The 144,179-nt window shown below is 38.0% G+C and overlaps 7 protein-coding genes and 1 long non-coding RNA gene across 14 annotated transcripts in view; 5 read left to right on the top strand and 3 right to left on the bottom strand.

Annotated features, from left to right (window-relative positions):
• The first annotated feature begins 23,023 nt into the window (after positions 1 to 23,023).
• LOC138908960 (uncharacterized) lies at positions 23,024 to 23,464 on the top strand. The gene has a single exon (XM_070199821.1). The coding sequence runs from the start codon at positions 23,024 to 23,026 to the stop codon at positions 23,462 to 23,464; it is 441 nt and encodes a 146-aa protein (XP_070055922.1).
• A 25,447-nt stretch (positions 23,465 to 48,911) lies between these two features.
• LOC138908962 (uncharacterized) lies at positions 48,912 to 49,349 on the bottom strand. The gene has a single exon (XM_070199824.1). It carries the CDS (start codon positions 49,347 to 49,349, stop codon positions 48,912 to 48,914), a length of 438 nt encoding a protein of 145 aa, XP_070055925.1.
• Positions 49,350 to 68,059: 18,710 nt separating this feature from the next.
• LOC104103986 (transcriptional activator FHA1) lies at positions 68,060 to 74,585 on the top strand. The gene is made up of 3 exons (XM_009611958.4): positions 68,060 to 68,919; positions 71,274 to 71,431; positions 74,139 to 74,585. Exons 1-3 carry the CDS (start codon positions 68,154 to 68,156, stop codon positions 74,346 to 74,348), a joined length of 1,134 nt encoding a protein of 377 aa, XP_009610253.1. The 5' UTR covers positions 68,060 to 68,153; the 3' UTR covers positions 74,349 to 74,585.
• Positions 74,586 to 75,543: 958 nt separating this feature from the next.
• LOC104103987 (uncharacterized) lies at positions 75,544 to 78,831 on the bottom strand. Its single transcript, XM_009611959.3, has 4 exons — positions 78,678 to 78,831; positions 78,443 to 78,556; positions 77,372 to 77,476; positions 75,544 to 76,099 (listed from the first exon to the last, which is right to left on the bottom strand). Exons 1-4 carry the CDS (start codon positions 78,769 to 78,771, stop codon positions 75,846 to 75,848), a joined length of 567 nt encoding a protein of 188 aa, XP_009610254.1. The 5' UTR covers positions 78,772 to 78,831; the 3' UTR covers positions 75,544 to 75,845.
• Positions 78,832 to 82,074: 3,243 nt separating this feature from the next.
• Positions 82,075 to 86,066, bottom strand: LOC104103988 (ethylene-responsive transcription factor-like protein At4g13040). Of its 6 annotated transcripts, none has more exons than XM_009611964.4 (7): positions 85,828 to 86,066; positions 85,050 to 85,110; positions 84,719 to 84,849; positions 84,016 to 84,100; positions 82,830 to 83,004; positions 82,516 to 82,637; positions 82,075 to 82,436 (listed from the first exon to the last, which is right to left on the bottom strand). In XM_009611964.4, exons 2-7 carry the CDS (start codon positions 85,090 to 85,092, stop codon positions 82,273 to 82,275), a joined length of 720 nt encoding a protein of 239 aa, XP_009610259.1. In that variant the 5' UTR covers positions 85,093 to 85,110; positions 85,828 to 86,066; the 3' UTR covers positions 82,075 to 82,272. The 6 variants fall into 6 exon arrangements, with proteins under 6 accessions (XP_009610259.1, XP_009610255.1, XP_009610256.1 ...); XM_009611960.4 differs by having other exon boundaries at positions 82,830 to 83,013; positions 85,828 to 86,062; XM_009611961.4 differs by having other exon boundaries at positions 82,830 to 83,013; positions 85,050 to 85,142; positions 85,828 to 85,965.
• Positions 86,067 to 95,042: 8,976 nt separating this feature from the next.
• Positions 95,043 to 114,514, top strand: LOC138908964 (uncharacterized). The gene is made up of 7 exons (XM_070199828.1): positions 95,043 to 95,057; positions 95,198 to 95,284; positions 95,408 to 95,639; positions 112,697 to 113,539; positions 113,720 to 113,773; positions 113,864 to 113,919; positions 113,981 to 114,514. The coding sequence occupies exons 1-7, from the start codon at positions 95,043 to 95,045 to the stop codon at positions 114,512 to 114,514; spliced, it is 1,821 nt and encodes a 606-aa protein (XP_070055929.1).
• Positions 114,515 to 127,530: 13,016 nt separating this feature from the next.
• LOC138908965 (uncharacterized) lies at positions 127,531 to 128,049 on the top strand. The gene has a single exon (XM_070199831.1). It carries the CDS (start codon positions 127,531 to 127,533, stop codon positions 128,047 to 128,049), a length of 519 nt encoding a protein of 172 aa, XP_070055932.1.
• A 14,196-nt stretch (positions 128,050 to 142,245) lies between these two features.
• Positions 142,246 to 144,179, top strand: part of LOC104101494 (uncharacterized) — a 3,346-nt gene continuing 1,412 nt past the window's right edge. For both annotated transcript variants that reach the window (XR_004508331.2, XR_687504.3), the window contains exon 1: positions 142,246 to 143,206. This is a non-coding gene — a long non-coding RNA (uncharacterized lncRNA). The remainder of the gene's footprint in view (positions 143,207 to 144,179) is intronic.

Below are 144,179 nucleotides of genomic sequence, written 5' to 3' on the forward strand. Positions count from 1 at the left end.
CTTCTGAAATGAGTTAAGTGAAAGATTCCTACTCAATGAAGTGTTTATTCTGCTGGTGGTTCAGGAGTTATGATGAAATTCTTGTACTCTCGTGTAATAGCATAATAGGTGCAGTGAGTAGTGTGGAATTGGGATTTAAGGGTCAAGGTTGCGGTTCAGTTTTGTCAGGGATGTCACGAGCTCGAAAGAGTGGGGCAGATTTCAGATGTTCAGAGTATACTAGCGCTATTTTAGTGTCACCGGAGAATGGTGTGTTTTGTGGAAGAGGTATTTGTGTATTGATTTGCAAATTCTTGATTAGCACTATAGAAATAACATGGTTGGTAGTCATGGATGTACAGATTTTGCTACTTGGTGTAGAAGGTTGTGGAAGTATCTTCCATAGGATGATTGTGTAGATGCGACGTGTCAGTCATTTTAGTGGGAGAGCTTGAGATTAGGTATGGAGATTCTGGTATTGTCGTATATTGGAGAATTTATGTCTGAGAGACGCATTATCCCTTTGGTTGCGAACTATGGAATTTTGCTCAGGATTTGACGGTCGATTGTATGTGTCATGGATATGGTCATTATGGATCTTTGACAGGCTATTGACCTATTTTGATATGATCGAAATAGGTTTAGAGATCCACTGGTAGGCTTAATGTGAATGTATATTCTACACCAGATCGGATATGTTTATTCAGCACAACATTTGCTTATGGATAAGCCTTCGGGCATGGTGGATGTTATTCGTGTTATCATCTATTTACTGTGTTACTTTTTATGCTATGTAGGTTGTGAGGAGACTTGATTATTCACATTGCATTTTGTGGTCCTATATAGGCTCTGTAGTTTATATGAGCGAGATGGCTCACGAGATGCTGATTTGTTTATTGCAACTTAGTCGTGCTTGGCCTTTTTCCATAGCTCTTTATGCTATCAGTCTCCCCAAGGTTATGTTTATGCACTTGGCGTACTTGTTGTTGATGTATGTGTGTTTAGTGAGTGTGAGAATTTTTTGCTCGATGGGTACTCCCATACAGATTATTATGTGTGGATCGGGCGGCACGCCACCACGGGTAGGATGTTTGGATCGGGTTGCACACTGCAACTGTATCATGTATGGATCGGGTTGCACGCCACAATGGTGAGGTGTTGGGTAAAATTCCTTATACTTATTTTGTGTCTCCTTTGTGGGATAGATTCGTAGCATTTGTTTGGTTGTTCTATCTGTTACGCGTGCTGGTTAGTTCTGGTACTTGGGCTTCCATTCTTTATTGGTCATATTCAAGTTGTGGCTCGTTGGCGCATGTATGGCGTCGTATGAGATTTTAGATGCTGCTTGATATGGCTTATTGACCAAGCAGCTTGTACTGGATGAGATGAGGTTATTGGACCTGGAATCAATACAATCGAATTTGTATAATGTATGTTTAGAGGGAGAATGTCGCTAATCAGTTCAGAATGCGGAAATGGTTCTTGTCGAGCGAAAGAGCTCCATGATTTGTTGATCTGATTGGTAGTTATGAGGTTTTGCACATCTCTTTCATCGTGGCAGCATTGTTGAAGGTTGGAATAGGGTTTTTATGTGTCATGACGTGTATTACCAGTACCAGTTTAGAAATTTGCAGCTATTGTTGGTTGATAATATTACTATGGGCATAGGACCTATGCGGTACATTTTGTGGTTACAACTTGGGTGTATAGTTATGCTTTGGTAAGGCTTGTTAAGGTTTATACAGTGTATGTATGCAAGAATCAGACCTTATAGAAAATTTTGGATGTTGGAATTTGGTTCTAAGGCTTGTGGTCTAAGGTAGCAGGAAGGATCTTCAGTCGAGGTTGAGCTAATGTGCTCATATGGATCGAGGTGTAAAGGGTATGTGCACAGTAAAAGGGTAAATTCACTTACTTAACGTTGTGAATGGAACACTTGACTATAAATAAGAATTTGTGTGTTATTTGAAATATTTTCTATTTGTGGAGCGGGTCGAATGCCTCGGTAGTAGATAGATGTATCTATGGTTCGTACCGTTCGACCCTCGGTAGTGCACAGTTTAAATATTATGTTGGATCGGGCCGTATGACCCTTGGTAGTGCATAATATGCGCATGCAAATCTTTGGAACTATTCATGATTGATATTGCTTAAAATGCCTTGAAATACATGTTGTTAAATAATGAAACTAAACGTTGGATTTAATATTTGTGGAAGAAGAATTTACTATTGCCTGATACTGACATTTCAGTATTGTTCATGAAATCCATTCTTAGTATAAAATTTGATATATCATTGTTGGCCCATAGTCTGTGTCAAAGTCGACCCCTCGTCACTACTTCTTCGAGGTTAGACTGGATACTTATTGGGCACATGTTGTTTATATACTCATGCTATACTTCTGCACTTGATTGTGCTAGATCTGAGGCAGGTGCATCTGGTTACCAGTCCGGTGCGCATATTTGATCCCCGCCACGAGACTATACGGTGAGCTGTCCTTCCGAGCCATTCTGCAGTAGTCGGAGTCTTTCCTTTGTTTATTCGTTATGTCTATTCCATTTCAGATAATAAATTAGAATTCCTTTTGCATAATCTACTAGTAGCCTATATACTTGTGACACCGGGTCTTGGCACACACACTAGTAGACTTATGATTTTGGGTTGTATTTCTACGGTTATGATTTCATTTAGCTGCTTTCGTTTTGCTCACTTTAAATTCCGTTATTTGTTAAAATCTTTAAATTTAAAGAAAGTTAGCAGTTTGAAAAACTTATTAAAAATGGAAATCACTAGATCGTTCATTGTCGGCTTGCCTAGCAATGGTGCTGGGCGCCATCACGGCCTAAACCAAAAATGGGTCGTGAAAACATGGTATTAGAGCACTAGGTTCACGTAGGTCTCACAAGTTATGGGCAGACCTAATAGAGTTTTGCGGATCGGTGCGGAGACGTCCTTGCTTATCTTCGAGATGGTATAGGGTGTTAGGAAACTACTCTTTATTCATCTTCTATCATGTAGTTTATGGTATACTAAGTTCCTTTCTCTCATTCTCTCACAGATTGTAAGAACCCGTACGGCGGGCAACCCAGACCCGGGAAGAGCCGCTTCCCCCATTACCAGAGGCTGAGGTAGAGGCCGGGGGATGGCACTAGCCCAATGTAGGGGACTAGGACATCCTAGAGCTGCCCCAGTTGCACCACCAGCAGATCTGGTGGAGGATCCCATCATTGAGGAGCACGGTGAGGTGCCCGTAGCAGATCCAGCCCCGGTAGATTTCATGTCATCACCAAACGTTCATGAGGTCATGGGCCGTATGATGCAGTTCATGGACACTATGACTCAGGTTGGTTTATTTCCAGCAGACCCCGCCACATCTCGAGCGAGAGGAGGAGCACAGACCCCTACTTCCCAGGCTCCAGGGCATGCATCTTCCGCATATCAGACCCCGGGTGCACTACCCATGGGCGGAGTCCAGCTAGTTGCAGTAGCTGCACTAAGGCGAGACCAGCTGCGGACGACGAGCCGCAGAAGCTATTAGATAGATGGACTAGGCTACACCCTCCAGTCTTCGGGGGTGAACGGCATGAGGATCCCTAGGACTTCATTGATCGGTGCAGGGATAGACTACACAACATGAGGATATTGGAGTCCCATGTGGTGGATTTAACTACTTTCCAACTGGAGGGCAGGGCCTGTAGGTGGTGGCAGTCTTATCTTCTTGGCAGACCAGTAGGTTCTCCTCCCATGACTTGGGACCAGTTCATACGCCTATTCTTGGATAGGTATATTCCACCCTCTCAGAGCGAAGAAGTGCGGTTTTAGTTTTAGCAGCTCCAGCATGGCCAGCTGTCTGTGACCGATTATGAGGCGAGATTCTCTGAGTTGTCTCGCAATGCACTGATGATACTTCCTACTGAGGCAGAGCAAGTGTGGAGGTTTGTTGCGGGGTTGCACTCAGTTATTCAGGCTACTATGGCCCGAGAGGTTGAGATGGGTACTTCTTATCAGCTAGTAGTGGAGATAGCTCGGAGGATTGAGGGCTACTATCAGTGGGGCAGAGAGTAGCTGCATCGGGACAAGAGGTCCCATTTTTCTGGAGAGTTTAGAGGTGCCCCGGCTGGGGGCAGAGGTCAAGTTGGGAGGGGTCAGCCTAGCATGCCCACATATCCAGCACCACCATCTCCTTGGAGTGCTCCGGAGTGATCTTATTTAAGTGCCATGCCAGAGAGTTCATACCGCCCACCAGCTATTCAGGGTTCTTCCAGTGGGCATTCAGGCCATGAAGGTCAGACTTCAGGGAAGCAGATCACCGCACCGAGAGATTGTTTTGAGTGCGGGGATCTTAGTCATATGCGGAGATCTTGCCCCAGGCTTCGAGGCAAGGCAGTGCAGCAGGGCCAGCAGCCTATGATTACAGCTCCAATAGCTGCACTAGCCATTCAGCCGCTCAGAGGTGGGTAGAGGTCATTCTAGAGGTGGAGGTCAGGTAGGTAGAGGCCATGTAGGTGGCGCTCCAGCCAGATTTTATATTTTTCCGGCCAGACCAGATGCAGTGGCCTCAGATGCCATGATCACAGGTATTATCTCTGTCTGCGGTAGGGCTGCTTCAGTATTATTTGATCCAGGATCTACCTATTCGTATGTGTCATCCATGTTTGCTCATTTCCTTAATATTCCTCGTGAGTCCTTGGGTACTCCTGTTTATGTGTCCACTCCTGAGGGCAATTCTGTTGTTGTGGATTGGATCTATCGGTCCGGTATAGTTACATTTTGTGGATATGAGACTAGGGTGGATCTTCGGTTGCTTGATATGACCGATTTTGAGGTCATCCTGGGCATGGACTGGCTATCTCTATATCACGCCATCCTTGACTGCCATGCCAGGACTGTTACCTTAGCGATGCATAAGTTACTGAGGTTATAGTGGAAGGGTTCATTTGTCAGTACATCTAGTCGAGTTATGTCTTTTATGAAGGCTCGACAAATGGTCGAGAAGGGTTGCTTTGCTTATCTAACCTATGTTCGGGATACTACTGCAGAGTGTTCGACGATAGAATCAGTGCCAGTAGTTCGGGAGTTCGCCGATGTATTTTCTTCGGACCTTCCAAGCATGCCACCAGATCGTGATATTGATTTCTATATTGACTTGGATCCAGTCACTCAGCCTATATCTATCCCACTGTACCGTATGGCTCCGAATGAATTGAAGGAGTTGAAGGAACAACTTGAGGAGTTGCTAGCAAAGGGGTTCGTCAGGCCAAGTGTACCACCATGGGGTGCACCAGTATTATTTGTGAAGAAAAAAGATGGTACTATGCGGATGACCATTGATTACCGCCACTTGAACAAAGTTACCAGTAAGAACAAGTACCCATTGCTGCATATTGATGATTTATCTGACCAGTTGCAGGGTGCTAGGGTGTTTTCTAAGATTGACTTGAGATAGGGGTACGATCAGTTGAAGATTCGGGACTCAGATGTTCTGAAGATTGCCTTCTGTACTAGATATGGCCATTATGAGTTTCTAGTGATGTCCTTCGGCTAGACTAATGCCCCAGCAGCATTTATGGACTTGATGAACATGGTGTTCAGGCCTTATATTGATTTGTTTTTAATTTTCTTCATTGATGACATTTTGATTTACTCACGTAGCATGGAGGAGCACGAGCAGCATATAAGAGTGGTGCTCCAGACCTTGCGGGAATAGAAGTTATATGCTAAGTTCTCCAAGTGCGAGTTTTGGTTAGATTTTGTAGCATTCTTGGGGCATGTGGTATCACGAGAGGGCATTGAGGTGGATCCCAAGAAGATTGAGGCAGTTCAGAGTTGGCCTCATCCTACTTCGGCAACTGAGATCAGAAGCTTCTTGGGGTTAGCAGGTCATTATCGCCAGTTCGTGGAGGGCTTATCATCTATTGCAGCACCTTTGACTAGATTGACCTAGAAGGGTGCTTAGTTTTGTTGGTCTGATGATTGTAAGGTGAGCTTCTAGAAGCTCAAGACAGCTTTGACCACAACACCTGTCCTTGCATTGCCTTCTAGATCGGGGATGTATACTATGTATTGCGATGCTTCATGCGTTGGCGTGGGTTGTGTATTGATGCCGGATGGGCGATTTATTGCATACGCTTCACGTCAGCTGAAGCCCAATGAGAAAATTTATCATGTGCATGATTTGAAGTTGGCCGTAATTGTTCATGCTCTTAAGATCTGGAGGCATTATCTATATGGGGTGCCTTGTGAGGTCTACACCAGTCATCGCAGTTTGCAGTATTTGTTCAAGCAAAAGGATCTCAATTTGAGGCAACGTAGATGGCTTGAGTTACTGAAGGATTATGACATAACCATTCTTTATCATCCGGTCAAGGAGAATGTAGTCGCGGATGCCTTGAGCAGGGAGGCAGAGAGTATGGGTAGCTTGGCATTCATTTTAGTAGAGGAGAGGCCACTAGCCTTGGACATTCAGACCTTGGCTAACAGACTTGTGAGGTTGGATATTTCAGAGCCCAGCCGAGTTCTTGCTTGCGTCGCACAGTCTTCACTATTGGAGCAAATCAAGGCTCGCCATTTTAATAATCCGCACCTGTTGGTTCTTAGAGAAACGGTACTATAGGGTAGTGCCAAGGGGGTTTCTATTGGCCAGGATGGTGTCCTGGGACTGCAGGGTCGTCTATGTGTTCCTAATGTCAATGGCTTGAGGGAAAGGATTCTACAGAAGGCGCACAGTTCTTGATATTTCATTCATCCAGGTGCTAGGAAGATGTATCGTGACCTGAGGCGACACTATTGGTGGCAGCGTATGAAGAAAGACATAGTTGAGTATGTAGCTGGATTCCTAAATTGCCAGCAGGTTAAGTATGAGCACCAGAGGCCTGGAGGTCTACTCCAGCAGATCATTATACCTGAGTGGAAGTGGGAGCACATTACTGTGGACTTCGTAATTTGGTTGCCGCAGACTTTGTGGAAGTTTGATGCAGTTTGGGTCATTGTAGATAGATTGACCAAGTCGGCACACTTTATTCCTGTGATGACTACATATATTTCGGAGAGATTAGCCCAGATTTATATCCAGGAGATAGTTCGGCTGCATGGTCTGCATGTTTCCATCATTTCAGATAGAGGTCCTCAGTTTACTTCACATTTGTGGAGATCAGTACAGAGTAAATTGGGGACCCGTGTAGAGCTCAGCATAACATTTCATCCACAGACCGACGGGCAGTCGGAGCGGGCAGTTCAGATGTTGGAGGACATGCTCATAGAATGTGTGATTGACTTTGGAGGACAGTGGGATTGGTTCTTGCCCTTGGCCGAGTTTGCTTACAACAATAGTTACCAGTCCAGCATCGAGATGGCTCCATTTGAGGCTTTATATGGTCGGCTGTGTCGTTCTCCCATTGGGTGGTTTGAGCCCGACGAGTCTAGGTTGTATGGTACTGATTTGGTAATGGATGCCTTGAAAAAGGTAAAGTTGATTCAGGAATGACTTCGCACAACCCAGTCCCGATAGAAGTGATTTGCGATTTAGTATGTCGTCCGGCGGTTTGAGACCTTGAGTAGCTGCATTATGTGTATTATGACTTGCATGTACAGTTGGTCTCGATTTTTGAGAAGTTCAGAATTGATTTAGAAGAATAATTCTCAACTCGAAAGCTTTAAGTTGGAAGAGTTAATCTAGGTTTGACTTTTGGACTTTTGAATAAACGGCCTCAGAATCGAGATTTGAAGGTTCCTATAGGTTCGTAATGTGATTTCGGACTTGGGCGAGTATCGGATGGTCCGGGAGCGATTCGGTGCTTATTGTTGAAAGTTTGCATTTTTGAAGGTTTTCGAATTTGCTAAGTTTGACTTGGAGTAGACTTTGGTGTTATCAAACTCCGGGCGGTGTTCCGGGACCTTAGATAGGTTCATTTAATTGATTGAAACTTGTGTGTGAAGTTTGGTCGTGATCCGGAGTGTCTAAGTATGATTCGGATTCGTTCGGCGAAGTTTGAAGGTTTGAAAGTTAAAAGAAGGATTTTGATCGTCGATTCGGAGATTTGATGTTATTCGTGGCATTTCGAGCCTTTGGATGAGTTTGGATAAGGTATATGGACTTGTTGTTATGATTGGACAGGGTCCCGAAGGCCTCGGATGTGTTTTGGGATGGTTTCAGACCAATTCCCTTTGATTTGAAGTTGCTAGTTTCTGGTGTCAGTGGTATGCATCGCAATCGCTAAGAAGGACTCGTGATCGTGGAGGGCTATCTGGAGCTGGGGAGAATTTATTCTTCGCGATCACGGAAGGAGGTTCATGATCGCGCTGTGTGATCTGGTTGTGCTTTGCGTTCTTGTGGTGAGGGTCGCGAATGCGAAGGGTTAGTGAGGATGGATGGGATGGAAGTTGCTCTATGCGATCGTGTGTGGAGGACGAATTGCTAAGGTTGGAAGATTGGCCTTCGCGTTCGTGGAGCTGGGATCGCGTTCGCATAGGCTTGGCAGGCTGAGGGTCGCGATCGCGAGGGTGGTCCTCGTGTTCGCGAAGAAGGATTTCTGGGCGAGGCTGGTTTGGCCTTCGCGATAGTGAGGGTGCTTCCGCGATCGCGAAGAAGGACGTCTAGGCAGTGTATGAGATTGCAAATTGGGCCTTGGCTAATTGTTATCTTATTTCTCTCATTGGAACCGATTTTGGGGCGATTTTGGAGAGGTATTTTCCTCATCTATCACAAGGTAAGTGATTCCTATTTATTGTGAGATAAATACCTTGATAATATATGGATTTAAACATGAAAAATAGAGGAAATTGTGGGATATTGGAAGAAAATCTAGAAATGGTATATTTTAGTTTTGACCACGAAATTGGACATGGAATGAGGAATAAATTATATATTTGAGTTCGTGGTGCTATGGGTAATATTTGTCTTCAAGAATTTTGGAATCGGGGCATGTGGTCCCGGGGGTTGAGTTTTTTTACTTTTCGTGTGGAGCTGGTAATTATTTCTAATTGTTAAATTATGAGTCTTTGAGTATATTTTGATTGGTTTGCACATTCTTTGAATATATTCAGATCGTTTGGCATTATTTTGAGGTGTTAGAGAGGTGTTGGAGCCGGTTATCAGATTTCGGAGCGAGGTAAGTCTCATGTCTAACCTTGTATGAGGGAATTTACCCTGTATGTGCTATATTTGTTACGATTGTCCGTGCGTATGATAGATTCTTGATTATGTCTAGGTACACTTACACTCACATCATATTTTAATTGTACTACTTGAGTTATCCTTGCCTTTTTAGATGCATTAATTTATAGTTTAGACTGAGACTAGACTTGCGTAGAGTATCGAACATTGCTATTTTAGATACTTGACGCGCTACTTGATTGGTCGCGGAAATTATAGTTATATTCATGGATTTCTCCCGCGTTGTACGTATATATTCGAAAGTTTTTTGAATTTTATAACTCACACATATATCCATGAGTTGGTCTAGTGACCCGTCAAAGTTTCACTATTTCTATGGGATCGCGATGAATGCCTCAGCAGTACCATTATGTGATCGGGCCATTCACCTCGGCAATGTTATGATATGCATCTATGGATTGATAGTGTACACTCTTATTATGGGATCGGGCCGTACGACCACCGCAGGATATTATACCATCACTCTTATGGGATCAGATCGTTCGCCTCGGTAAAATCGTGCGTAATATTCGATAAGGAGTCAGTGTACCATGAGTTTTTCTGACTTGAGATGTGACATATTTTATTGGTTATTGATCTTATATATATTCCATTCAAGGTCATATTCAGTATTTGAGGATTTTGTATTTACTCTTCTGTTGACGATCGTGTTATGCACATATATTTGTTTTCATTGCTTTTACTTACCATGCTTCATACCTATCTACTTTTGTTGTACTTTGATTATTGGACCACTAGTAAGTGTTGATGTCGACTCCTCGTTACTACTTCATCGAAGTTAAGCTAGATACTTACTAGGTACGCGTTGATTTACGTACTCAAACTACACTTCTGCACTAACTGCGTAGGTACTGAGACATGTATATTTGGTGGTCATCTTGGCGCGTAGGCGTAGCTGCTGAGGAGACTTTATGGTGAGTTGCATTCCATGTTACGATCCACAGCACACGGAGTCCTCATCCTATTCATTTATTGTATTCTGTCTATTTCCTATTCCAAACAATTGTTGTAGTAGTATTGTACGTTCCAGTAAATGCTCATGCACTTGTGACATCAGATTTTGGAGATTCAGATTCTCCTTCTTGATTGTATTTCCGTTATGACATTTGAATTTATATTTCAGCCATGTTCGAACATTTAATATAATATCAGTACTTTTCTATAAAAACAAAGAAAGTCCGCTTATTTATTTCATCACTTGATATAAAATGTGTTATGGACTATCGATTGGCATGTTGATAAATTGTTGGCTTGCCTAACGGCAGCGTTGGGCGCCATCACGGCCTATGGTAGGAATTGTGTTGTGACAGCTAACCAAGGGACTTACCTCTTCTTGGGATAGCTTCATTCACAATCCACGTCAAAACATTTCTCTAGCCCTCCATTCACGCAAATCTAAGCTAAACGTCATCCAAGCAAGTAAATAATTCCATAAGAAGCGATTCCAATCCAAAAAACTCTTTCAAATAATTCCCAAAATTCAACAAAATTCAATCCGGGCCCGCATGCCCTAAATCCAAAATCAATTCCAAAATCCGATGACCCATAACCTGCCGAATCCAAATATATAATTAATTTCCAAATTTGGGTCCAAATCGATGGTCAAAACCCCAAAATACTCTCTTAAAGTGTAGACAAAAATCCCAAATTTTCTTTCAAAATTACATGTTTTAGATGTAGAAATCTATGAAGAATCAAGATATATAGCCAAATCCAAGTGAAAATTGCTTACCTCTAATGTAGTAGTGAAATTGCTCTTCAAATTCTCCTCCTCTCTAAGTGTAGGGCACAAAATATGAAATAACGAGCAAAAGTCCAAAATATAACACTTACTAGTCTGCCCCACGTAAACCCTTCGTGGTTGCGGCTGTCCCATGCGATCACGAAGACCAAACAACCTCCAAGCCCAAGTTACACTTCGAGAATGCGAAGACTTCAGCATTAACGAGATTCATCGGCTACTAACTCTACGCGAACACATCACCCGAACCGCGAACACGGAGCACCAAGCCCCATCCAAACCTCACCGTTACGCGTCATATGAACGCGGCCCTCCTGATCATGACTCTATGCGAACGTGATCTCTAGGTCACAAACGCGATGAACAAAACCCCTCTGCCATAATTACCTTCCGCAATCGCGAGGCCACTCCGTAATATGCGATGAACCACTAACACCAACAACTTTAGTCGTTCTAAACTTCACAAACAATTATCCGAAATCACCCAGATCACACCCGAGCCCCTAGGACCCCGTGCGATCATACCAACAAGTCCAAATACAATATCCAAATTTATCCAAGGGCTCAAACACCACAAATTGAAGATCAAAATTATTCTCTTAACTTCCAAACATTCCAACTTTGCCGAACTCGTCTGAATCACACTTAGACATCCCGGATCACAACTAAACTTTGCATACAAGTTCGAATCAACAAAATGAACCTATACAAGGCCTTAAAATTACAATCCCAACCCGATAACACCAAAGTCAACTCCCGGTCAAACTTATGAACTTTTAAATTCTTCAAATTTCCAACGCCAAAACATTCTAAGAACACCGAAATTCAAATTCGAACATAAGCCCAAGTCCAAAATCACCATATGAATCTATTAAAACCATAAAATCCCCATTTCGAGGTCGCTTACTCAAAAGTCAAACATTGGTCAATTCTTCTAACTTAAGGCTTCCAAACTGAGAACCATTCTATCAAATCAATCTCAAACCTCTCAAACATCAAAACTAAACATATATGCAAGTCATAATGCATCATATGAAACTACTCAAGGTTTTAAACCGCCGAACGAAATGCTAAGGCTCAAAACGATCGGTCGGGTCCTTACATTCTCCCCACTTAAACATACGTTCATCCTCGAACGTGCTAAAAGTTATTCCAAAGCTGTCAAATCACTGTATATCTCATAATATACACAATCATGAGCAGTATCGTGACACCTCAATCCATATAAGTCCATTAACGCAATCCAACTGAAGATTCTTCCTTCAACCTTAGCTTACAATCCTTATAACTAGATTTCAACATCCGTAACTCCCTATTAGATTTGATTCTTGCATACATACACTGTATCAATCCCAAAAAAATTGTATAAAACCATAAATATATTCCCAAGATATAACCACATGATATCTTAACAAAAATAGCTCATTACCAAACCCGGTACCGGTAGTATATCTCATATCAAACAAAACCTTGTTAAAACCTTCGCAACATTGTTAATGATGAGAGAAACCTGTATAAACTCATAACCACCCACCGAATCAACAAGTTCTGGAGTTCACTCGCCCAGCAATTACCACAGCTAAAATCTGAGCTGATTGGTAATGGGGCTGCTTCCAAACACACCTTATCCAAATCCAATTGCACTAATTCCATATCTAATAACCTCGTCTCAACCAGTACAAACTTCCCGACTGACATCCTACACCAGTTTCCCTCTATAACCGCATAAGACGTCATCCGTGCACCAAACAAGAAACAACTCCAACGTATCCAATAAAGGAAAGAGAACAAAATGAGAGAATTGCCCGACAAGCCTGACAGATACAATCCAAAAGGCACAAAGCTATGAATCCGTCCCACAATGTAGAAACAAAACACACGGAGTATGCACCAGAAATCATATCCAAACATAATATTGTTTTAGTGTGCAACCCGATCCAATCATCATACCGCTCCACACAGCAATACTCATTGAGACAAAATCTTCAAGCTCACCAAACACATGTGTATCAACAACCAGCACATATCGTGCATAAACATAACCATGAAAGACAAATAGCATAAGACGCTACGGAAATGATAAGCACGATTGTGCAATAAGCAAACCAATATCTCAAGAGCCATCTCGCTCATATAATGTTGCAAGGCCTAAATAGAACCACAACATGTGTGTAAATAGTCAAGTAGCCTCACAACCTATCATGGCACAAGAGAGTAACACATGAAACAGTTCAGGGCAAGAATATGATCCATTTTACCCGATGATACATCCCTAGCAAAAGCTGCAGCGAGTAAGCAAATCTGATCTAGTATAAAATACTCATTATCATTAGGCCTACCAATAGGCCCCCAAACAGATTCAGATCAACCCAAAATAGGTAAATAACCTCCCAAAATCCACAATGATCTCATCCATGACACATACAATCAGTTGTCTAGTCCTTAATATATTTTTACAGTCCACAACCAAGGGAACCATCTGCCTCCACAAAGATCAACTCACTAAACCTCGAGAATACAAAATCTCTATACCTCATCTTTATCTCTCCCACTTAAATGACTGATACATCACACATACACAATCTCCTCACTAGGAATACTCCCATAAACCTTTTGCACCAAGTAGTAAAAATCTATACATCCACGGTTACCACCCACACGATCTCTGTAGTACTAGTTAAGCCTCCGCAAATCAATCTATAATGCATCTTCTACAACACACGCTCTCCTCAGGCAATACAAGATAGTGTTAGGATCCTCTTAAACATCTAAAATCCTCCATGATGTCTAAATCTCATTACATTCCTTTCAAAACTGAAGCGCAACCTTGTCAATTCAATCTCAATCTCATATGGCTCACTGCATCTATCATGCCTTAATATAAAAATACGAGAATTCCATTATCAACTATGAATCACGAATAAGATACACACTCCATCAACAAGAAATCTTACTATTAACTCAGTTCAAGAGAAAATAAATCATAACACGCAACAACCACCACATACCAATAGAATACATCAACCTCAAGTCATGGTCAAATCATCACCACTCTTCGAAATCCATTTGCACAAAACTAAGCTATCAGAACTGAATCTCTCTAAGTCAACCAAGTCACGCAGACTGCTAGACCCGAAAGGTATTGCCACAAAACATCTGTAAAGCCCGATTATACCAAAGTAATCAATCATCTATATTGCCATGTTGATCCAAGCCACATCTAAATGGACCCAACTTCTTCAAATTACTCATGACCCACCTTCACAGCAACAATTCCCTTTTTCCCAATACACTATAGGCCTCAATCAAAACTCATCCCAAGTGATCCCAATGGGAAATCTTGTCATCCTAAGACTCGTAAACCATTTTATTCCCTCTTATACTCCAAAGAGATCTTCTATGAGTCTAAATATATTTTCTTCCATCTTTCAAACACTGCCTCATAAATCCAATAATGTTACAAGAATACCCCAAGTCTCTTCCATAATTCGACGTCAATCCCAACTCCTCAGCCACGCGACGAATCCAAAAAATTCTTAGGTACCACATCTTAAATCTTGAACTCACTAGAACCATCTTCGAGAGTCACCCACTCAATGCTAGTCCCAAATATATAGCCAAACATGCCGAACAATTAATGCTTTGTTAGCACACGAATACTCCTGAAGAAACAATCGAGCGAACCATTTTCCCTTACACACTATATCTACAAAAGACTATCCAACCAGACCCATTCCACAACCTACGTAGAATAACCAAGTGAAATATAACACGCCTCTAGTAAATTTCGTGCCCGAATCAATCTTGAATTCATCCTCATCAAGCCATAAGTAATCCACAAGCGTCCTGAAGTCCAGGAATACAACCACACATGACCATGTGATCTAAACGTCAATGATAGGATCTCCCACTTAGCCTTGATCTACAATCACATAACCCAATAACTCATAATGACCGTTCCTCCTTAATTACCATGACCTCACATTATTACTCAACTGACTTTCTCATAAACTCATGTTTCACTAACCATAACATACCCCAAATTATTAGTCCAAATGCATACTTAACCTCGTGACAGTCGTGCCATCTACATCAAGCGATCTTGACTCATATCATAGTACATACATCCCTTTGGATAGAAGGTAAAACTCTTCATATCAACCACATAAGAATTCATGTCACCTCTAATCTTCTCACAAGAGATAGCCTACATGTGTAGCCTCAAATCTCACCATGACCTTTCCATGAGTACCGCCACTATGTAAGAAATTGATTCTTCTCAGTCTACAGTCGTATATAGGCCGCAAGAATCTGTTTTATTTCATCAATGATCAACCCAAAAATCCATCAATACATCCAAAACTCAAGACCGTATAGTACACCAAGATGATAATCAAGCATCCACATTCCCCTTGTAGATCAAGCAAACCCTTTTTACCAAATCCAAAATCCTCCAGAACGTAAGTAGTTATCACTAAATGAAATGCACAGACTTAGTCATTTGTCCACAATGTCCCCCAAAATCGCACCAAACGTCCTCAAAGCATATGGCTACCCATAATGTTGCCTTGAATCACGATACGTCATCCGTATAAATAATCACAAACTATGAACCTCCTCAATAATCATCTTTGTTGAACCATCAACACTAGAACATAAATCCGACAATGAAGTCGCAAAACACTGTTTCACTAAGGGCCACCTCCCTAGAACCATCCCGCACACCGTGTCACTAAGGACATGTAAATATAGATCATCACACTGACCAGCTCAAATGCGCTCAAATAAAGACAACTGCACAAGCATGAACTCCACTATGTTTAGAAATGCTCAATCTCACAATTCTATATACCAAGGTCAGAACTTTCATAGCCAAATGCCTTCCCTCCGCCAGAACAAATGCCAAACTCCAAATCATGACAAGATAGTTCCCTCACGAGGCTTAAACTATTGTGACACGTAAGCAATCACCCTACCACTCTGCACTAACACTGCGCCAAAATGAGCACGTGAAGCATCATAATATACTGTCAAGGACCGAACCCATGTGCAACACCAACACTGGGACAGTTAAAGATGGAAACCCATCCACAAAGCAACGATAGTAGTCAGCCCTCAACGTCTGAAAAATATCCCACACCACAGGTGCAACATCATCATAAATCTTTGGATCTCAACTGATATTAAGTGCTCAGCATCGCATACGAACAAGTATGAGGGAATTGACGATATAGGTTGCAAGTAAAGGTAAAGTCGCACAGGAAAGGTAAATTTCCTAACGTCCTGTACTCTCTCGGAGATAAGTACATACGTCTCCGTACCAATCCACAAGACTCTACTAGACTAGCTCGTGACTCGTAAAGGCATATATGAACCTAGAGCTCTGATATCAACTTGTCACGATCCCAAAATCCCACCTCAGGCCGTGATGGTTCCTAGTCGTACTTGCTAAGCAAGCCAACTCACAATCATAGAATAAAGTCCAATTTCCTTTAATTAATAGAGTTATATCATTAAAAAGCGGGAATAATCTCAAAGCAGTAAAATATCTAATAAAAGTATATCATGGTTTAAACACGACCAAAAGGTACAACCCCATGAACTAGGTGACACAAGTACACGAGTAACTACTGAATAAGTACAAGTCTGAATACATGATCACAGCTGTCTGCAAGAAGAAAATAGACAGGAGATAAATAAGGATGGGGACTCCATGTGTTGCGGATCGAAATAGTATGGGAGGTCACCATGAAGTCTCCAATAACACACTCCTACTCAGCTCAAAGGGTGCCAGAATACCAGCCTCAGAACTTGCACAAAAATATGTAGAAGTGTAATATGAGTATACCACAGTCGATACCCAGTAAGTATCAAGTCTAACCTTGAATAAGTAGTGGCGAGGTTAGATGCATCTGAATACTTACAACACAGAAATAATAACAAGCATGGAGCTAGAACAATAAATATCCTCATGATCAACATGTAGCATAATATAAAACAGTCGAAAGACATAAAGCATGTTTTTCCAATTCAACAGATAATCATAACGCTGCTCAAGTATGGCAAGTAAAACTGGCATGCTTCAATCAACGGAGTCGAGGCTCCCAACTAACATATACATATGGCAAGCAACATTTAACATTTAAATGAATGTCGCTAAATGAATTAAGAATACGAATGTATGCTCAAATAGGCACAAGATCCATGTGCCTCGATACAAGATCCATGTATACCGATAATAAATTCATGTATCACAATAACCCAATACAAAATCTATTTATCGATTCGGTAAAAAAATTTATATACCGACCACCCTCATAGAGCCCAAAGTAATATGGGTAATCACCTTACTCCAGAGGGACGGTACCAAATCTAAGCGCAAAGAGGAGCATAGTAGCGTTACTCAAAAATCCGATATCTGATCATCATGTCATGTGCTATAACTATATTTCACCCACACACTTTATCTTTTGTGCCAAAATCCTCAATCCAAATCGACTATCCTTATTTAAAATGTATGCATATGCTCAAGAATTACATATAAAAGGTGTACAAGAACTTAATAAAAATCATACGGATATGTGCTCATGAAATCTCTATGTGATAACAGACAATTTAAGCAATTCAATATATCAAGGATAAGTTCTCATGGCTTCGTAAAGAATTATAAGAGAGAAAATGTAGTAACATAAACCAAATAAATCATGAATCAAATTAGCACATAATTAAAACAAGGCATACAATATTTAAGTTCTACCCCGGTCATAATATAAAGTCGGTAAGTGCATATACACTCTCTACCACGTATATACACCACCCCCACTACCTTAATCACATAGCAATCAAGTCATATCATAGGGGTTTCCCTCTTAACAAGGTTAGCCAAGAGACTTACCTCTTCCCAAGCTTCATTCACAAACCGCGTCAAAACCTTGCAATCACCTTAAAATTCAGTGCTGATATGAAATTGATGCTATAAAAATTTTGATCTCTTCAACTGAAGGTTTAGTGTTAGTCCATTGGACATTCAAGAAAGACACGTTTAATACATTTTTATTGATACTAAACATTACGGACCTAAACTACATGCAAGCACAAGCAAACTATTTGAATCTGTAAGATTATCAAAAGTTTTCCAGCAGACAATGGAAAGAAACATGTCCATAAAATTGTAAATATTTCTATAAAGGCAGGGAGGAAGAATCTATTGTTGTAGTTCAGAAGCTTATCGATGAGGTCAAATATGTGTCATCAACATTCTTCGACAACAGTATCAGACTAAATTTAGTGCATCAAGTGCATCCACACACTCAAAAAAGGCACATGCATGATAAAATCACCAAATAAAAGACAATTACAGCCTTTCCATAATTACACTCTTCGATATAAAAATATGATCTTCCATGAATATGATCACATAGACAACCTTTTTTTCTTTTTTTTTTTGATTTGGGTGAGAAGGAATAAGTAAAAAATAATATTCTTCAGTTAGATACCTAAAGTTTTCATCTTTCTTAATTTCTGGTTACATAATATATAACTTTCTCAATTTTTATCAACAATATGATGTTGCTAATATAATGGAGCGTAAAATGCATGTGAAGATTCTCACCGCTTGGAATAATTAGCTTGAAGAAGGTCAAGATATTCATCCCATTTGTTCCCGATAACCTACATATACACAAAAGCAACAAAATTCTCATAAAATTAGTCCCACATAAATATTCAACAATCACATCAAATTAAAAAAATCTTTAACTTCCTCCATTTGTTTTGAGAAGTCCATAACAAATAGGGATTATCAAAACAAAATTACCTTCCCACAGATGAAGCAGCGAACTAGAATGATCATCTTCGTCGAGCCCTAGTTTTGGGGTTTGATTCTTCAGCTGCCTATTGTATTTGAGCGCGACTTGTATGAAAAGTATCAAGTTTATATACAAGGTATTAGTGAGCCATTGGGCCTGGGACTTTTGGATCCTTCATACTTACTACATTAGCACGGATAAAAATAAGGACAAATTATGCGATACAACAAATATATACACTATATTTATCATTCGTAACTATATTTGAATTATATAGAAAATTCATCGATGCACTAAAATAAGAGATCAATTATTTTAAACTGAAACATGAGAGTAAGAAGATCTAGTAGCTCAGTTGGTTAGAACACCCACTTAGTAAGCGAAGGTCTTGAGTTCAACTCTCAATGAGACCATTCTATTTTGTATTTTATATTTCTGTATTTTGCCTTGGTTGTATTTTTTTTTTTAAAGTGTATTCTTTGTTGCCCATCGTAGCAATAGAAGCTCAACCACAAATTGAATATAATTAGGATAGTTCAATACTTAGCATTATGCATCGAAGAAATCATAGGCAAAATTGACTGGTCAAAAACCATTGATAAATATATTTTTTGAAAGTATCAACATTTTGTACAAATGTAATGACCGGTCGATCGTTTTGAGTATTGTAGCCCCGTTCCCCTATTTATCACTTCTTCTATTTTCATTTGTGGTTGGAATTGGATGATTTTGGTATGGTTGGACTCATAATTGAATGGGTGTGCGGATTTTTGTGAATTTTGTTGGCTTCCGAGGCATGGGCCCAGGGTATACTTTTTGAATTTGGTTAAATATCTTAGCTTTATCATATGGAATTGATTCCTATAGCTTGTATTGATTATATTAAGTTATTTGTGACTAGATTCGAGTCGTTCGGAGGCGGATTCGCTAGGCAAGGGTTTGTTGGAACATTGAGTTGTGCACTTTGAGGTAAGTAATACTTCTAAACTTGGAACTGGGAATATAAATTCCTGAAAAACATATTATATGGTTTGTGTTGGGATGACACACATGCTAGGTGACGAGCGTGTGGGCGTGCACTGTGATAATCATGATTCGTTTGATTCTTTTGTAGTGTCTTGTTATCAAATCTTGACCTATCCATGGAAACCTTACTTGTTAGAGTAATTGAACTGTGATTCAAGTTAGAAATCATGTTTAGGCTATGTGCTTATTCTGTTGAGACCCACTGAGGCTATTTTTGCTGTTTTGAGTTATCTGCTTTAACTACAATTATGTACCCAGTCATGATTCTTCATTTGCATATCATATCTCAGTCTATGTTATCATTTACTATTACATAACATGTTATCATTGTTTGGGCTGAGTGGTACGAGATTTGTAAGCCTTTGAGACTTGAGAGATTGATGACTGAGGTGGGCTTGAGAGCCGAATTGTGAGTATTATTATGGATTGGATTGCATGCTGCAGCAGGACTTATAGGCTTTATATTAGCGCTTGGCTAGGATCCGCCCCTCCGGAGTCTGACACACTAGTAGCGAGCGCAGGCACAGTGATATATACATGTGCGTTGGTGAGGGGCATTGATGCCAGGCACTCGTACAGTGCTGAGTGATTGTGTGTGTGATGAGTGGGCATTGAGATAGACAGATTGAGTACTCTGAGAGTGTGAGTACCTTGGAATATCATTGTGATGCTTTAAATTTGACATGCATATTTTACATGCAGGCGTAGAGATGTACCATTCCTCATGATAGCTATATTTGACATGTTATTATCAGTGTTGGCCTTAAATTGTGAACTTGAAAGCATGTCTAAATTTCTGTGCCATGAACGAGATGAATATGGAAGTTTCTCTGAGTTATTTACTGTCAATGTCATTATCTTACCTGTGTTGTCATTGTATGGGTTCTCACTGTATCCTTCTGAGCTCGTCACTACTTTCAGCCCAAGGTCAGTCTTGTTACTTATTGAGTACATTAGGTTGGTTGTACTCATACTGCACTCTGCTCTTCGCGTGCATATCTAGGTACATCTGGATGTGGTGATTGCTAGATCATTTCCATACTTGCTTGGAGACTTCAATTTAACTGCTATGATGTCCGCAAACCTTGGCTCTCTTTCCTTTTATTATCTTCTATATTGTTCTATTTCTCAGACAGTTGTACGAGAGTTTTGGCTTATGTTGATATTTAGTAGTACTCGTGTACTCATTGACACAAGGTTTTGGGATGGTTGTAGTAGAGTTTCAGTTACTTTTATCATATATTTATGACATTTATCCGTTGTTGAGTTTATTAAAGCATGCTCCATTCAAATGTTTAACTGTTATGTTATTGTCAGCATGCCTAGCAAGTGTGTTAGGCGCCATTACGATAGGTTGGGATTTTGGATCGTGACAAGTGGGTATCAGAGCACTAGGTTACTTAGGTCTCATAAGTCATGGGAAGGTTTAGTAGAGTCTTGCAGATCAGTATGGAGACGTCCGTACTTATCTTCAAGAGGCTACCGAATCATTAGGAAACTTTACTTTCTTGTATTCTTGTCGTGCAGATTTGTTAATTCCGGAATCTAAATTTCTACTCTTCTATTCTCTCATAAATGGTGAGGACACGTGCGACCGGATTAGGAGGACGACCAATAGTACCACCAGCTAGGGCCATGAGAGGCCGGGGCCGCGGTAGAGGCCGAGGTGCGGCTCGTACTACAGCAAGAACAGCATATGTGGAACCACAAATTGCTCCAGTTGAGGAGCAGACACTAGATATTGTTGAGCTAGTGGGACTAGCTCATGCACCAGTTGTGCCCATTTGATCCTAGGCCTTCAGGAGGACTTAGCCCAGATTTTGACTGTGTGCATGAGCCTGGCTCAGGAAGTCTCAGTTCCAGCTGCACCAGCCACTTCTCAGGTCGAGGGAGGTGTTCAGACTCCTGCCGCCCATACTCCAGAGCAGGTAGCTCAGGGACTCCAGACATCGGGGGTACTACCAGCCCAGGTTGCAGCTCCTCGGGCCTAGGTTGGCCCACGTATGAGTAATGAGGAGCATAAGAGACTAGAGCGGTTTGGGAGGCTTAAGCCTACAAAGTTCAGTGGGGCAGAGTCAGAGGATGTTCACTATTTTATAGACAGATGCAGCGGATCCTTCACACAACGGGTATTTTGGAGATCAGTAGAGTTTCATTTACTATTGTTTAGCTGGCAGGGGCAGCCTACAGATGGTGGGAGGCATGTGGTTAGGCAGGCCAGCCGATGCAGCACCGCTTATATGGCATGAGTTCTCGGTTCTCTTTTTAGAGAAGTTCATCCCACAGACTCGTAGAGAGGAGTTGCGTAGGCAGTTTGAGCAGCTACACTAGGAGGGTATGACTGTGACTTAGTATGAGATAAGGTTTGCAGAGTTGGCTCGTCATGCAGTATGGTTGGTTCCCACTGAGAGGGAGAAGATTAAGAGGTTCATTGATTGCCTCAACTATGGATTACACTTCATTATTGCTCGGGAGGTAGCGACGGGTGCGAGGTTTGACTAGGTGGTCAATATTGGTAGATTCTTGGAGCTGGTTCACAGTCACGAGTGTAAGGAGCGGGAGGCAAAGAGGCCTCGTAGTTCATATGGTTTTAGTAGTGCCTCATCTGGAGGACAATCCCATCACAGTAGGGGTCGTCCTTATAGGCCCACTCTAACGACTCATCCGGTTCATCGTGGTGCATCAACTAGTCATAATTCATCCAGTACTCATCCGGGTCAGTCATATTTCAGTGCTCTCCCAGCTCAAAGTTTATCACGTGCTCCATCAGTTCAGGGTTCATCAGTACCTGGTTCTTCTAGCGGCTATTCTAGTTCTCGAGGTCTGGTGCAGTCCCCGCCACCGGTTGTAGATCGAGGTTGCTAAGACTGTGGATAGTTTGGGTATGTGAGGAGGTATTGCCCCCGTCTTATGGGAGGCCAGGCTATGACTTTTGCACCAGTTACTTCACCACCCGCTCAGCCAGCTCGGGAGTGGGACTCAGGCAGTTCGAGGTCTCCCTGGAGGGGGAGGTCGATCAAGTGGTGGTCAGGCTCGATGCTATGCTTTTCTCGCCTGGTCAGAAGCAGTTACTTCAGATGCAGTGATCACAAGTATTATTTTAGTGTTCCACAAGGATGCTTCCATATTATTATACCCTGGTTCCACTTATTCATATATATCATCGTACTTTGCTCGCTATTTGGATATGCCTCGTGATTCCTTAATTATGCATGTTCATTATCTATACTGGTGGGTGATTCTATTATTGTGGACTGTGTGTATCGGTCGTGTGTGGAGACTATTGGGGGATTAGCGATGAGACTTGATCTCTTACTACTTAGTATGGTTACTTTCGACGTGATTTTAGGCATGGATTCGTTGTCATCATGTCACGCTATTCTAGATTATCATGTTAAGACTTTGATGTTGACGATGCCGAGATTGCCTAGGGTTGAGGGGAGAGGTTCCCTGGATTATGCTCCTAGTAGAGTGATTTCAGACTTGAAGGCTCAACGGATGGTTGAGAAGGGATGTTTGTCATGTTTGGCCTTTCTGAGGGATGTTGGTACTGATACTCCTACCATTGATTCAGTTCTGGTAGTGCAGGACTTTGCATATGTGTTTCCTGCAGACCTGTCGGGCATGCCACCCGACAGGGACATTGATTTTGGTATTGACTTGGTGCTGGGCACTCAGCCCATCTCTATTCCTCTGTATCGTATGGCACTAGCAGAGTTGAAGGAATTGAAAGAATAACTTCAAGAGCTTCTTGATAAAGGATACATTAGGCCTAGTGCGTCGCCTTGGGGTGCACCGGTTCTGTTTGTGAATAAGAAGGATGGTACTATGGGGATGTGCATTGATTACAGACAGTTGAACAAAGTTACAATTAAGAACAAGTACCCACTACCGCTCATTGATGACTTATTTGACAACTTCAGGGTACTAGAGTGTTCTCTAAGATTGATTTGAGGTCCGGGTATCACCAGTTGAAGATTCGGGATTTTGATATTCTGAAGACGACATTAAGGACCCGTTATGGTCACCACGAATTTCTTGTGATGTCTTTTGGGCTGACCAATGCCCCAGCAACATTTCTTCTTAATTCTTTTGTCATAGTATTCATTGATGATATACTGGTGTACTCACGTAGCCAGGAGGATCATGAGCAGCATCTGAGGATTGTACTCCAGGCCTTGAGGGAGAAGCAACTTTATGCTAAATTTTCCAAGCTAGTTTTGGCTTGATTCTGTGGAGTTATTAGGGTATATGGTGTCCAGTGAGGGGATCAAGGTAGATCCGAAGAAGATTGAGGCAGTTTAGAGTTGGCCCAGACCGTCTTCAGCTACTGAGATTCGGAGTTTTCTTGGCTTGGCCGGATATTATCGTTGTTTCGTGGAGGATTTCTCATCCATTGCTGCACTGTTGACTAGATTGAACCAGAAGGGTGCTCCATTCAGGTGGTATAACGAGTGTGAGGAGATATTTCAAAAGCTCAAGACTGCCTTAACCACAACTCTAGTTCTAGTTTTGCCTTCAGCAATAAGTTAATATACAGTGTATTGGGATACTTCTTGGATTAGTATTAGATGTGTCTTGATGCAGAAGGGTAGGGTGATTGCTTATGCTCCACGCCAGTTGAAGCCCCACGAGAAGAACTACCCATTCATGACTTAGAGTTGGCAGCCATTGTTCATGCATTGAAGATTTGAAGGAATTATCTCTACGGTATGTCTTGTGAGGTATTTGCATATCATCGGAGTCTACATCACTTGTATAAGCATAAGACTATGATATCACTATTTTGAAATTTGAGGCAATGGAGATGGTTGGAGTTGTTAAAAGACTATGATATCACCATTTTGTATCATCCTGGGAAGGCCAACGTGGTAGCCGATGCCTTGAGTAGAAAGGCAGTGAGTATGTGCAACCTTGTATATATTCTAGTTGGTTAGAGACCGCTAGCATCAGATGTTTAGGCTTTGGCCAATCGGTTCGTGAGGTTAGATATTTTAGAGCCTAGTCGAGTTCTAGCTTACGTGGTTTCTCAATCTTCTTTGTATGAGCGCATCAGAGAGCATCAGTATGATGACCCTCATTTGCTTGTCCTTAAGGATACGGTGCAACACGATGATGCCAGGAGGTTCTATTGGAGATGATGGGGTGTTGCTGATACAGGGTCGGATTTGTGTGCCCAATGTGGATGGTTGCGTGATTTGATTCTTGAGGAGGCCCACAGTTCATGGTATTCCATTCATTTGGGTGTCACGAAGATGTATCAGGACTTGAGGCAGCATTATTGGTGGAGAAGAATGAAGAAAGATATAGTGGGGTATGTGGCTTGGTGCTTGAACTGTCACTAGGTGAAGTACGTACATCAGAGGACGGACGATTTGCTTCAGAGACTTGAGACTCCCGAGTAGAAATGGGAGCGTGTTAACATGGACTTCATTGTTAGGATCTCACGGACTTTGAAGAAATTTGATGCAGTTTGGGTGATTGTGGACTCGTTGAATATTCTTTAGAGCGGCTGGCTGAGATCTATATCCGCGAGATTGTTCGTCATCATAGTGTGTTGATGTCCATTATTTTTGATCTGGGCACGCAGTTCACATCGTAGTTTTGGAGAGTAGTGCAGCGAGAGTTGGGCACACGGGTTGAGTTGAGTGCAGCATTCTACCCCTAGATGGACAGACAGTCTGAGCGCACCATTCAGATCTTGGAGGATATGCTACGTGCTTGTGTTATAGATTTCGGGGGGTTCTTGGGATCAGTTTCTACCACTTGCAGAATTTTCCTACAACAACATCTACTAATCGAGTATTCAGATGGCTCCTTATGAGGCCTTATATGGGAGCCGGTGTCAATCTCCAGTCGGTTGGTTTGAGCCGGGGGAGGCTGGGTTATTGGGTACTGATTTGGTTCGGGATGCCTTTGAGAAAGTCAAGTTAATTCAGGATCGGCTTCGTACAACATAGTCTAGAAATAAGAGCCACACTGATCGAAAGGTTCCTGATATTGCCTATATGGTGGGAGAGAAGGTATTGCTCAGAGTATCGCCCATGAAGGGTATGATGAGGTTCGGGAAGAAGGGCAAGTTAAGCCCTTGGTATATTGGCCCTTTTGAGGTGCTTGAGCGGATTGGAGAAGTGGCTTACAAGCTTGCATTGCCACCTAGTCTATCGGGCGTTCACCAAGTATTTCATGTTTCTATGCTTCAGAAGTATTATGGTGACCCGTCCCATGTGTTGGACTTTAGCATAGTTCAGTTAGATGGAGATTTGACTTATGATGTGGAGCCAGTGGCCATTTTGTATTGGCAGGTTCGAAAGTTGAGATCAAAGAATATAGCTTCAGTGAAAGTTCAGTGGAGAGGCTAGCCAGTCGAGGAGGCTACTTGGGAGACAGAGCGGAAGATGCAGAGCATATATCTACACCTATTTGAGACTCTAGGTATGATTCTAGACCCATTCGAGGACGAACGTTTGTTTAAGAGAGGGAGAATGTAACGACCCGGCCGACCGTTTTGAGTATTGTAGCCTCGTTCCCCCATTATCACTTCTTCTATATTCATTTATGGTTTGAATTAGATGATTTTGGTATGGCTGGACTCGTAATTGAATGGGTGGTCAGATTTTTGTGAATTTTGTCGGGTTTCAAGGCGTGGGCCCTGGTTGACTTTTTGAATTTGGTTAAAGATCTTAGCTTTATTGTATAGAATTGATTCCTATAGCTTGTATTGGTTATATTAAGTTGTTTGTGACTAGATTCGAGTCATTCGGAGGCCGATTCGCGAGGCAAGGGTTTGTTGAAGTATTGAGTTGCGCACTTTGAGGTAAGTAACACTTCTAAACTTAGAACTGAGGGTATAAATCCATGAAAAACATATTATATGGTTTGTAATGGGGTGACGTACATGCTAGGTGACGGGCTTGTGGGCGTGCACCGTGGTAATCATGATTCGGTTGATTCTTTTGTACTGTGTTGTTATCAAGTCCTGACCTATCCGTGGAAATCTTACCTGTTAGAGTAATTGAAATGTGATTCATGTTAGAAATCATGTTTAGGCTATGTGCTTATTCTATTGAGACTCGCTGAGGTTATTTCTATATTTTGAGTTATCTGCTTTAACTGCAATTATGTACTCAGTCATAATTCTTCATTTACATATCATATCTCAGTTATGTTATCATTTACTATTACATCACATGTTATCACCGTTTGGGTTAAGTAGTATGAGATTTGTGATCCCTTGAAACTTGAGAGATTGATGACTGAGGTGGGCCTGAGAGCCGGATTGTGAGTGTTATTGTGGATTGGGCTATACGCCGCAGCGTGCCTTATAGGCTTATTTAGTATTGTGGATCGAGCTGCATGCAGCAACAGGTCTTATAGACTTTATATTAGTGCTTAGGCACGATTCGCCCCTCCGGTGTCTGACACACCAGCAGTGAGCACATGCACAATGATATATACACGTGCTTTGGTAAGGAGCATTGATGCCAGGCACCCGTATAGTGCTAAGTGATTGTGCGTGTGATGAATGAGCATTGAGATAGATATATTGAGTACTCAGAGAGTGTGAGTACCTAGGAATATCATTGTGATGCCTTACATTTGACATGCATATTTGACATGTAGGCGTAAAGATGTACCATTCTTCATGCTAGCTATATTTGACATGTTATTATCAGATTTGGCCTTAAATTGTGAACTTGAAAGAATGTCTAAATTTATGTACCATGAACGAGCTGAATATGGAAGTTTCTCTGAGTTATTTACTGTCATTGTAATTATCTTACGTGTGTTGTCATTATATGGGTTCTGACTGTATCCTTCTAAGCTCGTGTTACTTATTGAGTACATTGGGTCGGTTGTGCTCATATTGCACTCTGCACTTCCTGTGCAGATCCAGGTACATATGGACGCGGTGATTGCTAGATCATTGTCGTACTTGCTTGGAGACTTCAAGGTAGCTGTTGTGATGTAGACCTTGGCTCTCTTTCTTTTTATCATCTTTTGTATTGTTCTATTTCTTAGACAGTTGTACTAGAGTTTTGGTTTATGTTGATACTTAGTGGTGCTCATGTATTCGTTGACACCAGGTTTTGGGGTGGTTGTAGTAGAGTTTCAATTACTTTTATCATATATTTATGAGATTTTTCTGTTGTTGAGTTTATTAAAGCATGTTCTATTCAAAAGTTTAGATGTAATGTGACTGTCGGCTTGCCTAGCAAAAGTGCTAGACGCCATCACGACAGGTTGGAATTTTGGGCCGTGACAACAAAGGAATAGGAACAAGAAAATAACATATATAGGTAATTGATCGTGTATAAATAAAGTACTATAGAAAGAAATCATAGACATAATAAGATAATAATTGAGCTAAAAAATTCAAGGACTGTCAATTAACAATTGACAGAGTTCGGATACCTATGTAATTAGTAAGATATTTGTAATGACCCAACCGGTCGTTTCGACTTTTAGAACCCCATTTCCTTAAATAAAACTCTCCGAATGTGTTTTTAATGATTTATGACTTATAGGGATGGTTGGTTCGGGATTTGGATGTGTTTGGGTTGAAATCGGAACACTTGGTTCCTTAAGTTAACCTTAAAAGGCCAAGTTTGACTCCAGTCAACATTTTAAGAAAATGACCCCGAAAGTACATAATTCTTGATACAATCTCTTATTTTTTGATCTTCTTGTAAACCTTCCGAATAATTTTTTGGTTGTGAAAACTAAAGGGAATGATGACCTTGAGTTGTACCCAGTCTGAAACCAAGTGGATTTATTTTTTGTCCCATAATCCCCCACTATTATACATATCACGATATACCAATAGTTCTCTGCCCGCAACCCCAGCTCCTACTTCGAATGATAGAACGATTCGAAAGGGGCTGAATCGAGATTTGACGGTTCCAATAGGTTCGTATGATGATTTTAGATTTGGGTGTATGTCCGAATCGAGTTTTGGATAACCCGGGAGCGTTTTAACGCTTAATAGTAAATATCAACTATTTGAAGGTTTAAAATTCTTTAAATTTAGTTTGGGGTAGGTTTTTGAGTAATTGAAGTCCGTTTGGAATTCCGAGTTTGGGAATAGTTCCGTTTAGTGATTTACGATTTGCACACAAAATTTCATGTCATTCCGAGTAGTTTAAGTATATTTCGGCGCATTGAAAGTAAATTGAAGAACTTGAAAATTTTAAGTTTGAATCAATTTGGTTTAGGGTATGATTCTTAGATTTGATGTTGTTTTACACATTCCGAAAGTTCGAGCTAGTCCGTTTTATGATTTCAAACCTATTGGTATATTCGGGCGGGGGCCCCGGGGGTCCCGAGTGTTAACCGGACGAGGCTCAGACCAATTTTGGGAAATTGAGCAAGGACTGAAGCTACCAGCTACTGTCATAATTGCACCTGCGCTTGAACAGCCGCAGGTGCGAGCCACCAATCGCAGGTGCGAACGAGAGAAACCTGCCCAGCCATCGCAGATGCGAAGCATTTGGCGCACCTGCGAACGCGCAAGTGTGATGGCCTTGTGCGCAGAAGCGGAAAAATACGCAGGTGCGAAGGGATGGGCGCACCTACGCTTGCGCAGAAGCGAGCATTTCTTCCGCAGGTGCGGAACTACGAAAAGAAGGAAAATACGCACCTACGAGGAATTTTCGCAGGTGCGAAAGCCGCATGTGCGATACTCTTTCCGCAAGTGTGAAAAACTTGTCTGGGCAGAACATTAAAACGGACAAAAACTCAGTCCATTTCTTTCTATTTTTCATCCATTGTTGGGCGATTTCAAAGCTCTTTGTGAGGAGTTTTCAACTAACAACTTGGAGGTAAGTTAATTCTACACCCCTTGAGTTAAATACATAGATTATAAGTAGATTATAACTAGTAAATCTTAGAAATTAAAGGCTTAGATGAAAAACTTAGATTTTTATAAAAATGAGATTTTAACCAAGAAAATAGTTATGGAATTGGGTAGAAATTATATATTTAAGTTCTTGAGATTATAGGTAACGTTTTCATCCAAAATTTTTCAGAATCCGAGCACGTGGGCCCGGGGTAAATTTTAGAAATTTTACCATTTTGGATAAGGTAATTTATTTAATAGATAAATTTTGAATTATTTAATATATATTAATTATTTTATATAACTTTTGGATAGTTTCGGATTTTTCGGCATCGAATCGAGAATTTTACGCGATGCGATAATTGGAAAGTGGACTTTGAGACGAGGTAAGTCTCTTGTCTACTTGTGAGGGGAAAATTACCCCATAGGGATTAAATTAAATAATTGTTGCTAATTGTGGGGGCTACGTACGCACGAGGTGACGGGAGTCCGTGCGTAGCTACTATTAATGCTAAAGTACTGGTAGTTTAGGACTCAAAGCATGAATTACTTGTGTAAATTGTATTCCTTATTTAATTAATATTAATTGATATATATAAATATATTGTGAATTATTAGATAAAGATATTAAAGGATGGAAATCTCATATGCTTGATTTTCTGTTTAAATTAATTAATTATTAAAAGAAATTATTCTTCCTCCCGAATTAATCCTACAATAAATATACTCTCTTTCCGGAGGTACATAAGAAAAAGTCCTCCTTTCTTGTGGAGCGGGCCGAACGCCTCAGCAGGATAGATGCATTCATGGATCGTGTTGCACGTCCCTCGGCAGTGTACACGACACTCTGGATCGGGCCGTACGTCCTCGGCAGAAATCGTGCTTAATAATAATAATTACACAATACCTTAATAGTTTATTTCAGCTTGCGAAGCTAATTGATAAATTGAAAATCTTTGGAATTTAATGAATTATTATTCCTGCTTGTTAAGGAATTATTGTTATTCCTGTAAATGAGACTAATTAATAAATTGAAAATTTATTGAAATTGAATTGCAGCTTGTAAAGCTATTTGATAAATTGAAATTTAATTAATAGATTGAAAATTATTGCATTTGAAGGATTTTTATTATTTCTGCTAATTGAAAAAAATTATTGTTAACTCTGTGAATCATGCTGATTTGAATAATTATAATTTATTCCAATTATTATTATTGACTCATAGTGAGTGTTAAAGTCGGCTATCTCGTCTCTACCACTTCGAGATTAAGCTTGATACTTATTGGGTACACGTTGTTTTCATACTCATACTGCACTTGCTGCACATTTTATTGTGCAGGTACATATATGTATAGCGGCCTTGTGGGAGCAAAGGTGTGGTTAATAATTATGGGGACATAGGTGAGCTGCATTCTATATTACGATCCGCAACTAACAGAGTCTCCTTCAGAGTTATTATATTTTCCTGTCTAATTTGTATTCTGGACAGATATTGTATTTTAGTTTTAATTCCCTAGTAAATGCTCATGCACTTGTGACACCGGGTTTTGGGAATGGTCGTGAATTGTTTAGAAATTTAGTTGCTAAAAATATTTATCATTTACTATATGAGTTTTATCTTTACAATTTCATTGAAGAAATTTTTATTTCAAAAAATACTAAAATGGGTAATTAAGTTAATTGATTATGGTTGGCTTGCCTGACAGTGGTGTCCGGCGCCATCACAACCTTTTTGGATTTTGGGTCGTGATAATATTAATAGAATAAGGGGTATTAAAAACACGAAGTCCCTTAATGAATATTGTCTGTATTTGTTTACCCTTTAATATAGATTTTACATTTAAATTACTTTTCTAATATTTTAAATTTTGACATTAATAAAACTTTTAGAAAAACAAATTGAGTTTAATATAATATCTAAAGATTGAGGAGTTCTATTTTACAGTTTCTTTTTTTTTAGTTAGATATATTGGACCAGTATTCATCATCTTTATAGCTTGTTTGGATGGTTGTTACGTATCGTTTCATAATATATCGTATCGTATTATATTGTATTGTACTGTATCGTTTGATAAATACAATGTTTGGATAGATTGTGTCGTTTGCCACCGTTTCATGATATCACACACTAGCAATATGAAGAATAAACTTGTAATATTATAAAGAAAAATTATGATACAGGGTAAAATTGCTATATAAAAAAGTAGGATAAATGATAAAATATATTATTTAATAATAATGAAGGGTGAGATTGAGATAAAAAGACAAGGTAACAACGCGACCACACCAAATCGGTCGTTATATAAAGTGACACATTTTGTCGTTATGTAACGACAGATTTAACGATACGATACAATAAAATTTAAGTAACAATCAAAACAAACATTGTATTTAAAGTAACAATACGATACAATACAATAGGTAACAACCATCCAAACAAGTTGTAGGAATTTATACTTTCATTTTATAATTAACCATTTTTAATATAATATTTGTTGAGAAAAGATACACACGCTACCCACGTACTGAGACTAGTATAAAATGAAAATTAGAAACTAATTTAATTCATTAGTGTCGAATTAAATAACCTTCGATATAAGGAATATTAGCATTAGATTTAATATGTGATAATCTGATTTGGTATTTAAAATCACTTATTAGAACTTATATGTTTGATTTGTATATAAATTAATGGTAGAACATGCACATAACCACATACCCAAAATCTAGACAATGGCAGAGGCAGCATCATCGACCACAGAGAAAAAGTTTTTGACTCTAAAGTCCTCATATGGCGATGAGTTTGAGTTGGAAGAGTCCATCGCCATTCAGTGTGTAACAATCAAGAACATGGTTGAAGAGGATTGCTCCTCTAGCGTCATCCCGCTCACAAACATCAACACAGAAACCTTGATCAAGATTATCGAATACCCGAAGATGCACTCCTTGACTTCTTCAAACGAAGAAGAAGTTGAGAACTTCGACAAGTAATTCAAGAGCATTGTCTTAAAAACTATCCTTAATATTCTAAAGCTGCGAATTTCCTTGATATCAACAATTTGCTCGAGTTATGCGCTGAGACAGTAGCTAGCAGGATTAAGAATAAGACGCATGAGACTGTTCGATAGATATTCAATATCACTAGTGATTTCACCCTACAGGAAGAGGTTGAGATTTGGAATGAACCCCCTTGGGCCTTCGAAGGGGATCTTGATAACTCCCTTGACTAGTTTATATTTGTATTTTTACAATTTTTCATTTCACAAGCTCCTCTTCTTGTTTACACCTTTTCTCTTTTGAGTAGAGGTTCGAGTGCTAATAAGTTTTAATATGAGTTGAAAATGTCTAAATAAAATCTTTTGATAAGTTTAAGGGCCGTTTATATATATATATATATATATATATATATATATATATATATATATATATATATATATATATATATATATATATATATAATTTTATTATTTTATTAAATGCATTATTCTGCTTTTTTATAGTTGGTGTGTGTTAGGAATATTATTATTGTCTAGTTTTCGATTTAATTTTCTATTCCTAATCACTAACATATTCATTGATAACGGTTTATATATCACTTTTCTAACAATAATTGCTTGCCAGTCAAAGCAAGAGTACAATACAGAGTTCGTAGCCTTCGCTGCAACTAATTTCAGGGCTTAATTAAGCGCATCTCAATCAAAACTCTTAACAAAAAATGACAGTTGTTCAGTAGTATCAATTCTTGAAACTCGGGGACTTAATCAAGCAAGAGGGAGATGTACACCGTTAGTATAAAGAATTTTTTAAACTATCAGGTCACCTGGTAAGCCTTCTTAAACTAAGAGATTTGTAATTTTGAAAATAAAGTTACTGACTTGATTGTATAAAAATTCCTTATAACGACGGTGTATAGAGTAAAATATGCTTTGACACATGGCCACCCAAAAGAGGGACACGTGAAAATCAAGATGGAGGTATGGCTAAGACCGAAGGCAGCTGTTCCGTTTGTCACCGGAAAGAATAACGCTCATAAAGATGTGATAAATACTCTTCGTCCGGTAGCATTTAATAGAGAATATTCTATAGCATTAATAACGATTACCCGTTACAGGGAATTTGGCATTTATGTTCACCGTTACATCTTCATCAATGACCCTCATAATTGACATTAAAGAAGGGCACGATCCTAGGACCTCCTTCCCTAGACGTAGCTATAAATATGAGCTCATTTATCATTGGAAGGGACACAAATTTTCTGACAAACTTATGCTACATTCTATTCAAAGTTTAATATAATCTTATCTTCTTGCTTTTCGATTTCATTGTTGTTGTGCCCGGGAATCTTATTCCCGGAACTGTTATTTTTGTTATTTCGTCTCCATTTCAAGGCTAAGTATTGCATAATTTTTCAATTATTTTATTATTTCAGGATCAAATTAATTCACTTGTCTAGAAACTACGTATAAATTCAATTGTACCGTTTTACGAATAATACGTTTAGCGCCCACCGTGGGGCCTAGACAGACGTGCAATTAAATGGATCCTTGCTTTTTTTACTAACGTGTTTCGATTATTTTGTCTTAGAAAAAAATCATAAGAAATGGCAGATAACACTGTTAACAATACGTACAATCCCGAGATTCAAGGGATCAGCCTCATTTCGAGGATTCAGTGAGTGACACCTACAATGAGAGGAATGACGCCACACCGGTGTACAACAAGCAATATCCTCGACATGTTTGGGGGACAACTCCCGATGATGCTGAGGAGGAACATGTCGTTGACGCGGTAAGGATCTTGCAAGAGCAAAAGGCGATCATTCTATACCACCTCACGCGACAGGATAAAGTTATGATGGAGTTGTAGCAGGCGCTGTCGGGGGCTTCGACTAATGCGAATAGATGAGATTTGATTCCTCCCGGTGCTTCCGTGAATCAAACAACGCAGAGGGTCAACAACAACACTCCTAGGGGCGAAATTGGCTTCGATGGGACTGGGGGGAGCGAATCCGGCCTAAATAACGAGAACAATCTTTTCAAGAATGAATTTTTATGGTTTATGAGGGAAGTGAACGCCCGCATGGACTAAATCCCGGATGCGCCACCAGTGCTGAAAGGCCCAGACTCAAAGAAGTATACTCAATTGTCATACAAGCCAAGTGCGGCACCAGAATAATCCAGAAGTGGTTGAAAATGCCCAATGTACCAAAGTATGACAGAACATCAGACTCTTAGGAACACATTACCACCTACACAATGGCGGTGAAGTGAAATAATTTAGCTCCTCACGAAATTGAATCTGTTTTGCTGAAAATATTTGGAGAAACTCTCACGAGGGGAGCCTTGACGTGGTATTCATCGTTACCCTAGCATTCCATAGACTCCTATGAGATGCTCGCGGATTCTTTCATCAAGGCTCATGCCGGGGCCAGAAAAGCACAGGCCCAAAAGGCCAACATATTCAAGATTGTGCAAGGAGAGTCCAAGTTACTATGAGAATTCATTACCTGATTCCAGAAGGAGAGAGTGTTGCTCCCAGTTGTCCCGGATGAATGGGCGGCTGAAGCATTCACCAAGGGATTGAATATGAGAATTTCAGACGCTTCCCGGAAACCAAAGTAAAGCCTTCTTGAGTTTCAAGCAACGACTTGGGCCGATTTCCAAAACCGGTAAGAGTCAAAGATAAGGATCGAAGATGATCAGGTTGGTTTTCCATCATCAACCAAAGGACGGGAGAAGAACAGAGAAAAATCAAAAGACGATTACGACATAGACAGACGGACTTCGAGGGGCCGGGTTTTGCCCTACGAACGGACCGAAGGCTGCGGCAGAAGCTTCCGGACAACGGACAGGTTTGCCATTGACAGAAGGATGGATCACGGTCGGAACAATAGATCACTGCAGAATAAAGAAGTGTCGGGGTCACGGGATCCTTCTTACCCCAAGTTGTCAGAATACAACGTCAACATCAGTACAGTGGAGTTGGTGTCAGCCGTGAGAAACATCAAAGAAGCATGGTTTTTGAAACCAATGAGATTGGATCCCAGCCAGAGGGATCCCAACTTATGGTGTGAATACCACAGGACGACTGCCGACACCTTAGGGAAGAAGTGGAAATATTATTGAAGAATGGTCACCTCAGATAATTCTTGAGTGACCGAGCTAAGAATAATTATAGTCGTAATCGGGACAATGCGGAACCCTAGAAAGAAGGTGAAGATCCCTCAAGCCAAACAATCAACATGATCTTAGGAGGGAACGAGATCAACGGGGTCACATTTTCGGCAGCAAAGAAGACGAAAGTATCAATAATCCATAGCAAAAGGATCCGGGAAGACAATATCACTTTTATGGAGGAGGATGCAGATAGATTGCTGCTACCACACAACGACGCACTAGTAATTTCTTTAAATGTGATAGATTTTAAGATTAAACATGTTTTAGTAGATTAAGGAAGTTCAGCTAATATCATACAATGGAGAGTATTGGAACAAGCTAAACTCATCGGAAGCATTATTCCGTCCACAAATCTCCTCGCCAGATTCAACCTCGCGAGTGTGATAATCCGAGGAGAAATTTTATTACTCACAAATGCCGAAGGAGTATTGAAAACAACTCTCTTCGAAGTTGTAGATGGTGATATGGGATATAACATCATTCTGGGAAGGCCATGGTTGCACGAGATGAAAGTTGTACCATCAACATATCATCAATCGTTGAAGTTTCCAACACCCAAAGAAATTAAGCAGATAAGGGGTGATCAACCGGCGGCAAGGGAGATGAATGCAATTTTGGTCTCCAGTAGCAAAGGAAAGGAACGCGAGGCATAGCAATTACAAGAACCGGCACCTGCTCCCGAATTAGATGAAGTTAGCCCGAGGGTAGAGGCGTCGGAATATTATCAGGTGCTGAGATATTTCCAGGTTCCAGAAGAGACGGATGCAACAAAATCCACAGCGGAAGAGCTTGAGCAAGTTGCATTGTTCGAAGAATTCCTAGAAAGGAAGTTTCACTTGGGGACAGGATTGCACCCGGAGCTCAGGTCTGGCTTTATTAAATTCCTTAAATCTAATGCGGATTGTTTTGCATGGTCGCATGAGGATATGACAAGTATCCCGACGAAGGTAGCCATATACAAGTTTAAGTTTGGATCCCACCATACCTCCGTTAAGACAAAAGAAATGCCATATTGCCGAAGCCAGGAATAAATTCGTCAAAGAAGGGCAACCCACTTACTTCATATCGGTTCAATTTGAGAGGTAAAATATCCAGACTGGTTAGCCAATGTAGTAGTAGTTCCTAAGAAGAACAATAAATTTTGCATGTGTGTAGATTATAAAGATCTTAATAAGGCGTGCTCGAAGGACTCGTTCCCACTGCCGATCAAATGATTGATGCAACCAAATCTTAATAAGGCGTGCTCAAATGTTTCTTAGTGGCTTATTCCGAGAACAACCAAATTAAGATGAGCCCGGAGAATCAGGAAAAAACTTTGTTTATAACAAATTTAGGTACATATTGCTACAATATGATGCCCTTCGGGTTGAAAAACGCCAGAGCCACTTATCAATAGCTCATGAACAGGATGTTTGAAAATCAAATAGGAAAAACTATGGAAGTTTATATAGACGATATGCTCGTTAAGTATTTGAATACATGTGATCACCTTAAACATCTGCAAGAAACTTTTGACATCCTAAGCAAGTATAATATGAAACTTAACCCCGAGAAATACGCGTTCAGGGTCAGCTCTAGTAAGTTTCTGGGATTTCTGGTATCGCAAAGGGGAATTGAGGTAAACCCCGATAAGATCAAGTCCATAGAAGACATCCCGGACCAGCTGTCAAATGTGAAGAAAGTCCAAAGGCTCACGGGGAGATTGACAGCTTTGAGTAGGTTCATTTCCTGGTCATCAAAAAAATGTCATCGTTTCTTTGCACTGCTCAAAAAGAAAAATAATTTTGAATGGACCCTGGAGTACCAGTAGGCTTTGAGGAATTTGAAAGAAATACTTGTCAATCCCTCCGTTACTTTCAAGACCAAAAGAAGGTGAAACATTGTTAGTCTACCTTGCGGTCTCGGAAGTTGCGGTAAGTGCAGTTTTAGTCCGTGAGGACGAAGGTACGCAATCTCCCATATTTTATGTTAGTAAAATTTTGACAGTAGAAGAAACTCGCTACCCATATTTGGAGAAACTGGCCTTAACTCTCGTAGTCACCGATCAGAAGCTAAGGCCCTACTTCCAATGCCACTCGGTAGCGTGGTGACCACTTTCCCTTTGCGAAAAATCCTCCATAAACATGAGCTCTCGGGTAGATTGGCCAAATGGGTTGTCGAAATGAGTGAGTTTGACATAGAATATAAACCAAGGACTGCAATTAAGTCGCAAGTATTGGCTGACTTCGTGGCCGATTTCAATCCAGGATTTCTGCCTCTGGCAACCAAGAAGGTAGTAATGGTATAAGAATCAACATTAGAGGTTTGGACCTTATTTACGGACGGAGCTTCCAACATAAAAGTGTCTGGGCGTGGTATAGTCTTAATCACGCCTTCGGGGGAAACCCTAAGGCAAGCTATTAGAACGGTCCCTTTAACTAACAATGAAGCAGAGTATGAAGCTTTAATTGCAGGGTTCGAATTGGCCCGGGGACTTGACTCTGAGATCATCGAAATCAAGTGCGACTCACAGCTGGTTGTAAATCATGTCTACAGAATCTTTGAAACCAAAGAGGAGTGCATGCAACAATACGTAGTTAAGGTATAGGCTATGTTGGCGCGATTTCAGGAGTGGTCAATTACTCATTTCCCTAGGGAAGATAACGCAGAAGCAGACACATTGGCTAACCTTGGATGATTGATGGGAATAAAGGGATCGGAATCCGGGATGGTAGTATAACTGATGAACTCAGTCCTGGATACAGATAGTTACTATAAGGTAAATGCGACTAATTTGGTCTGGGACTGGAGAAATGAAATCATTGATTATCTCAAGCACGGAAAGCTACCCGAAGACCCCAAAAGCATCCCGTGCACTGCAATCCAAAGCAGCACAACATAGCTTCGAGAGAGGCCAATTATATAGAAAATCTTTCCAAGGCCCACTGGCTCGATGCTTAGGGGCATCCGAAGCTAACTATGTCATGAGAGAGGTTCACAGAGGGATATGCGATAACAATTCGGGCGCAGATTCCTTAGTGCTGAAGCTGGTAAGGGCAGGATATTATTGGCCCGCATGGAACAAGATGCCAAAGGCTTCGTACGAAAATATGATAAGTACCAGCGCTACGCAACACTGGTGCATCAACTGGTAGAATCCTTACATCGGTTCTATCCCCATGGCCGTTCATGAAATGGAAGATGGACATCGTCGGACCACTACCGCCGGCTCCCGGAAAGGTAAGATTTCCTTTAATTTTGACTTATTATTTTTATAAGTGGGTAGAAGTAGGTCCTTATCAGAAGATCGGAGAGCGCAAAGTGGTGGATTTCTTGTGGGAAAATATAATTTGCAGGATCGGAATACCAAAAGAGATAGCATGCGATAATGGGCCACAATTTATCGTTGCAAAAATTACAAAGTTCCTCGAAGATTTAAAAATAAAGAGGATCACATCTTCACCCTATCATCCGAGCGGAAAGTATGTGCTGCACACTTTTTCCCTTCGTTCAGTTTTTGTCCCAATTGGATTTTTCTGGCAAGGTTTTTAATGAGGCAGCAACAGAAAGCATACTATGAAGACAGCAGTAATAATACCTTTAATAGCAAGGCACACAAGCAAAGATCCACTCGGGGATGGTTAGATAATTTTTTGCTCTACGGAAAATTCCCACTGGGAGGTTAAGTTTGCTATTGAGCAAAGGTTACCCGACCGTTCACGAGCGCAAACCACTAGAGGGTTGTTAGATAGTCCTTCGCTCGATAGCATAAATTCCTGAGGGGAAGTAAAGTATATTACCGAGTTAAGAATTATCTAGAAATTCATTGGTGGAATCTTCGAAGATACAAGACTTCCAGTGTTCTAATTCACATTCGAATAGTGGAGGGAATGATATGAAGATACAATGACTTCCAAGTCAATCGGGAACAAAAAATCAGAAAACAATTATATCATCGAGATCGGGGACTGCGCGGACTGCCCCATAGAAACAAGTTGTACAAATTAGTCACAAGTAATGGCAATATCTTTTCAGCATAGCAAATGCTTATGTACTTTTTGAAAATAGAAGGAATAAAGTGAAATGAAATCCTTTTTATTTTTATCAACTTTGTCATTTGAAAGTTAAACAAGTACTTAAATGCTAGTGTCGTAATGAATAGGAGACGTCCTCTTCAAGAGCACCGTAAACATAAGAGGGACCTCTCTTATAAAAATCATCACGTTAAAGGGTAGGTTTCAGATGAATTCATGCCCAGAATCAAAATGTCTTCGGGAAAAATACACCCGAAACCGTATACGTAAGGACGCAAAAAGTAAACTTGCGTAAATACTTACAAAAGCTCTTAAGAAAAAGGGTTGACACCCAGAGCCAAAAAGCTTTCGGGGAAAATACACCCAAGGCTTTACATAATAAGACGTAAACAGAAAAACTTGCGCAAAACTCTTAAGCAAAAGGAAGAAAATGCAAAGGTTAAGGACTTGCATAAATATTCAAACGAAAGAAAGACTCAAACAAATGCTTGAGCAAAAAGATGTTTATATTTACAATAACATGCCAAAACGGCATACATACAAGAATTGGAAAAAGAAAAGAAAAAATAAACTGCAGTATCTCCGGAATCCGGAGGAAGAGAAGTGTCCGCGTCCCCGGGAGCAGTAGATGGATCCACCAATGGCTCAACATTTTGACCTTCACCAGTTTGGCCTTCAGCATTATCATCCTCTAATTCTTCTTCAGTTCCCGAAAACTCAGAACCAGAACCAGAACCAGAAGGACCAGGAGCATCAGACCTCGCTGGGAGACCACTTTTAGCAGCTAACTCAAGCTCACACGCCTTAGCAATTTCGGCATCAAAATCAATGATACCAGCTTTGGCCTCTTCCAAGGTTTTCCTCCTCATGTTGTACATAGCGTAGAAAGCCTCTCGGCGCTTGAGTTCTTCTTTGAGTTGGGTGACCTCGGCAGAAAGGTTTTCCCGGGCGCATCTAACGGACTTGAGGCTAACATCGAGCTCCCGGACAGTAGAGATGAAAATCTTATTATGCTCAATAGTCCTCTTGTGCTTCTCCTCCAGCTGGGCATATTTCACCCCTATAGCAAGCTCTTCAACCTTGGAATTCAAGGCTGCCTCTAGGTTGTTCAATTTTTCAGTAAAGGCGGCCTTACGATTAGATGTAACAAGTATGGCATTATGGACTTCAGCCCATTTGGCCCTGGCCTCTTCAAATTGTATCCTCAACGGGGCAATATCTTGGCTAAGAGTCTCCACTTCATGCTCACTTTGCTGCAAATGAGTTTCCAACACACAGCCTCGGCAGCCTTAGTTTCCAATTCTGAGAGGCGAATAACGACTTGATCCCGTTCAACCAAAGGTTGTTCCCGCTCGGAGGTAAGTTCCTCCTTTTCAATAATCAACCTTTGAAGACACTCGAAAGAAAGAAAGTTGGCCTACAAAGTGAGAAAAACAAACTCAGGATGTATTTATGCAAAAATAGTAGAAATAACAAAAGAAGTGAAGAATATACCGTTGCGACGTTATGCATGGCGTTGTTCAATAAGCACTCTCCCGAGAGAGCCTGAACCTTTTCCCAATCTTTCTCTGAAGCCAAAGGCTTCAGGTAATTAGCAAGCTCCACCGGCCGGGATAGAAAGTTGCATCCAGTGGAGACCGAAAGAGTAACATTCCTCCTCCCTTGCGGATCTCCGGAGTGGGCACCGTAATTTTGCCCCAAATTCCCATGAACTGGGGACTGGGGAAGAGGAACACTTCCTTCATGATCAAGTATGGCCGGTGAAGGTGATGTGGTAGCTGCTGGTGGAAGAATAGATGTGGATGAAAATGATGTAACAATTGCTGGTGTTGGCGAAGGTGGAGATAAAGTTGATGAGGTTGAAGAATGAGAAGTAGTTGCATCAAATGCAGTACTGGTTGTTGGATGCTTGCCAACCAAAGACGGTAGGGACCCAGTAGTCAGCCCCGCAACATCGGGAACAGCAATTAGGGCCCAAAGATAGGAGTTGGCATTATCTACCATATCGAACTCTCCCCAAAGTGCCGAAACATCGTCCTCGGTTGGTGTAACTATCTCAACAAGTCGAGCATCTTGTTGAGATGATGAGGATCTTCGTCTTCTGTGTAGAGAAGCTCTCTCATCACTAGCTTCTTCATCATCGTCGATCATCACGGTGTTTACGACCGGCCCGGAAGGAGGGGCAGTCATCATCACTACCGGAGATGACTCGGGGGCAGCGGTCTTCGCCCTCTTATTCTTTATACCGACTACGGATGAGCGTCTTCTTTTTGGTTGTTTGTCTTCTAGCCGGGGACTCCATAATGATACACTTGTACCCGAAGCAGGCCCGGAGATACCTGTTCGAGTAAGCGCTTCTTGAAGTAGCCTCGCCGCAGCAATAGGGTCAGCCAAGATGTCCTCCTCGGGAATAGCAACAGAACCCGCGGGTAGACCTAATTTCATAGACATGGTAGAAGGGACCAATCAAGTTCTTCACATAAAAAATTGAAACACGGTGAGTTTGAATTACCATGATTTTTGGCCTTCCACCCATATTTAGGGGCCAGTTTTTTTCACAAGCGAGTTTCAGGCTTCATAATATCCAAGATCTTCTGGACCCACCAGTCCAAACCTTCAACCACCGGTGGGATCCATTAGGTTGCTAAAACAGTCGAAGGATGGAGGATCAATATTGGTATAGAAGAATATTTAATAAAATAAATATTAAACAAAGAGCTTACGAATCCGGTTCCAAGCGGCCGGAAAGTTGAAGTCGTTGCGGGAATGATATCATTGGTGGCAACTGCAATGAACCGCTCCTTCCATGCATAGTCATTGTCGTCATCCATGCTAGATAATAGAGCATGGTGGCCACGCTTGCAGAGGTTTATCATTCCCCCGCAAAATATCTTGGGAGAATAGAGATTCATCATATGAGCTAAGGTTAGCTCTTCTCCCGTCTCCTTGCATAAGAGCCGAAGGCAAGCAACCGTCCTCTACATAGAAGGACTTACTTGTGCCAAACACACCTGGTAGCGGAGGAAAAACTCCGCAATAACGGAATCAAGCTCTCCACTCAAAGAGAACGCACCCAAAGTAAAGGGATACGTATAAAAATAAGTAAAACTCTCCTTGGGTAGGGTCACTCACTCCGATAGATCAGGAGCAACAATATCCAAACCTTACAGCGACAGTCTTCCTTCACAGTAAGAATGCTAGAAGGAGGGATGGAAGAAGGATACCTACTGATGGCCCATGTACGAGAGTTATTAATAGGAAATTTCTCTTCAAAATCTTTTGTGGTAACAAGACTTCTAGAGATGATGGAGGCCATTATTGGAAGAGCAGAATCCTCGGCCTTGTTCTTGTTCTTTGAAAAGTTGGTACGCTTTGAGGAAGAAGCCATTGTATGGAAGAAGGAAAAGGATTTTGCTTGAAGAGAATTAGATGAAGAGCAGGATGCAAGTCGAATAAGGGAAGCTTGTAAAATTATGGAAGTATAGGAGAGAAGGTTGATAAGTATAAGTAAAAATTTTGGCGGCTAAATTCATGGCCATGATTACCTCAATAAACGGCAAAAGTTGCATTGAATCGTGTGATGACAGGTATTCGGGAAATTAAATGCGGAGAGACATACGTCTAAACAACCGTCAGAAGCCTTCAGAGGGAGTTATAGTAATTCCCGCCAAAAGAGTATTTCTACCAACTTCCCGGTAACACAAAGTTGTGTCACCGAAAAGCAGAGGGACTATCTGTATAGGGTAAAATATGCTTTGACACGTGGCCACCCAAAAGAAGAACACGTGGAATCCAAGACGGAGGTATGGCTAAAACCGAAGGCAGCTATTCGGTTTGTCACCGGAAAGAATAACGCTCATAAAGATGTGATAAATACTCTTCGCCCGGTAGCATTTAATAGAGAATATTCCACGGCATTAAGAACGATTACCCGTTACAGGGAATTTGGTATTTATGTTCACCGTTACATCTTCATCAATGACCCTCATAACTGACATTAAAGAGGGGCACGATCCTAGGATCTCCTTCCCTAGACGTAGCTATAAATAGTGAGCTCAGTTATTATTGGAAGGGACACGAGTTTTCTAACAAACTTATGCTATATTCTATTCAAAGTTTAATATAATCTTATCTTCTTGCTTTTTGATTTTATTGTTGTTATGCCCGGAAACCCTGTTCTTGGAATTGTCGTTTCTGTTATTTCGTCTCCATCTCAAGGCTAAGTATTATATAATTCTTCAATTATCTTATTATTTCAGGATCAAATTAATTCACTTGTCTAGAAACCACGTATAAATTCAACTGTACCGTTTTACGTATATAACTTAAATTCGAGAGACCTTTGGAAATCCGAGAATTTTTCACTAAATGCATTACTCCTAAAGCATTATAATTCAGTAAAAGTCATGTGAATGTGAAAGCAAAGTTCAAAACCAATTTAAAATCTGATTCAGATGCAAATATGCAATTATAAGCTTCTAGTTTTCTCAAACGAAATAGTTTGTTATACGTAACCATTATCACTTTGTTAACAGTAATAACCGTGAACTCACAATTTGAAATTACAGAAACTGAAAGATCATTTCTCTAAGGCAAGCAAAGAATGAAGCAAAATGCACTGTTAAGAAAATAAAAGTACATCGCCGATCACCAACTACTGAGTAATTGGCAAAATTTCAGTGACCTCTCCTCAAATTTGATTTTATAACTCTAACCTCCCTTGTAGTTTAAATTATTGCAATATAACAAATTTGTTATAAAATAAATACTGTAAAGTAAAGACAAGTATAGAGAGAAACTGATATATTATTTAACTTCAAACTTATGTATATAATGAATTGAAATCTCCTCTATTTATAGAAGAAAGAAAGTTGTTGTGTAAACTGCTACTGGAAGCTGCCGTATAAGCTGTTGTAAGCTGCTACTGCAAGCTGCTTGTAAGCTTGTACTGCAAGTTGCTGTGTAAGCTGCTTGTAAGCTTGTACTACAAGTTGCTATGTAAGCTGCTTGTAAGCTGCTATTGTACCAGATATAAATAATCTTTTACCGGAGCTAATATTTATCCATAACGGAGTATCGAAAGGATAAACTCATTATACCAGATATAGATAATCTTCTACTAGGGGTAATATTTATCCATAATGGAGTACCGAAAGGATAAGCTTCTTCAGGAGGCTTATTTCCAATAGAGTACTAAATAGATAAACATATTTACGGCGGAGTCCCATATGGATAAGTTTTTTCAGGAAACTTATTTACAACGGAGTACTAAATGAACATCCATAATATAATATATTTATAACACTCCCCATTGGATGTACATTAAAAGATAATGTGCCTCATTAAAACCTTACTAGGAAAAATTCCGTGGAAAAAAAATCCTAGTGAAGGAAAAAGAGTACACATATTTAGTAATACGCATAACGAGTTGTCTCATTAAAACCCTTATAAGAAAAACCCTTAGTAAGGAAAACGAGTATAGCGCGTATTTTACTCTCCCTGATAAAAACCTTGTTTCAAATGTTTGAATTTCTGCATTCCAATCTTGTATACAATCTTCTCAAAAGTTGAAGTTGGCAAAGATTTAGTGAATAAATCTGCTGGATTGTCATTTGAACGGATTTGTTGCACATCGATGTCACCATTTTTCTGAAAATCATGTGTGTAGAATAATTTTGGTGATATGTGCTTCGTTCTGTCTCATTTTATAAATCCTCCCTTTAATTGGGCTATGCATGCAGCATTGTCTTCGTATAAAATTGTGGATCTTTTATCACATTCCAAACCACATTTTCCTTGAATAAAATGAATCACTGATCTCAACCATACGCTTTCCCTACTTGCTTCATGAATAGCTATTATCTCTGCATGATTTGAAGAAGTAGCAACAATAGAATACTTTGTGAAGCGCCATGATATGAAGTACCTCCACATGTAAACACGTACCCGGTTTGAGATCGAGTTTTATGTGGATAAGATAAATAACCTGCATATGTATAACCAACAAGATCTGCACTATCTTTGTTAGAATAAAATAAACTCATATCAAGATTTCCCTTTAAATATCGCAATATATGCTTAATCCCGTTCCAATGTCTACGTGTAGGAGAAGAGCTATATCTTTCTAGTATATTAACAGAAAATACTATGTCAGGCATTGTAGCATTAGCAAGATACATAAGTGCACTAATTGCACTAAGAAAAGGTATTTCGGGACCAAGGAGTTCCTCATTCTCTTCTGGAGGTCGGAACAGATCCTTATTCACTTCAAGTAATCGAACAATCATTGGTATACTCAATGGGTATGCTTTGTCCATGTAAAAGCATTTTAAGACCCTTTCTGTATTGGCAGATTGATGTATAAAGATCATGTCTGCTAAATGTTCAATTTGCAGACCAAGATAAAGTTTTGTCTTTCCATGATCTTTCATCTCAAATTCTTTCTTAAGATATTCAATTGCCTTTTGGAGCTCTTCTGGAGTTCCAACAAGATTTATGTCATCAATATAAACAGCAAGTATAACAAATTCTGATGCCATTTTCTTAAAAAAATACATGGACAAATAACATCATTTATGTAACCCTCTTTCAGTAAATATTCACTAAAGTGATTATACCACATGCACCCAGATTGCTTAAAATTGTACAAAGGTCTTTGCAATCTGATTGAATACATTTCCCGAGATTTTGAATTATCTTTAGGCATTTTAAATCCTTCAGGTATTTTTATATAAATTTCATTATCAAGTGAACCGTACAAATAAGCTATAACTACATCCATTAGATGTATTTCAAGATTTTCATGTAGTGCTAAACTGATGAGATATCGAAATATTATGGCATCCATAACAGGTGAATATGTTTCATCAAAATCGACTCCAGGTCGTTATGAGAATCTTTGTGCAACAAGGCGAGCTTTGTATCTTTCAATTTCATTTTTATCATTTTTTTTCGCACAAAAACCCATTTATGACCAACTGGTTTTATACCAGCAGGTGTTTGGACTATTGGTCCAAAGACCTCTCTTTTAGCAAGTGTGTTCAATTCTGATTGAATTGCCTCTTGCCATTTTGGCCAATCAGATCTTTGTCGATATTCTTCAACAGATCCGGGTTTAAGATCCTCACTATCTTGCGTAATTTTAAGTGCAACATTATATGCAAAAATATTATCCACCACTATTTCAGATCGATTTAAATTACTCCCATCACCAGTAGAACTTATTAAAAGTTACTCACTCACTTGAGTCTCGGGTTCATTGATTTCTTCAGGAATCTCAGAACTAATCAGATCTTGGGTCTCTTCAGGAGATCCCTTCATAGTATTGTTTTGATCATTTGTCGATTTTCTTTTTCGAGTATTTCAATCCTTAGAACCCAAAGGCTTACCACGCTTCAGGCGTGCTTTAGGTTCACTTGCTCTCATGTTAGTAGATGGTCCTGATGGGACATCAATTCGGATAGGCACATTCTCTGCAGGGATATGTGACTTAGTTATCCTTTTCAAATTAGTAAATGCGTCTAGCATTTGATTTGCTATATTTTGTAAATGGATGATCTTCTGGACCTCCTGATTACATATATGGGTACATGGATCAAAATGAGATAATGATGAAACTTTTCACACAATTTCTCTTTTGATTTCCTTTTTCTCTCCCCCTAATTATGGGAAATTTATTTCATCAAACCGACAATAAATAAATAAATCTCCAGTAAATAGTTCAAGATAGCGAATAATAGAGAGTGATTCAAACCCAACATATATTCCTAACCTTCTCTGAGGGCCCATCTTATTGTGTTATGGTGGTGCTACTGGCACATATATAGTACATCCGAAAATTCGTAGATGGGCAATATTTGGTTCATGACCAAAAACTAATTGTGACGGAGAATATTTATTATAATGTATCGGTCTGAGACGTATAAGTGATGTTGCATGCAAGATAGCATGGCCCCAAACAGTAGTGGACAATTTTGTTTTCATAAGTAGTGGTCTTGCTATCAATTGCAGGCATTTAATAAATGACTCTTCAAGGCCATTTTGAGTATGAACATAAGCTATAGGATGTTCAACTTTTATCCCAAATGATAGACAATAATCATCAAAAACTTGAGATGAGAATTCTCCAGCATTATCAAGGCGAATAGCCTTTATAGGATAATCTGGGAATTGTACCCGTAATCGAATTATTTGGGCTAATAGCTTTGCAAACACCGGGTTGCGAGATGATAGTAGGCACACATGAGACCATTTTGAAGATGCATCTATTAGGACCATAAAATATCTAAACATCCCACTTGGTGGGTGAATAGGTCCACATATATTCCCATTTATATGTTCTAAAAAGGTAGAGAATTCAATGCCAACCTTCATTAGTGATGGTCTAGTGATCATTTTTGCCTTGATAATAAGCATCACAAGAAAATTCATCATTTGTAAGAATCTTCAGGTTCTTTAATTGATGCCCACTTGAATTTTCAGTGATTCGTCTCATCATTATTGATCCAGGATGGCCCAAACGGCCATGCAAAAGCACAAAAATATTTGAATCAGTAAACTTCTGATTTACGATAGAGTGTGCTTCAACTGTACTAATCTTTGAATAGTATAAGCCAAAAGATAAAGTTGGTAACTTTTCTACAATGCACTTCTAGCAAGAAATATTATTTGTAATACAAAGATATTCCACGTTCATTTCATCTATCGTCTCAACATGATACCCATTTTCGGCGGATATCTGTAAAACTCAACAAGTTTCTTCGGGACTTGGAGGAGAATAATGCATTGTCTATAATAAGTTTTGTTTCCTTAGACAGAAATATAGTGGCTCTTCCGGAGCCTTCAATCAAACTTATATTACCAGAAATTGTTGAAACATTTGCTTTTTCTTATGCAAATAAGAAAAGTATTTCTAATCTTTGAATATGGCATGAGTTGTTCCACTATCAATTACACAAATATCTTCATGATTGGTCTTTGATCCAAACATAATTTGAGGATTATCCATATTCTTCAAAATAATATAAACAAAACAAATATGATATTAAACTTCATTATCAAAGCACAACTTTTATTTATGTACAACAATTACATAACCATACTATCTACTACAATCAACAAAAATTAAAATATTTATATTTCTACATATTCATCACCGATCACATGACTTGTTTCTCCTTCCGGGAGTATAAAGTAACAGCTACATCCAAATGCATGAAGTCTAAATTATCTTCAAAAATAAAATTTGCTTCAACATTTTTCTCTGTCTTCTTTAGGGAGGCTTGATAAAGCTCAACTAGGTGCTTTAGCATACGGAAAGTACGTGACCAGTGCCCTTTTCCTCCACATCTATAGCAACCATTTTCTGCATTTGTTGCTTGCACCATTTCATGCTTTTGTTCCTTCCTTTTCAATTGCTGGTGGTGAGGAGAGTTCTTTGGTGCATTATTATTATCATGATTAGAGTTTCTTCCCCGACCACGGCCATGACCACGACTGGGGCCACGACCTGTTCCACGCTTAACTTGGTGGAAGTTCGTCTCATTCACTTCAGGGAATGGATAAGAACCAGTAGATCGACTTTCATGGTTTTTCATTAATATCTCATTATGTTGCTCGACTATAAGAAAATGTGAGATAAGTTCAGAATATTTTTTGAATCTCATCTCTCGATATTGCTGCTGCACGAGCATATTCGAGGCATGAAAAGTGGTGAAAGTTTTCTCCAACATATCATGATCAATAATATTATCACCACATAATTTTAATTGGGAAATAATTCCAAACATAGCAGAATTACACTCACTGATAGATTTAAAATCTTGTAGCCTTAGATGAGTCCAATCATAACGTGCATGTGGAAGAATGATCATTTTTAGGTGGTCATATCTATCTTTCAAATTATTCTATAGTATTACTGAATCTTTAACAGTGAGATATTCCATGTCAAGCCTTCATCAAGGTGATGGCATAGGAATATCATTACTTTGGCACGGTCTTGGTTTGATATTTGATTTTTGTCCTTGATGGTGTCTGCTGGACCCATCACATCAAGATGAATTTCAACATCAAGCACCCAAGACACATGAATTTTTCCCGATATATCCAGGGCTACAAATTCAAGTTTAGAAAGATTTAACATTATTTAGAAAAAGAAAGTTCGTACCTCTGATACTTTTAAAGTATTTGCTCGAGATGGCGGAGTCTCATGCTGATAACGTGTTATAAATAAAGACTGTAAAGTAAAGACAAGTATAGAGAGAAAATGATATATTATATAACTTCAAACTTATGTACATAATGAACTGAAATCTCCTCTATTTATAGAAGAAAGAAAGCTGCTTGTAAGTTGCTACTGCAAGTTGCTGTGTAAGCTGCTTGTAAGCTGCTATTGTACCAGATATAGATAATCTTCTACCGGGGGTAATATTTATCCATAACGGATTACCGAAAGGATAAGCTTATTGTACCAGATATAGATAATCTTCTACTAGGGGTAATATTTATCCATAACGGAGTACGAAAGGATAAACTTCTTCAGGATGCTTATTTTTAATAGAGTACTAAATAGATAAACATATTTACGGTGGAGTCCCATATGGATAAGCTTCTTCAGGAAGTTTATTTACAACGGAATACTAAATGAACATCCATAATATAATATATTTATAACAAAATTTATATATCCTTCTCTTTTCGTTCTTTTATTCGTACTAGTCGTAAGGTACACACGTTGCGCGTGTACCACGTATCAATGAGAATAATTTTTTTTGAGATAACATAAATAATATTCAAAACATATGTTTTATTTATAAATAATTTTTTTTAAAAAAAACTCCCGATGTTTGGGTTATAAATAAAACATATGTTTGAGTTATAAATAATCAAAACATATGTTTGAGTTATTAATAAAAAAAAATTTAATTTTTTTTTAAAGTGATAAATAGTGATTTTGATTAACTTTAATGGTTCTTCCTCTAGCTTGCTTCAATACTTGGTTCAAGTCTTGCTCATCATAATATCCAAAATCTGCAATTTTTTGTGTTAAGTTCTAACTCATCATAATATGATCCAAGAACTACTATTCATTATCACTAAAAATTTGAATAAGTTCCTTACTTCACTGATCTATTTCTTCCTTTGTTTTATTTAGAAGAAATTCCTACTTACTAAACTCTATGTTACAATATACTTAGGATTAAAATTAAAATATAAAAAAAAATCAAATACGAACACCTTTCGAAAGATATCTTGGTTAAAATATTTCTAACTATTATCCTGTGATGACCCAAAATGTCATCTTTAAATTTAATAAGTAATTCTATATTCTAAGACCTCAAAAAGTACCATTTATCATTTCTCGACTTGCGTGTATTGTCCGTACAATTTTTCAGAAAGTTTTTATGTGAAAAAATAGATCAAAAGATAAAATAGAGCTTTAAAACTTAACTGAGTTGACTTTGGTCAATATTTTGAGTAAACGGACCCGTATCAGTATTTTAACAATTTCGGTAGGTCCGTATCGTAATTTGGAACTTGGGCGTATGCCCGGAATCGAATTCTGAGGTACCTAGCCCGAGTTATGAAATTTTGATGAAATATTAAAAACTTGAAAGCTTAATGATTTCTAAGAAATTACGGATGTTGGATTTATTGATCTCGGGTCTGTATTTTGGTTTTGGAGCCCGGTATAGGTCCACTATAATATTTATGACTTGTCTGCCGAATTTGGTGAGAATCGGAGTTGATTTGACGTGATTCGAACGTCCGGTTATAAAAATATAAGTTTTAAAGTTTTCTTGAAAATTTCCTTTGAATTGGTGTCTGATTCGTAGTTCTTGGTATTATTTTGGCGATTTAATCGCGCGAGCAAGTTCGTATGATGTTTTAGGACTTGGGTGCATGTTTGGTTTGGAGCCCCGAGGGCTCGGGTTGGTTTCTAGTTTCCTTCTTCGCGTTCGCGAGGGGAGTCTCGCGTTCGCGAAGAGCAAATTGAGGCTGGCATATTTTGTGCTTCGCGTTCGCGACAGAGAGAATGTCACGACCCCAAATCCCCTCCGTAGAATGTCGTGATGGCACCTAGTCTATAAGACTAGGTAAGCCTATCAATGCGGAATAATAATAAATATATGAAATAAATAAAGTACAATTCAAACAATTTCAACTCCCAAAATCCGGTATAAATAAGTCACAAGCTTCTAAGAATTTATCCTCAATGTCTCTATATAACAGAGTCTAAAGAAAATAAGGAAGCAACATAACAAGAATAGAAGAGGACTCCGGAGTCTACGGGCGCTGGCAGATATACCTCGAAGTCTCCTCGTACAACTAGTTTACTGATGCCTGGTCTGATAAGGTGTACCTGCATCTGCACAAAAAGATGTGCAGAAGCGTAGTATGAGTACACCACAGCGGTACCCAGTAAGTGCCAAGCCTAACCTCGGTAGAGTAGTGACGAGGTCAGGTCAGGCCCTACTGGAAAATAATAATTTGCATGGTAAAATATTTAACAATATAATAAAATAAAATATCAATGGAAATGAATCAAGTAGCATGTTACCATTTAATTACACAAAATAATGGCAAAATAACATCTCGTGGAAACAAAACAAAATTTCCTTTCAAATTCAAGAAAAATCACAACAAATAATCAAAGGCAACTACGGCCATAAATCAATATCAACAAGGGCACTCCCGAGGTACCGCCTCGTAGTCCCAAATCATAAATAAATTCATAATATCTCATTTTCTTATCTCACCGCGGGAGCCTTCACAATTTATTTGAAAGAAAATATTTTTTTCCGAAATAGCATCACGCGTTTTAGCCATCCTTATCACACCGCATGACTTCTAGTAGTTCCCCCTACTAGCCACGCGTATCAAGCCACCCTTATCTCACCGCATGCATTTCAATACCCAGACCTTATACCACCGCATGCGTATCAATATCACAATATATCACAATTTGCACCTCAAGTGCTCAAATAATTTAACTTGCCAAAATAATTCAACAACAATATTTTTTCACGGTAAAGAGCTCACGGCTCATGTCAAAATAATTCAACAATAATATTTTTTCCACAATAAAGAGCTCACGGCTCATGTCAAAATAATTCAACAATAATATTTTTCTACAATAAAGAGCTCACTGCGCAACATTGATCTACACAATTTAAAACATAATCTTTCACATTTAGCCCGTGTACACACTCGTCATCTCGTGTACACAACTTTCAACATATTTCAATAATCACATCAATACCAATCCTAGGGAAAAGTTTCCCCACACAAGGTTAGACAAGTCACTTACCTCGATTTGCTCCAATTTAACCAAGTATTATACTTTTTCCTCGTTTTTCTGACTCCAATCGACTCGTATCTAGTCATAATTAATTCGATACAGTCAACAAAAATTATAGTAATTAATTTCATAAGAAAATATTTTATTTTTCAATAAAATCCAAAATTAGCTCAAAATTTGCTTGTGGGGCCCACATCTCGGAATTTGGCGAAACATACAAAATCTGACAACCCATCCAATTACGAGTCCACCCATACCAATTTTACCAAATTGCGATAACAACTCGACCTCCAAATCTTAAATTTTCGTTTTTGGAAGATTTTGCAAAAATCTTAATTTTTCTTCCATAAATTCACGGATTCATGATGTAAATGAGTATGGAATCATGAAATATAATCAATATAGGATAAGGAACACTTACCCAAATATTTTCCCGTGAAAATTGTCCAAAAATCGCCCAAGAACCGTGCTCTAAAAATCCAAAACGATATGAAGAAAATGATCATTTTTGGTCCTTAAGTTTCTGCCCCTCCGTCACTAAAAGTCCATTTTCGGTCACTAAAAGTCCACCACATCTTGCTTGTACCAGCCTTCCTTCAATCGATCATAATTTTATGTACAAATGTCCAAATGATGAATGGTTTAACTTTATGGAAACTAGAATCAAACAACTACAACTTTCCTATTTTGAAAATTTTCCGATACCTTATGAATTGCGAGATATAAGCTTCCACAGTTGGCTCCACGCATCAGATATTTCTGGCGAAACTGCTCTACCAGCCTTCATTCAATCCATCATAACTTTCTGTACAAATGTCCAAATAATGAATGGTTTAACTTTCTAGAAAACTAGAATCAAACGACTACAACTTTCATGTTTTGAAACTTTTCCGATTCCTTATGAATTGCGAGATATAAGCTTCCAAAGTTGGCTCCACGCACCAGAAATTTCTGGTCTGCAACAGAAATTTCCAGCAACCCTCTTTGTCCGAAATCCATTCCGTTTACTTTCCGAAATCCACCCTCGACCCTCGGGACCTTAACCAATTATTCCAACATATCCCAAAATATAATACGAACTTAGTCGAGGCTTCAAACCACATCAAACAACATCAAACGACGAATCGCACCTCAAATTAAAATCTATGAACTTTGAACTTTTAAATTCTATATCTTGTGCCAAAACACATCAAATCAATTCGGAATGACTTCAAATTTTGCACACAAGTCATAAATGACATAACAGACCTATTCCAATTTTCAGAATCGGATTCCGACCTCGATATCAAAAAGTCAATCCCCGATCAAACTTCTCAAAAATTCAACTTTTGGCATTTCAAGCCTAATTCCACTACGGACATCCAAATAAAATTCTAATCACTCTCCTAAGTCCAAAATCACCATACAGAGCTGTTAGAATCATCAAAATTCAATTTTGCAGTCGTTTTCCCATAATTTGACATCCGATCACTATTTGAACTTAAACTTTTAATTTTTTATCAAAATTCCATATCTTGGGCTAGGGACCTCGAAATTTGATTCTGAGCATACGCCTAAGTCCCAAATCACGATGCGGACCTACCGAAACTGTCAAAACACTGATCCGAGTCAATTTGCTCAAAGTGTTGACCAAAGTCAACCCAGTTGAGTTTTAAAGCTCTAATTCACATTTTAATCCATTTTTCACCTGAAAACTTTTTGAAAATTTTTACGGACTGCACACGCAAGTCGAGGAATGATAAATAGTACTTGTTGAGGTCTTAGAACACAAAATAAATTATTAAATTTAAAGATAACATTTTGGGTCATCACAGAGAATGCGTTTGTAAAGGCTTGAGGTGCGAAGCTTCGCGTTCGCGATCGAAGCCTCGCGTTCGCGAAGGGAAAGGAGCTGGCCAGGACAATTGCCTTCGCGTTCGCGAAGGGCATCTCGCGTTCGCGAAGGGCATCTCGCGTTCGCGAAGGCCAAGCCAGGCAAACTTCGCGTTCGCGAAGTAGCCCTCGTGTTCGCGAAGATTAAAAATTGGACACCACAAATTTTTGCTTCGCGAAAGCGAGGCACTGACCGCGTTCACGAAGGGTAAAAATCCCAGAAACAGAACTTAAGTTCTGGAAATGGGGTTTCGACCCATTTTCAACTCTTTTCAATTTTTGAGCTCGAGTAAGGAGATTTTTGGGCGATTTTCACGGAAAAATATTGGGGTAAGTGTTCCTTATCCTATATTGATTATATTTCATGATTTCATACTCATTTATATCATGAATCTGTGAATTTATGAAAGAAAAATCAGATTTTATAAATTCTTCCAAAAATGAAAATTTAAGATTTGAAAGTCCATTTGATATCGGAATTGGATAATTTTTATATGGTTAGACTCGTCTCGGAATGGTGTTCGGATTTCGTAAGTTTTTCTGATATTTGAGATATGGGTCCCACTGCCGAATATTTTAATGAATTTTGGATTTTTATCCAGAAAATTAGTAAATTCATATGGAATTAATTCTTATAATTAGTGTTGAATATATCAAATTGTTTGTGAATAGATTTGAAACTTTCGGAGACAAATTTAAAAGGAAAAGTTGTGGTTGAATAATTGATTGAAATTTGCAAAGTGAGGTAAGTATCGTGGTTAACCTTGACTTGAGGGAATAGAACCCTTAAATTATTTGTTATGTGAATTGCATGTGAACGACGTATAGGCAAAGTGACGAGTATCTATACGTCGTCAAATTAATTGTTTGCTTGCTTACTTGAAAAATCATAAATTTTTTTAAATCATAAATTAATTATTATAATAATTGTTTCTCTCCTATTCTTTGTCAAATATTAATTTTTGAATTCCTGCATTAATTGTTACATGCTATTTGAATTATGTGTTTTAATTGTTATTTGATATTTAGCATATTAAATATTAAACTGCCTAATTTGTCCCTGATTTCCATAATAATTTGCTATTTGTCATTATTTGTTTCATAATTAAATCATATATATTGTATGCTTGTTGTCTTATAATTTTATATTAATTGTGGCATTTATTGGGGAAATTTCTTCTATAAGAATTGATTAAAATGGATATATTGGAGGATCGGGTTGCACGCCGCAACAGACTTATTAAAAAGTCCATATTGGAGGATCGGGTTGCACGCCGCAACAGACTTATTAAAAAGTCCATATTGGAGGATCGGGTTGCACGCCGCAACAGACTTATTAAAAGTCAATATTGGGGGATCGAGTTGCACGCCGCTACAGACTTATTAAAAAGTCTATATATACTTGATTGAAATAAATATATAACAGACTTGATTAAAATGAATATATTGGAGGAGCGGGTTGCACGCCGCAACAGAACTGAATGTGAATATATTGTGAGAGCGGGTTGCACGCTGCAACAGAATTGAATGTGAATATATTGTGAGAGCGGGTTGCACGCTGCAACAGAATTGATGGAAATGATAATTGTTTATAACTGCTGAGTTGGCTTCAATTATTATAAATGAGTTACCTGATTTATTTCTATTGTTGTTGTTGTTACTAATATTGCGTACATGTAATGTAAGTGACCCGCCTTAGCCTCGTCACTACTTCGTCGAGGTTAGGCTCAGCACTTACCGGTACATGGGGTCGGTTGTACTGATACTACACTCTGCACTTCTTGTGCAGATTTTGGAGTTGGTCCCAGCGGCGTACCATAGACTTGCTCGGATTTCAACTACCAGAGGAGACTTGAGGTATAACTACATGGCATCCACAGTTCTGAAGTCCCCGTCTATTTTACTTTAGCTGTTTATTTATTTTCAGACAGCTTTATTTTATTCAGACCTTTATTTGTATTTATTCTAGAAGCTCGTGCACTTGTAACACCAATTTTGGGATGGTATTTAGACACCGTTGTTTTTATGGAATATTTCACTATATTTCAAACTTTGCTTCCGCTTTTGTTTCCTTGATTATTAATAATTCAAAAATTGTTTAAAAATTGGTTAATATTATTCTAACGTTGGCTTGCCTAGCAAGTGAAATGTTAGGCGCCATCACGGTTCAAAGGAGGGAATTTCGGGTCGTGACAGTTGTTATCAGAGCCCTGGGTTACATAGGTCTCACGATTTATGAGCAAGCTTAGTAGAGTCTGAAGGATCGGTACGGAGACGTCTGTAATTATCTCTCAGAGGCTATGAAGTTTAGGAACAATATCACTTCTTTCTTATTTTGTTGTGCGATTTTATTCTATCATCGATGATTGAACCATTCTACTCTTATTCTCTCGCAGATGGTGAGAACACGTAATACCTCTACCGATGGTCAGGGACCAGAACCCCCGGTGGTAACTATGGTCAAGGGTAGAGGTCGAGGACGAGGTCGTACTTGAGGCCGAGGCAAAGGCCGAAGTAGAGCTCAGTCCAGAGCTCGAGCAGCTGCACCTGTTGAAGAACCTCAGGTGGACCTTCAGGAGGAGGTTCCAGTTCAGAATGTACCAGCTGGACCAGTTCAGGTCCTAGAAGGATTCATTGCTACTCTAGTGCTTCAGGACGCTTTGGTCCGTTTGGTGAGTCTTATGGAGGGCGTGGCCTAGAATGGTATATTTTCAGTGGCACCAGCCGTCTCACAGGCTGGGGGAGGAGCACAAACTCCCACTACTCCCGCTCCGGAGCAGATGGCTCCCCAGAATCAGGCTTTAGCAGCCCCGCCAGTTGGGGTAGTTCAGCCAGTTATTGCGGCACAGACCGGTGATAGGCCCGCCATGTCTTTTGAGGCCTTATTGAGACTGGATAAGTTTACTAAGCTCTTTCCAGTTCACTTCAGTGGTACACCTTCTGAGGACCCACAGGATTTTCTTGAACGCTGCCACGAGGTGCTGTGGAACATGGGTATGGTCGAGACCAATAGGGTTGATTTTGCTGTATTTCAGATGACGGGTTCCGCCAAGAGGTTGTGGAGAGATTATACATTGACCCGACCAGTCGGATCGTCTGCACTTACCTGGGAGCAGTTCTCTCAGCTATTTCTTGAGAAGTTCCTCCCTATCACACTGAGAGGAATTCCGCAAGCAATTTGAGTGTCTACAGCAGGGCGGTATGACTGTTACTCAGTATGAGTCCCGTTTTGTGGATTTGGCCCGTCATGCTCTCTTTTTACTACCTACGGAGGGAGAGAGAGTGAGGAGGTTTATTGAGGGACTCACTCACCCTATCAGACTTCATATGGCCAAGGAGACCGGAAGTGAGATTTCTTTTCAGGCGGCTGCTAATGTCGAAAGGAGGATCAAGATGGTTCTTGCACAGGAGAGAGGGCAGAGGTCCGATAAGAGGCCTCGTCAGTTTGGTGGTTTCAGTGGTGCCTCGTCTGGAGGCAGGGGTAATTTTGGTAGGGGTCATCCTCCCAAACCATTTCATTCAGCACTTCATGCATCTCACGGTGCTTCAGGGAGTCACGGTCCTATTATACCTTACTATGGGCAGCCAGCATTCAGTGCACATTCAGCTCATATTAGTACACCGCCACTCCAGAGTTACTACAGCGGTTATCCGGCCCATTTGGGTCAGCTTTAGCAGCCACGACATTCGGATGGGTGTTATGAGTGTGGGAACATTGGTCACATCAGGAGGTATTGCCCTAGGTTGGCGAGTAACAGATCTCGGCAGGATTCACGTGCCATCATACCGGCACCGGTTGCTTCACCTCCTGCTCAGCCAGCTAGAGGTAGGGGTCAGGCAGCTAGAGTGGAAGGTCAGGCCATTAGAGGTGGAGGTCAGACCGTTAGAGGTGGAGGCCAGCCAGTTAGAGGCCGTCCCAGAGACGCAGTTTAGAGTGGTAGGGCCCAACCTCGATTTTATGCTTTTCCAGCTAGGCCGGAGGCCGAGTCATCTGATGTTGTGATCACATGTATTATTCCAGTTTGCCATAGAGATGCTTCAGTTCTATTTGATCCAGGATCTACTTATTCCTATGTGTCCTCCTATTTTGCTTCATATTTGGTTGTGCCTTGTGATTCTCTGAGTGCTTCTGTGTATGTATCTACACCGGTGGGAGACTCTCTTGTAGTAGATTATGTATATCGTTCGTGTGTGGTTACTATTGGTAATCGTGAGACTAGTGTAGATCTTCTACTTCTTGATATGGTAGATTTTGATGTCATCATGGGTATGGATTGGCTGTCCCCTTATCATGCTATATTGGATTCTCATGCCAAGACAATGACCCTCGCTATGCCAGGGGTTACCTAGGTTAGAGTGGAAAGGAAATCCTGGTCATTATGCCAGTAGGGTTATTTCTTATATGAAAGCTCGGCGTATGGTAGAGAAAGGGTGTCTAGCCTATTTGGCTTATATTCGCGATCCCAGTGCGGATTCTCCTTCTATGGACTCAGTACCAGTTGTTCGTGAATTTCCAGAAGTATTTCCTGCAGATTTGCTGGGGATGCCACCCGACAGAGATATTGACTTATGTATTGATTTGGCTCCGGGCACTCAGCCCATTTCTATTCCACCATACCGTATGGCCCCGCTAGAGTTGAAAGAATTGAAAGAGAAGTTACAAGACTTTCTTGATTAGGGATTCATTAGACCTAGTGTCTCGCCCTGGGGTGCACCAGTATTATTTATAAAGAAGAAAGATGGCTCTATGCGGATGTGTATAGATTATCGGCAGTTGAACAAGGCCACTATCAAAAACAAATATCCGCTGCCAAGAATTGATGACTTATTTGATCATCTTCAGGGTGCCAAGGTATTTTTGAAGATCGATTTGAGGTCTGGTTACCATTAGTTGAAGATTAGGGCATCTGATGTCCCTAAAATAACTTTTCGGACTCGGTATGGGCATTACGAATTCCTAGTGATGTCATTTGGGTTAACAAATGCCCCAACAGCATTTATGGATTTGATGAATCGGGTGTTCAAGCCTTATTTGTATTCTTTTGTGGTTGTATTCATTGATGATATCTTGATTTACTCCAGCAGTCGAGAGGATCATGAGCAGCATCTTCGAAGTGTGCTTCACACCTTGAAGGATAATCAGTTATATGCCAAGTTTTCAAAATGTGAGTTTTGGTTAGACTCGGTTGCCTTTCTGGGGCATGTTGTATCGGCAAAAGGCATAAAGGTGGATCCTAAGAAGATTGAGGCTGTTCAGAGTTGGCCTAGACCTACTTCAGTTACATAAATCTGGAGTTTCCTAGGTTTAGCAGGTTATTATCGTCGGTTCGTGGAAGGGTTTTCATATATAGCAAGCCCATTGACCAGATGGACCCAGAAAGGTGTCCCATTCAGATGGTCAGACGAGTGTGAGTTGAGCTTTCAGAAGCTCAAGACTACGTTGACTACGGCACCAGTGTTAGTATTACCCACAGGTTTAGGATTGTATATGGTATATTATGACGCATCTCACATTGGGCTTGGTGCAGTATTAATGCAAGATGGCAAGGTAATTGCATATACGTCGCGGCCGTTGAAAGTTCACGAGAAGAATTATCCTGTTCATGACTTAGAATTGGTAGCCATTGTTCATGCGCTGAAGATTTGGAGGCATTACCTCTACGGTGTCTCGTGTGAGGTATTTACTGGTCATCATAGCCTTCAGTATCTGTTCAAATAAAAGGATCTTAATTTGAGGCAGAGAAGATGGTTGGAGTTGTTGAAAGACTATGATATCACCATTTTGTATCACCCCGGAAAGGCCAATGTGGTGGCTGATGCTTTGAGTAGAAAGGCTGTGAGTATGGGCAGTCTTGCGTATATTCCGGTTGGTGAGAGGCCATTAGCTGCAGATGTTCAAACTTCAGCTAATCAGTTCGTGAGGTTAGATATTTCAGAACCGAGTCGGATTCTAGCTTGCACAGTCGCTCGATCTTCTTTATATGAGCGCATCAGAGAGAGGCAGTATGATGATCCTCATTTACTTGTCCTTAAGGACACGGTGAGGCACGATGATGCCAAACAGGTTGCTGTGGGGGAAGATGGGGTTCTGCGAATGCAGGGTCGTATTTGTTTGCCTAATGTGGATGGGCTTCGTGAATTAATTCTTGAAGAAGCACACAGTTCCAGGTATTCTATTCATCCAGGTACCGCCAAAATGTATCAAGATTTGCGGCAAAATTATTGGTGGAGGAGAATGAAAAAGGATATAGTTTCATATATAGCTCGGTGTATGAATTGACAGCAAGTTAAGTACGAGCATCGGAGACCTAGTGGTTTGCTTCAGAAGTTAGAAATTCCTGAGTGAAAGTGAGAGCGTATCACTATGGATTTTGTTGTTGGGCTCCCATGGACTCAGAGAAAATTTGACGCAGTTTGGGTCATTGTGGACAGGTTGACCAAGTCAACACATTTCATTCCAGTGGCAATTACCTATTCTTCAGAGAGGTTAGCTGAAATTTACATTCGTGACATTGTCCGCCTTCACGGTGTCCCCGTGTCTATTATTTTAGATCGAGGTACGCAGTTTACCTCACATTTTTGGAGGGTTGTACAGTATGAGTTAGGCACGCGGAGTTGAGTACAACATTTCATCCACAGACAGACGGACAGTCAGAGCGCACTATTCAGATATTGGAAGATATGCTCTGCGCTTGTGTTATAGACTTTGGAGGTTCTTGGGATCATTTCTTTCCACTTGCGGAGTTTGCTTATAATAATAGCTACCAGTCGAGTATTCAGATGGCTCCATATGAGGCATTATACGGAAGGCGATGCCGTTCGCCAGTTGGCTGCTTTGAACCAGGAGAGGCTCGGTTATTGGGTACCGATTTGGTACAAGATGCCTTGGATAAGGTCAAGATTATTCAGGATCGACTTCGCACAGCTCAGTTTAGGCAAAAGAGTTATACCGACCGTAAAGTTCGTGATATTGCATTCATGGTTGGAGAAAGAATATTGCTCTGAGTTTCACCTATGAAAGGTGTAATGAGGTTCGGAAAGAAGGGCAAGTTGAGCCCTAGGTATATATGACCCTTTGAAATTCTTGAAAGGGTGGGTGAAGTAGCCTAAGGCCTGCATTACCACCTAGTTTATCAGCAGTTCATCCGGTGTTCCATGTGTCTATGCTCCAAAAATATCATGGTGATCCGTCCCATGTGTTAGATTTCAGCTCAGTCCAATTGGACAAAGATTTGACTTACGAGGAGGAGTCGGTGGCTATTCTAGCCCGGCAGGTACGTAAGTTGAGGTCTAAGAGTTATCCTTCAGTTCGAGTGCAATGGAGAGGTCAGCCAGTAGAGGCATCTACCTCGGAGTCCGAGTCGGACATGCGGAGTAAATATCCACACTTATTCACAGCTCAGGTACTTTTTCTAACTCCGTTCGAGGACGAACGTTTGTTTTAGAGGTGGAAAATGTGATGACCCAAAATGTCATCTTTAAATTTAATAAGTAATTATGTATTCTAAGACCTCGAAAAGCACCATTTATCATTCCTCGACTTGCGTGCATTGTCCGTACAATTTTTCGGAAAGTTTTTATGTGAAAAAATGGATCAAAAGTGAAATAGAGCTTTAAATCTCAACTGAGTTGACTTTGGTCAATATTTTGAGTAAATAGATCCGGATCAGTGTTTTGACAATTTCGGTAGGTCCATATCGTGATTTGGGACTTGGGCGTATACCCGGAATCGAATTCCAAGGTCCCTAGCCCGAGTTATGGAATTTTGATGAAAAGTTAAAAGCTTGAAAGCTTAATGTTTCTAAGAAATTACGGATGTTGGATTTATTAACCTCGGGTCCGTATTTTGGTTTCGGAGCCCGGTATAGGTCCACTATAATATTTATGACTTGTCTGCCGGATTTGGTAAGAATCGGAGTTGATTTGACGTGATTCGAACGTCTAGTTGAATCGGTATCCGATTCGTAATTCTTGGTGTTATTTTGGCAATTTGATCGCGTGAGCAAGTTCGTATGATATTTTAGTACTTGGGTGCATGTTTGGTTTGGAGCCCCGAGGGCTCGGATTGATTTCGGGTGGTTAACGGATCATTTTTGGACTCGAGGAAACTGCAGAAACCTGCTTCTGGTTTCCTTCTTCGCGTTCGCGAAGAGCAAATTGAGGCTGGCACATTTTGTGTTTTGCGTTCGTGACAGAGAGAACGCGTTCGCGAAGGCTTGAGGTGCGAAGCTTCGCATTCGCGAAGGGAAAGGGGCTGGCCAGGACAATTGCCTTCGCGTTCGCGAAGGGCATCTCGCATTCGCGAAGGCTAAGCCAGGCAAGCTTCGCGTTCGCGAAGTAGCCCTCGCGCTCGCGAAGAGTAAAAATTGGACAGCACAAATTTGTGCTTCGCGAACGCGAGGCACTGACCGCATTCACGAAGGGTAAAAATCCCAGAAACTGAACTTAAGTTTTGGAATTCGACCCATTTTCAACTATTTTCCATTTTTGAGCTCGGGTAAGGCGATTTTTGGGCGATTTTTGGGCGATTTTTACGGTAAAATATTGGGGTAAGTGTTCCTTATCCTATATTGATTATATTTCATGATTTCATACTCATTTATATCATGAATCCGTGAATTTATGGAAGAAAAATTAGATTTTTATAAATTCTTCCAAAAACGAAAATTTAAGATTTGAAAGTCCATTTGATATCGGAATTGGATAATTTTTATATGGTTGGACTCGTATCGGAATGGGTGTTCGGATTTCGTAAGTTTTTTTGAGATTTGAGACGTTGGGTCCCATTGACGAATATTTTAATGAATTTCGGATTTTTATCCGAAAAATTAGTAAATTCATATGGAATTAATTCCTATGATTAGTATTGAATATATCGAATTGTTTGTGAATAGATTTGAAGCTTTCGGAGACAAATTTAAAAGAAAAAGTTGTGGTTGAATAATTGATTGAAATTTGCAAAGTGAGGTAAGTGTCGTGGTTAACCTTGACTTGAGGGAATAGAACTCTTAAATTATTTGTTATGTGAATTGCATGTGAACGACATATAGGCGAAGTGACGAGTGTCTATACGTCGTCAAATTAATTGTTTGCCTGCTTACTTGAAAAATCATAAATTATTTTAAATCATGAATTAATTATTATAATAATTATTTCTCTCCTATTCTTTGTCAAATATTAATTTTTGAATTCCTGCATTAATTGTTACATGCTATTTGAATTATGTGTTTTAATTGTTATTTGACATTTAGCATATTAAATATTAGACTGCCTAATTTGTCCCTGATTTCCATAATAATTTGCTATTTGTTATTGTTTGTTTCATAATTAAATCATAATTGTTGTATGTTTGTTGTCTTATAATTTTATATTAATTGTGGTATTTATTGGGGAAATTTCTTCTATAAGAATTGATTGAAATGGATATATTGGAGGATCGGGTTGCACGTCGCAACAAACTTATTAAAAAGTCCATATTGGAGGATCGGGTTGCACGCCGCAACAGACTTATTAAAAAGTCCATATTGGAGGATCGGGTTGCACGCCGCAACAGACTTATTAAAAGTCAATATTGAGGGATCGGATTGCACGCCGCAACAGACTTATTAAAAAGTCTATAGATACTTGATTGAAATAAATATATAACAGACTTGATTAAAATGAATATATTGGAGGAGCGGGTTGCACGCCGCAACAGAGCTGAATGCGAATATATTGTGAGAGCGGGTTGCACGTTACAACAGAATTGAATGTGAATATATTGTAAGAGCGGGTTGCACGCTGCAATAGAATTGATGGAAATGATAATTGTTTATAACTGCTGAGTTGGCTTCAATTATTATAAATGAGTTACCTGATTTATTTCTATTATTGTTGTTGTTACTAATATTGCGTACAGGTAATGTAAGCGACCCGCCTTAGCCTCGTCACTACTTCGTTGAGGTTAGGCTCAGCACTTACCAGTACATGGGGTCGGTTGTACTGATACTATACTCTGCACTTCTTGTACAGATTTTGGAGTTGGTCCCAGCGGCGTATCATAGACTTGCTCGGATTTCAGCTACCAGAGGAGTGAGGTATAACTGCATGGCGTCCGCAGTTTTGAAGTCCCCGTCTATTTTACTTTAGCTGTGTATTTATTTTCAGACAGCTTTATTTTATTCAGACTTTTATTTGTATTTATTCTAGAAGCTCGTGCACTTGTGACACCAATTCTGGGATGGTATTTAGACACCGTTGTTTTTATGGATTATTTCACTATATTTCAAACTTTGCTTCCTCTTTTGTTTCCTTGATTATTAATAATTCAAAAATTATTTTAAAATTGGTTAATATTATTCTAACGTTGGCTTACCTAGTAAGTGAAATGTTAGGCGTCATCACGATCAGGAGGGAATTTCGGGTCGCGACATATCCTTTCAAATAAAACTCGTTTTAATCGTTGAAGTATTTGCAGGAAAATGAAGTATAAGAAAAAAGGAAAAAAAAAGACCACCGATTATATTAGGCTCTCATCACCTTCGCACAAGATAAAGAGCGTGAGCAAATAATTTTGGTCTTAGGATCAGTTATGATTCATTAACCATGTGTATATTATCTCTCATCCAAGTGAAATGAGAGTTGTGAAAAATATTCCAACTCCTCTTTAAAGGGGAATATATGAACTAGAACAATAAAATGTGAAAAACAAGTCTCACTCATGTTATAAATGGAGTAACATTAATTTGCAACGTGTATTAAAGAGTTTTTCCTCAACTAGTTGCATACAACATAAATGAAAAAATAAAAAAGCAGGAGCCTCACGTTACGAGCTGGAATTTTTACTTAGCTATACTATTTTTTAAACTTATTTATTCTTACTATTGAAGTTTTAACATAATTACAAGTTGATATACAATTTACCAATTAAATACAAATTAGTATTAAATGAGTAACCGTTGATATTAGAAATTGAATAGGGCATATTAGTTATCTCCTACACAAATAGCGTATCTAATTTTTCCGTCTCTCTCTCTTACTTTCCTCAACCCTATTTTTCTTCATTTGATCTTCTTTGCTTCTCTCTCTTTTCTCATCTCCTTTATCTTTTTTTCTTGAGGGAATTCATCAATGGATTTCAATCGTTTGACTATGGAGTTTTAACTTAGCAATTTCCTTCTATGTTGCACAGTTGCTGTGCGAATTGAAATTATAAATCAATCAATTTTGAAGGTATTGGACTCTCCACCATTGACAGTCATTAAAAAGTTTTGAAGCTTTGAATTCGAATTTAGGTTTTCAAAAAATATTATATTTTTAGATTGGGTATTGTTGCAAACGACTGAAAATATTCTTTGAGGTTTATATCTGAATTTTGAGGGTATCTGGTGAAGATTAGATTTGATTTTGGCTGGGTTTTGAAGAAGAAGAAGAAGAAGAAATACATGACATATAATATACATAGAAATTGTATTAAAATTGTATTGTAATTATATGAAATTTGTATGCAGATTGTATTAAAGTTGTATTATGTTGTAGTTGTATTTTCTTTGTTTCAATGTTGTATGAAAGTTGAAAACAAGTTGTATATTGTATAAATCGTTATATGAAATTTGTATTTAAGCTAAATAAATACTCTCTTTTTATATAAAATTATTGATATATATCAAAATTGTATTAATATTGTATAAAAAATTGTTTTAGTTGTATTATGTTTGTAGTTTTATTAATTTTATATGAATGTTATAAGAAAGTTGTATTAAACTTGTCCTACCAGGTTGTACCCTTGTCTTGATTATTCCCCAATTTGGCCATAGATATTCAGAAATAAAAACTTCTCTCTTTAGGTGAAGTTTTTAGTGACTTAAATATATACTCAAGGGTGTGTATTTCACAAGCATACCTGTACTAGAGGCGAGGCTTTTATTTCCTCATAGTGAAATCAAAAGTGCATTAATGTCCATTCGAAAAGGAGCTTACGAAAAAACTTTAATCCGGAGGTGGATCTTATTTTGATGTTCCAATATGTTAAGACAAATTCCAAAATTTTATCTTAATATCAACTACTAAGAATAGGGAGGGAGGCAGTAGTAGAAGAAGGAGAGAATAAAATAGAGAATGGTGTAACTTAATTCCTTAATTGAAAATACTAATTGTGGTTTGTGAGCTTTTTTAGGGGAATGTGTGTATATATATATATATGAAAAAACATAACTAAGTGGTAAAGAGAGGAATTGGGCATTCAGCTTGTTATCCTTTTTCGGTCCATCCTAAACAAGATGAACGTAATAAAATATACTCCTATCACTTTTGTTTCTTTTTAATTTGTACCAAAACAATTTAAATAAAACTATAAATATTTCACACAGAAGGAGCAAAACAGTTGACTTTTCTTCTCATTTCTCTTCCGCTTTCCATTATATGAACCAAACAACAAGCAGACTTAACAACAAAGAGTGATCTTGTGAGCAACACATCATGTCTTCACGACATTCTTAAGTTCATCGTCCGAGTTTCGGTGTAATCTTAAAACTAGTTTGAAAGTAAGTGTATTTATTGTATTAACGAGTGTAAAATTGAACATTGATTTGTAATTCTTGTGGCTTCGGTGTCTCTAATTTGGAACTATTGAAGATATTTTTACTCCAGATCACCACATTTATTTTATATTCTCAAGATCAAGCAAATTTAAACATTCAATAATTTGAGACACAAATAAAAATTTAGACTTACATGCTTCCTTATTAATACATGAATAGAGATAGTAGAGGTGTTCGCTCTTAACTTTTTCTCTTACATTTGAAAGGAGCTATTTTTATTAATTATCTTGCATCCAGCTAAGTAATCAAATGAGCAATTCTATAGAGATGACGACGACAACAACAACCTGTCACGCCTCAAGCAAATAGGAGTTCATTTAGTTTTCATGTGCTCAATTTAATCTCATCTCACTTCACTTTAATATTATTATAAATGATTAATGTTATTAGTGCTATAAGTTTCTATGAAATTTTGACAAGACAAGAATACTCCTAATGCATATTGGATTCGAAGTTAATGTATTGACATGACTTAAAATATGATGACAAGATTAGGAATTCCTTTTTCTTATTGTTCTAGAAAAAGATGACTAAATTACAATTTTTGCCAAAAATAAGCAATTGCCATTTGCCCCAAGGTTTAACATATTCGGGATAGGAAATCCCAAGTCCTAATCCACACTCCACCTTTCCTCTTTCCCTTTTCATGTATGCAATGCTCAGAACTCCGATTCTCCCTCTTCTTCCCATTCCACTCTCCTCTATATTCCACAAATAGATTAACCACAAAACCTTATTTGCCCTATGAAATGGGAAGTAGCAGCGGAAGCGATGTGGAAGCAGGATTCGCGAAGCTACAAGGCGAAGATTTCGAGTATTACATGCAGACATACTCCATAATCCTCGGCCGTAACTCCAAGAAGTCAACGGTCGACGTTGACTTATCTTCCCTCGGCGGCGGAATGAACATCTCTCGCCACCACGCACGCATCTTCTACGACTTCCAACGGCGTCGTTTTGCCCTCGAAGTGTTAGGCAAAAACGGCTGTTTCGTTGAAGGTGTGCTCCATCTTCCCGGTAACCCTCCTGTAAAACTCGATTCGCAGGATTTACTTCAGATCGGAGATAAGGAGTTTTATTTTCTTCTTCCAATTCGGAGTATCTTAGGTGGGCCGATTGGGCCTAGTAGACATCATGTCAGTGTAAATTATCCAGTTGGGGGCTCTCCTATTGTGGGCCCCCATCATCCTCATCAGCAGCAACATGTGCCTTTGCCGCCGGCTGTGGGTTATGGTGGTGGGGTAGGGAAAAAGGGTTTGTTAAGAGGGAGGGAGTATTATGAGGAGGAGTATGATGATGATGACGGCGGGGAAGATGGTTCTGGAGCTAAGAAGATGAGGAGAGGGGATGGCATTGAGGGTGGTGGTGGTTATGGGTATGGTTCCGGCGGGAAGGCTACTATTTCTGGGCATTTAGGTGAGTAGTTTTATCAGTTTCATGGTGTTTCTTTTCAATAAAAATACGTTCTTGACTGTTAATTTATCGACTTAGACGATATATATGAATGCCTTATTTGTTAACTATGATTGAGAATTGCCACAAAGGATTTGTGTTGCTTGTGAAGGATTAACAAGTTAAAGACTCATCTTTATTGGATGTCTTTATTGGCTCTATAAGTGGCTATTTGAGATTTTCTGCTGTTCGGTGAACTGTGTTTCTCTAGAAGAGATTTTGTGTATAGGGGGTGTTCTTGCTTGTTGAATTACTATAGTCTTATTGAATCGACGCAGAAGAGATTTTCTTTCAGTCCTTATATGGTAATGGTTAGTTCTATGGATTTAGTTACTGCAGATGGAAGTTTAATGTATGTAAATATGCTCTAATATTTTTAGTAGACCCTTGGTAATAGTACCCGGAGTGGAGCAAAGAGATGTAGAGATTAGGTTTGACAGTTTTTATGCTTACACATGAAATCGACAGACTTATTAGTTTGCTGGTGTTATTAATGACTTTGTTTATGAAATTTGGTCTTTAGTGTTGAGAGTATGATAGTGGCATCATGTGATCATGACAGGGAAAGCAACTTGATAGGATTGGTATAACGCATATGAAAATCCCTTGTATCCTGCGCTGTTCAGGCTTTTTAGGAATCAAAGCTTCATCAATGATCATATACCGTAAAAGACATTTTTCTGTTTGCCTTCTATTTCCAAGAACCGCCCTGTTAACTGGTTTTGATTTGGTGTTATTTCTTATTTTCTTTTTTGATATGTTAGACTCGAACCCCCTGAACCCTCCCATCCAGTGATAACCCTTTGTCAAAAAGTCAACAGTAGCACTTGCTCCACTCTGCCACCTTGGCAACTTGAACACACCAACTCTTGGTTGGCTCATCTTCACTTGTCTGATTTAGTGCTTTAGGGTTTTTTTGGGTGAAAGTTACCAAATATGTTCCCTATCATGAGTGAAATCTTAGTTTATCAGTTTATGAAGTTAATTCTGTCTCTATTGATTATTGGCTTTGATTGCACCCAATGGAGTGGCCTAATGGTTAATAAAGTGGGTGCATACGTTGGAGATCAAGGTTCAAATCTCAACTAAGACAAAAAATACTAGGTGATTTCTTCCCACCCACCTAAGCCTTGTCAGGTAGAGTTGCCCGGTACCTGTGTTGGTGAGAGGTAGCAAGTATAGTCGAGGTGTGTGCAAGTTAGCCCGTACACCACCATAGCGGAATTTTTTTTTATTGGTTTTCAAGAGCTCTCCTTTCTAGCATATGGGTTTTGCATTATAACTTATATCAAAGCCAGGTTTGAGGTCTCTTGTTTCCTGTTAACCTGATTTTTGAACTCGGAAACTCAGAATCCTCAACCATCTTAAATCTTATATACTTAATAGAAGATTACAGCAAGGTTGGCTCAGAATTTGTATATTTGAAAAGCAAGGGTATCTTACTTAGAACTCCCATATGATTTACCAAAACTAAATGAACCTTCCGTTCAGTTTAGAAAAATAAAATACTTGGAATGTTCTGCCAAATTATGAAACCATGTAGACCTCCCTGATGTCAACCTCTGTATTTGAGTTTTTTTATATCAACCTCTATTTTCGATTTAACCTCGTAATACTGTTTCTTTAAAGGTTGTCTTTAGCATCTAGATGAGTAGACGTCATGCCACCCCTTTCATCTATATCTGTGCTACTTACGACCCTCTCCCCCGCCGCTAGTCCTGTCAGCTCCTTCTCACATCCCACCTTTGCTATGAGGCATGTAAACTTCTTAGGGCACTTGACATGCACTCACTATCATCATAGCTAATATGTATGGACAAATATACCGCTATAACAATAAGAACAATAAATAGTTGATACATTTTATGCTATATGAGGATGCAATATAGGATGAGCACTTGGAACTTTTGAATGAATAAGAGGCAGTAATCTATTTCCTTGAATTACACGATCTGATATAGTATTCATATAACTCTTTTCTTTATTGGTTCGGGAAAGCTCATTCAGGATGCACTGTTCCTCTATCATTCTTTGGAGAGGAGTCGGTTGTCATGATAATGCAAAGCTAACCCTAGAAATCGAATATTACTCTTTACTCGTACATTTCTTATCAAAGCAGGAGATTTGTTTCAGGAGATATCAAACCAAAAGCTAATTCCATTCCATGTTATACAGTTGTACTCTGCTAGATTTTCATGCTTCTATGGTTTCCTTAGTAGAAGCTGTAAAGCTTATACCCATTAAATGGAACTTAGTATCTGAATCATGGAACTTAGTATCTGCGTCATGGAACTTGTTTGGCCTAAAACGTCTTGCAGATAAGAAGATAGAGGGAAGATCACGTGTTGACAGAGATGCTGACAATCAACAGCTCATGCAGTTAGAAGAAAAGGATGTTGTATCATCTGTGGCAAATGTGCTTTCAGACCTCTGTGGTCCGGGAGAATGGATGCCAATGGAGAAGCTTCATGCTGAGGTAACTTCAATATTATACATCTTTTGTCACAGAAATACCAATTTGTTATTAAGTGAAGACTATATTGTTTGTTTGCACTTTGATTTTGTGAAGAGGTGGAACCCTTCTGCCTCTAATGGATGTAATGACATCATATTCGATAGGGGTGCGGATTTAGAGGTCGGATTCTTCATCACATAAATTTAGAATTCGAGGGTATGGATACGAGTGCGGATAAGGTGCGGGGTAACGGCCAATAAATGCATATTACGACATATATGGTATATATCTCGATTAATTAAAGCTATTGAACTAAAACTAATAAACTTTAATTCTTTATAAACACCTAATATTTTATTCATAAGATATCTTGTGTAATAGCAAAGCACTCTCATACTTTACATAACTATATACTCCCTTCCTTTCAATTTAGATGAGGTAGTTTGACTCGGCACGGAGTTTAAGAAAAAAGAGGGAGACTTTTGAAACTTGTGGTCCTAAAAGCTTAAGGGGTAAACACTTTGTGGGGCCATGACATTTGTGTGGTTATAAAAGCTTTTCATTAAGGATACAATGGATAAAATGAAAAGTTTAAAGTTCAATTATAGAAATGTGTCATTCTTTTTGGAACAGGCTAATAAGGAAAGTGTATCATCTAAATTGAAACGGAGGGAGATATATTATTGGCATAAACCCAAATATCAAACCGAATACCAAATCAATCATATACTTCACGGTCATAGATGTAGTCAAAGCACCCAAGGTAAGTTGACCAGATCCGGTGTGGATCCCACACCCACACCCATGTCGTGTCGACATTGGTGCGACAGGAATTTTGAAGAGTCTGTGCAACATAGCCTTTTCAAAGCCAACAACAACTCTTATGGAGTGGGGCATGGTCCATTGGACACCCACCACAGACACAAGGGGCCGGCAAACCGATGCAGTTCTGATGCATCTTCGACACAAGGTACAGCAGTTAATGAGGGTGACTCTGAGACCTGTCCCCATAAGAGGGGCATCCAAGACAGCTTCCTATGAAAAATTTGTCTACTTAGAATATAGCTCTTAGATGATGTTCCATGGAAATTCTGTCACCTCTGTATTCTTAACCAGCTGGTTATTAGGAATGGCAAGTGGTGCGGGGCGGGTTATGCCTTAACCTGCAAAATTTCAACCCCCCCTTTTTAAATTTGTCAATCAAAATTTTTCCCTTTTAACGTTAAGCAATTATTTAGATAAGCATACAGAAGCTAAACACTAAGACTGAACATTAATAACAATATCTTTGATATTTGGGTTTTCTTTTTTGCTTTATAATTCACTTAAGTATTTGTGAATTAAAGCTGGATTTTGTTACTATTTGCAAGAAAGATAAACAGAAAACTTGAAAGTTTTCACCGAAATCGGAAGCTAAATTTAAGTAACATAATTAACCAAATTAAATTCTTAATGTATTAATTTCTGTGAAGTTAACTCTACAGGTTTAGGTGATAGAACAATTTCAAGACTTAATATGATTTGATTTCTATATAAAGGATTTGAATCTTCTGCATTCTATCACTGAAAGAGAGCTTCAGGCTTCTGTCTTTAGAGGTGGAGCCGAGAGGGGAACAGCAAAGGCTGAAGAGAATTAGTACAAACTACAAAGTCACAAACCCGCACCCGCACCCCACGGATTTTTAAAAAAATTATTTTGACCCTCCCCGCCCCGCACCCGCATTTGTCTAAACCTGCACCGCCCCACACCCGCCCCGCCCTGCACGTGCACCGTCCCATTGCCATCTCTACTGGTTATTGTACAACATGACCAAAAACATGTCAGCAGTCCATAACCAGCTTAACACATCATTTCCCCTAAGATTAATGTTGAGAGGATTTTTAGGAATTAGGATTGAAGAGATTCAGCATAGGTACCACCTCCTCAACCTGCAAGTCCTTTCTATAAATTAGGGTTGAAAATGATGTTTTTCCACTCACAAGTTACATCTTTATCCATCAAAATTATATTAGCAGGAAGCTCAATCTCAAAGGCCATTATCATGGTCAAAAGTAGATTCTGTTTCTCGTGAATCCCTTCCCTTTCTAAAGCAGCAATATTTGCAAAAATGTTGAAACCTTTTCTGATTCCCCTGTACATGGTGCAATCATCAAGACCATTCTCCTGAACCGAGCACCACTGATAGAATTCCACACCAAGTTCTCATATATTGACCTTACTCCATATTTCCTACTTGATTATTAAGCCTTTAAAGCCATTTACCTAATTGGGCTTTGATTAAACACAGATGAAGATCTTATACCTAGTCAGGAGTCTCTGACGATTAATAATGTTATGGTTACTTTGCGTGTTAGACATGCAGTGGTGAACTTTCACTTTAAAATTAGCATGCACTGTAGATAATGTAGAATTTTCTGTTACATCTTTTTATTTTGAAAAGAAAAGAGCATGCCTTCATTCTTTATAACCTTGGCGAGGTTTTGCTTAATTATGGGTGAAGTTGCTGTTCTACTTTGTTGACAATTGACTGCATTTTGTCTTCTCTCTAAACAGATCCCATAGAGTACTGTATTGTCTTTCGATCCTGTATCAAATATCATTTCCTGCTTCATGTTCATGGTTGTTGTGGGAAAATTTTGCTCCTGCTCAGCTTTTTGTTAGACAGCGTAGATTTTTTAAGTTGTTAGAGTTGGAGTTTTGGCTGATGACAAGCTTTTGCTTTTGTAGTTGGTGGAACACTACGGCAATACCTGGCATCATAGTCGTGTGAGGAGATATTTAACATCTGAGGATTATCCTAGCCCTGAAGCCAAATCAAAGCCATGGTATGGATTGCTGATGCTTTTAAGAAAATACCCGGAGCATTTTGTCATCAATACGCGGTCCAAGGGACGGGTGACTTTGGAGTTTGTTTCTCTTGTCTCGCTGCTTTCGTGAGAGCTTATAAGAACTTTAGCCATTTAGTTGTAATTTAGCTTTAAGTAGGGTGTGAAATATGAGACCTGAAACATCGCTGTGAATTTCGATACTGGAGATCAAATTTGTCGATGACATGCACTTGTGGTTACTGCTGTTTGTAGGTCTCAATTTACTATTGCAGCACATTTCTTGTATCTTTTGACAAGAAAGATGATCATTGCATTACACAATGAAATGAGTTTCAGATTTCCTCAATTATTCTTGCCCTCTAACCCCTCTCCCTAGAAGCTCAATTCAAAGCACATGGGGTATCATTAGTACGAAATAAATGAAATAAATTTGGTTGGTAATGTGGTATGAGACAAATGAAAGAAGCGCAGATGATTAATGCATGATCATCAACATAATCCAACAGTGAGTATGATTTTTGACAATTACAATAAATGGTTCCTTGCTCAAAAACTTAAGCATTGTACTCAAAACGTTCATTTACTAAAGCCTGTTTGGCCAAGCTTCTCCCCACCCAAAAAGTGCTGCTTCTTTTTTTCTCAAAAAGCACTTTTTTTCTTAACTTGCCAAGCTATTTTGGAAAAAAAAAGCTTTTGGGAAGAAGCAGAAGCAGTTTTAGAGATACAGAAAAAAGTAGCTTCTCCCCAGAATCAGAAACAGTTTTGACTTTTCTTCTTACTAAAAATACCCTTAGCAAAATATGGTATATATATCAATATAACCTTACTTATTTTAAACCTAATACTTAGAATTAGAGATTATATTATTGAACTCTCCTAATGTATAAATATTTCTTTATTTTTAGGATAACTTTCTAATATATGGTGACTTTTGAGATGAATGTTTTTATATTTATTAAATAATATTTTGATATATTTAAATCATCTTGAAAGAATTAAAGTACTTTTAAATTTTATTTTCATGTTTTACTTAAATAAAATAAAAAAATTAATTATTATCTTTAATAATAAATATTTGAGATTATTTATTTATTCATATAATATTAACTATTAAGTAAATCTTTTCATGTCCTTGTTCGTAATTTGATACTTAAAAGCACTCTTTGAAAAGCTTAGCCAAACACAAATTATTGCTCAAAAGTGCTTTTCAGATTGATTAGCCAAACACAAACTGCTTCTCTCCGAAAGTACTTTTTCGAAAAGCACTTCTCAAAATAAACAGCTATTTCCAGCTTGGCCAAACATGCTATAAGTGTAGTCGAGTTTGATAACTCAAAAGTAAACAAAATGTCGATTGTATTACAAAGAAATTATGGTATAAGAGAAGAATAATTGCCATATCCATAGCATTAGTAAATATGCAGGGCACACGAATTCGAAGTTTCACCCCTTTACCACAGTGAAATTCAGGAGGCACTTGAAATGTTGAATACCCGGTAAATGCTTGAATTTTCTGCTCGTCTTAAAGCTGAAGGGCATGGAAGCGGAAGCAGAACCTTTCCTTCTCAACTTTTGGTGGCGCTTCTTGCAAAAAGGTACTTAAATATCAAGACTCCTCCTTGTTCAGATTGTGGACACTTGTGTATAGTTGCTCTTCCCGAGCACGTTTTGCTGCAAGAGCTTCCTCATCAAGCACTTTGATTGGCGACCACTCAGGCAATTTTAACCAATCATCTTTCCTATTGACAATAGAGTTATAGAAGCTTCTCAAGACTGGTTTTATTTTGATGGTAGCATAATCAACTGTCGTTCCAGCAACTGCAAAAATGACTGAATAACGAACAGCACCAAGTTGACCACCTGACAATTTCATCGAAAAGAACAGGTAAGCCAGTTATCGGGTTCATAAACATCAAACATGATGAATAACATGTCTTTGAGACAAAGGTATAGGATATCATAGATTAAGAAATCAGAACCCATAGATGAAGGCTGTCATTCCATTTTCAAATTTCAAATTGCTTCCAAACACAAAGGAATTTTAATTAGTGGCATCACCATGGAAAAAAGGTAGTGATGAAAAATGAAATCAGATACTGGGTAGCAGAACTTTCACTTTCACATTGAAAGAGCAGCAAACTGGAACAAATAGGAGTAAAAGGGAAATGCACAAAGTTTCAGATCAGCATTGGGTTTTGTCACTTCAAATCAATGATTGACAAACAAAAAATACCAAAGATGAACCATTTATAGCCTTTTCAAGATTTTAGACTTCAATTTTCTAGCATCGATGGGCTCTTTGCACAAGCATATGCCAAATCTTGAAATGAATGAAGCTTTTTACTAGGTAGTAACAACTTCACTAGCAGTGTGGTTGTTTGCATAAGCGCCTTCATCATTACATAATAGCCTAGTACTTATGTTAAAGCAGGATCCCCACCTAGGTAAGAACACACATGGAGCACAAATATTTGAATTGACATTACAAAGATGTTAACACTGATTGCATAGAACAACTGTTTCTTGAGAAGGATGCATAGAACAACTGTTTTAGAAACAAATTAGGGCAAATGGAAATGCGTCCCTCAGTTATTGGTACTAGTCCTGAACAGAGTTGGTACTAGAAAAACATCTTTAGCGTACTTAAAGTGATGCTTGGATTCATGAAGTAGTTGAAAATGAAAGCCATTGAACAAGTATCCATAACCTCTAATGAGGTCATCTTTAAAAAGACACAAACCTCTTGTTATTCAAAGAACCACTTCTCGTTAAACAGTCACCTGAATTTGGAACTTCCGCTCGAATGGACAATGTAGGAAATCAAGTTACTATAAATTATGCAAGTTTAGCCGCTCTTGTTTGGCTTCAACAAGCAAAAACCATGTTGATGGAAAATCTGAGTACCGGCTACTTCAATTAGACTACAATTACAATGACAGTTTAACAACTGAACAAGTTTTTTTTCTTTTTCTTTTTCTTTTTTCATAGGTAAAAACATGATCTTGTGAGATTAACAGCATTGAAAAGAATGGACCAAATCTTGAGTTAATGTTTACAGTAGCCTACTTTTGCTCAGGAACTACTAAGATAGATGCACACGGAAAGAGAGACAGAGAGAGATGTAAATCTGACCTTGCAGGCGTCCAAGAATAGCACCACTGCCAAAACCTCCTATTGCTGAGTTTAGCAAATCATCAGGCCTTCCAATTCTACTTACTCTTACAAGCTCACGAGCACCTACCATAGAATGAAACGAGCAAATATGTTAAGCTCAGTATTCATTCTTTTCAACACCATCGACCATAAGGCACCTTTCTACTCAAATGCAGTGAATATAAAAAGAGTTCAAGTTCAAATAAAGAAGCATATGTTAGGCTCAGTCTCCAGTCTTATATGGACAGAGCAGCAGAAGATCTAGTGTCTTGGCTACCTTCACTCTGTTGACTACAATTGACCCATGTGATTCTTTTCTTTTTAAACGCAATAAGTACTGTAGTTTAAAGCTGATCATTTTAAAAATTTACTAGGTTGAGTGTCCTTGCAAAAAAATTTGGAAGGAAGCTAGAAAGCACAAATGATGTGAAGTAACTTGATGCGGAATAAGCTGCCATGATGAAAAGCAATTGAACAGAAGCATTTGGAAGATATCCCATGGATTGAAGGATGATTAGGACACCGATACAAGGGCAAGAGTTAATTAAAACCACCAAATGTCCGGCTAGATTTTTTTTAAGAGGCCACTAGTTTTTCAGATAACCCCATTACCGCCATTTCCCAACAAGCACTGATTCCAGAATCAACAATGGAAAGAATTGTTGACATATGAAGCAGAAATTTAGTGCAACAGTAGCAGCATTGTCAGTCTTTCAATTATGTTTTTTTGGGGGTAATACCATCCGGTATCTAGTACCTATTGCATAGGGCTCATTCAAGGAGAAGTACTTTCTACCAGGAATTTCTCCATTCCTAGGGCTCAAACGCGAGACCTCTGAAAAAGAATGGAGAAATCACATTCATTCCACCACACCAAGCCATTTATGAAAAGGGTGTGAGCAGTGGATGCACTTCTTAATATTATTCTATGTCACTACATATAGTTCGAGTCTGCAACAGTGGGCCTCTAGACTGTCCGAAGATTTAATTAGCAAATACTAGAACAAAGTGGAAGAATTAATCATTTCATAGCCTGGAAAATTCAATTACCGCAATAAGAGGCAGTAACAATAGCAAAATTAGTAGCATATGTTGCAGAAATGTTAGCTAAGCCATGAACTTTCCGATGCTTTGATACCAGACCAGCTCCTCCACCTGCCACCCCTAATAATACCAAAAAGGGGTTTAAGAAGAATTAAAGTTCTGATCAACAAACTTATACATGCTAAAAAATTTAATACTCCTACAAGGTATATGATTGAAATCAGGGAGTTGCTAAAATTACCTGCTAGTAGAGTCGGTATAAGAATCCTTTCTTTCCAATTTAGTAATGAAGAAGAAACTTCATCAAGTGGCTTGTCATTCGAAGCCGAAGCCATGTGATTCAATGGCTTCTTTTGAACATTCTAGTAGAGGACTTGAATTCGAAGTGAGATGTGGACTGTTTGACCAAGCTTTGTTTTGGACTATAAGAACTGGGCCCAATTGAGGGAAATTGGTAAAAATAGCACCGGTTAGCCAGTTTTCGGACTGGTCATTCAAAAATAGCCAGTGTTTGCCAAATTATTAAAATATAGCCACTATTTTATTGCAACAGAGACTGATCCAGCATAATATACTGGAGTTCGGTGCACCTGTGTATGAACTTCCAGCATATTATGCTGGAACTCCAACACGCAGAAAGTTCCAGCATAATGTACTGGAGATTCGAGCACCCGTATATGAACTTTTAACATATTATACTGTACCGGTATACTTTGCTGGAACTCTAGTATATTTTGCTGGAGTTCTAGTATACTTATGCTGGAACTCCATTATATTATGGTAGAGTTCCAGTATACTTATACTGGAACTCCAGTATAATATGCTGGAGTTCCAGTATACTTATGTTGGAAATCCAGTATAATATATAATATATTGGAGTATTTTTCGGATTTTGAACAGTGTTTTCGTTCAGATTTATCTTTACATAAAAAGTGGCTAAATTTCGATTGCTTTTGAAAGTGTGGCTATTTTTGAATGACCACTTGTAAATCTGACTATTTTTGAATTTCTCCAGGAAAATTGACACCGGGTAACAATATATAAGAGGAATTGGCAAATTATTGACCTTAAATTATGTTGGCAAAGGCAGCCCTAAAGAAATTGGCATTATATAGCCAAATCTGAAAAAACCTACTTCCAATTTATTCTCTCTACGTGTCTTTTTCATTTCCCTCTTCCTTTCTCTCCTTATATTTCTTTTTCTATCTCTATCTTTTTCTCTCTCTTGATTTAGCAAAAATTATTGCATATTATGCACAAAATCAATGGGATAAAAAGATATGGTTGATCTCTCCTCAAAGAAAATCAGAAGCAAAAACTAAGAAAGAAAATATGAAAAAATAGTGTTCAACTTTATTTTTCTTCTATTTTTTTTGTTGGATCGAATGAGTGGGTGTGACTGAAATCCACTGATGTACATGGGGATATACACAGGATACAATGGGAGGGATACACAGGTGGAGTCGTCTTGAAACTTGAGTTTCAATCTGAAATGTGTTATACAAAGAAGGAAAATAAAATTTTGATATACACATTATTATTATTATTATTATGTTACACACTGTAATATACAAATAATATACTTTTTATTACATTATATATATTTGGATATACATATTAAAAACTAAAAAAATTTGGGAAATTTTTCGAATATGGAGCCTAATTTCTAGGATGATGGTTGATATGAAAGAAGAGAGAGAAAAAAAAGGGCAGCCCGATGCACTAAGCTTTCACTATGCGCGGGGTTCGAAGAAGGGCCGAAACACAAAGAGAGAGAGAGAGAGAGAGAGAGAGTTTTAAATATTTTTTTCTATTTTTAAGGAAAATAATTTTGACAGAACTTATTTTTAGGATGATGGTTGAACCATTAGAAGAGAGAGAATAACTTTAGGCTACCATATGCCAAATGCTAAAACGTAGACTTTTTTATGCCAAGTTGGACCTACATGCCATGCCAAATTCGGGGCAATTGCATAGATAGTCATTCTCATGGATGCTATGTAGTGATTAGCCAGCACTTATTTTGTCCTGAAATTTTAAACTAAAAATCTTAACTTCAGGACATTTTTGTCTTGAAATTTTAAACTGAAAAACTGAAACTCAGGATGCACTGGTTAATTCCTAAATAACAGACCTTTAGAGTGGTTATCTGGTGTCATTTCTACGCCAAATTCTCGTCCTATAATCTCGGCCTTGTAGATTTATTGGGCTTGCGTGTTGTTCATTCTTTTCGGAATTGGCTACCCATTTTTGAGGTGGTCTTTAACTTTTGACCCCCGTTTGCCCTATGAGCAGGACTTCAAGGTCAAAGTTAGTATTGCCCATGGGGCTAGCTAGGGATAATACTTATTAAACTTGAAATTCCGTCCAAAGGGCAAGCGGGGACAAAAATTCAAAACATCCTCTTGAGGGCTAGGAATGATATATTTTCTCAGTTTTGGAAGGTGGTTAGAAGATTAAACATTTCCCACTTGTCCCGAGGACAATCCAGCAATGTTACTATCAGATTTTAAAGAACAAACTCAATATATTATATGCACTATTTTATGGAGCGTTTATTTGTTATGGTATCAGATGAAAACGAAATTTGAGCAATCTCTTTTTATAACTCTTCATGAGCTTTATCCAATTCCAGTGGAAACCAAGTATTGTAAGATATAAAATTCAATTAATTTCCTGAAACAAACAATAAAAGGGCTCTCACCATAAGTGCGAATTAAACTGTCTTACCATGCACTTCAGGCTTTCTTTGCACTCCTACTAACTATGTCGGAAAAAAGGGATAAAAAGTTTTTGTTTTTTAAATCTTGGATAATTATTTCTTTTCTTTACATCAACCTTTGTCTAGAGCAATCTACCTATTTTCCTATTTCGTTTTCATGAATATGCAAATAAAACAGCGCCTTGTGATCTTTAAGATGAAACCATTTTTAACAATATGAAATACTTGCATATGTTAACAGCCTAAGTTAGACTCAACGAAAGATTGTAATTGCGGCCAAGTGATTACACTTTCACATTATACCACTTAGGTGCAACATTCAAATCTCACGAAAAATATCACACATCGCTATCTTTTTTGGACACAAGGACTTGAGTGGCTGAAAATAAATGTCCAATCAGAAAGACTTTCACAATTAAAGTTGCTAGTGAAAAGTAGTCATTGCTCAATGATAGACCAGCTGATGAGGGCAGTCAATCCAAGAATTTGGCAAAGTCATTTGCAGTATAACGTGGAAACTTATTTGCTTTGTCTAAATTTTATTCCAACAGAAACTGGCCCATATGATGTTAACATTGCCATCCAAGGAAATTGCAACTGCCTTCCCTCCACACATCTTTTAATTCTATCCTCCTTTGCAAACATTAAAAAGGCATTTGTATGATAGTATCTCATCATCTTTTGACATATTTGGAGGACTTCATGATATCATGCTTATAAATCGATCATCAAAACCTTGATTGTTTTATGTTAACTGTCAACCTACTTAATCGATCCCCTCGTCATACTTATATGACCAAAATTTCTTTATTTCCCTTCTGTGTTCCATTTATACGTAAGCTAGAAATGCTAATCAACGTTGCTTCCATTTGTCAAAGTCCCCACTTCATCAAGCATGACAATACATCTCAAGATATGCATAGTAATCAAACTCAATTACCTTAAACAATAGGAAGACATATCATCATATTGCCCTAATAGGGGCACCTATACTTGTGTGTAAATAAATCTATACGAATGATAAGAGTCATGGAGTTCTAATTAGTACGTGGCTGGACAGCTTAATAAAATCATTAGCACTATTTCTTTCAGCAGAGAAAGGAGGGAGACAGGATCAAGAGAACGATATGTCTTGTTCTATATCTTCAGAGGCTGAAAAACCATTGCTTTCTGGCTCCCCTCCCTCCTCCTCCTCTTCCTCCTCCTCCTCACTATTCGGTGTTGAAGTTAAAGGCTCAGATTTCCTCCGTGAACCAGCCCCACTTCGTCTTCGAGTTTCTGCAAAAATATTTTATCTGTTTAGTACTATAGCCCACTAAGAACTGCTACAAAGACTAGGAAAGTAGTGGAACTTTACTCTTATTAGTAATTGCGGAGCGCGTAAATGCTAAAAATTCATCCCATTTGAATTGTCTTAGTTCCTGCTTCTCCTCCTCTGAGATTTCAAAATTCGGTTCCCTCCCACACATAAAAGCAGCCCTACAAATTTAAAAGGAAAAAGAAAAACTCCGTCCATTTTAAGTTTCCATCCAAGAATCAAATTGCAATAGAACTAAACAAGGATCCTGTAAGTTATGAGGTTATCACACATTTGGAAATTTTTAACATCACATAGTAGGAGGAGCAACTTAACAAAGGTCAAGAGAAATAAATTTGCGAGCAGTATGATACCTGTCATACAGTCTAGCAGCTTCTTCTTGAGTGCCAACTGTACCCAAGTGGATTTGTTTCTTATCAACTTTTATTGCAGCTTGCCATTTCATATTCTTAAAGTAGACACCTCTCATGAGACATGGTTCTTGGTTTTCAAAGTGCTTCCTCCTGTGTCGCTTTCTGCGTTTAACTTCTGGAATAACTAATGCACAAATGTTATTTAAAGGAATACAAGTGGCACTTCTATAGATACAAGAGATTCCCTACAAAATGCTCAATTTGAATATTCTTGCACTAGGATTTATGGAACTAGAGGATCTTCCGGACAAGTCAAGAACCGTTAGTTTAAAGTAGGAGTATCCAAATACCATCCAGCTAATTCACAAGTTCATTCATGTAAAGAGCAAAATGGAGCAACTCATCATTTGATGGAACTTTTCGATGATATGCTGATGATAGCAAGCAGCTATGTTTCAAGGGACATATCCCACAAACATGAAATAATATCAGCACAAGTTGCTAAACAAAAATATGAACTAGATACAATAGCAACATATGGCTTTTGAAAAAGCTTGATGAAGCAGACGAAGCTAATTAATTATTCAAGATGGTTCCTTGTTTTGTATTTTAAAAGTATAGAAGCAGAGGAATCACACATAAGTAGAAAAAGGATATCGTCCATGTATGTGCTTCATGTCGTTGAGCTTTTGTCTGCAGCAGACGCTTGCTTCATGGCAATGTTAAATTACTTATCATGTTTAATTCTAATATACTTCAGAAAATTCTTCAAGTACCTTTACATGATGCTCCTGTCTGTCCTCATCAATATTTTAACAATCTGTCCCTCCACCCCCACCCCCACTCCCACCCCCAGGTTTCTGCCTTTTTTTATTCTTATCTACCTAGCTTTCTCCTTTAGACCTGTTCTTAATGAACTACCGGCTCTCAAAGGGCTTTGTAAAGCACCATATTGTCCATCAGTTGCGATGAGCTAAGAACTTTGTTTCAGAAGCAACAATATTTTTAAAGTCAGCTAAACCAAATGCTGGGCTGAATAATTACGTGCAGTCATGTAGAAGACACCAGAATGGACATATTTAACTTTGCTGTATTATAAACATCAGTAAAATATACAATTACATAATGAGATAGAATAACAGGCAACAAGGTGAATCAACATCATCATTAGTATATAAGAATAAACCTGGAAATTGTTGGGCGGTTTGCTCAATCAAGGAGCCAGAGGCATGACCTTTTGATGATCCAGGAACAACCTTTACAGCAGTTTTCTATAGAGCATTGAAACAATAGATTAGGATATAAAAAATGCCTGCAAAAATACTTTAGTGTTTATAAGAAGAAGAAAAAAAATTAATTCAGTGGGTCAGGCAGAAGATTCCACATGATCCTTTGTGAATTAACATCCTATCAACTGGAAAGAGAACATTTAATTCAAATAAAGCTGGACAGAACCCCAGAAATTAAAAGATTTGACTTCATTTACAGGTACCAGATAACCAAACTACCAAGCTGACAAAAGAAAGCTGCGGATCTCCCTCTCGATAATCATTAAAAGAGGACTGCTGCATAGGCATAGAAATAAGGGGATGAACACTTTGATAGTTATTTGTCTTTCTTTCCTTTTCATCTGCTTTTTTCTCATCATTCCAATTAACTTATATTTTATGATAGTCAGAATGTTATCAGTTCTAGTAGACAATGCAGGTAAGTCCATAGAAAGTGTTAAAGGAGCAACAAACATGGTCGAGTATCCATTTAAATCTCATTCATGCTTATGCAATATACTAGAAACAGAATTATGACGAGCCTTTATTCTAGAAACAGAATCCAGTAAATCTAGACATTCATGCTTATGCAATATACGAGCATCAATAAACTGTTCTTACCTCTTTTGACTCATCAATATCAGTTGACGGCATTGGATGGACACTTGTGGATTTGTTGTTCAGGAAACAATTTTCGGCAATGTGTCCATTCTCAGAGAACTTTGGAAGTGGGACCAAGAACGAGCTTCGTCCTTCATAATCATTTGGATATCAAAAAACAAAAAAGTTCCAAAGGTATTGCAGAACTTCTTAAGTAAATTCACCCGAGAGTGAAGGCATTCTAGTTCACAGTAGATGGAAAAATTGACAAGTATATTTACAAACTATAGAAACTACAGGTCTATCCAACTTAAATGGATATAATCAACAAAGATGCACTAACTTTCCATACCAGAACAAAGTCCTAACAGCTTACGCCTTCGGATGCTCACCATAGCTCGCCAAATTTATGCCTACAGCAGAGTGACAATTTAAGAGAAGAAGACTGCATAATCAGATGTATACTGCAATGAGAAAGCGGAATTCCAACAACAGGAATTTAGAAGAGGAATTTTGGGGGGGTGATTACTTCCACAACAATACCTATGGCTAAGCTTAATACTAATTGGGTACAGACAAAAAATCGTCACCCTGGGGAAATTTCACATTTTATGAAAGGTATAAAGAATCCAAGCGACAAGACAAAGGTGACAACAGACAAAAAAGAAAACCATGAACGCCCAAGTTCGCAGCTTTCACAAGCCCAGAACAAAAGTAAAAAGGTGATTAGTGATTCATCTAGCAGGCATTGAAGATAATATTTCCATAAAGCAAAAATAGATTTGAATGAGAATCTACAGATATACACAATCCCTTTTGGAAGATAAGGTTATGTCTCTGCTTGTAGACTAAGTCAACTCTCACCAACCTACCACCTTTTTGTGGAGAAAACAGAAGAACAAAGAACCCAAGAACCAACTTTCCAACACTACAAACATCAACATAATTAGAACAAGAGAATATGAAAAAACCTCCCACATGTAAAAGAGTATCATTTGTCCTCTATCATCCAAAACACAATGACCGAGGCAGTCACAAAATCTCATTACAACAAATTTTCCCACTTCCCACATGTTAAACTATAATTAGTCAACAAATACCAAAAAGAAACAGTTACAACAATATAGTACCTTAAAAACTACAACAAGATTGTACAGTAAGAGGAAGAAGAAAAGTGGTTGGTGAAGCTAGCGTGGGAACCGAGGGGGAAATCAAGAATTTGGAATCTAGAATTTGGTAAGACTAGAAGGTGAATACATAAAGAGAAGAGGCTGTGGGTGGTAGAAAAAGAGAGAGAAAACTGAAAAGAAAGAGGTGGAGATTGTGTTTGTAATTGTAGGGAGTAGTTGTTGTTGTTACTCACTCATGCATCTATCTACCTCTACCACCTTTTGTTTTTATTTCTTTCTACTATTCCTCTCATTATGCTATTGTCTTTGTTTTGGGTAGAGAGGGTGGTGCTGATGCTATTGCTGGTAAGCAAAAAGGGCCTCCTCCCTTAGCTTTGGGGTAGTGGGGTTGTGGGGATGGGGGTAGTAGATAGAGAAAGAAACAAAGAGTTAATATAGAGAGAGAAACAGATAAAAGAGTTGAAACTTCTTCCATAATTATATACTACATATGTACTTAAGCTATTCTTAAAATGACTGTTTTGCCCATGTGAATCTTTGGAAGGTGTTTGCTATCTTCAATATATTCATATTGTGATGACCAGAACACCCTTCATTAATCTATAGCCTCTTATCTTTTTGGAAAAAGTTCCAAAAAGAATCTTATTTCCTCAAGGGAAAGGGAAAAGGAAAAGGAAATGCGATATTAGGAGAGTAGTAGATTAGGCTCGAGTAATTTTTCATAAGTTTTGGGTATTATAAAACATTTAATTAGTAAATTAATTCCAGAAAAAAAAAGTTAGCTTTTTAAAATTCTGAACTTTCATCCAACCTAGGCAAATTGGCTTTGTTGATGGTCCAATGCACCCCTGTTGCTTGGTTGAATAACAACAGGTGGATTCTGAAATATAAAACTTTCTTTTCCTAGACATCAACGTTACGGGAGAATTTTCCTTTTTCACCGAGCAGGTATGGGAATTACTTTTTTCTACTCAGCTCTTTTTCAAAGTACTTGTGACACATTCGTCTTTTATGATTTCAACTAACTGAATTTTTGACATTTTAAAACGTATTCTTGCCATTTTGTTTAATTTAATGAAGTTGCACCTTATGTTATAGAATTTCTGGATATCCAAAATTTAATCTAAAAGTGAATTAGTTTAGTCAATCATTTGTTATAAAGTTAAAGTTGGTCAAACTAACTTTCAATAAGTGAAAAATATTAAACAAATTAGAATAGAGAAGATATTAGTATTTTCTTTAGTGGGTAATAGAAATCTCTTGCTCTCTACATAGTTAATAAAATATACCATCCTTTGACGTGGTGGGTGGTACGTAGTAACTGTTCAAAATCGAACCGAAACCGTTAATCGAATCGAATCAATAGCTTATTGGTATTGGATTATCGAGGTAATAGATGGTGAATAGATTGAAATTTTATAATTAACGGCTTAACGGTTTGGGGGCAAATTACTCAATTTTCTTATTGAGTAAAACATTAACCCGTTAAGAATTTTTGTATTTATACTTTTACCCTTTTGTATATAAAGTACTATTGAAACCCTAAATTGCTAAATTTTCAATTTCTATTTTCTAATTCTCAATGATAGAGAAGTCGCCAGTCTTGTCTCTCTCTTGAACTGAGAACTGAGAAGTCGAAAAATCGAAATCCCAATGATTAATATGTGTATGTCTGTATGAGTAGTCTTACAACAATAACAATGACCCAATAAAATCCCACAAGTGGGCTCTGGGGAGGATAGTGTATACGCAGACCTTACCTCTACCCCGAAGGGGTAGAGAGGTTGTTTCCGATAGACCCCCACCTCAAGAAGACGAAAAGAGACAATATATCACTACCATCAACAAAAACTATTCATAGAAATAATAACAACCTCACAAGAACCAGTAAATAGATGAAAAGTAGAAATAATAACCAATATATAAGGCCCGACACTATGGAAACGGAAAAGTAGTGTAAACACAATATTAACCACTAGCAATCTAAGACTAAATCCTATCAGCCTAGCCTTACACTGGTAGACTAAATATGCTCAACTACCTCATAACCTACAACCTTAAGTCTCAACCTCCACAGCTTCCTATCGAGTGCCATGTCCTCGGAGATTTAAAGTCGCGTCATATCCCGCCTGATCACCTCTCCCCAATACTTCTTAGGCCGCCATCTACCTCTCATCGTACCTACCAATGCCAACTGCTCGCACCTCCTTACCGGGGCATCCAAGCTTCTCCTCTGTACGTGCCCGAATCATCTGAACCTCGTTTTCCGCATCTTGTCATCAATGGGAGCCACGCCCACCTTCTCCTGAATATCTTCATTCCTAATCTTATCCATCCTAGTGTGCCCACACAACCCCTTAACATTCTCATTTCTGCTACTTTCATCTTCTGGATATGTGAGTTCTTAACTGGCCAACACTCAGCCTCATACAACATGGTCAGTCTAACCACTGCTCTATAAAACTTACCTTTGAGTAGCGGTGGCACTTTCTTGTCACACAGGACTCCAGATGCTAACCTCCATTTCATCCACCCCACCCCTATACGGTGTGTGAGTAGTCTTGATGGTATTAAAAATTTGGTTAATACGTGTATGACAGTATGAGTAGTCTTGAAGACTCTTCAATTAAAAAATACTGTTTGGTTAGATCTTAGATGGTATTAAAAATTTGGTATTGATTTGAAACTGTTTGGTATTGATTGAATGATTGTTCAAAAAAATTCTATTTGGTTTAGCCGATAAGACACCCGATAACCGTCCGATAATTATTAATCTGATACCAATCCGCCCTTTATCTTATTGGATGGCTAGCGGATTACTATATTTATAATCTGATAATCGTTAAGTTGAACTGTTAAGCGTAATTATCCTTCTGATCCGCCCGATAAGTACCTTTATTGGTAAGCACTCTTTCATTCTTGATTAGAGGTCGAGAACTGGAATGAAGAGGCATTTAATAGAGAAAGCTTTTCTTCAAAAGTGAGATTTTTCGGCTCGAATTCGAACTAGTCGGGTCACAAAGACGCATGATGAAAAACAAAAACAAAAAATATTCTATAAGAAAATGAAGGAGTAAAAATCATTTACATCCTCAAGTTTGCTTTATAAAATCGAACTCAACCTCCAAAATTTTGACCAACTATCATTCTCCTCGATATCAAAGTTTGCTTTTTTTAAATGTCATTTTTACATATTTTTTTTATTTATTAATTATTTATTTAATATAATAATTTTTTATTTTAATTTATGTTATGGATTTACTATAGACAAATAAATATTAAGTATCTTTAAAACAAACAAACAAAAGTGAGAAGTAATAATTAAGCCTAAAAGTTAATGACAATCAATAACAAGTGAATGAAAAGAAATTAAAACAATTACAATAAATAATTTTCTCGTATCAATAACTTTATTAATAACAATCAAAACTCATTTTATATACAAAATTGAGAATAAAAGAGAGTGAGAACTTTGTAAATTATGTTGTGCATAAATAATAATGAGTGGGAATAGAGGTGAATTTTATAAAAATTCTTAAAATTTATATATTTATACTTTACATAAATTTATATCATAATTTAGAAAAAAATCTATGAATAACAATCAAAACTCAAATATATATATATATATATATATATATATATATATATGTGTGTGTGTGTGTGTGCGCGCGCGCGCGCGCGCGTTTAAAATAATAATCATAAAAAGTTGTGTTAGAGTAGTAATAAATTTATAATATAATTATTCTATTTATAATGTTAATGAACTTAAATAAAATTATACAACATGATATAATATTATTTAAATTATAGACAAAATACCTATCTAAAAATAAATATTATAGACATAATATAAAAAAGTACGACATATGTGGGGAACTAAAAATATTATGGATAAAATAAACATTGCATAGGATGGATAGAGGGGAATGATAATTGTTAAAAGTTAAGGATGAGTTTGATTTTTAAAATAAATTTGGAAAATATAAATAATTTTCACCCAAAATAAAGAGATGTTTAATGGCATTTCAAACGGCAATGTGTAGTACTTCACAACGAATCTAATGGTGGATAATGATTTTGCCTTTTCTAGAGGCTGATATCTGAATCCCTAACAATAGGAGTTCCGAATTTGAGAAGGTACTTTCAAAGTTCTGTCTAGCACCAGGGGGAAAATGCTACTAAATGGAGTATTAAAATAGACCTACCATCTTAGGCTGAAATTGAAAATAAAAGGTGATATAAATGTGGGTATGTTTGGTATAATGGAAAATATTTTTTTTGAAAAATAAGTAATAATTTTATTTATTTTTCGGTGTTTGATACGCGTAAACTTTCAAACACATAAACCTCCGAACTCATAATTTTGGAACTTGTAAAATTTCGAACATGTAAACCGAAAGATGAAAAAATTAAAACTAAAAATATAAAAAAAAAATATTTTTTTTGGGGGGGAGGGGGAGGGGGTGCAGAAAAATAAAAAATAGAAATTTAAAATTACAAAACAAAAAGTTTTAAAAAAAAATTGTGCGGGGGTGGGGGTGCAGAAAAACGAAAAAATAGAAATTTAAAATTAAAAAAAAAAAGTAACAATTTGTTTTTGCGGGGAGAGGGGTTAGTAGGGTGGGTGGTGACGGAAAAAAAATCGAAACTTGAAAAAAACAAAAGAGAGGGGGTGGGGAGGAGGGCATGGGGTGGGATTAGGTGGGTGGGTGTGGGGGTGTGGGGTGGGTTGGTGAGGGTGGGGAAGGTTGAGAAAGAGTTTTGAAAAATATTTTCCCTTCTCTTAATAAGGAAAATATTTTCCTCCAATTGGAGAAAAATGAGTTCATAAGAAAAATAATTTTTAAAATATTTAAATCAACTAAACATGAAAAAATTAAAAAATATATTCCGAAAAATATTTTCTTTCATACCAAACACACCATGTATGTTAGTTGAAAGGCTGTTTAACCAACTAGGAACAAATAATCGCTTCCCTTTTTTTCTTTTTTTCTGTTTTCCTTTCCAAAGTATAAAAGGCACATAACTCTCCTTATCCAACTAGTCTTTTTCAAAAAATAATCACATGCTTATTATATTAAAGTCTTTGTTTGAGTCATAAATTGAAACGTAAATTTTGAGGATGATGGAAATTGGTTATATATAATTAACTCAATAAAAGAAAAAACTGTAAAATAGAACATCTCAACCATTAGTTATTATCCTAATGTGCTTTTTGTAGGAATATTTTATAAAAATATTTTTATTTTTGCGACCTACTGAAAATAATTAAATAACATAAAAATGCTTATATCATGATTTTTTTAAAATTTGTGAACTAACACAAATTGGAAAAATGACTCTTTTACTCTTCTAGAAAATTTGGAATAACGTGGTTGGCCTTGCATTCCGGAAAAAATGGTTAGTGACAACATAAAATCTAAAAAGACTAATATTGAGTTAATATATATATATTTTAAGAAGTAACTTAATTTATATAAAATATAATGAGTTGTCATATGTTAGAACATTTAGAATATATTTTATCTTCAACTATTCCATCCTTATTGCTTTAAGTTTTCTCTTACCAAATTTAACGTTACTATACCATAAATAATTTTACTTTATTAATATATCCTAACTATTTAAAGGGTAATTAAGTTTTAAAGGGTAAAAAAAGGCGAACGACATTTCGCTAAGGGCCTTCATACTTTTAATATAGTATTGATTCATTATTCAAATTTTATTGGTCCGGCTAATTCATATTTGCATTAGAATGATCCACTTAAAGAGTAAAGCATTTCTATTGAAGTGTTATCCATTCTAAGGGCTCGTTTGATACAAGGGATAATGGATAAATAATCTCGGGATTGAATTTGAGATGAGTTTATCACATGTTTGGTTGGGATAATATCGTGGTATAACTAATCCCGAGATTAGTTATCCCGAGATTGTAGTATTTTTTTATCCTTATAAAAAAATAAAATAATTAATCCCGGAATAATTAATCCTGAAATAACTTATTTCCCAACCAACCACATAATTTTTATGATCAAGAACAAAAATTTCTAACCATTCCATCACACAACCACATAGTTTTAATGAATGAAAGATATTGAAATATAGCATTTCGTTCCAAAGTGATGTTTTACCTACTCTATTTGGGATCGAGCACTCATTCGTGTGATCGCCACACACGTGACATGTGCATGAGGCACGTACCAACTTGCCATTCTCTAACCTTGATAATGTTCATGACTTTCTTGAAAGAGGACCGCTCACAAAAAAACAAAAAAAAAAAAACTACAACTAAATTAATTAATTAACATCTGAAAATAGAAGCTTTGTGCGCATTCCTATGTTTTAAATAACTCAACTTCCACTTTTTGTTCTTTTGTTGACTACCTTAGACTTCTTTAACAAAGCTTAGCTTCCTCTATGAGTTAAAAGTTTTTGGTTTACTTAAAAGGAAAAAATGGATTAACGAAAGAACACTGTATTAAATTTATGTAATTAGAGCCTACCTCCAACTACATAGTGTATAGGTTAAAATCTGCCATAGAATATTTAGAGCAACATAGCACTAAGAAAAGGGTTAGTTGAGGTCGAGCAGGAAACATCGAGATTCATGATCGAGATATCAACAATGGTCGAGGTCGATAATAAGTGCATTTTACCAGATGTTAACCACATAATTTCTCTCATAAAAACATATAAATTATCATATTTCCTCCATATTTTTAACTTTATTTTGCATGAATAATTATAGAAGAATTGTTGTGCGCAACATGAAAAAAAAAATATTCAAGAAAAATACAACAAAGAAGTATAAGATCGAGCTATGATTCATTACTGCCGTGACAATGCACCAAGTCTCGATTTGCCATGATAAAATCGGTGAAATCTAAACTTAGAATGGCAGAATTCTCATCTCTGCAAATTCAAAATCTAGATTTGCAATGGAAATCTAGCACCAAATCAAGAATTCGAATTCTCATATCTGCAAATGCAAAATCTAGATTTGCCATAGAAATGTAGCACCAAATCGAGAAGTCATCATGAAATTTTCTTATATAAGAAGATGGTACCTGATCAAAGAAGGGCGTCGCAGTAGAGAGAAAGCTTAGAGCTAGAAGTCTAAATCCAAATTCTTAATAAGCTTCTCTATTTTATTTCTTTCACTAGTATCGAGTTATCTTTTCTTTTAAATCACAATAGTAGTTTAGTTGTTGTTTCTAAATAAATTTCATTGTAGAAAATTACTCTAGTTCCTGCTTTTAATTAAATAGGCGGAATTATTCTTCTTGAATATTTCTTTCTATTTTCTTATTTAATGGACAAGAATATTTTCATTGTTAGTACTAATTCCAGTATGGAGTAATTTTTTTTGTGTTAGGAGAAAGACGGATCTTAATATTTCTATATAATAGTAGATATTATTCTTCAAATTCACATGCTTGAGCTAAAATTTATTTAACTTTTATCTGCTTTTACAGTTAGACGTTATTTAATTTAATAACATCTATCTATCTTGTACTACATATTAACTGTTTATTAATTCTGTAATCGAGAGAGGCGGAAGAAATAATATAGTTAAGTGTAGTATTGATAAATGTTAATATTTATTCAGTAACATCTATCTCTTTTATGTTATAATTAATTTTACACTTATTTGTAATCGAGAGAGGCGATTAGTGTGATAATCAGTTATAACAAGTAGGGTAACCGAAAGGGACTTACTAACAAGAACGTGTTTTAGTTCAATCATATATTTCTGGTTCTTCAATATTACTAGTTTGAAGATTAATTTGTATAACCGAGAGGAGTGCAATTAATTATTCAACTTTAAGTAATAATATATATTTGTAATCGTGAGAGGCATTTATACATTTTTGAGAAATAGAAATTGAAGAATAATAATTCTATTATATAATAGAAATATTAAGTGAAGTCAAGATCCCAATACCTTTTTATTATATTTGTGAAAAATAAAATATTTTTTAAATTGCTCTATTCATGCATTTTTAGTTAGTTAATTTACAATTCAACTCTTTCTAATTTTCTCCAATAGTAATTAAAACAAGAAACTTCTGTAGAATAGATAAGCCAATCTCTATGGGTTCGACATCTTTTTATACTATTATTTGACATAATACGAGTTAGAATTATATATACGCTAGACACTCGTCAAAATTTTGGCGTTGTTGCCGGGGATTAGCTAAAGTCTACTACAGATTAATTATTTTACTACTAATTTGAGATTATTTTTTTTTTGTCTAATTATTTTAACTTTTATGCAGAAATTTCAGAAAGTGTATGACATGTTCCTCTTCTAGAGAACTAGTCGAATACGATCCTGAAATTGAAAAATCCTTACGGTTGTTGCGAAAAGAACAAACCTCAGGATCTCAAATTTTTACATCATAGGAAATGGAGAACGAAGAACTCAATAACCAACTTCCACCACATCAAGTAGAAGAGCAATTTGATGAGGTAGCACTACGACATGATAGAATACTCCGTGATTATGCAAAACGAGATCATTTTGAAGGAGAATCAAGTATGAGGAGACTACCAATTGCAGCAAACAACTTTGAAATCCGCACAGGCTTGATTCAAACCATTCGACAATCATATCAGTTTGTTGGTGATGCAAGTGAAGATCCTCACACCCATCTAATTGATTTTCTTGAATTAGTCGAAACTTGCAGGTACAATGGAGTTACAACAGATGCTATCAGGTTGCGCCTTTTTCTTTTTTCATTAAAAGCTGAAGCCAAAACATGGTTGTGAAGCCTGCCTAGAGGTTCCATTACAACATGGGACCAAATGATCCAAAAATTTCTTAATAAATATTTTTCACATGCAAAAACAATTAAAATGAAGCAAGAAATCAATAATTTTATGCAGACAGATACTGAATCTGTATACCATGCATGGGAAAGATTAGCAGCAATGTTAAAAAATTACTCACATTATGGTATCCAAGACCCTGACATTTTATATATTTTCTATCACGGTCTTAAACCCTCTGCTAGAAATGTAATTGATGCAGCATCAGGAGGATCAATAATGGGAAAACTACGACATAAGCAATGCAATTGCTTAATGAAATTTCGGAAAATGTTGTTCAATGACCTTCAGACAGAATGATTATCAATAAAACAGTTGGAGTAAATCAAGTTGAAACTTTGAATTCATTGATACAACAAATTTCGACCTTAACACAAAAAATGGAGGCTTTTCAGGTAGGTGGTCACTCATCATCCCAACTAGAGAATTGTGATATTTGTCAAGGTAATCATCCTAATCATGAATGTCAAGCTTCAACACAAAATGAGGAACATGTAAATGTGATTGGTTATAGAAATAATTACTCATTCGGTAGTCCCATGGCACAAAATATCCAGGATTTAAATGGAGTAATCCTAATGGTGCTGAAAATCCTCAAAGATTTTTTAATCAAAAGCAGCAGGTACAGGGATCACATAGTTTTCAAAATCAAAATAGAGGGCAATAAAATTTTCAACAATATAACGAGCAGCCTCAAAGAGCTCATCAACAAAGCCTTGAAGACCTGATTTACAAATTCATTAAGGCTACTGACGAGAAGGTTGAAAGTCAATATTCAGCTATCAAGAATTTGGAAATTCAGGTAAGCCAATTAGCAACCCTCATGTCTGGACAAATTCAAGGTGCTCTACCAAGCAACACAGAGAAAAATCCAACAGAACACCTCAAAGCCCTCTCTCTACGATCAGGTAAATCTCTTGATGATCCATATGCAGATAGAGAAGGAAAGCCACAAGAAGTGGAAAAGGTAAATGAAGGTGAGAATAAAATGGAATCTAAGTTTTCAAAAGAATAAAAGAATAAAGGGAAAAATGTACAAGAAAATGAATTGATAACAAATTCTCACTCTATACCTCTCCCTTTTCCCCAAAAGATGAACAGAGAAAAACTTGACAAACAATTTTTAAAGTTTCTAGATATTTTGAAGCAACTTTACACTAACATACCTTTCACAGATGCTTTGACACAAATGCCTTCATATGCTAAATTTCTCAAAGAAATTTTGTCAAGTAAAATAAAATTGGAAGAAGTTTCTGTAATGACCCAACCGGTCAGTTTAACTTTTAGAACCCCATTTCCTAAAATAAAACTTCTCGTATGTGCTTTAAATAATTTATGACTTGTGGGATGGTTGGTTCGGGATTTAGAAGTGTTTGGGTTGAAATCGGAATAATTGTTTCCTTAAGTTGGCCTTAAAGTGCTAAGTTTGACTTCGGTCAACATTTTGAGAAAACGAACCCGGAATAGAATTTTGATGATTCCAACAGCTCCGCATGGTGATTTTGGACTTAGGAGCGTGATCGAAATTTTATTTGGAAGTCCGTAGTGAAATTAGGCTTGAAATGGCAAAAATAGGAATTTAAAGTTTGAAAGTTTGACCGGGGAGTTGACTTTTTGATACCGGAGTCGGAATCCAGTTCCAAAAATTTTCATAGCTCCATTATATAATTTATGACTTGTGTGTAAAATTTGAGGTCAATCGGAGTTGATTTGATAGGTTCCAACATTGAATGTAGAAGTTAAAAACTCTTAGTTTCATTAAGCTTGAATTGGGGTATGATTCATGGTTTTAGCATTGTTTGATGTGATTTAGAGGTTCGACTAAGTTCACATGATGTTTTAGGACTTGTTGGTATATTTGGTTGAGCTCCCGAGGGCCTCGGGTGAGTTTCGGATGGTTAACGGATCAAAAAATTGAGTGAAAAAGCTGCTGCAATTTTTCCTCTTCTGTTGGACATTCTGGGCTGTGATCAAGCCCAGATACCGTGCCAGATATCGAGCCCAGGGTAGACGAGGTACAAGCTCGAGCTAGAGTATCGAAGCCATGATCGAAGGTCCAACTCGAGGGCCATGATCGAAGGTCCAGCTCGAGGGCCAGGATCGAGACCCAAGATCGAGGGTCACGATCGAAGGCTCAAGCTCGATGACATGATTGAGGCTATGATCGAAGTCCCAACCTCGATACCCTGATCTAGGCCATGACCGAGGTCCAGGCTCGAGCCTGTGATTGAAGTCGCGATCGAAGGCAAGGCTCTAGGGCATGATCGAAGGTATGGCTCGAGGGCTAGGATCGAGACCCAAGCTCGATGCCCTGATCGAAGGCACAACCTCGATGCCCTGATCGAAGGCACAACCTCGATGCCCTGATCGAAGGCACATGTTTGATACCGCGATCGAGGCCCAGTTCGAGGACCAGTTCCGAAGGCTGCTGAGCAGTTTTATAAAAAGAGGGCATTCGTTCCATTTGCCATTTTTGACGAACTTGAGCTTGAGTAGAGACGACTTTTGGCAGATTTTCAAGGGAAAAATATTGGGGTAAGTGATTCTAACTCGGATTTGGTCTACATATACAAGTGTATCATTGTTTTTCACAATTTAATTAGTGTTTTGAGATTTGAGATTTGGAAAAGTTTAGAAATCTCATAGAAACGAAATTTTGAGATTTCGGTATCGATTCGGAGTCGGATTTGAGTGAAACTGGTATGGTTGGATTCGTAATTGAATGGGTTGTCGGATTTCATAACTTTTGCCGAATTCCGAGATGTGGCCCCCGCGGGCGAATTTTTAATTAATTTCGGATCTTTTCTTTAAAATGAAGTATTTTCTTATAGAATTGATTCCTATAATATTTAGTGATTGTATCGAATTATTTTGGCTAGATTCGAGCTAGACGAAGTTGGATAATCATGGAAAAGGCCTTATAGTGGATTAAATTGGAGAAAGACGAGGTAAGTCTCTTGTCTAATCTTGTGAGGGGGAATTTACCTCATAGGTGATTAAGATTAAATAATTATTGCTAATTGTGGGGGCTACGTACGCACGAAGTGACGAGAGTCCGTGCGTAGCTACTATTAATGCTAAAGTCCGGGTAGTTTAGGACTCAAAGCATGTATTAATTATGTAAATTGTATTCTTTGATTAATTAATATTAATTGATATATATGAATATATTGTGAATTATTTGATAAAGATATTAAAGGATGAAAATCTCATAGGCTTGATTTTCTATTTAAATCAATTAATTGTTAAAAGAAATTGTTCTCCTCCCAAATTATCTTATAATAAACATACTGTCCTTCCGGAGGCACATAAGAAAATGTCCTCCTTTCTTGTGGAGCGGGCCGAACGCCTCGGCAGGATAGATGCATTTATGGATCGCGCCGCACGTCTCTCGGCAGTGTACACGACACTCTGGATCGGGCCGTACGTCCTCGGCAGAAATTGTGCTTAATAATAATAATAATTACACGATACTTGGACAGTTCATTACAGCTTGTAAAGTTATTTGATAAATTAGAAATTTATTGAAATTAAATTGTAGCTTGTAAAGCTATTTGATAAACTGGAATTTTTATTGAAATTGAAGGATATACTTAATAGATTAGAAATTATTTGAAATGAAGGAATTTAATTATTATACTGAGAATTATTGGAATTGAAGGAATTTAATTACTTCTACTGGTTCATAAATTATTGTTAATTATGTGAATCATCGTTGATATAAATATTTCTATTTTCATGATTATTTAATATTATTAACCCATAGTGAGTGTCATAGTCGGCCATCTCGTCTCTACATCTTCGAGATTAGGCTTGATACTTACTAGGTACACGTTATTTTCGTACTCATACTGCACTTGCTGCACATTTTATTGTGCAGGTACATATATGTATAGCGGCCTTGTGGGTGCAGAGGTGTTATAAAAAAATTGTGGGGACATAGGTGAGCTGCATTCTATATTACGATCCGCAGCTAACAGAATCTCCTTCAGAGTTATTATATTTTCCTGTCTAATTTGTATTCTGGACAGATGCTGTATTTTATTTTAATTTCCTAGTAAATTCTCATGCACTTGTGACACCGGGTTTTGGGAATGGTTGTGAATTGTTTAGAAATTTAGCTGCAAAAATATTTATCATTTACTCTATGAGTTTTTATCTCTACAATTTTATTAAAGAAATTTTTTTATTTCAAAAATACTAAAATGGGTAATTAAGTTAATTGATTATGGTTGGCTTGCCTGACAGTGGTGTCCGGCGCCATCACGACCTTTTGGATTTTGGGTCGTGACAACATGGTATCAGAGCACTAGGTTCACTTAGGTCTCACGAGTCATGAGCAAGTCTAGTAGAGTCTTGCGGATCGGTACGGAGACGTCTGTGCTTATCTTCGAGAGGCTACAGGGTTGTTAGGAATACTTCCCTTTTTGATTCTTCATCGTGTGATTCAATTCCTTTGAGGCTTATGCCTACATTTCCTTCCTATTCAATCTTATGCGATGTGAAGCGCTTGTTATACATTGAGGATCGAGGAAAATTTTTATGGTACTACAGATGTAGTACAAGATACTTCTCCTTGTGGAATTAATTGGGCTATTGTCATCGCCTTGCGAAAGGCCGCTCTGTCATTTCAAATTAAATATCAGTACTACCTAAGGTTTGAGATTTGGCATTGATTGTTATGACGATTCGTGTGTTGTTATTGTACAGTCTTTATGAAATGGGAAAATGCCTGTCTATGTGTCAAGGCAGTAAACGACTTGAAAGAAGGTTTTCGCAGTACATGATTCAGAGGTTCCATGTTTTAATTCCAACGGAGAAAAGGCAACCGGACTATGAATGTTCATGTTGGGGGTTGATGGAGTAACGAAGCTTGATATTTTCGAGTGTGGTAGAGTTCTCAATTTTGATGTGGTGTCATCGCCTTGTAAAATTCATTAAGGTTCGCCAGTGTTATGGTTTTCTTCAACTCGCCTTCACGACGGGGTGTTAGGAATTGGTATAAGGGAAGCAGTTGTTAGAGATTGCGGTGTGCAGTAATTCAGGATCGAAGCAGCATTTCTAGTATTGATGTCTCGAGAAGGATGATCGTCAGAAAGGTTTAAAGCTGGTAACGAGCTATTGGTCCAAATGCTACAGAGACAGATTTTGAGTTAAGGCAACAACTGGGCAGCGAAGAATGAGGAAGGACATGTGGAAGGTGCCTTGCGGTGGTTAGGTTCCGAAAAGGCCAAGTGTAAGAAAACAGAAGCAGAGTAGTTTCTTAAAGGAGATGGTTGACCAAAGTGAGAGAGTGGCAAGGTAGCACATAGGTTACGTGGTAGGATGATTACAATTCTTGAGGAACATTTTGAGTGATTTGGGGTGTAAAATGGATAGTGACTAGGTCTACGGACTTAATTTAGAATATTGGCTACTATATTGAGGAAGATTGGATAAAACAGGAGGGAGTTGCTTGATATGAATAAGGATACAACATGACTTTGTATTGGAATGTATTGTCGCACCTTTAGTTGACGTCAATGAGGAGTGAACGGACTGGTGCAGCTGGTGAATGAGCTCGGACTCAGGATGATCTACTGATTTCGTAGTAATTGCACCCATTGTAGCGACATTGGAATATGTTGGCATGTAATTTCCACATGTGGGTTATCTCCTGTGAGCAGGTTAGCAGTCGCGTGGTGTTGACGAAACTTCTGCGAAGAATTCTACTGCCTACCCGGTAAGAGATTTAATATGTAAATATGGCTAGTGGTTCAGAGTGTTTATTAAAGGTTAATAAGAGGATTTCGAGAAAATTTGGTGAGTTGCTTGTGCAGGATCATGTCAACGATAAAGAAAGAATCTCGGTGGATTCCAGAATTTTGTAATTGTAGCTTCAAGCTAAGTGGGAGAGCCCCGTCGTCTATGATTGGATTGCGTAGTGTCAGGTTGTGCGGTTTCTGGTTATCGGTGTATTGGTGGGTCATTGCAACTAAGGAAAGAAAACATCAGTAGTAATTTGAGCAAAGGATTTGGGGAATGTGTGCCATATTTGGCCTTATCAATTCATATTCAGGTTTTTGGAAGGCTTAGAGTTTATGCTTCGTGTAGATATAATGCACAGGAATGTGAGACAGTCGGATGTTTCCTTGATAAAGTGCCTATGTTCTAGCAGGGCCTTGGAATTGATCATGTTTGGGAACAAGTCAGAGCAAGTGACTCTCAATAATGGTCTTAGCGGGTTCAAAAATTTAAAGTACGGTGTCTAAGGATCTCGAGTTCGTAGTATGGTTGAGTATCGAGCTTTTACAGCAGATTATGAAACAGGGCTTGGAGTACTCTGCGTTATCTTTAGGTTGTGGTGTAGCATTTGAGAAACAGAAGAAAATAACTTCGGATTCATAAAAGAAGTATCAAAATGGGTGTAACAGTTGAAGATGAAAAAGTGCGCACAAGGAGGGGTAGGAGATGATTTGTGGATTTTGAAACAGCGTGGTCTCGTGAAATAAGATCACTTGGGATGAGTGCGGATTTGAGTTCGTGATGTAATGAATGAAGCTATTATTATTTCTAAGGCAAGTCGAGAATAAATTGAGAAAAAGACGGTTCGGCTAACAACGGTTGAATCGGCATGATGGTGGCAATGACCAGTTCCTTCAGCGCATAGAGTTATGCACGTAATTTGTGGCGGTACGTGCGAGGCTTGGCGGCCGCCGTAATTGATTTTATCTGAAGGAATTCAAGTATTATGTCATGTTATGTGTAGAGGGATCCCGGAAAAGTTATGGTGGCTTAGACCACTACTTGAGGTCGGTATTTTCTACGGATATGGGAATTCAGTCATGTGTTGCAATAGTTCTCTTGAAATGAGTTAAGAAGAAGGTTTCTATATGATGAAGTGTTTACTCTATTAGTGGTTCGGGAGTTATGATGGAATTCTTATACTCCTGCGCATTAGCGTGGTTAAGTGCACTAAGTAGCATGGGATTCGAAAGTTGAGGAATTAAGATTTCGGTTTGGTGTTGACAAGGATGTCATGAGCTCGGACGAACAGGAAAGGGATTTAGATGTTTAAAGTAAGATGGTATTGTTTTTGGCATCATCTAAGGTCGATGTCAGGTGTAAGAGACCTTGTGTATTGATTTGTGGATTTTTGATATGCTTTACAGCATTAATGTAACCAGTAGCATGGAAGTGCAGACTTGTTACCTGGTGCGAAAGGTCGTGGGAACGTGTCTCACGAAAATATTGTGTAAGAGTGACATGTAGTCACTTGATTGAGTGAAGATTGAAACCAAGTATGAAAGCTCCCTATATCAGAGTGACATGTATCTCTATATCAAGCCGGATGTGTTCATTTCAGCATAAAAGCTCCCTATGTTGGAGTATTCGGACGTGGGATGCCATTTTGTCGTCGGTTATTTCATGTAATACTATATTGTGCCGTGTGAGTTATGAAATGGCTTGATAAATTTCTTATGTGATGAGGTTCCGCATAGCGATGGTGTTATGTGAGCATGATGACTCTCGAGATTCAGATCATATATCGTACCTTAGTTGTGCTTGAGTTTTGTAGCGTATGGCCCTGTCGGTCCTTCCAGGGATGATATTATGCACTGAGCATGCTTGTGTCCGATATTCGGATATTTTGTAGTAATGAGCATTTTAGCTCAGTAAGTATTTTCTTATAGATTCTTTTTGTGCGGATCATGTGGCATGCCGCCACTGGTATGTTGTTTGGATCGGGTTGCACGCAGCAACGGTATCATGTGTGGATCGGGTTGCACATCGCAATAATGTGATGTTGAGTACAGTCTCCTATATTCTATTTTGTGTGTTTGTGTCCCTTTTTCTAAGGAAGGTTCATGACACCTTTTCAGTTGTCTAATTAGTCACGTGGGTTGAGAAATCCTTTACAGAGTTCGTTTTTCTTATGTATCGTAATCGAGTCCGTAACTTATTAGCTCATTATGGCGACATATGAGGCTTTTTTATCGCGTCTGAGGTGGTTTATTGCCTGAGCAGCTTATTGATGTTTGGCATATTTCGATATGTGTTGATGTTACTTTACCCATGTTTTAACCGCTTCTTGATGTTATTTGATCTTTAAAATGCCCAACATGGTTTAATTATTGGTTTTATGACTAATTGAGTTGTGTGTGGTGAATTAGGGTGTTTGGAGTGCAAAAATATGAATAAAAGGTGCTCTAGGTAGAGGAAGAGAGATTGGATGCGTCGCATCCAATCTAGAAAAAGATCAGATTTCGTGCACCCTTAGCAGTGAAGTCGGCCCATAGCGTCCACCGTAGCATCCGAAGCTGAGAAGTGGAGGACGAGGTGGATGCGAAGCATCCACCGTAGCATCCGAAGCTGAGAAGTGGAGGACGAGGTGGATGCGACGCATCCACCCTAGCATCAATCCCTGAAGCTGATTTGGATTAGAAATAGGAGAACTTTGGCCCACGACTTTGGTACGCAATATATAAGCCAAAAACGCCTCTTTTAGGTCATCTAACATATTGGGAAGAGGGAAAAAGCCACGACAAAGCTGTGGAGGCCGGAATTCATCAAGTTTCTTCTTTCTCCCACCAAACTTAGTAATTTTTATGTTTCTTTGTATGATTTGTTGTTTGGCTACCATGTCTATGTGGAGCTAAACTTCACGTTCTAGGGTTGTGGTTCTTTCATGACTATTGTTATTCGGATATTGATTTTGACTTCTTGATTTATCATATTAGTTTATTTATTCAATCTTGCACTTAATTATTTAATTGCTTGATCACCAATTGAATATTATCTACGAATCTAGAATTGAACTCGAAAGTGGGAATTCTATATTGCATATAGGATTGAGTAGGGCAAGTTCTTGAACTCGGGCATCGGGGAACGGATTCGTGGTTAGGATAGACATATACCTAATTGCCTTGCTTGGTTGATTTACAGGAATTATAAATGCGTTCTTGTTGATTCTAACTCCATAGACATATAGGCGTTAGGTTAGCTTGAATAGGCGAGTAAGAACTCGACAGATTCTTATGAGCAATATTAACCCTGTCAACCAATAAGCTAGATAAATTAGTCGGTCAATTCAATTGAAGAATACAATAGGATTGTTAGATAGCCCATAACCCTAGATCGTTTTCATTACATTGATATCATAAAAATCTGCTCTTTCTCTGTTCAAAGTTTATTATTTATATTTTTTTATTTAATTAGTTTAGAATAAAATATTTTTAGGTTTAATTCTTGTTTAGATAATTAGGATAGTCTAATTTAGTTAATAGTTAATCATAAGTCCTCGTGGGTTCGACATCCGACTTTTAGTCACTTTATTACTTGACGACCGCGTATACTTGCGTGAGTGTGTTTGGTCGCAACAAGTTTTTGGCGCCGTTGCCGGGGACTTAGAAATTTGCTATTTTTCTAGATTAGACATTTTTTTATCTATTCATGTTTTTTTTATTATTTTATTTTAGTTAGTATTTTTTATTTATTTTAGCATGGCATCTTGGAATAAAAATTGTTCGAATGATGGTTATTCTTATTTTGATGATCCTTGTCCATATTGTGGAGGACCCCACTGGTGGAAAAATTGTCAGAATGTTCCCAGGAGCGAGTTGTGCGCACAATCTCAATCCTTTGAGTGGAATATTTGTAATATGTGTGGTGGTCAAGATGGCCATTGGGATGGTTGTCCTAATTTTGTTCATCCTTCTCTGAGCCCTTATTATGATCTTTCTAATGATATTTCTGAGTTTGATAGGGGCAATGAAGTGCAGGATATGGAGCCTGATGCATATATTAGGGATATTCTGAGGCAAGTAGCAGAGCAACAGGATGAACTCAAAAAAGATATGAAAAGAATGAGGGCAGCAATCACAAGAATGAAGGCCAATATGGAAGAATTGAATGAAGAGAGCGAGTACCAGCAAGAGAAAATTTTTGAAAAAGAGGAGATTTTGAGCCAAACTTGGCTGGCAGAACAGGCTGAAAAGTTAGAAATATATGAAGCTCAACATGAGGAACTTACTGATGGGATGAGACACTTTATAGAGGGAAGATCTAAACTGGGACAAGGGATCTATAAATTTGTCACTACTATTCACGACTTGCAAGATAAATTAAATGCAAAGGTTGTTGCGTCTATCGCCCAACAAAATAGTAATGAGTTGTCAGAAGCTGAAAAGGAGCTTATACGCCAAATTGAGGAGCTAAAAGTGGAGAGCCAATCATTCGAGCATATTTCTGTTGATGATGCCCATGTTGAGAAAAGTACACTAGAGCCATGCGAGGTAGCAGATAATGTTATATTTGAAGACTCTAATGTGTGCACATATGAGGATATAAATAGTAATATAATTCTAAAGTTGGGGCGTGTTGGTCCTCATTCTAAACATTTTTCGACATTGTATTTGGATGATGACATGGAAATCGAGTCATCTAAGCCTTTGGAGGAGTCAATGGAAGAGGAACATGATGCCTATATTTTTGAATGTGTCATGCCAAAAAGCAAAAAATACATTCCTCATCTAAAGGCCGAGAAGTGTAGAGTGAAAAATTTATTACTTGGCCTGGTTATCTTTGTAGCCCCACCACTGGAGCATAGCCGCAAACTGGATGCCATGTTAGGGGCTCAATTCATAAGTTCGAGGTGGAGGCAAAAAGTGGTTCACGTCGTGCCGCTACGTTAAATCAGGCGCTTGTTGGGAGGCAACCCAGCGTTACTGCTTTCTTTTATTTTTGTTTACTTTTTATTTTATTTTATTTTTATTATTTTGTAGTATTTATTTTTGTTTTGTAGGATTATGAGCATAGGAAGCAAAGCCATTAGAAGAGTGCAAAAGCGAGCTAGATGGTGAGGACTAAGTGTGGGGTGCCCACACAAAGGACGATGCCTGGGGGAAGTCTGAGTACCTCGTGAGCCGCTATTGCTTCGGCCTTTGGCCTACCAGGGAGTCTCGTTTACCCTCTTATTATTTATAATGTGCATTGAGGACATTGCAAAATTTTAAGTGTGGGGTGAGGAGATCGTTTGGATAAGTTTCTGTGCTATTTTAGCTTAGTGTAGTACTCATTCTTAAGTGTAGTAGCTTTTGTGAAAAAAAAAAAAAAAAAAAACGAAAAATTAGAAAAATTGGACTTTTCCCGACGATTGATCTCCTAGACAGTTTTCTTGAGGGATTAAAGTCTAAACAAAAATCCAAAATATATCTTTTAGCTTTCTTTAGGTAGTAATAATCCCCTGTGATTTTTCTTTGTGCCTCGGTTCTTTTCCATGGGATGTAGTTTGAACCGGGTAGTTTTTCTTTCCGAGTAGATTAGGAATTTAGGGAATAAAAGGAGCAAGAATGATGAACCTAGGCGCCCTTGACTTGTTTGATAGTAACATATTTATACTTTCGCATGTGTAGTATCTTCTGTATGATTTGAATTTATTGATGATGCCTTGTTAAATTGGATAGCATGTTTTGTGGCGCCTATGTCTCGTTTACATGACTTATGTTCACCTTGTGTTTAATACTTAATATCTCGTGGCTCCGTGAATACTTGCATTGCTTGAGAGTCGGAATGTGATCGTCCTTAGTGAGTCATGTGCCATGTGTGGTGAGATTTTTTGTGTAGTTCATGTATTGTACTTATGTCTAGAACTTGCCCGGTATGTGAGTTGAAGCGAAATTTTAGGTGATGCTCGGTTTGAAAAATGATTTTAGGCTTTCTTTGATCTTTTTGAGCTTATTGCTTATCACAAATAAAATCTATCCCTAGTTAAACCTTTTGAGCCTGTAGACCTTTTATTTGGTACCCACATTACAAGCCTATGCCCTTTTTATTCTTAATTGATATTATTTTGATCCTTTTACCTCTTAAAGCACTTTAATTGTTAGATGAGCGCTAAAAGAAGTAAGAAGGGACTAAGTGTGGGGTGACTTTTGAGTGGAACCAATGAAAGAAAAAAAAAAAGGGGGTGCACTTATTTTGTAAAATAATACGCCACTAGCGAAAATTGAAAGAAAAAAAGAAAAAAAAGAAAAAAAAGAAAAGAAAAATATAGATGAATAAATTGTTGTCTTGTTCTTGCTAGTGGGTATGAATTAAAGTAGTGCTTAAAGAAAGAGGAAATATTGTTTGGAGTGATATTATTGGTGAAATTGAAAGGGTGTTGAAGAATTCGCGCTTAAGTTATTTGATGATGTGTTAAAGTGCTTAGGAGGGTGAGTCACTATTCCTTAAATATATCCTACCCGTCCCTTAGCCCACATTACAACCATGAAAAAGTCCTAATTGATTTTAGATCGAGCGAGCTTACATTAGTAGAGATTTACATTAAGGGCAAGCATATGGTACCAACTACATGCATGTGACTTCTTTTGTGAGAGTGAGCGATTTTCTTTGTGATCATGAGATTCGAATGTGTGGATTGAACTCGCTCTCTTGTTCTTGTTGTGAGGGCACATGATTTCACGAGGGATAGGTAACGTTATTAGACTTCTCTATGATGTTGGGTGTTCAAGCCATGAGTGCATAGTGACATTGAGTCGGTTTTTGAGGTTAGGATTGTTGTGAGCATGTTGTCTTTGTTCGAATATGTTTAAAGAAGGGCATAAGTAAAGGGAAGTGTATGTGATGCATAGTCTAGAGCCTAATTGTTGCAAATAACCATGGTCATAGGTGCAGTGTGCTTTGAATGATAAGAGCTTAATTTTGTTTCGTCTACTATATGATGGTTTGTTCGAGGACGAACAAAGGTTTAAGTGTGGGGTAGTGATGTTTGGCATATTTCGATATGTGTTGATGTTACTTTACCCATGTTTTAACCGCTTCTTGATGTTATTTGATCTTTAAAATGTCCAACATGGTTTAATTATTGGTTTTATGACTAATTGAGTTGTGTGTGGTGAATTAGGGTGTTTGGAGTGCAAAAATATGAATAAAAGGTGCTCTAGGTAGAGGAAGAGAGATTGGATGCGTCGCATCCAATCTAGAAAAAGATCAGATTTCGTGCACCCTTAGCAGTGAAGTCGGCCCATAGCGTCCACCGTTAGCATCCGAAGCTGAGAAGTGGAGGACGAGGTGGATGCGAAGCATCCACCGTAGCATCCGAAGCTGAGAAGTGGAGGACGAGGTGGATGCGACGCATCCACCCTAGCATCAATCCCTGAAGCTGATTTGGATTAGAAATAGGAGAACTTTGGCCCACGACTTTGGTACGCAATATATAAGCCAAAAACGCCTCTTTTAGGTCATCTAACATATTGGGAAGAGGGAAAAAGCCACGACAAAGCTGTGGAGGCCGGAATTCATCAAGTTTCTTCTTTCTCCCACCAAACTTAGTAATTTTTATGTTTCTTTGTATGATTTGTTGTTTGGCTACCATGTCTATGTGGAGCTAAACTTCACGTTCTAGGGTTGTGGTTCTTTCATGACTATTGTTATTCGGATATTGATTTTGACTTCTTGATTTATCATATTAGTTTATTTATTCAATCTTGCACTTAATTATTTAATTGCTTGATCACCAATTGAATATTATCTACGAATCTAGAATTGAACTCGAAAGTGGGAATTCTATATTGCATATAGGATTGAGTAGGGCAAGTTCTTGAACTCGGGCATCGGGGAACAGATTCGTGGTTAGGATAGACATATACCTAATTGCCTTGCTTGGTTGATTTACAGGAATTATAAATGCGTTCTTGTTGATTCTAACTCCATAGACATATAGGCGTTAGGTTAGCTTGAATAGGCGAGTAAGAACTCGACAGATTCTTATGAGCAATATTAACCCTGTCAACCAATAAGCTAGATAAATTAGTCGGTCAATTCAATTGAAGAATACAATAGGATTGTTAGATAGCCCATAACCCTAGATCGTTTTCATTACATTGATATCATAAAAATCTGCTCTTTCTCTGTTCAAAGTTTATTATTTATATTTTTTTATTTAATTAGTTTAGAATAAAATATTTTTAGGTTTAATTCTTGTTTAGATAATTAGGATAGTCTAATTTAGTTAATAGTTAATCATAAGTCCTCGTGGGTTCGACATCCGACTTTTAGTCACTTTATTACTTGACGACCGCGTATACTTGCGTGAGTGTGTTTGGTCGCAACACTTATACCTGGTGAGACGAGATTATTGGATTCAGGATCAGTGCGATCGGATTATATGAAGTGTAATAAATAGCAAATACCATTATTTGGTTATAATGAGGCAATGGTTCTTGTTAGAAAGAGAAAGTCAATAATTGTTGACTCGGCAGTTGATTATGAATTTCTACACATTTCTTCCATCGTGGAAGCATTTCAAGAGTTGGAACATGACTTATATGTATCATGAGGTGTGTTGTGAACATCAGATTCATGGAATTTTGGCTATTGTTATCGGATGATGTTATTATAGTCATGTGAATGATGCGGTGCATGGTCTAAATTCAACAAAGGTATGCAATCCTGTATTAGTGCATCGTGTAGTGATTGTTACGACATTCATAGGTTGGAGACAGGCATGGTGGAGAATTCTGGATGTTAGAATTGGGCTCTAAGGCTTATTTGCCTAAATAAATGGGAGAATTTTAAGATTGGCTCGAGTTAATGTGCTCAACTAGGTGTGGTAGCACGGGTAGGTGCACGAAGTGTTCAACAGTAATTTTGGATAACTCCGGAACACTCCTTAGCACGTTCGAGGACGAACGTATATTTAAGTGGGAGAGAATGTAATGACCCAACCAGTCATTTTAACTTTTAGAACCCCGTTCCCTAAAATAAAACTTCCCGTATGTGCTTTAAATGATTTATGACTTGTGGGATGGTTGGTTCGGGATTTGGAAGTGTTTGGGTTGAAATCGGAACAATTGTTTTCTTAAGTTGGCCTTAAAGTGCTAAGTTTGACTTCGGTCAACATTTTGAGAAAACGACCTCGGAATAGAATTTTGATGATTCCAACAGCTCCGTATGGTGATTTTGGACTTAGGAGCGTGATCGAAATTTTATTTGGAAGGCCGTAGTGAAATTAGGCTTGAAATAGCAAAAATAGGAATTTAAAGTTTGAAAGTTTGACCGGGGAGTTAACTTTTTGATACCGGAGTCGGAATCCAATTCCGAAAATTTTCATAGCTCCATTATGTAATTTATGACTTGTGTGTAAAATTTGAGGTCAATCGGAGTTGATTTGATAGGTTCCAACATTGAATGTAGAAGTTGAAAACTCTTAGTTTCATTAAGCTTGAATTGGGGTATGATTCATGGTTTTAGCGTTGTTTGACGTGATTTAGAGGTTCGACTAAGTTCGTATGATGTTTTAGGACTTGTTGGTATATTTGGTTGAGGTCCCGAGGGCCTCGGGTGTGTTTCGGATGGTTAACGGATCAAAAATTTGAGTTAAAAAGCTACTGCAATTTTTCCTCTTCTGTTGGACATTCTGGGCTGTGATCGAGCCCAGATACTGAGCCAGATATCGAGCTTAGGGTAGACGAGGTACATGCTCGAGCTAGAGTATCAAAGCCATGATCGAAGGTCCAACTCGAGGGCCATGATCGAAGGTCCAGCTCGAGGGCCAGGATCGAGACCCAAGATCGAGGGTCACGATCGAAGGCTCAAGCTCGATGACATGATTGAGTCTATGATCGAAGTCCCAACCTCGATACCCTGATCTAGGCCATGACCGAGGTCCAGGCTCGAGCCTGTGATCGAAGTCGCGATCGAAGGCAAGGCTCGAGGGCATGATCGAAGGTATGGCTCGAGGGCTAGGATCGAAACCCAAGCTCGATGCCCTGATCGAAGGCACAACCTCGATGCCCTGATCGAAGGCACATGTTCGATACCGTGATCGAGGCCCAGTTCGAGGACCAGTTCCGAAGGCTGCTGAGCAGTTTTATAAAAGGAGGGCACTCGTCCCATTTGCCATTTTTGACGAACTTGAGCTTGAGTAGAGATGACTTTTGGCAGATTTTCAAGGGAAAAACATTGGGGTAAGTGATTCTAACTCGGATTTGGTTTACATTTACAAGTATATCATTGTTTTTCATAATTTAATTAGTGTTTTGAGATTTGAGATTTGGAAAAGTTTAGAAATCTCATAGAAACGAAATTTTGAGATTTCGGTATCGACTCGGAGTCGGATTTGAGTGAAACTGGTATGGTTGGATTCATAATTGAATGGGTTGTCGGATTTCATAACTTTCGCCGGATTCCGAGATGTGGGCCCCGCGAGCGAATTTTTAATTAATTTCGAATCTTTTCTTTAAAATGTAGTATTTTCTTATAGAATTGATTTCTATAATATTTAGTGATTGTATCGAATTATTTTGGCTAGATTCGAGCAAGACGAAGTTGGATAATCGTGGAAAAGGCCTTATAGTGGATTAAATTAGAGCAAGACGAGGTAAGTCTCTTGTCTAATCTTGTGAGGGGGAATTTACCTCATAGGTGATTAAGATTAAATAATTATTGCTAATTGTGGGGGCTACGTACGTACGAGGTGACGAGAGTCCGTACGTAGCTACTATTAATGCTAAAGTCCGGGTAGTTTAGGACTCAAAGCATGTATTACTTGTGTAAATTGTATTCTTTGATTAATTAATATTAATTGATATATATGAATATATTATGAATTGTTTGATAAAGATATTAAAGGATGGAAATCTAATAGGCTTGATTTTCTATTTAGATCAATTAATTGTTAAAAGAAATTATTCTCCTCCCAAATTTATCTTATAATAAACACACTGTCCTTCCGGAGGTACATAAGAAAATGTCCTCCTTTCTTGTGGAGCGGGCTGAACGCCTCGGCAGGATAGATGCATCTATGGATCGCGCCGCACGTCCCTCGGTAGTGTACACGACACTCTGGATCGGGTCGTACGTCCTCGACAGAAATCGTGCTTAATAATAATAATAATAATAATTACACGATACTTGGACAGTTCATTACAGCTTGTAAAGTTATTTGATAAATTAGAAATTTATTAAAATTAAATTGTAGCTTGTAAAGCTATTTGATAAACTGAAATTTTTATTGAAATTGAAGGATTTACTTAATAGATTAGAAATTATTTGAAATGAAGGAATTTAATTATTATACTGAGAATTATTGGAATTGAAGGAATTTAATTACTTCTACTGGTTTAATTAATTATTGTTAATTATGTGAATCATCGTTGATATAAATATTTCTATTTTCATGATTATTTAATATTATTAACCCATAGTGAGTGTCATAGTCGGCCATCTCGCCTCTACCTCTTCGAGATTAGGCTTGATACTTACTGGGTACACGTTGTTTTCGTACTCATACTGCACTTGCTGCATATTTTATTATGCAGGTACATATATGTATAGCGGCCTTGTGGGCGCAGAGGTGTTATAAACAAATTGTGGGGACATAGGTGAGCTGCATTCTATATTACGATCCGCAGCTAACAGAATCTCCTTCAGAGTTATTATATTTTCCTGTCTAATTTGTATTCTGGACATATGCTGTATTTTATTTTAATTCCCTAGTAAATGCTCATACACTTGTGACACCGAATTTTGGGAATGATTGTGAATTGTTTAGAAATTTAGCTGCAAAAATATTTATCATTTACTCTATGAGTTTTTATCTCTACAATTTTATTAAAGAATTTTTTTTTATTTCAAAAATACTAAAATGGGTAATTAAGTTAATTGATTATGGTTGGCTTGCCTGACAGTGGTGTCCGGCGCCATCACGACCTTTTGGATTTTGGGTCGTGACAGTTTTAGTGGTTAAGCTTGCAGAAAAATGTAGTGTTATACTTCAAAATAAGCTCCCACAAAAACTGGGTGATCCGGGAAGTTTTACAATTCCTTGTACTTTGGGAGGTGCTCATTTTGAAAAGGCGTTATGCGATTCAGGTGCTTCAATAAATATAATGCCTTTTTCAATTTTCAGGAAATTAGAGACCAAAATGAATTATTCAAAATATCCTTGTTAGAGTTGACAAATTTGTATTCCCAGTAGATTTTATAGTGCTTGAAATAGAAGAAAATATTGAGGTACTATTACTTTTAAGTAAATCATTTCTCGCAACAGGGAGAGCAATTATAGATGTTCATCAAGGACACTTAATATTGCGAGTTGATGAGGAAAGAGCGATTTTTGACATGCAGAAAATGATGAAATTTCTCGGAGATGAGTCATCATCATCTTGTTTTCAAATTGACTTACTAGATGATCTTGTAGACGAATACAAAGATAATCAGTTAATTAGTGATTCATTGGAGAGATGTTTGGCGAGGTCAGGTACCATAAGTGATGATAACCCCATAATTAGAGAACAAGCTGAAATACTAGAAAAAGAGTCAGAAAATGAGAAAGTCTCACAAGGAGTTCAATTAAAAATTGAACTCAAAGAACTTCCTTCTAATTTAAAATATGTATTTCTTGAACTTGAATTATTTCCAGTAATCATTTCATCTTCTTTGACTATAGAACAGGAAAGCAAACTGATTGAAGTCCTGAGAAAACACAAAAGAGCCTTAGGATGGACTATAGCCGATATCAAAGGAATCAGTCCAGCTATTTGTATGCACAGTATTCTTATGGAGAATGATTATAAGCCAATAGTTCAACACCAAAGGAGACTAAACCCAGCAATGCAAGAAGTCGTCAAAAAAGAAATGGTGAAACTTCTAGCAGCAGGCCATGGTTTCTACTGTTTTCTTGATGGATATTCTGGGTATAATCATATACCAATTGCTCCAGAAGATCAAGAAAAAACCACATTCACATGCCCCCAAGGTACGTATGCTTATCGAAGAATACCATTTGGACTATGCAACGCTTCTGCTATATTTCAGCATTGCATGTCGGCAATCTTCTCACACATGACTGGAAAGTTTCTTGAAATCATTATGGATGATTTTACACTTTTTGGTAAGACATTTGAAGATTGTCTCTATCATTTAACTTTGGTGCTTAAAAGATGTGAAGAGACAAATTTGGTTCTTAATTGGGAAAAATGTCACTTCATGGTAACAGAGGGAATTGTTTTAGGACATAAAATTTCTGCTAAAGGAATATAAGTTGATAAAGCTAAAATTGATCTAATAGCAGGATTACCCTCTCCTACCATTGTTAAAGGCATTAGAAGTTTCTTAGGGCATGCAGGTTTTTATAAAAGGTTTATAAAAGATTTTTCAAAAATTTCAAAACCTCTGACTAACCTACTGATGAAAGATATGAAGTTTGAATTTTCAGATAATTACAGGAAAGCATTTGAGATTCTCAAGAAACAATTGACGAATGCTCCAATTGTTATTTCTCCTGATTGGAGCGAACCATTTGAAATAATGTGTGATGAAAGTGATATAGCAGTTGGAGCGATATTGGGATAAAAGAGAGACAAGATTTTCAGGCCTATTTACTACGTCGGTTCTCCTCAATGAAGCTCAAAACAATTATGCCACAACTGAGAAGGAGCTACTTGCAGTAGTATTTGTATTTGACAAATTTCGATCCTATTTGATAGGAACAAAGGTTATAATTTATACTGATCATGTATCTTTAAAGTACCTCTTAACAAAGAAAGATGCTAGACCAAGATTACTAAGATGGATACTCCTTTTGCAAGAATTCAATCTTAAAATAAAAGATCGAAAAGATTTTGAGAATCAAGTAGCTGATCATTTGTCTCGTTTGGAAAATCCACCTTATGAGATAAAAGATATCAAAGAGGAATTTTCTGACGAACATATATTTTCAGTCACAACCGTTATAAATCGACCACCTTGGTTTGCTGATATTGCCAACTACTTGGCTGGAGGATGGATTCCAAAAGATTTTTCTTATGAACAAAAGAAAAAACTTAAAAAAGAAGCAAGACATTATTACTGGGAAGATCCTTACTAATTTAAATTTTGTGCAGATGACATAATCAGGAGATGTGTACCGAAGAAAGAAATAAAAAACATCTTAAGTCATTGCCATGATGGGGCTGTAGGAGGACACTATGGAGGAAGAAAGACAACAGCTAAAGTACTTGAAGTTGGATTTTTATGGCCTACTTTATTCAAAGATGCAAGGAATTATGTCGCCACTTGTGATAAATGCCAAAGAATCGGTAACATTTCAAAAAGGAACGAAATGCCTCTTAACTCTATTTTTGTGTGTGAAATCTTTGATGTATGGGGTATTGATTTTATGGGTCCTTTTCCTCCTTCAAACGGCTATGAATATATTTTGGTAGTTGTTGACTATGTTTCAAAATGAATAGAAGCAATTGCTACTAGAAAAAATGATGCTCATATTGTTTGTGCTTTTCTCAAGAAAAATATTTTTTCTAGATTTGGAACTCCACGAGTTATAATAAGTGATCAAGGAACTCATTTTATAAATAGACAATTCGCTAGTTTATTGTCAAGATATGGAGTAACTCATAAAACATGAACTCTATATCATGATCAAACAAGCGGGCAAGTTGAAGTATCCAATAAAGAATTAAAAAGAATTTTAGAAAAAAATGTTGGTTCTTCTCGAAAAGATTGGTCTTTAAAATTGGATGATGCTTTATGGGCATACAGAACTGCTTATAAAACTCCTAAAGGCACATCTCCTTATAGGCTAGTTTTTGGAAAGCTTGTCATTTACTTGTGGAATTAGAACATAAAGCATATTGGGCTATAAAATTATTGAATCTAAACTTGCCAGATGCAGGTAAAAATCGTCTATTGCGGCTTGATGAGTTGGAAGAGTCAGACTTACAACATACGAAAATGCTAAATTATACAAGGAAAAGACAAAAAAAGGGCATGACAAGCTCATCCGCCATAAATATTTTAAAGTTGGAGATCAAGTTATGTTGTACAATAGCCGATTGAGATTATTCCCAGGAAAGTATAAGTCACGCTGGACAGGACCATATACAGTAACAGGAGTGACCCCCTATGGTGCCATTGAAGTACATACAACATGCAGATGGGTGAGACAAATTCAAAGTAAACGGTCATCGTTTGAAGCCTTATATCAACAGATTCTTCGACAAACAGGCTTCAACAATCCTTTTTGCCTAATTTTTAAAATTAGTCAAACTGGCGACGTTAAACTCAGAACTATTTTCTTCCCTTCTCTTTAATCTTTCAAATAATTATTAGTAGTAACATATAATATTTTCTTTTTAGTAAATATATATAATAAAATTAGTTTTTTTTATATAAAAAGTAAAATAATAATAATAATAATAATTACATGTTTGTATTATATTATATATGTGTGTATGTAGTATATATTAATATATTTTGCAATGATAAAGAAGCACTCCCATGATTTTGACAATGAAAGTTTTCTCCTATCATGAAAAAGAACATTTTCTTTGCCATAATCTTGTCTTTGTTATATGAGAGAAACCTTGAGAAATCAAGAAAAAGGAAATGAGGCCAGAATAAAAAGAAAATCAAGGAAGCTCCTTTATCTCCTTTTACTTTTAATTTATTTGTCATGAGGACATGACATTATTTAAGTTTGGGGGTAGAAGAATATGTTTGTTATATATGTGTTTCTTTTAAGTTTTTTTCGGTTAAATATAAAAATAAAAGGTATATTTTACAACTAAAAAAAATGTGTTTTTAGTAAAATTATAAATTTTAAAAAAAAACTGAAAAAATAAAATAAAATAAAATTTGAGTTGCCTTATTCTAAAGGCAACTTATTTCATGTACTTCAATGAATTTCTTGTTCAGTTCTTTGCCATGGCCGTAATATTTTGAACTGAACATTTTGTTTTAGGACCTTTAATTATTTTAACGTATTTTGGTAAATAAGTTGGCTAAACTTGATTTGACTTGAAAAGCATGACACTTAGAAAAGACGAATTCGATTAAGTACCATTCACGAGTTTTATGATCACTTTTCTAAGCTCATACTTACTTATTGGTGATTGAAATTATAGTTTTCATTGGCCCAAGTGTATTGTGTGGTTAGCTTCTATTGTCTAGTTTTCCTGTTTATCTGGAAATCTAGAACTTGCCTTGAATATGGATTGAGGCAAAATTCTAGGTAGATCTTTGAGTTAAGAAATGAACGTAGGCCTTCTTTGTTGAGTCATAGCCAAAATTAACCTACCTTAATAATTTTTATTCCTAGTTAGCCCAGTTGAGCCTAAATAAATTATCTCTTATTTTGTTGGTCGCCAAGCTTAACCCTTAGCGTGTTTGTTGTTATGACTTGTTCTTTGTTCACCCAATTACCTTTTGGGTACTTTAAGAGTTGATCTGAATGTAAAAATCTAGGCGTGAGGTGTAATTATAAAAATAATTTGTGAAAGAATAATTGTTTGAGGTTGTTGATCTTTTGAGATGTTGTCATGAGAAGTTAAAAAAATAAATAGTTGCTTCTGAATTTCAAAAAAAAAAAAAAAGCAAAAAAGAAAAGTTGGCGACTCCATAAAAAAATTGAAAGGGATGAAACAAAACATAGGTTTATTGTTTAAATGAGAAGAAAGGCAATTGTACTTAAGAGATAAAATAAATGTGTAGTACCCATAGAGAATTTGAGTCACTATTATCTATATGTATCCTACCCATCCCTAAACCTATTTTACAGCCTTGCAAAAGTCCTACACGATCTTGACTCAGAGACTCCTATATTAGTGGAGAACCATATGATAGTCAAGCTTATGGTTATTTCCAGTAGTTTGAGGTACTTCTTTGTTGAGAATGGGCGTATTTTTTATCTATGCTCTTCTTTGATCCTGTATCTATATATTATGTGATATATGAGCATCTCTCTTTATTCGGTGAGATACACTTGGGATTAGAAAATATTATGATTTCAATTCTCAATAGGTGAACATGAGTACAATAAAAAGTTGTTTGAACTCGTAGAATGGTCTTAGTCAATTCTTCTCTGTCAAAACCTCTCATGATTTTACTTAAAACTGTTTAGTTACTATGTTCATTTGTTTTCTTTGCTCGAGTACGAGTAAAAATTTAAGTATGGGAGAATTTGATAAGTGCATTTTACCAGATGTTAACTACATAATTTCTCTCATAAAAACATATAAATTATCATGTTCCCTCCATATTTTTAACTTTATTTTGCATGAATAATTATAGAAGAATTGTTGTGCGCAACATGAAAAAAGAAAAATAAATATTCAAGAAAAATACAATAAAAAAGTGTAAGATCGAGCTATGATTCATTACTGTTGCGACAATGCACCAAGTTTCGATTTGCTATGATGAAATCGATGAAAACTAAACTTAGAATGATAAATTTTTTATCTCTGCAAATTAAAAATCCGGATTTGCAATGGAAATATAGCACCAAATCGAGAATTCGAATTTTCATATCTGCAAATGCAAAATCTAGATTTACCGTGGAAATATAGCACCAAATCGAGAAGTCATCATGAAATTTTCTTATATAAGAAGATGGTGCCCGATCAGAGGAGGGCATCGCAGTAGAGAGAAAGCTTAGAGCTAGAAGTCTAAATCCAAATTGTTAATAAGCTTCTCTATTTTATTTCTTTCACTAGTATCGAGTTATCTTTTTTTTTAAATCACAATAATGGTTTAGTTGTTGTTTCTAAATAAATTTCAGTGTAGGAAATTACTCTAGTTCCTGCTTTTAATTAAATAGGGAAAATTATTCTTCTTGAATATTTCTTTCTATTTTTTTATTTAATGGACAAGAATATTTTCATTGTTAGTACTAATTTCAGTATGGAGTAATTTTTCTTGTGTTGGGAGAAAGACGGATCTTAATATTTCTATATAATAGTAGATATTATTCTTCAAATTCACATGCTTGAGCTAAATTTTATTTAAATTTTATCTGCTTTTACAGTTAGACGTTATTTAATTTAATAATATCTATCTATCTTGTACTACATATTAACTGTTTATTAATTTTGTAATCGAGAGAGGCAGAAGAAATAATATAGTTAAGTGCAGTATTGATAAATGTTAATATTTATTCAGTAACATCTATATCTTTTATGTTATAATTAATTTTATACTTATTTGTAATCGAGAGAGGCGATTAGTGTAATAATCAGTTATAACAAGTAGGGTAACCGAAAGGGACTTACTAACAAGAACGTTTTTTGGTTCAATCATATATTTCTGGTTCTTCAATATTACTAGTTTGAAGATTAATTTGTATAACCGAGAGGAGTGAAATTAATTATTCAACTTAAGTAATAATATATATTTGTAATCGTGAGAGGCATTTGTACATTTTTGAGAAATAGAAATTGAAGAATAATAATTTTATTATATAATAGAAATATTAAGTGAAGTCAAGATCCCAACACCTTTTTATTATATCTGTGAAAAATAAAATATTTTCTATTGCTCTATTCATGCATTTTTAGTTAGTTAATTTACAACTCAACTCTTTCTAATTTTCTCCAATAGTAATTAAAACAAGAAACGTCTGTAGAATAGATAAATTAATCTTCGTGGGTTGGACATCTTTCTATACTATTATTTGATGGAGTATGAGTTAGAATTTTATATATGCTAGACACTCGTCAGTCGAGCACCGTTAACAGAGCTGTAACGACTAATTTTTAAATTAGGATACTAAAGAGAATATTCTAGTGGATATTCTCTACACTTATACTATTAGGGTTTGTTAGGGATATGTCTCATATATATAGGAAAAGAGACAATGATGTAGGGCATATGATATTCATTTTGTAAGAACACACTTTGATAAAAAGATTCTCTCTCTCTTACCAAGATACAAACAACAACTTTTTATCAAGATTTTTGTCCACATTATTCCCTACTTCCCACCAGATCTGAGGATAATTCGAACATTCAAGCATTTGTTTGTCATTCATCATTGTCAGGAGGAATAATATCTAGTTTTTTCTTTATTGGGTGAATCATTTCTTTATTTACCCAAATGCCATTTATTATTGTTCATTGCTATTTAATGCTCATTTATTACTCACGTTATTTGGAATGATTATCATACACCATTATCATTTTTCTAGTAGATTTGTTCAACATTAATCACGCTTTCATAACTCGCATCTAGAAATATTATTGTTAATTAGGTTTAACCCCTTAATACATAGATTTAATTATTTGAGCCAAGAACCATACTTTTTGGTCAAATAATTTGGCGTCATCTTTGGGGATTTCCTAGTTAAATTTTTAGTTTCTTCTAGATCTATCATTGGCACGGATCACAAACATAAAAAAGGAAGCAAGAATAAGATCTCCTTTCTTTGTGTGCACAAATCCCATCATGGCAGATAACAAGGAAGAAAAGGCGAGGATAATCAATGACCGCCCAACTAACCTCATGAACGTCAACAACGAAAGCTGCAAAACAGCAGATGAAGGCGCAATGCCCAATGCCTCCCCTAGAAGAGATGGTCACCCCCTCATTGCAGCATCACAAAATCCCTCGGTAAGGGATCCTCCACATCTGTGGGGGAAGAGACGCCCCCAGTTGTAAAAAGGCTCCTCGAAGCATGGCTAACCGACGCGCTAACTGGCGTCCTCAACAAACACGCTCGGGACGCGGCTGTAGGAAATGCAAGGATTTGTATTGTACAGCAGGTGGACGAACAGTGTAACCAACTCCCTCCGCCTCCAATGACAGGTATTACTCACAACGCCAATGATAATGCATGTGACAATGCTCTTGCATCCATTTTGAAAAGGATGAAGGAAATGGAGAACAAAAACAAGATGCTCCGAGATCAAATGAATGAACACCAGGAAAGGGTCGATAAAATACCAGGCACCCCCAAACTGTTGCCGAAGAGATACGTCGGCCGGTTCGTCGAAAAACCATACAGTGATGATGCAACCCCACATGACCTACTAAAAACCTTCAAAATGTCGCCCTACCTAAGAATATATGATGGCACGGCTGACCCTGAAGATCATGTGAATCACTACGGCACCGCCGTGAAAGGCAATGATCTCGCCAAGGAACAAGTATCCTCAATTTTGTTGAAGAAATTCGTTGAAACCCTCACAGGAGGAGCGTTGACATGGTATTCACAACTACCTGCGCGCTCCATTGAAACTTTCGAAGAGATGGCCGACAAGTTCGTAACGGCCCATAATGGGTCCAAGAGAGCCGAGGCAAGAGTGAATAACATATTTGCTATTAAGCGCCCGTTTCAACCGAGTAAGGATGACCCTGCCGAACATGTGAGATGGAATGGCAGTCGGAGCTATCCAGAATGGGCTGAGCATGGATGGTTCGAGGGCGACTAGAAAGTTATTGAGTCGACTGATGAAGTATCCCCCAACCACTTGGGATGAAATACACAACGCATATTGTGCGGAGGTCCAAGTAGACGAGGACGACCTCAATGGACCAACTCATTGACTGACTTCGGTACAGGCCAAATCCAGAAAAGATCGAAGAAATGATATCGGAAGGGACCTCGGAGCTCCACGACCCAACAGGGAACGACATCAATCATATGTCAGAGCGGTCGTTGTGCCCTCCTCCCGCCACGAAGAAGGCTCACCCAGATCAATGACATGGACTCATCGGAACGAAAGAGGTATGCCTCATTTATTATCCGCTCACAACTTTTGTGTGTCACCTACAGAAATAGTCTATGCCTTGGAGAAGCTCGGACCAAAGGTGAAGTGGCCACAAAAGATGAGGTCAGACCCGAGTACCAGAAAATCAGACGCCCTTTGCGAGTTCCATCAAGAACGAGGGCACAAAATCGAAGATTGTATCGCCCTAAGGCAGGAGGTCTTAAACATGTTACGACAGGGATACCTCAAAGAGTTGATGAGCGACCGGGGAAGAACCAACTTTGCCAGAGGATGTGAACAACATCAAGTACCGCCGAAACTGACCTTACCAACCCGCACCGTCCACATAATCATCGGTGGCGGCGAACATGCTTCCATCAACAGAGTAAAGTTCACCACTACCCACAAGCTCAAATGGTCAATCACCCGCGAACGGTATGACGAACTCGAAGAAATTTTCATCTTCGATAAGTCAGATACCAACTGTTTGGTTTTCCCTCACTATGATGCCCTTGTTATTACTTTATGAATTTTAGATACTGATGTGACACGTATTATGTAAGACGATGGGAGCGGCGCGTTCATTATCCACACTCGAGTACTTGCACAAATGAAACTCGAAGATAAGATAGTGTCGCATTGCATCACACTAACTGGTTTTAACAAAGCAGTCAAGCGAACATATGGCGAAATCACACTCCCCGTTCTGGACGGTGGCGTCAGTCTGGAAACCACATTCCACATCATGGACCAAAACACAATATACAACGCCATAATAGAGCGACCATGGATACACACCATGAGGGCTATACCCTCCATGTCAAGACCCAAAATCCACTAAAGGTCGTGATGGCGTCTAACATCGCCGTCAGGCAAGCCAACAGTGAATGATTAACTTAAATACTCATTTTAGTATTTTTAAAATCAAAATTTTCACCAATTAAATAGTAAGAAATAGAATTTACGGGGTAAATGATGGTATCTACATGAACCACAGTAATGAACCACCCTTAGGAAATCCCAAAACCCGGTGTCACAAGTGCATGAGCATCAACTAGAAAATATAATAAAATACAATATCTGTCTGGAATACAAATTAGACAGGAGAAACATAAATAACTCTGATAGAGACTCTACAGGCTGCGGATCGTAATATGAAATGCAGCTCACGGTAAGTCACCGCAACATCCGTACCTCTGCGCCCAAAAGACCATCGGGTATATATCCACCTGCACAAAATGTGCAACAAGTGTAGTATGAGTACGTAAATCAATGCGTACCCAGTAAGTATCTAGCCTAACCTCAGAGGAGTAGTGACGAGGGGTCGACATCGACACTTACTAGAGGTCCAGTTAAATAAAAAATACGATAATTCATACAATTGTAAAGTACACAACAATAGGGGAGAAATCTGAAGTTTCATAATGTTCCAATTATTTCCTTTTAATCATAAATTTATCGATCATGTATCCTACCTCAATATCTCAGAATAAATGCCAAGTGTCAATACTAATCAGATAAGAAATACCATAAAATACCGGGCGTCAATGAAATGTTTATCTCGTGAATATTCAGACTACTAGCAGTATAACGCATGATTCTGCCGAGGTCGTTCGGCCCGATCCGGAGTAGTGTGTACACTGCCGATAGTCGAACGACACAAACCAGAGATGCACCTCTATTTACTGTCGAGGCGTTCGGCCCGCTCCACAAGAAAGGAAGGAATTTATCCCATTCCGAGAGATACTACCAAGGCGTTCGGCCTCCTCCACAAGAAAGGAAGGAAGTTTTCGAATCACAAGATCCGCTCTTACAATAAAGTACATGAGCACAATAATAAGTACATCTCTTTACATTTATCAAATACCTTAGCAACAACTCAAGGTATTAAAGCTTGACCTGATACTTTTATTTCTAAATCAATTTCAGTTATAACTTTAATTAAATTAGCCAACAGAACAAGTTCAAATATTTCAATTATTATACGATAAGGTCCTAAGTCTACCCGCACATAGACATGCTTTAGCTACGTACGGAATCTCGTCACCTCGTATGTACGTATCACCCACAACTAGTTGCACATAACAATAAATATCACCTAGGGGTAGTTTCCCCCTCACAGGGTTAGACAGGAGACTTACCTCACTCCAAAGTTTCATAACCAGCTCCATAGCTGCTCTAACACCTCAAACCGGTGCCCGTCGCTCCAAAACTCATGATTAACGATGAAAATGGCGCTCCTAGGTCGGCTCCCATGGCGTAAATGAGATAAAAATAGCCAAACTCCCGATTTTAAAAAGAACACTGCCCAGTCCGACCTTCTTCGCGAACGCAGCAAGTCCCTCGCGTTCGCGAAGCATTACCAGCTCCAACTCAAAAACTCCCTTTCGTGAACACGAGTCACTGCTAGCGAACGCGATACTATACCAGGCGAACCTTCGCAAACGCGTTGCACCATTTGCGAACGCGAAGGCTAAAATTCCTATAGGCCTAGTTTCTCTTTCGCGAATGAGATTCCCCAATCGCGAACGCGTAGCTCAAAAGGCAACCGCCAACAGATCCTTCTTCGCGAACGCGGGAATCCCTTTGCGTTCGCGAAGAACAAAACCAGACACCAGACATCAGCCACCACAACTCAGCCAAACTTGGTCTGAAACCATCCCGAAACACACCCAAGACCACCGGGGACCTCTTTCAATCACACCAACCAGTTCCATAACATAACACGGACCTTCTCGAGGCCTCAATTCACATCAAACAACATCGAAATCATGAATCGCACCCCAATTCGAGCTTAATGAACTTTTGAACTTTAAACTTCTACATTCGATACCGAAACCTATCAAATTAATTCCAATTGACCTTAAATTTTGCACACAAGTCATAATTGACATTACGGACCTACTCCCACTTTCGAAATCGGAATCCGACTTCGATATCAAAACGTCCACTCCCGGTCAAACGTCCAAAAACATTCAACTTCCAACTTTCGCCAAACGACCCCGAAATGACTTACGGACCTCCAAATCCGCATCTGTACGCGCTCCTAAGACAAGAATCACCATACAGAGCTATTCCCAGGCTCGGAATTCCAAACAAACATCAATCAAATTAAAATACACTTCAACCCTAATTTATGAAATTCTTCCAAAATGTCAACTTTCCATAATAGGTGCCGAAATACTCCCGGGTCATCCAAAGCCCGATTCGAACATACGCCCAAGTCCAAAATCATTATACGAACCTATTAGAACCTTCAGATCCCGATTCCGAGGTTGTTTCCTCAAAAGTCAAGCCTTAGTCAAATTTTCTAACTTTAAGCTTCCAAAATTAGATATTTCTTTCCAAATCAACTCTGAACTTCTTGAAATTCAATTCCCACTATACGTGCAAGTCATAATACCTGAAGTGAAGCTACTCAAGGTATCAAACCGCTGAATGACGCGCTAGAGCTTAAAATGACTGGTCGGGTCGTTACACTCCAGTTTATACCAGGTCATCAAATTCCCGACTCCATGGGGAATATTCAGCATACGAGGGGAACAACACACATCCCGAGAATGCTATCGCATCGCCCTAGACTGCACGGTCACTCAACAAATGAAAGATAAAGAAAAAGCAGCATAACAATCAACTCGGTCGAGGTCGATATGTGACGATAGCGAAGACATTATCAGAGACCCTGATATGGTCGAAGTTGCGGAATCGACCATAGAAGACATCGACCCCGTTCAATTAGACACCAACGATCACTACAAGAAAGCTTACATCGGCTATAAATTTCAGGAACCATGTAAATTCCGTCAGTTCTTAACTAGTAACGCGGATTTGTTTGCTTTCAGCCATGCACATATGCCGGGTATCCCAAAGGAAATTGCCATGCACAAGCTGAATGTCGACCTATTCCACCCCCAGTGAGGTAGGTCAGGCATAAGTTCAATTCCGCAATTAATGACGCGGTACGCAAAGAGGTAGAAAAACTATTAGAAAATGACTCAATCAGGGAGTCGAAGTACCCCGAGTGGGTCGCCAATGTGGTGATGGTGAAAAAGAAGAATGGGAAATGGTGGATGTGCGTAGATTTCACAGATTTGAACAAAGCATGCCCCAAGGATTCGTTTCCATTACCCCATATCGACCAACTCATCGACGCAACGGTCGGACATGAATTACTGAGCTTCTTGGACGCCTATTCAGGCTATAATCAAATCCTCATGCAAGAAGAAGATCAGAAAAAAACCACATTCATCACCCATCAAGGGACGTACTGCTACAGGGTCATGCCCTTCGGGCTGAAAAACGTAGGGGCAACTTACCAAAGGTTGGTGACGAGGATGTTTAAAGACCATCTCGGCAAAACGATGGAAGTTTATATAGACGAAATGCTAGTCGAGTCCAAAAGGAAAGAAGATCAGATCGACCCTCTAAGAGAGACCTTCGGCATACTCAGGCGATACATAATCAAACTGAACCCCAAAAAGTGTGCGTTCGGCGTGGCATCAGGAAAATTTTTGGGTTTCCCGGTATCACATTGAGGAATCGAGGTCAATCCTGATCAAATCAAAGCTATCTAGGGGATACCAAAATACTTGACCACCAAAAAATAGGTTCAGAGGTTGATTGGCCGTATCGCCGACATTTCAAGATTCATTTCACGATCATCGGATATGTGTCATAGATTCTTCGGCGTACTCAAGAAGTATAATAGCCTTCAATGGATTTCTGAGTGCGTCCAGGCCCTAAAGGAGTTGAAAGCATATATGTCGTCACCACTACTGCTTTCAAAGCTGAAACTAGTGGAACGTCTCCTCGTTTACCTCGCTATATCTGAAGTAGCTGTGAGCGCAGTCCTGGTTCAAGAAAATAAAGGTACGCAGTCTCCCATCTATTACATTAGCAAAATACTAGTCAGCGCCGAGACGAGGTACCCTCACCTCAAAAAACTGGCACTGGCCTTAGTCATAGATTTGCGAGAGCTTAGACTGTATTTCCAGTGCCACCCCATCTCGGTCGTCACGACTTCCCCCCTAAGGAGAAATTTGCATAAACCCGAGTTGTCGGGGAAGGTTGGCCAAATGGTCCATCAAACTAAGTGAGCACGATATCACATATCATCCGCAAATATCGATAAAGTCACAAGTCCTCGCTAACTTCGTCACCGACTTTAGCGCAAAAGTAATGCCCGAAGTTGAAAAAGAAGTCGCCCACGCTTCTCTCCAAACACAGGTGCTCTAGGTCCTGTACACTGACAGTGCGTCTAACATGTCAGGGTCCAGACTGGGACTCGTACTCGAAGTCCCAATCGGCAAAGTGATTCGCTAGTCTATAAGGTGCCCGGATATGACTAACAACGAGGCTGAGTATGAGACCGTAATTGCAGGGTAAAGGCTAGCACTCAAGTATGGGGAGAAATAGTTAAGACTACATTGAGTTTCTCAACTCATAGTCAACCAAGTCATAGAACAAAGGTTACAGAAATATTAGATCAAAATCTGCAAGTTGTTGCCCGAGTTCGACGAATGTTAACTCGACCAGATCCCACGAGCATAGAATGCTGAGGTGGACGGTATCGCCAAACTAGTCGCAGCCACCAAAAACATGGCAACCAGAGACAGAAGTGTGGTCCACCTTCTCAACTCGTCGCTAGACCAAATCGAGGTAAGAGCCATAAACTTGACTTGGGACTAGCACAACCGTATTGTTACATACTTGCATGACGGCGTACTCCCAAATGATAAAATATAGGCCAAGAAACTGAGAATGCAAGCGGCCAGGTTCATCATCATCCACAATGATCTGTATAAGAGAATGTACGGTGGCCCTCTGGCGAAATGCTTGGGCCCAAATCAGACACGGCACGTCCTTGAAGAGGTCCACGAAGGCCATTGTGGAGCTCATTCTGGCAATCGAGATTTGGTCAGATGCCTCATACGGGCAGGGTATTACTGGCCCACCATGAAAAAAGAGGTCACGGACTTCATGAAAAAATACGAGCAACGCCAAAAATACGCCCCAATGATCTACCAAGTAGGCGAACACCTCCATTCGGTCTCCTCACCTTGGCCGTTCATCAAGTGGGGAATGGACATCATGGTCCCCTTCCCATCAGGGCGAGGTAACGTATGATTCCTTCTGATTTTAACTGATTATTTCTCTAAGTGGGTAAAAGCAGGAGCATTCGCCAAAATACATGAACAGTAAGTGATAGCCTTTATATGGAAAAACATTGTATGTCGGTTCGGCCTCCCTAAAGAGATCAGCTGCGATAACGGACCCCAATTCACGAGAAAGAATGTCGCTGAATTTTTTGAGAAGTGGCATATCAAAAGAATACTTTCGACACCATACCACCCCGCGGGCAACGGGCAAGCAGAGTCCTCCAACAAGTCAATACTGAACATCATGAAGAAAAAACTTGAAGACGCCAAGGGGCTGTGGCCGGAAATATTACCAGAAATACTGTGGGCCTACCGAACAACACCGAAGACAAGCACAGGAGAAACACCCTACTTTTTAGTCTATGGGACTGATGCAGTAATACCGGTTGAGGTCGGGGAGCCCACCCTAATATATTCCCACGAGAGTAGACCAAGGAACGATGAAAGCAGAAGGCAGGAGCTCGACGAAGTCGAAGAACGAAGAGACATGGCCTACATAAGGTTGATCACCCACAAACAACAAGCAGAACGCTATTACAACAAGAAGGCAAAGGTCAGGCCTCTCAAAGTTGGGGACTACGTGCTTAAAGCTAAAACACAAGAAGGGAAAGACCCACGGGAAGGCAAACTAGGAACAAACTGGGACGGCCCGTACAAAATCACGGCGACAGCAAAGAAAAGGTCATTCCAACTAGAAACAATGAAAGGAAAGCTACTACCAAACAACAAGAATATTACCCACCTCAAGTACTTCAACTTTTAAGAGATAAAGCATCCCCCAAGTCGTACTCTTTTTTCCCTCACTTTAGTTTTGTCCCAATTGGGTTTTCTCAAGGAGGTTTTTAATGAGGCGATGAAGGGAACACTTCAAGTTGAAGTACGCAAAGACGAAAGCACGGGACGGCTAGTTTATTGCTCGACCTCTCAAGCACTCTCCAGGTCGACCAATGAAGGGACTAGATAGACTGGGGCTGGGATTGGAATGACAGCCAATGCCCGAAAAATTGTAAATTTCTCCAAGTGTATGAACAAAGCATCAATGCATGAAGTTTATTTCTATTTCTCCAAGCGTACAACCAAGGCAACAATGCTTAAAGTTTACGATGTCGATAAACTACACACCTAGAGGCATATCTTTCTAAACATAGGCTATGTTCGACCTTGTTCGAACTAATACCTACCGGCCCTCGGCCATAGTTAAACAAAGGTTATGTTTGACCTTGTTCAAGCCTTAACACGAGCATCTTCAAGGGCGGCCCCAAAAATAAATCTCGCCGTACGAAAATCTTAGAACACGTCTAGCTGGGTCTCTGCATAAATCCACTCCTTGTACAACTCTCGAGGAACATTAGGAAAGTCCGAGGTATGGGAAGAGGACGGTTGCGCCAGTAATTGGTCCTTCTTGGCCTCAAGAGCAGCAACTCGGTCATAGAGGTCAAAGGTTTCTTTCTCCAACTCTTCGATCCTCTCAATAAGCCGCTCTTCTTTTAGCCTTGCCATTTCCAAGTCATTCTCCCACTCAGAACGGAGAGCCCAGATCACCACCTCAAGGGCCTAGGTCTTTCTCGAAGCCTCCGACCGAGCGAACTCCGCCCTATCCAGATCGTTCTGTTTCTCAGTGATCTCGCCATGAAGAACCTCCATCTGCAGGAGACACTCCTCCAATTTCCTACGCAACTCGACTACCAGTATTTAGAGGTCGCCGCATTGGACCTTCATAGTCATGCTGACCTCGAGCTCTTCTTCCTTGATTCTTAACGTCCCCTCAAGGACACTGCACTTCTCGATGACCTTCATCAGCTCATCATTCTTTTGCTTCAGCTCATCCCGAAGGACCTGTAAATTTCCACCCTCGCCAAACCGCATGCGGATCTCCCAGTATTTTCCACGGTACTCGAAGTATTTGCATTGCAGCTTCTTGAATATAGCCTTATGCCTCTCCTCCCTTCGGGCACTTTTAATTTCCAAGATCATGGTCTGTAACCATAAAAAGAAAGAGAATCAAAAATAAGAATGCCTCCACTGACAAGGGCAAAGCACTAAAACGAAGCCCAAAATTTTGAATATAATAGACAGGGAAATAGAAGCCTTGAAAATTTTACGCTGAGAGCGAGGCCGGCTATGCTCCTCGATAACGTAACGTCAACGTCGGAGCAAAGGGTACCAAGGGCAGGGACCATGTTCTTTGTGTTCTTCAACAGATCATGATCCATGGTGAGGTTTTATCTCTCCCATCGGCAGGCAAGAAGCACCGCCAGCCGGCCGCGAGGCCGATGGCCTCTCTTGTCGCGAAGCATCAGAAACCCTAGCGGCCAGCCCTTCGACTTCCATCATCGTAGAAGGAAGAGATATACTTTCTACATCTTCCGCCGATCTCGGAACCTCACATGCCAGCTCGACGTCGCCTTCAAGAATTATGTTCTCCGTCTCACGGAGAGTAAAATCATCTATCACGGAATCTACGGCCCGGGAAGCCCCTTCGCCAATGTCCACTGACCTCCTCTTACGGGGCACCAAATCCCCGTCACTTGGCGATGATTCCTCCTCGTCCACAAGAAGGTACAAAGGGGAAGCCGGAGGCTCTGCCGTCGGAATATCCGCAGGTAGAGAAGAGATTGATGATGAAGTAGCAGTAAGTGGGACCAAAGAGCGAGCATACCTAGCTGCGGTCGTAGACGGGGCAAAAACCAAAGAGCAAGCAGACCTTGCTACAGTCGTAGAGGGGGAAGACACCGAAAAGGAAGCATTTTTCCTCTTACAGAATACAGGTGGGGGAGCTCGCGGCCTCCTCGAAGGCCCTCGTGCTGGAATTAAAAGAAGCGCAAAAGAAAAGAGGGTCAGCTAGAGCAAACTATAAAATGGTAAGCGACTAAGATCCCAAAACGAATAGACTCGCCGGTTAAGAAGGGAGCATGTCCAAACTTCTTAAAAAAGCCTGGCCACTCACGAATTCCCGCGAAGTGAGGAAGGAGCCGGCCGACCCAATAAGAAATGTCCCCGACCAAAAGAGGGGGCGTAGTCTTGACTGCATAAGAGATAAGCAAGAGATCAGAACTTACGATTAAGAAAATAAATCAAATGCCTCAACGAAGAGAAGTTAGATGCGTACGAGTATAATTCCAAGTTTCGGGGAAGCCGTCTACATTGTCCACCATGTCCTCGGTTCTGATAAAGAAAATATTGTGCTAGAACTGTCGGCTCGCCTTATCATCCATCTTCACCACCAGGCACTTGCCCCCTCTATGTCAAAGGTTTAGCATTGTCCCCTATAGAAACTAGGGGCGAAGTATGATCTCTACCCCAGCCAATTCCGCAAACTTAGTAAGGATCCTAATGAGCTTGTAGATATACGGCCCGAGCTGAGCCGGGCAAACACCATAGAAACGGCAAAACTCGTCTGCCAAGGGGAGAAGGGGAAGAGTGTAGCCAAGATAAAAGGGGTAGGCGTAGAACGCACAATACCCGGGGAGATGGACTTGCACCACATCCCGCCCTGTAGGGACCAACTTGATGTGAGCGGGATTGTCAAATTTAGCCCAAATCTCTAATAAATCAGCCTCTTTCATCGTCGACTCGGAGATCTCGGACTCAGCTTCAGGCTCTTTTGTAAAGTCAGACCTGACTTTCTTGCCATGATGACTTATTTACTCCATCGTGGGGAAGTTCTCATCCTCAACAGCAATAGAGACGCCCTCCGCGTGAGGAGGCAAAACCATCGCCAAGGGAACCAGGTTATTTCCCTCGCTGGGACCAGAAGATACGTTAACCATAGTTCTAAAGAAAGAGAGGGTATTCAAGTAATGAAAAGTGAAAAGCAACAGGGATCGCTAGATCAGGAAAAGAAGATACACAACAATGGAATAAGAAGAAGAAGGCACAAGGTTTCGATATGGAAAATCTGTAAAACACGAGCGTATGCCCTCACATCCCTATTTATAAGAATCCAGGCATCGAAATTAAGAAATTATGCCATCATTACCTGGCACAGGCATCTAAGCGGCAGATCCAATCAACAGGCACACGTGAAATGATGCAAAGCATCGGAAAAATACACCATAAAGACGCATGACGTCATGACGTCACTTTGATCCAGAAATGACGTAACCCCAAATCTTGCGGCTCACAAAAGGCCATGTCGCCATCTTGTCTCAAATATCACGACCCGACCCACTCGTCCAATCTTCTCGAATACGATAAACAGAATCCGCTCATCAAGGCCGTCTGAGGCTGGCCTCAATAAGCGGAGGGACAAACTGTATAGGTCAAAATCTGCCCAAGAATATTTAGGGCAAGATAGCACTAAGGAAAGGGTTAGTTGAGGTCGACCAGGAAGCAGCGAGATTCGTGGTCGAGATATCAACAATGGTCGAGGTCGAGCACCGTTAACAGAGCTGTGACGGCTAGTTTTTAAAACAGGATATTAAAGAGAATATTCTAATAGATATTCTCCGTACTTGTACTATTAGGGTTTGTTAGGGATATGTCTCATATATATATAGGAAAAGAGACAATGATGGAGGGCATGCGACATTTATTTGGAAGAATACACTTTGATAAAAAGATTCTCTCTCTTACCAAGATACAAACAACACCTTTTTATCAAGATTCTTGTCCACATTATTCCCTACTTACCGCCAGATCCGAGGATAATTCGAACATTCAAGGATTTGTTTGTCATTCATCATTGTCAGGAGGAATAATATCTAGCTTCTCCTTTATTGGGTGAATCATTTCTTTATTTACCCAAATGCCATTTATTATTGTTCATTGCTATTTAATGCTCATTTATTACGCACGTTATTTGGAATGATTATCACACACCATTATTATTTTTCTAGTAGATCTGTTCAACATTAATCACGCTTTCATAACTCGCATCTAGAAATATTATTGTTAATTAGGTTTAACCCCTTAATACATAGATTTAATTATTTGAGCCAAGAACCATACTTTTTGGTCAAACAATTTGGCGTCGTCTATGGGAATTTCTTACTTAAATTTTTAGTTTCTTCTAGATCTATCACTGACACGGATCACAAACGTAAAAAAAAAAAAGGAAACAAGAAAAAGATCTCCTTTCTTTATGTGCACAAATCCCAACATGGTAGGTGTTAGGACCCTAATATTTGACATCGGACGGGGTGCGACTGTGGCAAGGATTGAGCGTGATGGCCTTGCTAGTGGCCTATGCAGGAGCAAAATGATCATGCAGGACAATGGACGAGAAACATTGTCAAGTGAACAAGTATTGGCCAAGGTCTTGAGAGAGGCAAGACAGGCTTGGCAAAGGCTTGAAAAGGCAGTGTGGGCAAGTTTGGGCAGCATGGCATGGCATGCGTGCCAAAGACAAAGGTACAGGCAGTTCAAGTTGTGGGAGCGCCAAGTACAAGCAAGATAAATCACGGAGGCACGGAATGATGGCAAATGGTTTCAATAGCTAAGGCAAGGCTATATGAGACAAAATATAAGCAATGGCATGGGTGAAACAAGTGTTGACAAACACAAGGCAGAATGCGGCTAAGGCAATGTACGGGCGACAGGCGTCAGGCGTGTGCGGTAAAATCATGGACAGCAGATTACGGACAAGGCATTGGCGTGGAGCAATGTCAAAATCAGCCAAGGCTGGGCACAATGCCAGCATTGGGGCGTGCAATAGCTGACCAAGAAAAGGGCACATGCAAAGCACATGCCAAAGCAGTGGGCCATTGTATTTTTGTAATGACTTGTATCCATGTCTGTTTAGGACTTGTAGCTTATGTCATTTCGTGTATAACAATGGCCTATGTAGTTGGGGGATGTCAACTACAAGATATGATAAAATTTAGCAATGCTGTGTGTAAGGCTTTGTTCAGTGGGATATGGGACCAGTGCTCCACCAGAGGGCTAAGTGCTCCACCAGAGAGCTAAGTGCTCCACCAAGAAGGCTGAGTGCTCCACAAATAGAACTAAGTGCTAAAGAGGGCCATTTCGTGGGTGAGTGCCCCATTAAAAGGCTAAGTGCTTATTTAGTTCTTTGACTGGGCAAAACACAAGGATGGAATTGCCCCTTTGTAAGTTGTCCCTTCAAATCTGCTAGTGGCAGCCCCTATATCTATATATGTGGGGACATTTCGTGAAGAAGAGCATCAAGACCAAGATTAGTCTTGAAAGAGAGATCAGATAGAAGAAGAGGGTCTTCCACAGAGAAGAGGGTCTTCAAGATCTGATAAGGAGTTCAAACTGTGATCCTTCCAGGAAAAAGGAGGGTCAGATATGAGGCTTCCACAGAAGGAGAGGGTCTTCAAAGAAGAAGAGGGTCTCTGAACAGAAGGAGGGGGTCTTCAAATAAGAAGAATGTCTCCGAGCAAAAGGAGAGGGTCTTCGAATGAAAAAGAGGGTCTCCAAGATGGACAAGTACTAAGGCTGGGCATGGGCAGGTCTTAGTGTGTCAAGATCGGCTTGTGATCTTGACTAAGTGTGTTGTGAATGACTTGTGTTCATAGCAAAGAAAGGGAAACAAAATAGAAAGGTGATGCTTTCTAAGTGTTTCCAAATGTGAACTAAGGCTAGGCGTTGAGCAGGTCTTAGTTTGCAAGATCGACATGTGATCTGTGCAAAGTAGTAAACAAGAGGGAAACGTGAGTGTTTCTAAGTATTTCCGAAAATGGGCTAAGGCTAGGCGTTGAATAGGTCTTAGTTGCAAGATCGACTTGTGATCTGTGCAAAATAGTAAACAAAAGAGAAACGTGAGGGCTTCTAAGTGTTTCCAAAACGGGGGCTAAGGCTAGGCTTTGTACAGGTCTTAGTGAGCAAAGATCGCCTTGTGATCTTTGCAAAGTGGGAAACAAGAGGGAAACGTGAGTGTTTCTAAGTGTTTCCAAAAGAGGGCTAAGGTTAGGCTTTGTGCAGGTCTTAGTGAGCAAAGATCGGCTTGTGATCTTTGCAAATTGGAAAACAAGAGAGAAACGTGAGTGTTTCTAAGTGTTTTCAAAAGTGGGCTAAGGCTGGGCGTAGGCAGGTCTTAGTAGCTATGAACGACTTGTGTTCATTGCAAAGTAGGAAACAAGAGAGAAACGTGAGGGTTTTTAAGTGTTTCCGAAAGTGGGTTAAGGCTGGGGCGATGACATGTTTTAGTGTGACAAGATCTATTTGTGATCTTGGCCGGACAAAGTGGGCTGTGAACGGTTTGTGTTCATGAAAAAGAGAGGTCCTTTGTATATTTTGTGATTAATACAAAGGTTGGGTTTTTCCGTAACTGATGGTGTTATCTTTATGTTGCTGCCGAATCTTGTGTAAGGCCAAACTTGATCAAAAGTTGGCTATGTGTTGGGAAAGGCTGAGTAACTTGAGTGTCAGGTTGCTGCCGCGCAGTGTCAATGAGGTACGAAAAATTGATCCAAATTGACCTTGTGACAGCAAGTAACATGAAAGAAAGGGCGAGGATAACAATGACCTCCCAACTAACCTCATGAACGTCATCAACGAAAGCTGCGAAACAACAGACGAAATCGCAACGCCCAATGCCTCCCCTAGGCGAGATTGTCACCGCCCCTCATTGCAGTATCACAAAATCTCTCGGTAAGGGAGCCTCCACATCTATAGAGGAAGAGACGCCTCCAGATGGTATTTAGGATAATTTTCCATCCTTCTTTCCTTATCGTGCAGAATTAATTCAGCTTGAAGCTTAACTCTTTGAATTCCTTCCACGCATTCGTGTGCACATGTGAGCGCTCGGTATCAACTGTGCATCGCCGGATTGTGATTCCATGAATGAGGTTCGAGATGAGTATTCTGTCTGGAGGACTTGAGGCTAGGGTTAGAACGCAGCTTAGGCTCGGTAGCTTCAACTGTGTGAACTTGTACATTTGGACTCATATGTCTGGTAGTAGTGTCCCTATGAGTGGAATTTGTGGCTCGATGAGCAGTTGAATAGCTATATGATGAGCATGATGTGACTGCGGAATGTGTTCAGATGGTTTGATAGTGACGAGGATAGTTTGCTTGAGATGTAAAAAGGACTATTGAGTGCCAGATTACTGTCTTGATGTGACGTATAGTCTCGAGCTTTGAGTGTGTTGAAAGATTTTACATGTTTATTAATTGTGGAAAGAAGTAGATTTTCATGTCTCGTTGTGAGTTTAGACTCAGAAAGATTAAGTGATTGCATAGTAATTACGGCTGCGAAAGGGTATAACAAGATGCCAATTTGAGGCTAAGCAGGTGGGTTATCTCCTGCGTAGTAATCTACGTAGGTGTGTTTAGTATAATGTTGAGTGGAGAGTTTCTTTTCTACCAGCAAGGTGTATGTGTTGAGATTTGAGTTTGGATTGATTGAGAAAGTTGACTTGACCGTCACGAGTATGAATGCGAGCCTAGTGGATGATTGAGGTATTTTATGGTAGGTGTTGCATAAACTTGAGAACAATTTTCATGGAACTGATTGCGGTATTATGGTAGTAATAAAGTATGAGTATTGTGATTTATTAAGTATTTTGTTCTATGTCCGTAAAAAAGCTCCTCGAAGCATAGCTAACCGATGTGCTAACTAGCGTCCTCAACAAGCCCGCCCGGGATTTTACATTTAACAAGTGCCGGAAAATAACAGAAATAAAATCTAGCGATCACGGAACAATGAGAGGAAACGTCCAGATGAAGTTTATTGTTGTTTTTTCTTACGCTTTGCAAGTTGACTAGAACCTTGTACTTTGGTTTAGAAAATATATTGGTGAGTCAACTCAAGAGAGATGAAAGAGAATGGCAAATGTGGTATTAGTGGCAATATTTTTTTGTGAACGCATAAGTTGCCTTCAACTCGAATTTTATACACATATATATTGAAATTCTTTCTATAAAATACAACTTATACTAGGCTGACATTCTATCATACAAAAAAAAAACAATTTATACAATAGTATTCTTCACTTTGTGATAATAAATTTTGAATTCGCGGAAGAGAAAGAAGGAACACAGCAAATAAAACTCAAAGAGTTAATTGTACTTTCGAGGAATTTTGAGAGTTATGAAGGCCCAAAGCTAAGTCATCATCAAGTAGTCAATTATTTATGTAAACTTGCAAATTCTTCCTCTCCAAAACGTGTGGTTTGAGGAAATTAATATCTATGTTGAATTTGGTGGGCTATACTAACCTTCAATGTGTAGGTAAAGTTTGGTTCTCAATAAGTGTCTTCTCCTCATCTACATAATAATTTTAAGAACCTAAATAAAAGACTAAAATAAAAGAGGAGATGTTAAATGGTGGAAGAGTCAAGACTTTCATTAAGAAAATTTAAAATATAAAAAAGTAAATAGAAGAAGAAGTTTATATATATAATATTTTGATCTCGCATATTTTATGTAATTTTCGACGAATAGGATTTGTATGAACCTGTCCCTGGCTCCACCCATGATGTTAATTCGCAATTTTTAACAGAAAAAGGGCAATTCGAAAATACTGCGAATACATAAAGAGGGCAGGTGTGGAATTTGAGGTGTTTGAAGTTTGAGTTTTGTGAAATCAAGTGAAGGACAAAGTTGGAAATGGGAAAGGCTAACCCCACAAATTATAAATACGAGGTGTATTGGTTGGTAGCAATAGCCAACAAAAAAGAAGAAATAAAAAGCACCGACGAGTTGGAGTGTATGATTGGATAGACGGCCTGCCATTTAAGCTTCTTCAGATAACGTCTCGCCAACCGAAATCCCTTATATCCAACGCCCTATTTTTTATTTTTATCTTTCCAATTTTTTATTTTTTTATCGCGGATAGTTTTAAGAATTTATTTTCTATATCAAATTAATATTTATATATATTATTTCAAGTGATGTAGATATTATTTGCAACGTTGTGTAAGGATGACACCCTTAGAATAAAGAGTGTATCCTCTGAAAGTAAAATAAGAAGCACTTTATTATATGAATAAAATGGAATATGGCATCTATTTTCAGTACCTCTGAAAGCTACAGTAATGAAATGAATTTTTGAAATAGGGAAATTAATTTCAATTCTTGAGTGATGATGTTAGTCATTAGAGTGACCAACATATTTAATTTCTACGTCAATTAATTAGGATATCTATTTTCTTATTTATAAGTTACAAAAAAAATTAAGTATATAAATCAGAAAATGTTTGAAAAGATTGTAACCAAATTTTATTGTCTCTCCAAAAAGTATTACTATCATTCTTTTGGTACGGAGAGCGAGAAAATTTGAACACTGCATATGTCAGAAATTGGAAGCTGCCATCTTATCCCCATTAATTTAATAATATTTTCGTTTCTAATCGTACCACATTGTCTAAGATATATAAACAGATAATCTGTTTAGATTATTTTATGCATATATGGGGTTCCTCCAAAGTCCACACACATGTTTCCGAACCCGAATCGTCTCCTATATTAGGCTGTAGACTCAAAATCATCCCTCTTCTTGCACTTAAATATTAATTCGTTTTTTCTCGTTTCCAAACACACAAACTTTGGTGCTATACATTAGTCATCACAAATTTCTCTTTTTCTCCTTTTAGTATTTGTAATCTTATCCATTTGATATCCAAATAATGTTTTAATCCACTTAAACACTAATGTTTTTGAAATGTCTATTGGCTTTCCGGTTGTACAAGCTCTCCCATTCAGTTCGAAAAATATGTGCGCATTTTCCTTGTACAATAGTTCTCTTTCTAGTACTCCCTTCTTCTAAATTGAGGTGTCACACTTTTTGAGTAATTATTACAGGTAAGAGTTAGAAGTTTTTTATTACATATATCTATACTATATTAAAAGTACGAAAACCCTTAGTGAAATGTCGTTTGTCTTTTTACTCTTAAAAAATTAACTTTACACTAGATAAAATTATAATTTAAGTTGCCTTCCTAATATTTAGGAATAAACATTTAATTACCATTTATGCTAATTTTCCTAAAGTTAGAACTTTAAAATAAACTAGAATTTTATTTGTTAATCTTTCCTTATTAGATTGTATTACAATTTTATTTGCAATAGGAAGACGTGATTTTAATACACTAAAGATTTGTGTTTCAAAAGGAAAAACAATAGTAGCTTTTTACCACGTCTAATCTCCGTATCATTAGAATTTCAAATTAAAACGCTAAAAAACGAGAGAAGATTAATCAAGTACACTACTGAATTGATTAATTTCTATAATATAAAATAACTTACATATCTATCTATATTAAAAGCACGAAGGTCCTTAATGAAATATCGTTCGCCTTTTTTACCATTTAAAATTAAACTTCACATTAGACAAAATCGTAATTTAGTTATTATCGTAATATATAGTACTTTGAAATCAACTAATTTGGTTATAAAATCTTTCTTGTGTTGAATTATGTAGGAAGTCTTAATATTTAGGACTTTAATATAAATATTAAATGAAGTTCGGTGCACTAAACTCTCCATATGTGCGGGGTCCGGGTAAGGACCGGACCACAAAGATATATTATCTTTTACTTATATTGTTTGGAGAAATAACATGATTACATTGTCTTAACATAAATATTGTTTGAGAGAGATAAAAATATTACACTTTCTTTTGCTTATATTTATTTATGCCAATTTCTATATGAAATATGTTGAACTTATAATTCTAATGGGGGATACTATATATTCTTACTATTAAATTAAGATGTATGTACTTAATTAACTATTTTTCTAATAATTAAATGTAATTTTTAAATATTATGCGAAAACATCGATGAAGAGAAAAAGATGTTATTCGAGTAAGAAGGAGTTTAAAAAAATATCTCTATTTTCTATATCATTGTAAAGGCACAAATCCCGAATGTAAAAAATAAATAAATTATTTTTAAAATTTTTATTCAATAACTCAAATATATTATTTAATAATATTTACGTAATATTTTAAAATTATATACCCATTAATATAGGTATTTGCGCGTACCTTTAAGACTAGTTTAAATAAAAGAGTGTCCAAAAGTACAAAAAGGGTAATTCGTTGAAGAACTTAAACTTTTATTTTGAAAGTGGGTCCCATAACATACTTATGGTAATAGAACACTGAAAAATATATAGTTAGAAAAAGAAAATAGAGAATTATGTAGGGAATAATTTCCACTCTCAGAGAAGTGACACAATTTAGGGATATCCAAATAAAAAAAGCAAAGTTAATTAGGACACACCACAGGGCAAAAAAACATAACAAGAATGTGTTCGAACCAGACGTCTGCATTTTGAGAGATTGTTGTCTACCACCAAAGGTTATGAGCCTTAAATAGAAGTCTCATATTCGAATGCGGAATGAATTTTTTTTTTGATAGAAAGTACTTCTATTTTTAATGCACCTTACATAATGGGAATATGGTGCGACAATACGAGTATCGGCCATTAGATTAGAAATCAAAGAAAAAGAAATTGTGTTGTTTTAGCTTCTTTAGAGCGCAAGTCAAAATTGGACTAGTAGAGGGAGCAACTCGCATGTGCCAAGTGATGCAAGTCGTATTGCAAGAGGATCTAATGCCATAATTATGCCACAAGGGGATTTCTGCAAAATGCCTAAGTATATATAGATGAATTTTAGTCTCCTTACACATTTTTACCTTTTTATTATTTTCGTATAAGGAGATTGAGACATAGAAAAATTTGTTCGCACTTGCAGTTTATTTTAAATTAATAGATCCATGATATGTATTTATATAAAATTTTACCATATAACTGTGATTGAATTCTATACATTCTTACCTCATTTTTATAACTTAACTATAATAATTTAATATAATTTGATGTAAATATTGCATGCGAATAAATATTTTTCCGATAGTGGGTCATTGATGTATGTGATAGGTTAAATCTAGGAATTTGTTAGTCTTACTCTATAGAGTATTAAAAATTTGGTTACATGTGATATCCATTGGTCTGTCCAAACTTGGACAAGAAAACAAAGGATAATACATGCCAAAGTCACCGGACAAATTGTTTGTGTTTGTCATTCGGAAGAATCAAGGATGCAATTACAGTACCTAACTGCAGTACACCTAAGGGTAAAGTCACTGTAATAACATTTGGATGTTCACGAGAATGAGACAGCCTTATGTCAAGATATATTATTTCAAGAATATTGGGTATACTATTTAACATACTCAAACAACGGATTTCATGATTCAACATTAATCCTGATATACATATGTATAATATACCAAGAATGTTAGAAATACCGTAATTCAACAGTAATCATGGTATACCAATGTTTAATATAAGGAAAATACTGGAATACCATTTAACATACTCAAACAAAGTATATCATGATTCTATAGTAATTATGGTATATCAAAAAATAGTATACCAAAAATACTAGGAATACCATGATTGTCGAATTATAGTATACCAATGTGTAGTATATCAAGAATATTGAGAATATCATCTTTCAACTGTAATCACGGTATACATATTTGATATACTATTTGAAATACTCAAATAAAGTACACCATGATTCAACCTTAATCATATTATACCAATATTTAGTATACCAAGAATATTAAGAATACCATAATTCAATACTAATCATGGTATACCAATGTGTAGTATACTATTTAACATACTCAAACAAATTATACCATGATTAAATACTTATTATGGTATACCAATATATAGTATACTAAGAATATTGGAAATACCATTTAACATAAACAAAGTATACTTGTTGAATCATGGTATATTGTATAGTATACCTCATGAAACATTATACAATATACCAAGATTTATTGTGAATATCATTTAACATGATCAAACAAAATATACCATAGTTGAACTGTAATCATGGTATACTATATAGTTTACTTCGTGTTATACTATGTTTATCATGAATATTATTTAACATACTCAAACAAAGTATACCATGACTAGTAATTACAGTATACCAAGATTTAACCGTAATCATGATATACTATATTGTATAATATACCAAAAATATTGAAAAACATTAAGCATACTCAAACAAAATATATTATTGGGTATTATACTAAAAATATTGGAATACCATTTGTAAGCATTCTCAATTTTTTTTTCTTGAAAATTTAAGATCCAAATCAGTAGAAATATGATCTCATATAAGCTAGATAGTAATGATTGTTCAGGAGATAATCTCGAAATTTATGTTGATATTTTTATTTACTTTCGGTAATCCTTAAGAAATATGACCAAATTTTCTTAAGATTTTCAAATGTATGATATTCCTAGGTTTCTTTTTCAAATTTTAACTTCTAATTTTTAAATATATGTAAGTATTAGTATTACTTTACTTCATAAAAAATGTTCAAAGAAATTCTAAAAAAGAGCTTGAGATTTCTTGTATAGTCTACATAAAATTAATATGAAAAGTGAAAATAAAAATAAAGGTTAAGAGCTCTTCCACGAAATAACTTTGTAACTACCAAATCCACCCCCTTCCACTTCGTACAAAAATTCTCCAACTTTTTCCTTTTAGCTACTCGTTTTCTCTCTTACGGGAGTCAAGAATTCAATTAAAAAAAAAAAAAAAAGAGGAAGAATTCTTTGAAGTTCGAATTCCTCTCATTGTGGATATTCAAAAATTAATATGTTAATAATAAATTATTCAAAGTTTATTTCTAAATAACTAAATTGGGTGATGATTAAAAAAATATGAATGAAATTGGATAAGTGAGGAAGAAGAAGGAGAAGAAAATGGTTGAGCGGAAGGGAGGACAGGTTTATTTAAACTTTATTTCTAAATAACTAAATTAGGTGGTGATTTAAAAAATATGGATGAAGTTGGATTAGTAAGGGAGAACAAGGAGCACGCAAAGATGGTCGATCAAGGGCAGATTTGTCATTATACCTTCCATTATCTTTGTCTTTTTATTTTATTAGAAAAGATATAATAGTCGACCAAGGGTACCTTTGTCATTTGCTTCTGTCATAAAATCTTTTAAAGCACTTGTTCTCACTCCATGGTCATTTTTATTTTTTTCATAAATCTAGATGTATCAGTTTTTTCATTCAAGCAACAGACACAGCATGAATTCAAGAAACATCGATTCTTTCATCGGTTTTCTTCTGGCTTTCGAGGACAGCTCTTTGAGCTCTCTTTATCTTCTCAGCAGCTGAGTGTTGCAATTTCAGGTTATTTCTCTCCCAATTTTTCCCTAATTTTTTTCCGGTTCTCTTCTAATCTTTTAACTTCATGTTTGTTGTTGGTTATTATTCTTCTTTTTTCGTCCTTAATCTGCTTCCGTTCTGTCTTTCCAATTTTCATATATGGTCTTCACTCGACATTTTCTATCTATAGATGGAAGGAAAGACTGGAACTTTGAGTTAAAAAAATACAGGAAAGATATTAAAGGAGAAGGGTTTGTTATGGGTAAAATATAGGAGTGTCTTTGGAAGTAGACAATGATAAAAAAAAAATATATTATGGTAGTAATTTCATTTGCATTAAGACCTTTTTCTGAATTTCGAAAATATCCCTTCAAATTCAGTTAAAGGAATAGACTAATGATATTCGTTTCTAGATAGAATAGCTGTATTTTTTTCAATTTGATTTGACTCTTTGGGCCAGAAATTGGAACTCTTGAACAGTAAAAATGGTGATCTTTTTTGCTATGGGTTTGAAAGATGATTTTCCGGATTCCCAGGTGTTGGAAATTAGAAATATAAACTGATATAAACAATAAAGAAGTTAAGATCACCTTAGGCTTTTTTTCCTTTTATATTTTTATTAAATTTTGTTTCCTAGTAATAAACTTCTCATATTTTCCAACAGATACTTATGTTTTTTTTTTTTGGGCGTTTATCACTTTTTGAAATACCATGGACTTCTCAGATTTTTCAATAAAACAATAATAGTTGTATCTAATTTTTTTTTTTTCTTTTCCACTGCTTCATGTACCATGTTACTTCATCTATCTTCGGCATCTCTTACAACGTGACCAAAGTGGTATCTGCGTTATCAGGTACTTTTCTGTCAGTTGGCATACTTTTTTTAAATAATTTTCATATTGATTTTTATTCAATGATTTGTACTTTCATTTCCTTCTTTTTTGAATTTGTAAATGAAAAGGATTAAATATTAATGCCTTTGGAATATGATATAGGAGTTCACTGACTTTTCAATTCTTGCACAAGTAAAATGGGATTAAATTCCTATGATAATTGTTGAGTAGAGATTAAAGATGATACCGAAGTAGAGACGTACTAGAGTGCTTGTGCATCTGTTTAAATATTGTAGTCACCATATTCTATGAGGTGAAAAGTAACATATCATAATAGATGTAGGTAGCCATTGTGTATTTCCCTACGTCACTCTTTCTGGACTAAATTCTGAATGATAAAGTTTAATTGTGACTGTACAATTAACTGTTTTGATGTTATTGCTGCAACTCTGGCTTTCTGACAGTATATTTATGCAGTATGGTAGAAATTGAGATGTCACGGCTTATATTTCTACTGCTGTCTTCTTAATACTAATCTGTCAATTGATTTATTCAGCTATTAAGGTCATTCAATACTTTCTTTACGTACTCAGCACAAAGTTGCATTATACTCCGAAAGCTCGAGTTGCAATGACATGCTCCACTTTCTCTAGGAAAGCTAGAGTTGCAAATGCCAAATGACATTTACATATTTTAATAACAACTACAATGCATTCAAAAGTGCTGCATCTTGTGTTGTACGCTCTTTGACAATTATCAGTTTTCTTCATGGATTACATAGTAACCTAAAGAAGCTTCTAGCATTGATAAACAATTGTTAATTTCTCTTTCCTATGTTATTTCTGGACTAACAATATGCAATATGCTATGTGAAATATCAGTACCATATAACATTCTACTTTGTTATATTACCGGTAAATCTATTCTCCTTCAATTCAATGGAACTTGTTAACTCATATAAACCTGTTTACGCCAAATAGAAATAACACTATGT

The sequence above is a fragment of the Nicotiana tomentosiformis genome, chromosome 1 (genome assembly GCF_000390325.3).
Source record: "Nicotiana tomentosiformis chromosome 1, ASM39032v3, whole genome shotgun sequence".
Classification (NCBI taxonomy): Eukaryota; Viridiplantae; Streptophyta; class Magnoliopsida; order Solanales; family Solanaceae; genus Nicotiana; species Nicotiana tomentosiformis.

Excerpts from the sequence above, each read along its gene's own strand:
- LOC138908960 (XM_070199821.1), top strand. The coding sequence starts at position 23,024 with ATGAGACTTGATCTCTTACTACTTAGTATGGTTACTTTCGACGTGATT.
- LOC138908962 (XM_070199824.1), bottom strand. The coding sequence starts at position 49,349 with ATGAAAAACCATGAAAGTCGATCTACTGGTTCTTATCCATTCCCTGAA.
- LOC104103986 (XM_009611958.4), top strand. The coding sequence starts at position 68,154 with ATGCAATGCTCAGAACTCCGATTCTCCCTCTTCTTCCCATTCCACTCT. Across the intron at positions 68,920-71,273 it reads TACTATTTCTGGGCATTTAG|ATAAGAAGATAGAGGGAAGA; the intron begins GTGAGTAGTTTT and ends AACGTCTTGCAG. Across the intron at positions 71,432-74,138 it reads TGGAGAAGCTTCATGCTGAG|TTGGTGGAACACTACGGCAA; the intron begins GTAACTTCAATA and ends TTGCTTTTGTAG.
- LOC104103987 (XM_009611959.3), bottom strand. The coding sequence starts at position 78,771 with ATGGCTTCGGCTTCGAATGACAAGCCACTTGATGAAGTTTCTTCTTCA. Across the intron at positions 78,557-78,677 it reads TATACCGACTCTACTAGCAG|GGGTGGCAGGTGGAGGAGCT; the intron begins GTAATTTTAGCA and ends TGGTATTATTAG. Across the intron at positions 76,100-77,371 it reads TATTCTTGGACGCCTGCAAG|GTGGTCAACTTGGTGCTGTT; the intron begins GTCAGATTTACA and ends TGAAATTGTCAG.
- LOC104103988 (XM_009611960.4), bottom strand. The coding sequence starts at position 85,092 with ATGGTGAGCATCCGAAGGCGTAAGCTGTTAGGACTTTGTTCTG. Across the intron at positions 84,101-84,718 it reads ATATTGATGAGTCAAAAGAG|AAAACTGCTGTAAAGGTTGT; the intron begins GTAAGAACAGTT and ends AATGCTCTATAG. Across the intron at positions 82,437-82,515 it reads CTCCGCAATTACTAATAAGA|AAACTCGAAGACGAAGTGGG; the intron begins GTAAAGTTCCAC and ends ATATTTTTGCAG.
- LOC138908964 (XM_070199828.1), top strand. Across the intron at positions 113,774-113,863 it reads AAGTTTCTTAGGGCATGCAG|ATAATTACAGGAAAGCATTT; the intron begins GTTTTTATAAAA and ends TTGAATTTTCAG. Across the intron at positions 113,920-113,980 it reads AATTGACGAATGCTCCAATT|TTGGAGCGATATTGGGATAA; the intron begins GTTATTTCTCCT and ends GTGATATAGCAG.
- LOC138908965 (XM_070199831.1), top strand. The coding sequence starts at position 127,531 with ATGAAGAAAAAACTTGAAGACGCCAAGGGGCTGTGGCCGGAAATATTA.